Below are 144,179 nucleotides of genomic sequence, written 5' to 3'. Positions count from 1 at the left end.
GGCATCTGGTCCCATCACTTCATGGGAAATAGATGGGGAAACAGTGGAAACAGTGTCAGACTTTATTTTTTTGGGCTCCAAAATCACTGCAGATGGTGACTGCAGCCATGAAATTAAAAGACGCTTACTCCTTGGAAGGAAAGTTATGACCAACCTAGATAGCATATTCAAAAGCAGAGACATTACTTTGCCAACAAAGGTTCGTCTAGTCAAGGCTATGGTTTTTCCTGTGGTCATGGATGGATGTGAGAGTTGGACTGTGAAGAAGGCTGAACGCTGAAAAATTGATGCTTTTGAACTGTGGTGTTGGAGAAGACTCTTGAGAGTCCCTTGGACTGCAAGGAGATCCAACCAATCCATTCTGAAGGAGATCAGCCCTGGGATTTCTTTGGAAGGAATGATGCTAAAGCTGAAACTCCAGTACTTTGGCCACCTCATGTGAAGAGTTGACTCATTGGAAAAGACTCTGATGCTGGGAGGGATTGGGGGCAGGAGGAGAAGGGGACGACAGAGGATGAGATGGCTGGATGGCATCACTGACTTGATAGACGTGAGTCTGGGTGAACTCTGGGGGTTGGTGATGGATAGAGAGGCCTGGCGTGCTGCAATTCATGGGGTCGCAAAGAGTTGGACAGGACTGAGGGACTGAACTGAACTGAACTGAATGACTAATGTCATTGAATAGATTTTTGATAACAATATTGTCTACAAAGCACCATTTCTCAATAAAGCCAAGTGAGTTGCCCAGGGCAAAGATTATTTTAAATAGTAGATTATTTAGAAATGTGAATTCAGGAAATATGGACAATATTTACAATAAAGTTTTGGTCTAATTTGCAAAAAGAAAACAAACCAAAAGATGCAGAAAATAACTTACTTAAATGTCTTTGTGACTGATACTTTAAGTTTGCATTCAAATAGTAAAATCAATTTTTGTTATCTATAATTTTTAACTGAAAAATTATCTATAATTTTTAATCTAAGAGCTCTTTGTTATTTTCATTCTTTCTTTGTTTTCTCATTCTTTTGAATGAATTTGATTCATTCCTTTCTTTTCCTAAATTCTATCCAGTGCTTTCCTCCCTGCCCCACAATAAATTGTGCAGTCATTTATTTTAACCTATTTCTTCTCTTCCACGTGACTAGTTTCTTCTTTGTTTGCCTCACATTGGCTTTCAGCTCACATTTCAAGATAGCCTTCTGGGTTGCCATACCTGAGATCTCTGTGAGAGCCCCCCAGACCGCAGATCTCTAGGAAACCCATGTTTCTGGGAGCAGCCTCACCTCTGGGATAAGCAGGGGGTGGGCTAGTCTGGAAAAGTGTTCCATCAAAAGCCCACATTTGTCTCTATTGTTCTGGTGTCTCGCCTAACAGGGATTTGTTGTTGCCTAATTAATCTTTTTAGTTTTTTAAGGAAAAGCCTCTACAGGATGTTTGCTAGCTGTTGGGGAAGACTTTCCCCGCTGGAGGGTGTGAAGTGGAGTTGGGACCAGCAACTTGTCTCCGTGGCTGCCACTTCCTCATCCATTCATCCGTCATCACTCTTCTCCTCAAAAAGGTATGGAATCATCAAATCACCCTTGTTCTCTAAATTCCCTTCCTCTGTTGATCCTATGACTTTATTTCATTTTATGCATATAAAAGGAATGATTTCAGAGGGATGGGATGGGGAGGGAGGTGGGAGGGGGGTTCAGGATGGGGAACACATGTAAACCCATGGCTGATTCATGTCAATGTATGGCAAAACCCACTACAATACTGAAAAGTAATTAGCTTCCAATTAAAATAAATAAATTGAAATTTTAAAAATTAAATAAATAAAAATAAAATTTAAAAAAAAAAAAAAAAAAGGAATGATTTCAGTAAGCCCAGACTCTTGCATCTTCCCATACAAAGAAAAGCACTAAATTCCTTAACTTCAGATATCTGGTTTTCCTTAATTAACAATAATCTTTTGAAGTTCAGTCTACCTATCCCTTGTTGGAAAACTTCTAAGTAACCTACTCCTTCCCCTGCCTCTTGGAACAGTTCTCTCAGGGTTACCTGAGAAGCTGTCCACCAGGCTTAAAGTCCTAAAATTCCTTTCAAATAAAACATAATTCTCAATTTTTAGGTTTTGACCATTTTTTTAAGTTGACACTCCCTGGGTCCACCAAGACCAGCAGCATTACTGTATAATGCAACTACTTCGGCATGTCATATGTCAAAGTTCAGGCTTCCCTGGTGGCTCAGATGGTAAAGAATCCGCCTGCAATTTAGGAGACCTGGGTTCGATCCCTAGGTAGGGAATATCCCCTGAAGGAGGGCATGGAAACCCACTCCAGTATTCTTGCCTGGAGAATCTCCATGGACAGAAGAGTCTGATGGCCTACAGTCCATGGGGGGTCACAAAGAGTCAGACATGACTGAGCGACTAAGCACAGCACGGCATGTCAAAGTTCAATCTTACAAAAACGAGCAGTTAACTCACAATGGAGAAAATTTTACCCACCAAAATCCCAGGGCTTCCAGTTCAGTGATGAGGAGTGGTCCACATTTCTCAAAGGATCTTAGAAGGGTCTCCTACCAACAACCAGGGAAAGTGCTGGAACATGAACAAATGGAATTATCAAAACTGTGGAAGGCTATATCTTCCTTCCACAGTGTGTGATGACCCCTCTTGGCCACCTTGAACCTTGAGAACGTTTGTGTGATCTGGTGTTTGGGAGAAAATGGAAAGTCAGCTCTAACATCTCACTGTAATGTCAGATCCACAGTGTCTCACAAGTGAAGACAAAGGGAAAACAAGAGGACATGAGCCATGGAGGACACGGGAGGCCCTGAAGCTGCCGGGGGCTGTGGGGCTGGAGATCAAGACCCCGCACTTGGATCACCAGGAGCAGGAGATTCCCCATCGGTGACACAGGCTGGTTACCACACAGTACAAAACTGTGATGGGTCAGATAATGCTACTGATCAAGACCCACACTGTCAAAAAGTGCAGAGAAGTAGCAAGACAACATGGTGTCCCCACAAGGCAGAAACTCAGTGACAAAGTGGTTTTAGGCATATTTGCAATGAAAGAACTGAAATGATACAATGGTACCCATGGGTATCCCTTCCTTCAGTCTGAGCCCAGAGATGGCAACACATCCTTCCAGGCCAAGAAGGAAGGAAAGATGTCTGCCCATCACCCCTACTGCTGAATGACTAGTCACTCCTCGGTGTCCTTTGGAAAGTTCAGTGGTACTGATCTCAGTGAGACAGCAGTGAGCAGTGGCGTGAAGTGAGATCTTAATTTCTGCCCAGAAATCGAAATTGGGTAGCCTGGATGAAAACCAGGAATCCTAGCCACCAGACCAGCAAGAGTTAGAGGCTAGAAGCTATTTTTCCTTGGATTTTTATTGTTGTTCAGCCACTAAGTCATTTCCAACCCTGAAACCCCATGAACTGCAGCATGCCAGGCTTCCCTGTCCTTCACCATCTCCCGGAGTTTGCTCAAACTCATGTCCATTGAGTCAATGATGCCATCCAACCATCTCATCCTCTGCTGTCCCCTTCTCCTCCTGCTTTCGATCTTCCCCAGCTCAGGGTCTTTTCCAGTGAGTCAGCTCTTCGCATCTGGTGGCCAAAGTATTGGAGCTTCAACACCAGTCTTTCCAATGAATGCTCAGGGTTGGTTTCCTTTAGAATTGACTGCTGTAGTGAAAAATTCATTTATCATGGAGGCAGAAGCTATAAAGGCAAGCATTAAGTATATTATTAGAGACATAGTATAAAACAAGTGGGAGAGCACACAGAGAAACAGTTTATTTAGTTAAGACAAAAGCAAGGCAAAGATGCACACCCAGAGAGAAAGGGTATGAGCGTAGTGAGTGTAGGAGTGTTGTAAAAAGAGATGGTTAAGTCATTTTATAGGTCAGTTCTTCCTGGTCTTTGTCTTCCTTCATGCTAATTAGCTGAGGTTTTTTCCCGCACCTGACCTAACCTAGGACTCTCCCCTGGGTACACACACACCCTTCAGCAAAGATGGATCTTGAAGTGAAGGCTTCTGGGAGAAACAAGGCTCATTATGGCCTGGAATTATCCCTTGACTTTTGACCCACAAGGAGCCTTTTTGTGCATGTTTAGTGTCTCCCTTGTTCCCAGAAAAAGGGAGAGGGAGATCCGTTAATCCTTTACTCAAACAGGGTTTTGCCTCTTTGTCCTTGCCATGACTATTACCTTGACCATTGCCATGATATTACCTTAAGGTGTTTACAAGAGACAAACATTGGCTATTTACCCTGTTTCTGTTGTGAATTCCATTTTAGAGGGCAAACAGACGGCTGATTGTAAATACCTTAACTGGAGTCCACCTATCTCTTAAATCAGAAAATGCCAACAGTTTAAGTATCCAGTCTGAAGCCCACTTCTTCGTGCCGCATGAAGTGCAAACAGGTTGTAAATGTCTAACCTGGAGCCCATCTATCTCCTGTCTCAGTATAACCTTTACCACAGAGAATATAAGTCATGACCCTGAGTGCCCCAGGGATGTGGGTCAGAGAAGCTACAGTCTGGATCTCTATAGCACCATTGGTTGCATTTTCTATTCAAGTCAACCTTGAAATTGCTCAGAAGTCCAGCTGCATTAAACAAGGCCATATTGCTCTTAGGAATTAATTAAAATATAGGTATATGTAATATAGTATATGTAGTTAATATTTTAATTAAATATATGTATATATCTATTTTATAATTATGTAATTATAAATATTTATTTAATATATACTTTATCTTATACATATAAAGACAGTTCACTCAGATTTACCATTACTTGTGCTTCATTACATCATGTGGACAAAGACAGGTTCATTTTTTTAGATAAACACAAGGTCTTACTGTATAGCACAGGGAACTATATTTGGTACCCTGTAATAACCTATATGGAAAAGAATATGACAATGAATATATAAAATAATATATATATACATATAACTGAATAATTTGCTGTATGCCAGAAACTAACACAACATTGAAAATGAACTATACCTCAATAAAAACTTTCCTTGAATGATCCATTTCTCTAACTGCTTTTCTCTTAACAAGAGTTCTCCTGGGTTTTCCCAGGAGGGGATCTTGGAGGACATCCCGGTTGCTCCTCTCAATATTGAGGTGCTGACGGGGACCCACAGGCTGTGTCTCTGAGGCCACTCGGTCTCAGGGAAGACGCGGACTCAGAGGAGGACACAGACTTCTCTCTCTGCCCAAGTTCCAGCCCCCAGCTTGCTTCCTTGCGTGGCCCTTAAATCACCCACTTTGGTCAGAAAAACATCAGACACGTTTTTCTTCAACATTATGAGTTACATAAGTAAATGTTTGGGGGAAAACAACGACACGTTTTGGAGGAGAGGAAACTCTTTTAATCACTAATTAGAGTGGTCTGTAATGAAGAATGATTTGATGGCATTTTGTTTTATAGCCTGAGTATTTACACTTTTATTGGCTCCACAAACACCTGGAGTAAAAAGCATTGCTTTCATGTTGTTAAAAAAACATATTGTTCTCTTGTTATTGTTGAATGTAAATGACAACCTGATAGATTGGATGTAGCAAATATTGATTTAGTGCTGGCCAAATGAATGCAAGCACGTCCCAGATATTTGCACTGTGCGATTGAAAATTAAATCAAAAGCTCATCATAATAAACAGTAGCAGGAACATCAGAAAACTTTCACACAGTGAGCTTTCCTACAGACCATTCCTGTTACAAAAAGACTAATTTCACCAAGGCAAAAGTCTTTACTACTTCTGATATATAAAATTCTTTTAAATGTCATCTAGGGATTCTGAGGTTAATGAAGCAATTTTAGAAAATGGCCATTGTGGAGCTGTAGGTTCACACTGAGGTTTCTAAGATTCTGGGCAACATAAAGAATAGTTTTATGTCCATAAATATTCCATTGCCTTTGAATGAGATGGGGAAGGAACTCAAGCAGAACTTTGGGAAGATTCTAGTTCACATTCCAAACAAGAGGGGAAGGTCTTAGCTATCTGAAATAGTATTTTGGTTGTGTTTTTTTTTTTTTTTTCATTTTCTGTAAATGCCAGTTACAATCACTGTTTGAAGACCACATACTATGACTAAATCAAAGATATAAAGTACTAAAAAATGTTTTTTGTCTTAGATATTTTAGATGATATAATATTATAAAGATTTATCATTACAGCAGATCAAAATAAATTCATAATTAATGGTAGTGAACCAGAATTATCATCAGTATATAAAGGAATTCATTTATATTTAAGTATTAATATTACATATATCCATTTATCCTGGCAGATAGAGACAAGAAAGATTGAAAGTTTGCACAGATATAAAGAAAGGAGACAGGTGAGAGAGATGGAGAAGAAATACTCATATTAATGGCTTTCTTTAGAAAGAGGAAAAAGCTTACAAGTAGATTTGGTTGGCAGATAGTAGTCAAGGTGCCATCAGAGAAGCCAGGTGAAATATTAATATTTTTTTAACTGGGTGAATAATTTTCTGTGTATTTTGCAAAGCCAAGGGAATACTTTGATTTCAAATTCTAAGTCTAGGGATATGGCCTAGATGGTGATGCTTTTCCCTGGACTCTACCAATCTCAGCACCAAGAGCACTGCATCCTGGGAAACTCCCTGATCCTATGCAAATGAGGCCATTAGTCTCTTTCTCAGAGTATGTCCATATCAGCTTCAAATGGTAAAAGCAGGGGACCCAGTTGCTGCTTTACAATGGACTCCAGTCACCCCCTGGATTTAATACCCTCTTCACTATGTACCTGCTCAATGACCTTGAACACTATATCTCTGAGGTTCAATTCCATTGTCTGTTAAAGGCAGATAATTCCTAAACTAATAAGTGTAAATGGTCATAAAATGATGTATATGAAGCAGTCTGAAATATACAGCCTTTTCATTCTCTACCAAACTCCAGCTGAAACATAACAGATGTTCTCACACACACACACACACACAAAAGTGTCAAAATCAGGCTTAAAACTGAAGCTGCTCAAAACCTATTTTTTCCATATATCCACGCTCAAGTAAACACAGATGACAGAAAATCACCCCTCTTTTCCAATAGTCCTGCAAGAATAGAAAGCAGAGCCTACAAACAAGGTGAGTGGCCGATTCAATACTGATCAGTGATACTGACACTGTATGCCAATTCTTCACATCTCAGACTGGCTGTTCCTTCTGTTCAGGATTTCATGTTTAAAATGCAAGAACAAAATAGAGATATGTCTCAACCCAACCACAGTGATTCAGGCCAGACTGCTCTTCCACAGTTGTTTTATTGAATGAGAGAAGAAGGGTAGGAAAGTATATTTAGCCGGAGTCCTTCCATCTTGGTCTTTTAATCGTCTTTATCTTCTTAATGTACAATAGAGGAAGGGGCTTGAAAAGCAGAGTGTTGTTCATTTTAAGAAATATTAATGGCAACCAGGTGCAAAGGAAAAAAGGAAACATTCTCTACGCTGAGAATCTAAAGGAATAATCTCTTGTTCATAAAAATGATTCCCCCTTGTTATTGAGCTGACAGTTCCCTGGGGACCCATTCTTAGTGGCAGCCCAGTTCATGGGGGTTAAATCACTAAATTTTATGTGTCCTCAGCTCATTTTCATAATTACAATATCTCTGAATAAGAACAGAAAGGCTCTTGTGCCCATAAGACAAGTTTCATGCATAGCGATTATGCTTTTTATGCATTTGGGGGAAGATTTCTGCTGATTGCCAACACTACCTTAGTGATTACTGTCACTAAATACACAGGTAAAGTGATTGTGTGTCCTGAACATGAAATCAGTAGTAGAAATAGATAATTGTTTATATACAATCTTATTACTTTTGACTTTTAAAATGAATGTAAACTTCAAAATTCTGATAATAATTAGGTTTTTGCACCAGTTTTGAATAACTTTTACAAATGCTCTTTTCCTAGTCCATATCTTTTCATTTATGGAAAATTGGAAAAGGTTCTACACATCTCTTTCTTCAAGAAAAACATCATTTGAAACTGGAAATAATCAGTTTTATTCTCTGTTTAACATCTTGAGCAGGATTACATTGCTATGGGATATGTTAGTATTTTTTTTTGTATGTTTATTCAGCTATTTTATACCATAAGAAAACTGTATATTCAGTTATGATTCTATGTCTGCTAATATTGAGAATTTATAGAATATCTAGAAGGAATATTATAAATTACCTCTTAGATATTACCTATAAATATATTACAAAAGTTATCACACAATCAGTTCATTATATTACCATGATTGAGAACCCAGCATTTCTGTCATTAAATATATACATTTTCACTAAATTTTCATAACAGTGGCCACTTATTTGGTCGTGATCACCAGTGGTTGTCCTATTTGGGGTTATTTTTTTTTTCCCATTCATAATTCACAGCTAACCCAATAGGTATGATGCTATATTGTGAGTGAGAGACTGTCCACAGCTTTTTAAATTGTCATGTCAGCCCTGCCAGGGTAACATACCTCTCCCTTGAAAATTCACTATTCAGAAAAATGTATTGCAATAACTACTCAAAAGGTGAAAATGAATCAGCTCTTTTCATACTTTTGAAAGACTAACAAGATTTTGTAATGTAGATTTAATAGAATGTTTTTGTTTTCCAGTTGCCATGATTAAGTGGCACAGAGCATACAAGATTAATCTAACAAAAATACAATACAGAACATTTTCACAGTAGGAAAAAAAAAAACTTTGAAAGACAAAAGTCAGCTACTTTTTCCCAAAGAAATCAAAGCTAGGAAGTTCACTTGTGAATGGAAATGTTTGCATTGCTTTCCAGTGGGGTCCTGACTAGCACCAGGAGGGATGAAATCCCTAGATATGTGAGAGATTTTAAATAAATGCTGTGGGAAATCTGCCTGAACTTCCCTCACATTATGTGCAAACAGACACTATTGCAGGACAATCTTCTCTCACTTTATCCGTGAATATTCCACATCCCCAGGGAACCATGGTAACCTTACCCAGGATCCCATCAGGGCACTTGAAAATGTCCTTCCAAATGACACACACTCATAGTTCAAGTTCCAGTTTAAATTATGCTAATGGGTTCACATGTGCTAAGTCTCTTCAGTTGTGTCCAACTCTTTGCGACCCTACAGACTGTAGTCTGCCAAGCTCCTCTGTTCAAGGGATTCTCCAGGCAAGAATACTGGAGTGGATAGCCATTCCCTCCCCCAGGCGATCTTCCCAATCCAGGGGTCCAACTCCAACCCATGTCTCTTTACATCTCCTGCATTGGCAAGCAGGTTCTTTGCACTAGGAAACCCAAATTATGCTAATACATTTTGAAAAATAAATTTTGCCTTCTATGCCTTTTCTCCCTATTTACAAATCTGTATTATCTAGTCAATCTTCTATCTTATTCACAAAGATTTGCCATTTTAAAAATAAATCATATAAAATACTTTAATAGAATTCTATGTATAAACTTTTTATCTCATCATGAAAATAAAATTCTGATATGAGTAACCAATGACCTAGCAATTACAGTGGCCTACAGATAGAAGGAAATGAAGATTTCTCTGCTTCTGAAGCAATACCCTTATTTATGTGTGCTTCTTACTCTCTTCCCGGGGCTGGACATTTCTGATATGATACTGAAGTCAAACCTGTTTCATCACTGTCAACTATGAGTCATTCATTCCTAAACTGAGTAGACAGAACCTGGGAATTATAGCTCTGTAGGGGCAAAGGGGTATTTAAAGATCACCTATTTGAAGTTCTTCATAAACAAATTGAAACAGTAGGTGAGGCAAATAAAATGGAAAATAATCTTCATGGAAGAAAATGAGGTTTGACGATAATAACAGATTACAATGACCACAGGAGTCATTAGGAGGAGGATCTGGGAGGGACCAGGAATTCCATCAGCCTTTCTAGTTGTGACCATCCTGGAGGCTGAGGTAGGAGCCATAGCACATCATTTCCAGAATTCCCCCCATTTGGAGGGGGGTCTTCCACAGTCAGTCAAAAGACCATGCTCCTCAGGATTTGTCAGAAAAGAAACAGCTGGAGAGAGTGAGGGGAGTGGGAGAGTTCTTATCTAAAATGCAAGTTTCCGGGTCTCAGACCCTGAAAAAATGGTTAAGAGCTAGACTTTAACAAGAACTCCAGGGAATTTCCAGGCACATTAGGTATTAAGGAGTACTGGATTGTGATTCAAGGATTCTGCTGAATTTATAAACTGAGCAACTTATTCCGAACCATGATTTTGTTTTCTTTCATCCCCAAGTTTTATCCGTAATGTTGTTCAGTCGCCCAGCTGTGTCTGACTCTTTGTGACTCCAGCAAAGAGCATGTGGACTGCAGTACGCCAGGCCTCTCTATCCCTCACCATCTGCTGAAGTTTTCCCAAGTTCATGCCCATTGTATCAGTGAGTCCATCCAGCCATATCTTCCTCTGATGCCCTCTTCTCCTCCTCCTCTCAATCTTTCCCAGCATCAGGGACTTTTCCTATGAGTCGGCTGTTCACATCAGGTGACCAAATTACTGGAGCTTCAGCTTCAGCATCAGTCCTTCCAGTGAGTAATCAGGGTTTATTTCCCTTAAGATTGACTGGTTTGGTCTCCTCTCTGTCCAAGACTCTCAGGAGTCTTCTCCAGCACTACAGTTTGAAGATGTGAATTCTTTGGCACTCTGCCTTCTTTATGGTACAGGTCACACAATCGTATGTGACCATTGGGAAGACCATAGCCTTGACTATAGGGACTTTGTCAGCAGAGTAATGACTCTGCTTTTCAACACACTGTATAAGTTTGTCATGGCTTTCCTGCCAAGAAGCAATCATCTTCTGATTTCATGGTTGCAGTCACCATCTGCAGTGATTTTGGAGCCCAAGAAGAGGAAATCTGTCACTACTTCTACCTCTTCCTCTTCTCTTTGTCATAGAGTTCACTGAGTTCATAGCTTCACTGAGTTACACAAGCCCCTTCACCACAACAAGGCAGTGATCCATGAAGGGGTTTATCTCATAATGGTTACCAGTAAAATAGATTATGTTTTTGTTTGTAGGGACTGTTTTCTATTTTACCAAGTGTATTTACCACTACACTTGATAGAGAAGAACCTCACACAACAGCAGAGAATGAGTGTTTTGAGAAAGGAACAGTTCAGATGTCAACAGCCCTTCTAGCAATATTGAGAGAGGACGTTCATGGCCTCCATGGAGGCCCGTTGAGGGAATAAAACCAGCAGGTGAAAACTCAGCCATCTGCTGTTATGGATGATTTTAATGGAACAGGACTTTGCCATTCATCTTATTTCCTTCTTTCTTTTGTGAGGGTGGAACCCCACAGCTTCTCTCATGAACTTAAAATACAACTTTAATGAACTTGATACTATGACATTGAAACTGCCTGAAAGAACTGAGCCTCAGTTAGGGAATGAGTAAGACAATTTGGAAAAACAGTGTCTGAATTGAGCAGCATGGTGAATTAGAATTAAGACAGCATTGTGGACCTGGAAAAGTAGGTACAGCTCTCCAAACCCTAATCCTCATTTACAACATCAGGAGGTTAGGTGAGGTGATCTCTGATATCCCTGGTTCCAGGCTTGTCATCTCTGGAAGTTCAGTGCCTCAGTCTCTCCCATCCACCCCAGTGGACACACAGGAAGACATGCTCTGTTGTCACAGAAGATGTGGAGTCCACAGGGACTTGCACATAGACCATCCAGGGGACCAGAGTTTACAGGTGAGGGAAGAAAGTGATAAGTAGAACTGCTTGAGGTCAGTTTCTTTCTTCTCTCATGTATTTTCCTCACTTTCTCCTTCACTTTGGTGCAGCTGGTTTGGGAGCCAGCATCCAGATGTCCTCTCATTAAGGTGGTTCCTTGGGATGGATCTGGGGGAAAGGGACAAAGCTCCAGACAGCTTTGCACCTGGTCTGAAGTTGAAACACTCTTGATGTTTACACATGGTTCAAGTCACTAGCCCACAATATGAGAACCAGATGAGGATTTGGGGGAAAGGCCCTTAACTGGTGATTTAAATGCATTTTTTTCCTTGAGACTTCCCCATACACAGACTCTTAGAAACCCAATCAGAAGGGAAATCTATTTGACTGATCAAGGTACAGTGATCATTTCTCACCTCTCTAATGATTAACAGTTACTAAGTTAAACTCACTCTCAACAAAATAACATAAATATTCTCTTTAGATTATCTTGCAAATGATTATTTTGTTTCTACTGTTCATATAATTCCCCTTGGATCAAACAACTTGAGACAGAAGATAACTATTACATTAGAAAGATATTTTCATAGATTAGAAAATGTTTGCTCCAATTATGCACATAGAGAAGGAAGCCACCTCACACGAAAGTCAGATGTAAACCTCACAAATGACATGCTGTGAGCATCTTGGATGATGGAAGTCTCTCTCATTCAGGTGCTAATTCCATATAATTTTCTTTAGAAATTTTAATAATTACAGTGATTTCATAGGTTATAATAAAATAAATAAATTTATATTAAAAGAATAAAATAAAAATAAAAAAATAATAATAAACTTTCAATAGAGGAACTAACACGTCCTTTCCAAAATTATATAAGGTAAATAGTAAATAAATCAAATATGTGTTAAAGCACTAAAATGTATTACATTTTAAATTATGTTTTAACCAGACTACATAATTGGAATAAATTTGCACAATCTATGAAATGTATTTCTGTTTATTTATGAAAAAATTGAGCAAAACACACTGAAAAGTCTACTTTAAACTAAAGTTTAAAAAACACATAAACCCTTTAGTTAAACAAACCAGAACAATGAAGACTTTCTTCAAACATATATCTAACTAATAGATAACTTTAGGGAGAAAAAGTTTCTCTAAGTCAAGTGTTTTTTTTTTGTTTGGTTTTTTTAATGTAAAGAATGACATCATGCCTGTGACCTCCAGGAAAAAAATGCTTCATCAAGAAATCATAATGAAACTAATGCAACATTGTAAATCAATCATTGTATAGTATTAAACTATACTTCAATAAAAGAAAAAAGTTTAAAAAGAAATCATACTGTTCAAACAATTTAACCACCCAAGACCCTGATGAGTTTTGTCTTTGTTGTATCCCAAATGCATTAGTTGAATTAGGCTGCTACCCTTTGATGATGAACAATGCAGAGGAAAAGAAAGACAAAGTTCATTTTAATCAAAACTTAAATACCTCAACCTATTTTCAGTTCTGGATTATGAAAATATAATGCCTGGGGACAGGATAATAACCAGTGCTCAGAATGGCTATGGAGTGACAGAGCAGCACATAAGAGCAGCTCCACTACTACCCTTGTGAAATGAGCAAGCGCTATAGAAATTCATTGGAGGTTGTCCGTTAAAAATCCAATATACATAATGAAGCTAGCATTTATGGAGCTATGGAATAAAGCTGCTAAATAGGGAATAATTATTACTAATGTAGACATTTTTCTTAATGCTCCATTTTTCAAAACATACAGCCATGGTATTATATTAAAAATGTGATTTAATTTATGAACATTCAACTTCAAAAAGCCTTTCTTATATAATTTCCATCATTGAGGTGTTACTTGAGAATTATAGTTATAAAAATGGAAATAATTTTTACATGCAGCCACTATGCAACCTAGCAATTCCATTTTTGGTTTTTTATCCCAAAGAAATGAAAACTTACATTTTCTGTACAAAAACATGTACACAAATGTTCATAGTATCTTGATTCAATAACCCCATATTGGAAATTACCATCTTCAGTGAGAGAACAGATAATAAAAAATAATGGAACAGATATAAAAAACTGATATATAAATATCATGGAATATTACCTAGCAGTATGAAAGAAAAGCATCTATTGATATGCACATCAACCTCAATGAATCTTCAGAGAAATAAACTGAATGATCAAATCCAACCTTGAAAGTTTACATATTGTATGATTATATTCATGTAATATTCCGGAAATGACAAAATTGCAGAACTGGAGAGCAAGTTGGTGGTTTCCAGGGGTTAAGAATAAAGGTGAGGTGAGCAGGCTGCAAGTGGATGTGGTGTAGGAGGGCCGCTGAAGGAACCCCTGTGCTGATGGTACTGATCAGCATTTTCACGGCACCAATTCCAATTTCCTGGTTGTGTTAATGTACATGTAATGCAATTGCTTTACAAAGTATTACCATTGAAGGAGATCAGTAAAGGTGCCTGGGATCTCTCTGTGTTACTTCTTATAACCGCATGAAAATGTTAGTTGATCAATCATCTCTGACCCTTTGCAACCCCATGGACTGTAGCCCACAAGGATCCTCTGCCTATGGAATTTTCCAGGCAAGAATACTGGCGTGGGTTGTCATCCCCTTCTCCAGGAAATTTTCCCAACCTAGGGATCAAACCTAGGTCTCCTGCAATGCAGGCAGATTCTTTACCATCAGAGACACTGGGAAGCCCTATAACTTCATGTGAGTCTACAATTATCTCAGGCTTCCCAGGTGATTCAGTGGTAAAGAATCCACCTGCCAATGCAGAAGATGCAGGAGACTCGAGTTTGATCCCTGGGTTGGGAAGATTCCTTGGAGAATTAAATGGCAACCTGCTCCAGTATTCTTGTCTGGAGAATTCCATGGACAGAGGAGTCTGGTGGGCTACAGCCCTGGGTTCACTAAGAGACACAACTGAGCATGCAATCACTAGAATTATCTTGAAATTAAAAATTAGCTTTAACAGCTATTGAGAAAAAAACTAAAAAATCAAAGAAAATACTCTCTTAAAAGAATTTCCAAGGAATTAGATGTACGTTGTACATAATTTTAAATCAAGAGCTTGGAGGTGTCATCATTAAATCATGTTCACTCAACTTTCAGATGAACAAGCACATAGAATTATGACGCCTCCCAGTGAGTGTTGCTGCTGGTTGAGCTTCTGATCCATGTCTCTTTGGCCAGAACAAAGAAAGAGTTGTTCTAATTAGTAAGTATGATTGTATATTCTCTCAGTGGAAGCAAAGTCAGGGCAAACAATGATTTTCTAAATGTCTCTCTAATGCATGAAAACTTCACTAAAATTGTTGTCAAGTTTAACGCTGCTACACTGGATGAGTCAATTTACCAATAACTGTCCAATGGGTGACGTTGCAAGCTTGAAACTCAAACCAAAAGTCTCTTTCATAAACAAAAGGCAGATTTATGTTGATGTATGGCAAAACCAAAACAATATCGTAAAGTAATTAACCTCCAATTAAAATAAATAAATTTATATTTTAAAAATAAAAAGTAAAAAAAGTGCACAAAGCTGCTTCTTTTTCTGCTGTAACTTAGAAAACACAACAAGACACAATGTAAGTCAGCAGTGAAGAAGGAAATGAAGTGAAATGGAGATGGAGACATGAAATCCTAGACTCCCAAAACTACAAATCTCAGGTCCTTACAAATGGGAAGTGAAAGAAGAATTCTGAGGTGAGGGGTGGCCAGTCCACAGAAGATCACAGAAGCAGCCCTCCAGGCCAGGTCACCGGGCAGAGGCACCAACAGAGGCTGAACATGAAGGACTTTGGTTTAAGATGCACAAGCTATCCACACTCAGATAAGATGGGTGCATGGATTTTATGATTTTCCTGTTAAACCAGACTGATATAAGTTGTGATAAAGTGTGTGAGTGCTCAGTTGTGGCTGATTCTTTGCAACCCCATAGACTGTAACCCTCCAGGCTCCTCTGTCCATGGGGATTCTCCAGGCAAGTATATTGGAGTGCGTCCCCATTTCCTTCTCAAACATAAGGGAATATGCAACTGCTTAAACAACCACACCCAAGGATGCTAAATTACACCCAAGTATCAACACAACATAAGCCAGAGACAATGAAATGATTATCTCCATAATTCCCAAATCAGTCTCATGAAAAGAAATATTGTTCCTGCACTGGGTTTCAGAACATCAAATATGCAGTCCCAGAAAAGGAGTGGGAACAGAGCTAGAAAAGAAATAAAGAAAGGGAGGAAGAAAGAAAGAAACAAAGAAATGAAAGAAAGGAGGGAAGGAAGGAAGGACAGGCTAAAAGTTGAAGTGAAAATGTAAAAAGTCTAACAAGTTCTGATAGTAATCTGAATAATAACAACTGTGTTACCTGACTGACAAAAGAGTTAATGTGATCTTAAGCTAAAGTATACAGACAGGGAAAAGTCCAGAACAAAGATAACATTAGCTTCAGATTCATGAGTGTATTTTATTCTTCACTGGCCATAAGCCATATGGTGTTTTGATATTAAAAAGAAAATAGGAAAACTCAAGCAGTGACAGAAAATTGAAAGGCTCCAGAACTTGCTCATGGGTCATGGTCAAAGGTGCTTGTCTAGAAAACAGATAACACTGGGGGAAGGTTTCAGGTCTTCCAACATCTGACTGTATCATTCAGTGAGGACTGGGGGATGGTGATGACTTTGGTTTGTACCATCTATATATTAGTGCTTTCCCCCCAAGTTAGTGGGTTTCCTTGGGAGGTAAGTTCTTATATAAGGTAAGTTCTGTATATTCTAGAGGACTGTAAACAATCATTTAGTGAATGTGCTGTACAATGTAGTCAAGCTTTAGATGAACAGTTGTATTTACATGAGAGTAAGGATCTAATGGGGGAGAAGGCAATGGCACCCCACTCCAGTACTCTTGCCTGGAAAATCGGCCATGGCACCCCACTCCAGTACTCTTGCCTGGAAAATCCCATGGACAGAGGAGCCTGGTAGGCTGCAGTCCATGGGGTCGCTAGGAGTCAGACATGACTGAGCGACTTCACTTCGACTTTTCACTTTCATGCATTGGAGAAGGAAATGGCAACCCACTCCAGTGTTCTTGCCCAGAGAATCCCAGGGACGGGGGAGCCTGGTGGGCTGCCGTCTATGGGGTTGCACAGAGTCGGACATGACTAAAGCAACTTAACAGCAGCAAGGATCTAATAGATTTTCATAAACACAATGTGCATGTCTGCTAATTAGCACTTCAAGGAACCATATATACATTTATTCATAGCTTGTGTGGAATATAAGATCCATTAGGATAGGAACCCTTCCATTCTGACTCTTCATTTTCCTTCCATGCGTGGGAAACAGCAGGAACCCTATAGATGCTGTCAAACGGATGGTGTCATTTCCCTCAACTGTCAAACACATCCATGAAGTAGGCTCTACTGACCCCCATTTCACAACAGATGACAATTAGATCCACTAAGATTTATTAGGCTGCCCAAGGTGTTCAACTAGAGCCAACCCTGACTCTAAAACTCATGCTGTTACACTACATTTAACATTTTCAGGAAGGAAAAAAAGCACAGGAAAAGCAGTAAGCAAATAATTCTGGTGGTTTGCTGTGCAGAATGGTCCTCTCCACTTCCCAAGGTCATTTGTTGCCATGGTTTCTTTTATCAGCACTCACACCAATTATAGTTAAGCTATCAACCTCCTAAACCAAAAATAGCTAACATTTTCAAGTAAATTAGAGCAAGGTGGATGATCTCTTTACACCTTCAGTTATATTTCTCTATTGCTTTCAATTCTGACATGCCAAAAAAAAAAAAAAAAAAAAAAGAACAAAACAAGATTCTGCTCTGAAGTGCACATGTGTGAAAAGTGTGTTTAAAAATTGCTCAGTCGTTTCTGACTCTTTTCGACCCTATAGACTGTAGCCTGCTAGGCTCTTCTATCTGTGGAATTCTCCAAGCAAGAATAGTGGAGTGGGTAGCCATTCTCTTCTGCAGGGGATCTTCCCAACCCAGGGATCAACTGCATTGGCAGGCAGGTTCTTTACGATGTGAGCCACCTGGGAAACCTTGTAGCGTGCATCTGTACTAGTAAGCATCCAGGTTTTATTAACCTCAGCACACAGTGCCACACTGGGGAGACAGGAATGTCTTTGTCTTTAGATGATGTGAAACAGTAACACAGCACAATTCCCTTTTATCTTTTGGGAAAAAGAAAAACAGGTGATATCCCAGCATTGATCATTTTTCTTATTTTCTTTATTTGAGATCAGACCTTTATCCAGTGGTTCTGAACCTTCAAATCAAGTAACATAATATAAAACATCGTAAAATGGCAAGGAATGTGAGGAAAAGAAATATTTTGTGTATCTATGTTCTTGGAAGGAGTGATGCTAAAGCTGAAACTCCAGTACTTTGGCTACCTCATGCGAAGAGTTGACTCATTGGAAAAGACTCTGATGCTGGGAGGGATTGGGGGCAGGAGGAGAAGGGGATGACAGAGGATGAGATGGCTGGATGGCATCACCGACTCGATGGACATGAGTTTGAGTGAACTGCGGGAGATGGTGATGGACAGGGAAGCCTGGAGTGCTGCAATTCATTGGGTTGCAAAGAGCCGGACAGGACTGAGCAACTGAACTGATGTTCTTAGAAAATGTGGAAAATGTGTTTCTTTACCTGAAAATGAAATGATAGTGTAACATCATGGTACATTACATCTAGAAGCAAAAATAAAACCATGAGCTTTAACTTTGTCATTTTGCAAGTCTTGGAATGTTCAGGCCCCAGGAGCTGTAGTGATCTGCACTGCATAGCAAGTTGGAGGCAGGTTGTAAACAAAACAATAATCTCTTTGTTTCCCATTCTATTGTTTTTCCACCCAAATATCCTGCTTCTTATCTTCTAGTGATGTTCCAAAATCTTATTTAAAAAGAAGAGCTAGAACACATTAGTTTCCTTAAAAACATGATCCTTATCTAATGGAGAGTTTATAAATCAATTATTTTCATTTAAACCAACAAAAAGACACCAATAGAAATAAAAACAAAAATTCCAGCAATTATAAGGTAAATGTTTCTTTTGATACATTGTGTATATTCAGATAATTTGCTTTAAAGTTGACATATATTTTGAAAGGTGATTTCTTTGTTAATAGAAACTATCTCACATATGTGATTGAGTAGAATATTTCTCACACACATATATACATACATGCTTCCCTGGAGGCTCAGATGGTAAAGAATCTGCCCGCAATGTGGGAGACCCAGGGATCAGGCCTGGGTCTGGGCCTGGGAAGATCCCCTGGAGAAGGGAATGGCAACCTACTTCAGTATTCTTGCCTGGAGAATTCCATGGACAGAGGAGACTGGCGGGCTACAGTCCATGGGATCGCCAAGAGTCGGACAGGATTGAGTGACTAAAGCTATGTGCACACACACAGGGCACGTGACGAAAGGCAAAGCTGAGCTATTATTAACTTTTAATGACAACTGGGACCACAGAGGTCTTTGATTTTTGCATGCCATCCACATGATAAATGGTGTTTCATGTTGTTCAGGAAAATAAAGCAAATTTAAGTAAAACATTTTTAATTAGTGGTTTAACTACATGATTAATGATGCCTTTTTAAAGTAAATGCCTGTACCAGTAAATGAAAAACTCATTATTTCCAAAAGCTGGTTTCTTCCACTTAATGACTTCTCCTAATAGGCAGATAAATTGAACAACAACATATGAAACCTATTAAGCTGCACATTTTCACAGAGAACAAAATTGAATGTTGTGTTACAGGTTGTTGATCAACTAATCAAAAGTAATGAAACAAACATTCTACAAAGGCTTCTCTTAAGTTGGTGTGAAACTTGCTTTGAAACAGCTATATAACAGAGCTTAATCTTATTTGCTTAACAGAATAATCTGAACTGAAATAAAAAGCACTTACCAAAAGAATAACTTAGCCCTTGAAAACACAATTCTGGTTGTGTTTATGCTGTATTTATTTGGGAGCAACTTCAACCCTACTTGAAATGTCCAGAAAATAAAATGTACCCCAAAAAAGAGATCAACTAGATCTCTAAATATCTGGTTAAAAATATTGACATTACACAGCGTTCCAAGCCAAGAGTCTCTTAAAAGTCAGTAGTAACACTGAATTGCCAGTGGGGTATAATAACTAGAGACTTGGCCTCAAGGGTCAGCTGGACTTTGTCCGACTCTAGCTTAGAATTTCACAGGTGAATGTCTTTTGACTATAGCTTAGACCTCACTGGGCCTCAGTGGACTCATCTTCAAATTGACATAATAATATTACCTATTTCAAAGTGTAATTGTGAAGTGTGAGGTGATACGTTATTTACATGTATTAGCTGGAGATCCTGTTTTAGTAACCATAATTATTGCTATATATCTGCTGATAAAATGTGGTTAATATCTTCAGCAGTCGGTTGTGCTTATCACTATTTAACAGGGTTCACAAAGCAGAGATGGTACATCTGCTTGTTTGAAAACTTTAATCAGTTTCCCCTATGCTGTTTGTACAAACAAGTTCTCAAAATAGAAGTATAGCTGTGTGCTTTCCATGTGGCTCAGTGCTAAAGAATCCACCTGTCAATGCAGGAGCCGCAGGAGACATGGGTTCTATCCCAGGATCAGAAAAATCCCCTGGAGGAAGCATGGCAACCCACTCCAATATTTTTGCCTCAAAAATCCCATGGACAGAGGAGCCTAGTGGGCTACAGTCCATGGGGTCACAAAGAGTCAGACACAATTGAGCAACTGAGCACTCATGCACGCACATGGCTGTTGTCACCAGTTTCCTAAGGTGACCCTGTACCACCCACAAGTATAGCACCGAGTGAGGGCTAAAGTAACATGCCTTAACTTCACCTTGAGGGGGGAGTATTTATTTAAGGTGAAAGTGAAAGTGAAGTCGCTCAATCATGTCCAACTCTGCGACCCGGTGGACTGTAGCCCACCAGGCTCTTCCGTCCATGGGATTCTCCAGGCAAGAATACTGGAGTGGGTTGCCATTTCCTTCTTCATTTCCTTATCCTCTTATTTAAGGTAAGAGGATATTTATTGGATATGATTTAATAAACTAGGACACTCTCCATTGGAACTTATTTCTGTCAGTTTCAAAGTCTGGACTGTGCTCCCCTCTGTCCCTGTTTACTGAAAGTATACTCATCCTTCAAGGCATGAATACTATTTTTTTTTTCAAATAGATATATGTCAATAGACAAATTGAATTAGATTATTCTTTCCCTCTGATGCAGCAGTAAGATTCTTGTGCCTCTGTTTGGCCATCCTCTATTCTGTTCCTGTTATTGTACAAATATCTTGCTATGTTTACCACAGGCCATGATCTGAAATGTCTTCTGAGTTCATTTCAAATCCCCAGAGGGTTGCAAGGACAGACGTGGTCTGGGGCTTCCCTGGTGGTCCAGTGGTTAAGACTGCCTGCTCCAATGCAGAGACTGAGATTGGATCCCTGGTAGAGAAACTAAGATCCCACACCCCCTGCAGTGCAGCCAAAAAAAAAGGAAGAAGAAGAAGAAAGGATGTTTAAAAACAAAAAACAGAAAGAAATGATCTGGCTCATACCTCCTCTCTGCATGGCTCAGCACTCCCACCTGGAGCAGAAGTGTCTAGAAAGCTCTGTTTTTGTCTGTTCATGTATCTGTCCTCATCCTTCTGGTTTCAGTTCAAAAGTCAATCTGAAAGAGACTCTTTCTCTGACACAACTTTCAAAGAATCCAAGCCACTCTCCTCCCTCACCTAGACCAGAGCAGTAGCTTTGGAACTATCCTCTGTGGACAGAGACTGTTTTCTTCCCTCCCAATATGGATGCCTTTCTTTCTTTACCATCTTAATCACTGTAGGTAGGACTTCAGGTACCATGTTTAGTAGACGTTACCTTGTTCCTGATCTTAAAAGCTTTCAGTCTTTCACCACTGAATATAATGTTGGGTTTGGGTTTTTCATATGTGAATTTAATTATGTTGAGATGGCTTCCTTCTGTACCTAGTTTGTTGAGTGTTTTTAGCATGAATTTTGTCAAATGCCCTTTTTGCATCAATTGAGACAATCATGTAGTTTTCTCCATCTCATTAATGTCATTTATTACATTGATTTTATTACAACATCAGGTGTGTAGTGAAATTGTCCCCATCTCCTGTTGCTGACCATCCTTCAGCTCTACCATGGCCCACTTCCTCTCCTTCTTCCAGTCAGTAACTGTTCTTGCCTGTTCACTCCATGCGAGCCCCTGTATGCCAGCTGTTGTACTGTCCTACTGTACTTTTCAAGGCACTGTACTGAAAGATTCAAAAATGTTTTATTTATTCTTTGTATTTGTTTTTATTTATTATTTGTGTGAACAGCATTATAAACGTATTACAGTACAATTCTATAATAGCTGATTGTGCTAGTTGGGTACCTAAGCTAACTTTGTTGGACTTACAAACAAATTGCACTTACAAACACACTCTTGGAAAGGAAATCATTCATATGTAGGTAACTTGCTATAGCTTCTCATTCAGTAGTTTTATGAAGCGGATTAAGGCAAACTGAATGGAATCAGACTACACTGCTAGATGTAGGTACCAAATGCACAAACATTTACTCCAGAATTTTGAGCAAATGAGCTAAAATATATAAACCTTTATTTTCTATCCACAGTCAGGCAGACTCAAGGATACAGACAGAGGTTCCAGACCACAAAGTCCACCCGGGTTCTGCAATGAGATTGCCAAACTGAGAAGTCTAAGGGAACAATCCTCACAAAACTCCCCTTGATTCATACTCCAGCTGGTAGGTTGAGGGTCTGCAGGACCCCTCTCACTTCAGACCAGCTGACTAAACCTGAGGGCGCTCACAACTTCCTTCAAGATGAAGAATTTCCTAGAACAACTCACAGCATTCATAAAAATTTGATATACTTAGTATGTCTATCGGAGAAGGCAATGGCACCCCACTCCAGCGCTCTTGCCTGGAAAATCCCATGGACGGAGGAGCCTGGTGGGCTGCAGTCCATGGGATCGCCAAGAGTCGGACAAGACTGAGCAACTTCACTTTCACTTTTCACTTTCACGCATTGGAGAAGGAAATGGCAACCCACTCCAGTGTTCTTGCCTGGAGAGTCCCAGGATGGGGGAGCCTGGTGGGCTGCCGTCTATGGGGTCGCACAGAGTCGTTCACGACTGAAGTGACTTAGCAGTAGCAGCAGCAGCAGTATATCTATATTTCCTTTGTATACAATTGCTGTTGATGTTGTTCAGTCCCTAAGTCATGTTTGACACTTTGCGGTCCCAGGGACTGCAACACACCAGGATTCCCTGTCCTTCACTATCTCCCAGAGTTTACTCAAACTATTTCCATTGAGTGGGTGATGCAATTACTATTACTGTTTCATTATAGCCAAAGGATACAAATGAGAATCAGCCAAGGTAAGAGGTGCAGAGTAGAATGCGGGGGAGGGGTGCGAGGGTATTCCAAATGTGAGGCTTCCTGGTTCTCAGGAATGTGTACAGACTGTCGCCAACCCCGGGGGCTCAGCAGACCTCAATATTCAGAGTTTATACCTGTGTTTCTTTATGTATGCTTGGGTGACTGAGTCATTGCCATGTGGCTGAATTCAATCTCCAGCTTCCCGCTTCCTGGAGGCTGAACTGATGGTCACCTGGCCAAAAGCCCTAATCCTCTAATTAAATGGTAAGTCTTCCTCATTAGCATAATGCAATCAATGGCAAACCACTCCAGTATCCTTGCCTGGAAAATCCCTTGGACCTAGGAGCCTGATGGGCTGCAGTCCATGGGGCGACTGAGTGACTAACAAACAGAATCATCTCATTAGCACAAACCATGCAGTGTGGGCCTGAAGATCCACCATGAATAACTAGGATACCTCATCCCCCAGGAAACTTCAAGAGTCTAGAGGATACTTCCTGGTAACTGGGGACAAAGGCCAGATCTCTATGGACTGAGGCAAAAATTTTTATTATGTGTTTCCCAGTTTATAAAATGAGTTTAATGGCAATCTTATATATTGGATTTTTCAAGAATTAGATGAATTTGACATGTAAATTACTTGTATAGCTCATGGAAAACTCCCGAAAAAAATTTTAGTTGTTATTATGATTATATTTTCTTTTTCTGCTAGTCCTAATTCATTTACTCCCTTGACAACTGTATAATAGAAGTCTTCATAGTTCAATTCTCAGAAGAAAGTTCATATATTTGCAAATGGAGCTGTAGAAGCAATCTAGGAGTCACCTTGAGGACTTGGAGAAATTAAAAGCTCTAGCTGATTTTCCCAAAGTAAGCATGAAAATTAAGTATGAAATAGTAATTTATGATACTGAGTGAGCTGTTACATGCAGATCACCATTCAAAATGAAACTCAGAAAAATGTGGGGAATATTGCAGAAAGTGATTAGTGGGCTCAAAATTGATTAAATGAAATTTTTTATACTTTAATTTTTTTCAATTTATGGAAGAAAAATACATTTTTTTAAATTTGTTTATTTTCTCACATTGCAGTAAAACATGAAAATAATGATCCGTATGTCCAGTTAGGCTATGTGTCTGAGAGAAATATCTACTTATCTAATGTGCCAACTCAATAACATGCAATACCTCTGCAAAAGGAAAATAAATGAGTAAAAGAAATATATGGAGGCTATTAATTTCACAGATGAAACCAGTCCAACAAATTCTCATTAATGCTTGTACTAAAATATTCTGTGAGACCAATTTGTGTCCTGCCAGAACTGCATATATAATATTATCTTTATAATTTTAATTTTTTCTCTTTTTCCCAAAGGCCTCAGTATTAAAATTAGAAACTATGCATCACAATTATAAGGTTAATCTTTAACTCTATCTGCCTGTTGCTCATCTCTGGCTAAAGTGTAGAGTAATATATGGTGGTGTATAGTGAAGGCAATGGCACCCCACTCCAGTACTCTTGCCTGGAAAATCCCATGGACGGAGGAGCCTGGTGGGCTACAGTCCATGGGGTTGCTTAGAGTCAGACACGACTGAGCTACTTCACTTTTACTTTTCACTTTGATGCATTGGAGAAGGAAATGGCAACCCACTCCAGTGTTCTTGCCTTGAGAATCCCAGGATGGGGGAGCCTGGTGGGCTGCCGTCTATGGGGTCACACAGAGCCGGACACGACTGAAGTGACTTAGCAGTAGCAGCAGCATAGTGAATGAATGAAAAAGAGTATTTTTTAAATTTCCATTTGTTTCACATGTAATTGGCATATCTGATAATGCTCCCAGTGATTTTAAATAATTAATGTTACATTATTTGCATCATATAAATATTTGGGTCATAGAAATAAAATGTTATCTTTATTTTATGATTCACATTATCAATGAATACAATAAAGCTATGAATCTTAGATGCAATCCTGGCAATATTGGTCCACATGGTAGTCAGAGTCTGACTCAGAAATAATATGGAAACATGAAATCCTGTTTGTTACATTTTCATGTTTGTTGTTGTTCAGTCACTAAGTCCTATCCGACTCCTTGCGAGCCCATGGACTGTAGGTTTCCTTGTCCTTCACTAACTCCCAGAGATTGCTTAAATTCATGTCCATTGAGTCAGTGATGCTATCTAACCATCTCATCCTCTGCCATTCCCTTCTCCTTTTGCCTTCAATCTTTCCCATCATCAGGATCTTTTCCAATGAGTCAGCTCTTCACATCAAGTGGCCAAAGAAATGGAGCTTCAGCTTAAGCATCAGTCCTTCCAATGAATATTCAGGATTGATTTCCTTTAGGATTGACTAGTTGGATCTCTTTGCAATCTAAGGGACTCTTTAGAATCTTCTCCAGGATCACAATTCGAAAGCATCAAAATTCTTTGGTGCTCAGCTTTCTTTATGGTCCAGCTCTCATATCCTTACATGACTATTAGAAAAACAATAGCTTTGACTAGGCAGACCTCTGTTGGCAAAGTAATGTCTCTACTTTTCAATGTGCTGTCTAGTTTTGTCATAGCTTTCCTTCCAAGGAGCAAGCATCTTTACCTTCATGGCTGCAGTCACCATCTGCAGTGGTTTTGGAGCCCAAGAAAATAAAATCTGTCACTGTTTCCACGTTTTCCCCTTCTATTTGCCAAGAAGTGTTGGGACCAGATGCCATATCTTAGTTTCTTGAGTGTTAAGCCAGCTTTTTCACTCTCCTCTTTCACCTTCATCAAGAGACTCTTTGGTTCCTCTTCAGTTTCTGCCATTAGAGTGGTATCATCTGCATATCTGAGGTGGTGATATTTCTCCTGACAATCCTGATTCCAACCTGTGATTCATCCAGCCCAGAATTTTTCATGATGTACCCTGCATAGAAGTTAAATAAGTAAGGTGACAATATATAGCCTTGATGTACTCCTTTCCCAATTTTGAATCAGTCAATTGTTCCATGTCCAGTTCTAACTGTTGCTTTTTGACCTGCATGAAGGTTTCTCAGGAGACAGTAAAGTGGTTTTGGAGTTCCCTTGCTTTCTCTATGATCCAGTGAATGCTGGCAATTTGATCTCTGGTTCCTTTTCCTTTTTAAAACATTCCAGGTTCCTAGGCAATATTTTTTTTTACAACATCAGACTTTACTTTCACCACCAGTGCATGCATGCTAAGTCACTTCAGTTGTGTCCAACTCTTTGTGACCCTATGGACTGTAGCTCACCAGGCTCCTCTGTCCTTAGGATTCTCCAGACAAGAATACTGGAGTGGGTAACCAAGCCCTTCTCCAGGGGATCTTCCAGACACAGGGATCAAACCCGTGTCTCTTATGTCTCCTGCATTGGCAGGCAGGTTCTTTACCTCTAGCGCCACCACAACCGAGCATCATTTCTGCTTTGACCCGGCCTCTTCATTCTTTCTGGAGTTATTAGTAATTGCCCTCTGCTCTTGCCCACTAGTATATCGGACACCTTTTGACCCAGTGAACTCATCTTCCAGTATCACATCTTTTTGCCTTTTCATACTTCCCATTGAGTTCTCATGGCGAGAATACTGGAGTGGTTTGCCGTTTCCTTCTCCAGTGGATCATGTTTTGTCAGAACTCTATTATGACCTATCCATCTTGGGTGGCCCTGCTTGGCACGGTTCATGGCTTCATTGAGTTTCAGAAGCCTCTTCACCAAGACAAGGCTGTGATCCTTGAAGGGGTTTCATATATGTATGTTCATTTAACTGACAGTTTTCCATCTAGGTATTAGTCAAATATTGCTCATGGATTGAAAAAACTTATACTATCAAACTGGAAAAAAAAAAAAAGCCAAACCTGCCTTTTAGTATCTCCAAGACCTGCTTTACAGACTCATTTAGCAAGTACTTTGGGTGTGGGCATGGAATGAACTCACACATGATGGGGAAAACCCCAAATAACTGTAAATTTGTCAGTTTCCTTATATCTGCTGACAACCAAAATTTGTCACTGGCCATCTGCCTTCACAAGGATTAGGTTAGTAGCCACTGTAGCTGCTGACATTCAACATCCCCTGAAAGGAGTTCAGGGCAGAGATCAGAAATGAGGTGCCCTGTGCTCTGGGGAAAACTGGCAGAACAGGTCTTCAGACAGATATTTTCAGGAGAAGAGATTTCATGAGCCCAACTCTTGTATCTCCTATCTAGCATGCATGCATGCTAAGTCGCTTTGGTTGTGTCCAACTCTGTGTGACCCTTTGGATGGCACCCCACCAGGCTCCTCTGTCCCTGGGATTCTCCAGGCAAGAATACTGGAGTGGATTGCCATTTCCTTCTCCAATGCATGCAAGCATGCTAAGACGCTTCAGCCGTGTCCGACTCGGTGCAACCCCTTGGATGGCAGCCCACCAGGCTCCCTTGTCCCTGAGATTCTCCAGGCAAGAATACTGGAGTGAGTTGCCATTTCCTTCTCCTCTTTTATCTAGAAAAGCACTAAAATAATTAACAGAGATATCTGCTCCTTGTGACTAGCAACAAGCATCCGCCAAAATATGTGCTTAACTACATGTACCCATTCTCCAAAACCACACATATACTGACCTTCCTCCCCACCTCCACCCTGCCTCTTTGGAGCAGTTTCTCAGAGCTGTCTTAGAAGCAGTCTCCTGGACTGCAGTCCTCATTTTCCCAAATAAAATTTAACTCACAACTCTCACAATGTGCAATTTTTTTTTTCCCTGTCAATACCGCCAATTTTGGTTTTGTATTAAGGTTTCAGAAACCTTAGCAGTTTATATTTCTATACTGAACCATACTCAACTTCAAATGATACAAGAAGTTTGAAAATATCGTCTAATTTGTATATTATGGCTATCATGGATTTTAGCTTTCATCTTCATTTTTCTTTGACTTTGTGATGTATTATGTTGTATACTCCATGTTTACTGAAATATGCCCTCAGATTACACTTTTGCTTGCTCACTATTGCTTTTTCCCTCTCAGACCTCTCAACTACAGTTGCTTTTAGTCAGGACAAGCTGGAATATACTCTTCACTTAAGGTTTATTTGTGGTAAATGTCCTAGCTTTCATTTACATGAAAATGCCATTAGTTTGCTGTCATGTCTAAGATACAGTTTTGTAGATTATACACTTCTATGTCTATGGTTATGTCTTTCAGAATTTTGAAGCAGAGCCATTGTCCTCTGGTTTCTATGGAACAATCAGCTGACCATCCAACTGTTAGTTCTTGGATTGTAATCAGCCAGTTGTCTATGGTTCCTTGTAAGATCCATGTGTCTGTAGTGATCTGCTATTAGCTGCACTGTGTTTGGGTGCCTATAACCAGGAGGGGAGACGGGGTCAGGGGGCCTCACCCTGGCACCAGTCACATTTGAGGCTGGATAGCTCTCTATGGTGGAGGCTGTTTCGTATCTTGTAGGAGGATTAGCAGATACCTGGGCTTTACTCAGTCAGTGCCACCTGCTAGACCACAGCCCCCTCCCCAGCTGTGTCCACCAAAAGTGCCCCCAGAAACTGCAAATATCCCCAGGGAGCAGAGTCATTTCACATTGAGAACTGCCCAGTTAGTTTAAACAGCAATCACAAAAACACCTTCAAAATGTATCAATAGATTATAACAACAAATATTTATGTCTCATCTATGCTACATGCCCATTGGGGGTTGACCATGGCTTTGCTCCATGTCTTCATTTGTCTGGGATCTAGACTGGTAGATAAGCCTTTATTTAGGGCATTTCCTCAGAGAAGGCAATGGCACCCCACTCCAGTACTCTTGCTTGGAAAATCCCATGGGCGGAGGAGCCTGGTAGGCTGCAGTCCATGGGGTCGCTAAGAGTAGGACACGACTGAGCAACTTCACTTTCACCATTCACTTTCATGCATTGGAGAAGGAAATGGCAACCCACTCCGGTGTTCTTGCCTGGAGAATCCCAGGGATGGCGGAGCCTGGCGGGCTGCCGTCTATGGGGTCGCACAGAGTCGGACACGACTGAAACGACTTAGCAGCAGCAGCAGCAGCAGCAGGTCATTTCCTGGAATCACAGCAGGAAAAGAATGAAAGGGAAGAACAGCTGGACAAAACACACACTAACTCTCAACACTTCAGCTTAGATGAGATCCTTGACACTGATACTTCCACTTCATTAACTAAAGCAAGTTGCACTGCCAAGCTCAATATTAATTGGGTGAAAAGTATTTTCCTCCATAGGAAGGATGAGGAAATGTTTGAGAGTAATAATACAGTCTCACAGAAGATGAATAGGCTTTCATTTATTTGACCTCTTGAATCTGCTGATTGCAATCTTTTGTCACCTCTAAAGGAAATCAATCCTGAATATTCACTGGAAGGACTGATGCTGAAGCTGAAGCTCCAATATTTGACCACCTGATGCCAAGAACTGACTCGTTAGAAAAGACCCAGATGCTGGGAAAGATTGAAGGCAGGAGAAGAAGGGGATGACAGAGGACGAGATGGTTGGATGGCATTACTTACTCAATGGACATGAGTTTGAGCAAGCTCCAGGAGATGGTGAAGGACAGGGAAGTCTGGTGTGCTGCCGACTACGGGATCAGAAACAACCAGACACGACTAAGTGACTAAACAACAACAACAATATACTCTCAGTATAACTTCCAAAGTTTTCTCTCTTCATTGTTCTTCTGTTTCAGAATTTCGATCAGTGGTGTATTCAACTTTCTGAACACTCTTCTTCTCTTACACTCTCATTTTTACATATGCTTAATCTTTGTACTTCATTCTAAATAATATCTTTAAATACATCTTTCAGTCTAGGCCTCCCTGGTGGCTCAGAGGTTAAAGCATCTGCCTGGAATGCGGGAGACCAGGGTTCGATCCCTGGGTCGGGAAGATCCCCTGGAGAAGGAAATGGCAACCCACTCCAGTACTCTTGCCTGGAGAATCCCATGGACAGAGGAGCCTGGTAGGCTACAGTCCATGGGGTTGCAAAGAGTCAGACACGACTGGGCAACTTCACTTTGATACTTTTCAGTCTACTCATCTTCTCTCTAGCTATATTTAAGAAGCTATTCTTCTGTTGATTACTCTTAAATTTTTATGTGTACATTTGACTTAATAAAGATGTACATTAATATTTCTGTATTACTACTATCAGAGAGCTTTGATCCATCTTACATTATAAAATTTGCCTGGCATAGTAGTCCCTCTGTGTATTTAAAATCTCAATTTTTTAATTTATCATCATTAAATTGTTTTTATATTTTCCATATATGTAAAGTATGCATTTACCAGCATCATTTTAATTTTTTACTATAGCTTTCTTCTTTTCTAAAAACTTCATCCTTTCATTTCAGCAAAATTTTAAGACTGACAAAAATTAACCCTTATTTTAAATATCTTCATTTTACCCTCACTATTGAAGGAAAATTTAGGTTGATAGTTATGTTCTCTCAGTATATTCAAGGTCATATTTTTTTATTCCTCGATCTTCACTAATATGAAATTTACAGTCAAATTATAATTCCTGCAATTTGTTATAATGTATGATTTATCACTGGTCACTTTAATTTATTTACCTTCATCTTTGTTGTTCTGCAGTTTTTCTATAATAAATCTCAGCACTGAATTAAATATCAGGACTTAACTACCTTCTATAATCTGAGGAATTATTTTTTATCAGTCCAAGATATAATCTATTACTTATACTAATTTTGCTTCTTCTCTACTTTTATTTGTTTTTTTCTTTTGAAACCCTATTAGATAAATGTTGCCTCTATCTTAGTCTACCTTTGATATCTCAATGTTTTAATGCTTTCAATCTGTTTTTTGTTTTTGCTTTTTTCTGTGTTTAATCAACTGGAAGAGAAGATAGTTTCTTATACAAGGCACAGGACATTTTAAAAGATGCTATAAACAGGTACAAATAAATGCAGAACAAACTGGCCACTTAAATGCATAAAAAGTAGGAAGAGTTTTCTGTATCATATAAATAATGAAAAATTTATTCAATGGCAAGCAACAAAAAAAATCAGTATTTTAGGTAAAAATGTAAAAACAAGCATTCTCATACATTAAATGCAAATCATTATCTGAGTGAAGTAGACTCATGCTCATATATATATATATATATATACACAATGTGTAATATTATATAAATATATATATAATGTCTTTTTTCTTAGTTTGTTACCAAAAATTCTTAACACTATAATGGTGAAGAATAGCAAGAAGGTTTATAAAAAACAGAAATTATCTAACAATATTGCTGAACTCTGTCACTTTGTACCTAGGTTTGTAAATTTTTATTATCCTCTAATTATACACTCTGAAATAAAAAGGAAACAATAGGAAAATCTATTTCATTCCTCCTTCCAATAATTCTTACAATCATCACTATGATTCCAAGCTCAGAGCAATCAGCCAAATGTAACCTCATGTCCACTTGAATCTTCACAGCTGTGACATTCATTCCACCTTCCCTTTGACCAAGATTTCTCACAGGACCAGTCCCGGCTACACTGCAGTAAGATATTAATAGCTTTCCTACTAGACAGTAAAGAATATGAATAAATTTAATTAAATCTTTGACTTTCAGACATGAAAAATAACAACAACAACAACAAAAATTGTCCCTGAACCAAAAGAACTTAAATCATTATTGGTTGTTTTTGTGGGCAAGTGATGGGTTGAACAGAAGGAAGCCACTCTTGGGAAATTTGTTCAGCCAAAGAAAAACAAAGGTCAATATACCTCATGTGAGTAAGTAACTCTGAAAATTATACAGGAGTTTCTGCTTTATGTGGAATATTTCCAAACAAAAATGTCTAAATGCTCACTATAATGTTACCAAGCTTTCCACATATCTACAGCTAATTCTTCTCTTTCTTGATATTACCCAAAACAGCAGCAAGCATCTGCTGGGAACTGATGGTGACAAAGGTCACAAATTGTTCCTATGCTAAGAACACCTGAGTGGGTTTAGAGCAGAAATACTCAAAGAAAAAGGAAGAGAAAGATAGGCTTCTATATAATGGCTCATGTTGTTAATGTTTATAAATTTCAGAGAGAAGTAGGTTGAAAGAAATTTGTTCACCTTTCTGTAATGTCATAGCAGATATTTCCAACTAAATAAAAATTTTTGCTTTATTTTTGTTTGTTGATGGAAAAGGTGACCTTGAAAGCACTTAAATGATCTATCAGAATCGGACATCAAAATACCCCAGTTACATTTAGATTGCTTTTACTCCTACAGACGTAGGGAAGATGCAGGTCATTGGAGCACAACAAAGAAAGAATATAAGTAGCATCATTTTAAATGATGCTTTATAAAAACTTGTCATTCTTTATTTGGCCATTTGAAAACCCCAGGTCTTTCATTTTATTAGTTTCTGTAGAAATTTCGTCTTCTCCCCTACTTCTAGAGGGACCAGGTAGGTGGTTTCAATGGAAGATGGGAATAACTCCACCTGAGTGCCCTAAACAATTAGGGATGGCTCGGAGACAAGCCCGGAGTCTGCTGCTTCATTGTTTCCATGCTCCTCTGACTTAGAGAAGTTTTCCTGCTCTGGCCCTCCTTCACCTCTCCTGATCCCCCTATGGCAGTCTTGGTGAGAAAGACATAGACTAACCCTTCCTTCAGTGGTTTCCCTAATAAACTGTACAAATTGTGGAAATGCAGGAACCAGCAATCACTTTCCACCATCTCAGCCATCATTAGCATCATTGTATAGGCAGGAAGAAAATAAAACTTCAGCAAACAGTCCTTTACTGGGAAAATAAGTGGCCTGAGATAACTCCCTTCAGAACTGCTCAATTACACTAATACATGAATTTAAGAAAAACAAAAACATTCACACTGGTGACAGCATCATTAGAATATGTAACAAATTGTATATTGATGTTGCCCTGAAGAATGCCACTGCTCTTGCTTGGCGTTTTAATGCTAGTACATTCTCAAGTTCCAGATGACAGCTGCAGAGCCAACATTTTAAAGCCATCAGAAAATTCATGCTACACAATGGTCACAGCTGGACCCATCGATCAAACTCTTTTTCCTCCAGTGAGATTCAGGAGTTGTCACATGTTCTGGACTTGAGAATTTTAGCCATGGGAGCTAGATAGAGAAGAAAGCAAACTGTCAAGCTTTTCTTGTCATTTTAGCCTGAGAGGAAGATTTTTAAAACTCTGCATAATGCTAGGACGCTTCACAGTATCTGCATTCAGAACTGGGCCCTAGTTGCTATCAGCTCCATTGGTCCTTGAGTGGAGAGCATTTAAATTTAAATGTTGAGGATTGAATTAAAACGTTGATTCTTACCCTTGTGAAAGCAGATTGTTCAGTATGCATGAATATTCCTGTCTTCCTGGCCAGGGTCCAAACTAAGAAAAAGAAGCTTATGATTCACTATCTCAGGTGTGACTGGCCATCAGCTCCACTATTTGTACACTTACGGGTGATACCTATCAGTTAAGATGGTTTTCACTGGATGATACAGAAAACCCTGATTCTAAAGGCTCAGGTTATGACATTACTTTTAAAAATCCTATATAAAAGCACTTTGAAGCTAAGGCAGCTCCAAATTCAGTGCTATCGGGGCTTCAGTTGCACGGCCTCTGGGGCTGCCTGACTCTGCCATCTGCTCTTTTGTTTCACACTACACTCATGAACATCGTCTGTACACCGGCCTCAGCATCAGTGCCTTACATGTGTTTCAATTCATGTCATCCTCATAGCAGTCCTGCCCGGTAGACCTCTTATTATTCTTATTTTCACATAAGGGGACTTGAAGTACATATTGACTTAATTATTCTCAGAATATCCAACGTTGTCCACTTCACAGAGAAGGGGAAGGAATCATGGGAGACTGGGCACCTTGCACAAGACCAGGTGGCCAGCATGTGGCCAAGCTGGGGATAGACGCCAGCATCCCATTCAGAAGACTATCTTCTTCGCTGTCAGGCTGTCTAATTGTATGCTTGCACATCGGACGGGGGTCTTCAGGAATTCCTTCCACATGGGAGAGTGTCAAAGGGTAGATGAGGTGCCCACTCCCTTGTGTTCACTTTAAGAGCCAGAAGCCCTTTGCCAAGAGCCCCTGCAGACCTTTGCTGAGGTCTCACTTGCCAGAACAGTCACACCTGCCCCATCAGGTGGTCATTGGCAAGTGGACCAGCAGCACTGTGATGGGCTCCAGCCCTCAGGATTCATCCCTGGGCTCACCCAAGTCTCCTGGAGATGGAATTGCAGGACAACTCTGCCCACAGGGACTTGGAAAGGATGGTACGGTGCCCACAGCAGGGTGTCTGCTGTAGGTGTCCACCGTAGAAGCCACGTTCCCGGCATGTTCAAGCAGGCACCAAGCACATGAAGTCGAAAAGTCCTTAGTCTCAGTCTTCCCTTTGGAATTTCAAATCATGACGTCATTGTGCCAGACACACATCAGAGAAGACCATGCCTGGAACAAATCTATCCCCATTTGGATCCACCTTAAACCAGAAATCTGTTCTTTGCTCTGACAACATATGTGTTGAAAACCTGTGTGTCATTTTTCTGGAGTTAGAGGTACAGAGGTGAGGAAGCAGTCAGATTTGTGGAATTTACATGAGAGTGGAGGAAAGACTTGGCCGAGAAAATGAAAATGAATATTATAATAGCAAGGGAAGGGCCAGCGCTCAGAGTGGTAGGATGAGGTGGGGGATATTTTAGAAAGGGTAGTCTAACAAAGCTTCTGAGAAAAGGTTCAGTATGCATGAATATTCCTGTCTTCCTGGCCAGGGTCCAAACTAAGGAAAAGGCTTCAACAACATGAAGGAAAAAGGAGGTGGCTTGATGGAGTTTAGCATCAGGACTCTGAGGTTCAGGGACATTGAATGCCAGGGAAGCTGCACACTTGTACAAACATCACCGCTTGTGCCTCTGGTCCCTCAACTGCATAAAGAGGACATCTCATATGACCACAAGGAGGATTAAATGAATGAGTACCTTTCATGATCCTTGTACTATAGGGCACCTGGGACTGCGTGAGTGCTCGGTAAACGTGAGCTCGTGTCATCTCTGAAATAGTAGTCTGGGTAGAGGTGAGAGCAGGTTATCCTAATAGGAAAGATGCTCCTGGGAAACAAAAGGCAAGGTGGGAGCCCGCAGAGTGGAGGCTGAGTGAACAGAGAAGAATGTGCTGGGGGATGCAATCTGAGATGGAGGCAGGGGCCTCAGTACTCCCCTTAGTAAGTCCCAACTCTGGCTGTTCATCAGGTGACCTTCAGATGAGTTAATCTGAATCTCTAAGTGAAGTTCAGGGTTAGATTCTGAAGCTCAGCCAAAGAGGAAAATCACTGATGTCCATTTTGCCTGCTAAAGAAAGGAACTTAACTTTTTAAGAGAAACACCAAGCCATTGAAATACCCATCATGTCCTGCCCTCTTCTGCCTTCAACCTTATTTCTGCACATCGAGTTCTTGACTATTGTTCAAGGATGGCACATTCTCTGAGGTTAGAAGGCTCCTATGACAACTGTTCCTTCCTCCGGACCACCAATACTTTTCCTTTACCTCCGGATGACACAGAACCTCATAGACTGTGTTGTGTTGTGTCCATGCCTTTCCTTCCACACCAGGAGGTAAATTCTTCCTCTGTAGGAACCAGTGTCTTGCACATTAAGATACAAAGAGGTATTTTTAAAGAATGAATTTAGGGGCCTTTCTTGGAAACAATGGCTAAGAATAAAAACTAATGTTATTTAAGGACTTCCCTGGTGGTCCAGTGGCTAAAACTCCATGTTCCCAGTGCAGAGGATCTGGATTCAAGCCTTGGACAGGGAACTAGATTACATATGATGCAAGTAGAATTTGCATGTGTGCATGTGCTCAATCACTCAGTCGTGTCTGACTCTTTGTGACCCCGTGGACTGTAGCCCACCACAACTTCCTCTGTCCATGAAAATTCCAGGCAAGAATACTAAAAGATCCCACATGTCACAAGGAATATCAAAGATCCCTAGTGTTGCAACTAAGACACGGCACAGCCGAATAAATATTAAAAATATATATATATAAAAGTAAAGCTAATGTTATGCCAAAGTCCCCATTGCCTTGGGAAATCAGCCAGCTCAACATACATCCAAATGTCAAGCTCTGAAAAATGAAGAGACCAAAGATATTTTCATCATGTTAGAGATAGTTGCTGAAATTGGAACCACATAGAATGTCATGATGCAAGAAGGAAAGAAAGACAAAATAAGAATGTAAAATGTGGGTTCTAAGTTTAATTTGCTCCAACAAATTAAAGTAACATAAAACACAAAGTTGGAATAGGAAATGGCACCTCACCACAGTATTCTTTCCTGGAAAATACCATGGACACAGGAACCTGGTGGGCTACAGTTCATGGGGTCACAGAATTGGACATGACTCAGCAACTGAGCATGCTCAGTTCTAGGTCTTCATCATGGTACACAAAAACGATAGATTCAATTTAGGGGCAATTTCAAAAGAACCAGAAAAAAATCATGGGAAAATGGTATCCCTCAATTTAGACTGATTTAAGACAAAATTGTTTGAAGGCTTAAGTGTGTGTTCTACTTCCTAGATATAAACGTGCTCAGCTTTATGTGCACAATTTATATTGATTTGTCATGTATCATCTGTTTTTCATGACTGTGATTGGCCACCAGTTTGTCATAAGTTCACAAGTGGATGAATATTGAATGGGAAAGAAAGAGAAATTAGCTTCTGGGGCTTCTCAAGTGTTTTACAATAAAATAAATAAGAAAAAAATAGCTTGTCAAACAGAGGTTCACAAATAGAGGTGAACTCCGTGTGGAACAATGGCAGTAACTTTACTTGGGAACTTACCTTGAACAGCAGTCTACAAACAAAATAACTGTTAAAAATGGCCTTGTGAGTTCAGGGCTGGAAAAGCATTTAAACGTCTGGCTAACTCTCTTTCATGTTGTGATGCATAGTTCTCCTGGGTGCAAACTGTCAAACTGAGTTAATGTCAATGAAAGAAAATGGGAGATGGACTTTCAGATGTTCTCATTCAGCTAAAAAGAAAATTACAGTTCAGAGTTTTTACTAAGGTAGCTTTCCAAACACCCACTCAGTGGGATGGAAATGGTGCTTTAGAAGAGAGGGCTCATGGGAATACTAAAAGAACTTGGCACCATTCATCATTTTTTACAGTGAATCCAGGCCATCACTTCTATGCTTTCAACTCAAAAGAGTAAACAGGTGCTAAAGATAAAGTGATCTTCCCTGTAGCTCAGACAGTAAAGAATCTGCCTGCAATGAAGAAGACTGGGGTTGGATCCCTGGGTCAGAAAGATCCTCTGGAGAAGGGAATGGCAATCCACTCCAGTATTGTTGCCTGGAGAATCCCATGGACAGAGGAGCCTGGTGGGCCACAGTCCATGGGGTCGCAAAGAGTCGGACACGACTGAATAACTAACACTACTACTACTGAAGATAGTAATCACTGGATTCACGTGGTCAGTTGGTTAGGTAAATCGGGAAGAGATACCCTTAAGCAGCTTCCATCAAACCAACTGCCTGCATCAACCAACTGATACCTTCCATTCCCTCTTAGTTCACCCTCGCCAATGTTGGCCACGGCCCATGACCTTCTGAACCTCGCCTTCTACAGACATTAGGTCAGGAATGGTACCACAGCAGCCTTTAAAGTCAATAGCAGGGGCATTCAAGATAATCTATACCTTTAAAGTTGATAGCAGGGGCATTCAAGATAATCTATATGGGATATTCTTCATGTTTTTTTGTTTTTTTTTCTTTCCTTGACATACAGCAAAACTTGGACGTTGGTAAAAGCAAATGTAAAAAACTTAGACTGAAATTTTCTAAAATTCAAATTTTACACAAACTATACCTGTATATATCATTCACTGGGAACCTTAAGTCTCCTTCTGTTTTCTAAACTCAAACATTTGTACAGCATCTGACAGTTAAATATTTGGAGCTATCTCATTCTGGATGGTCCTCTGACCAGCAAGTTAATTTCAGAACATCACCACTTTGGTCAGTAAAGCAGGGCTTGTGCAGTTCTTTGACTTTGTTTTTGTTGGCGGTGTTCATTGGCTTTTATAAAGTATCTGCTGTTATGTTTTGTAAAAATAGAGTGGAAAACAAAAATTAAAGTGTTGATACTTGTTCTAACAAGTCTCAAAAACTTAACAAGGATGGATAAGATTAAACTGGTCACCTGCCCCAATAAACTACTCAGTTGGCCTGAAGTTAATCTGAAGTTGGTCTGAAGTTAGTCAGCCATGAGCACAATTGTGAAGTTAGAGATCAAAACATAAGACATATTCAATGTTAGAAGTATTCCTAATTGTAACCTGAACTTTATCTTTTAAATTATTAGTAAAGTTTGCATAGGTCTTTATTTATGAATTCTTTTTCCTCTTCAACTTAGAGTAACTGTGTGTTCATGGGAGACTAAAGCTTTGCCTACTGCTATGAGACTAGCTATTGATGGGTGGAATGGATTCCAGGTTATTTAAATTTCTACAGATATGCAACCAAAAAAAAAACCTCCAAATGGATCTAATGTCAAGATTAAAAGCACATGAGGTCTTAAAGTCTGAAACTACTGTATATCTACAGATGTTAAAAGGAAATGTCCCTGTTTAAGATATTAATATACAGGATAAAAGGAAGCATTTGGTGTAATTCAGTCCTATCTCTAATGATTAAACTAACAATTTTAAGTAAACTAGGAAACATGAACATAAGAGTCAATCAAATACTGAGCACAGAGTCAAGTATGAAAACTCAAAATTGGAATAATTTTGAGTAATTCATGGAAGCTAAGGGAAGAGAGTTAGACAAGGCTGTGGTGATGTGATCAGATTGGCTAGTTTTCTGCGATTATGGTTTCAGTGTGTCTGCCCTCTGATACCCTCTCACAACACCTACCATCTCAACTGGTTTCTCTTACTAGCCAATCTGATCACACGGACCACAGCCTTGTCTAATTCAATGAAACTATGCCATGCCATGTGGGGCCACCCAAGATGGATGGGTCATGGTGGAGACGTCTGACAGATTGTGGTCCACTGGAGAAGGGAATGGCAAACCACTTCAGTATTCTTGCCTTGAGAACCCCATGAACAGTATGAAAAGGCAAAATAATAGGATACTGAATGAGGAACTCCCCAGGTCGGTAGGTGCCCAATATGCTACAGGAGACCTGTAGACAAATAACTCCAGAAAGAATGAAGGGATGGAGCCAAATCAAAAACAATATCCAGTTGTGGATGTGACTGGTAATAGAAGCAAGGTCCAATGCTGTAAAGAGCAATACTGCATAGGAACCTGGAATGTTAGGCCCATGAATCAAGGCAAATTGGAAGTGGTCAAACAGGACATGGCAAGAGTGAACGTCGACATTCTAGGAATCAGTGAACTAAAATGGACTGGAATGGATGAAATTAACTCAGATGACCATTATATCTACTACTGGGCAAGAATCCCTTAGAAGAAATGGAGTAGCCATCATGGTCAACAAGAGTCCAAAACGCAGTACTTGGATGCAACCTCAAAAATGACAGAATGATCTCTGTTCGTTTCCAAGGCAAAACATTCAATATCACAATAATCCAAGTCTATGCCCCAACCAGTAACACTGAAGAAGCTGAAGTTGAATGGTTCTATGAAAACCTATAAGACCTTTTAGAACTAACACCCAAAAAAGATGTCCTTTTCATTATAGCAGACTGGAATGCAAAAGTAGGAAGTCAAGAAACACCTGGAGTAACAGGCAAATTTGGCCTTGGAATATGGAATGAAGCAGGGCAAAGGCTAACAGAGTTTTGCCAAGAGAATGTTCTGGTCATAGCAAACACCCTCTTCCAACAACACAAGAGAAGACTCTACACATGGACATCACCAGATGGTCAACACCGAAATCAGATTGATTATATTCTTTGCAGCCAAGGATGGAGAAGCTCTATACCGTCAGCAAAAACAAGACCAGGAGTTGACTGTGGCTCAGACCATGAACTCCTTATTGCCAAATTCAGAGTGAAATTGAAGAAAGTAGGGAAATCCACTAGACCATTCAGTTATGACCTAAATCAAATCCCTTATGATTATACAGTGGAAGTGAGAAATAGATTTAACAGACTAGATCTGATAGACAGAGTACCTGATGAACTATGGATGCAGTTTTGTGATAGTGTACAGGAGACAGGGATCAAGACCATCCCCATGGAAAAGAAATGCAAAAAAGCAAAACTGCTGTCTGAGGAGGCCTTACAAATGGCTATGAAAAGAAGAGAAGTGAAAAGCAAAGGAGAAAAGGAAAGATATAAGCATCTGAATGCAGAGTTCCAAAGAATAGCAAGGAGAGATAAGAAAGCCTTCCTCAGCAATCAATGCAAAGAAATAGAGGAAAACAACAGAATGGGAAAGACTAGAGATGTCTTCAAGAAAATTAGAGATACCAAGGGAACATTTCATGCAAACATGGGCTCGATAAAGGACAAAAATGGTATGGACCTAACAGAAGCAGAAGATATTAAGAAGAGGTGACAAGAATACACAGAAGAACTGTACAAAAAAGATCTTCACGACCAAGATAATCATGATGGTGTGATCACTCACCTAGAGCCAGACATCCTGGAAGGTGAAGTCAAGTGGGCCCTAGAAAGCATCACTGAAAACAAAGCTAGTGGAGGTGATGGAATTCCAGTTGAGCTATTTCAAATCCTGAAAGATGATGCTGTGAAAGTGCTGCACTCAATATACCAGCAAATGTGGAAAACTCAGAATGGCCACAGGACTGGAAAAGGTTAGTTTTCATTCCAATCCCAAAGAAAGGCAATGCCAAAGAATGCTCAAACTACTGCACAATTGCATTCATCTCACACGCTAGTAAAGTAATGCTCAAATTCTCCAAGCCAGGCTTCAGCAATATGTGAACCGTGAACTTCTTGATGTTCAAGCTGGTTTTAGAAAAGGCAGAGGAACCAGAGGTCAAATTGCCAACATCTGCTGGATCATGGAAAAAGCAAGAGAGTTCCAGAAAAACATCGATTTCTGCTTTATTGACTATGCCAAAGCCTTTGACTGTGTATATCACAATAAACTGTGGAAAATTCTGAAAGAGATGGGAATACCAGACCACCTGACCTGACTCTTGAGAAAACTGTATGCCGGTCAGAAAGCAATAGTTAGAACTGGACATGGAATAGACTGGTTCCAAATAGGAAAAAGAGTACATCAATGTTGTATACTGTCACCCTGCTTATTTAACTTCTATGCAGAGTACATCATGAGAAATGCTGGGCTGAAAGAAGCACAAGCTGGAATCAAGATTGCCAGGAGAAATATCAATCACCTCAGATATGCAGATGACACCGCCTTTATGGCAAAAAGTGAAGAGGAACTAAAAAGCCTCTTGATGAAAGTGAAAGAGGAGAGTGAAGAAGTTGGCTTTAAAGCTCAACATTCAGAAAACAAAGATCATGGCATCTGGCCCCATCGCTTCATGGGAAATAGATGGGGAAACAGTGGAAACAGCGTCAGACTTTATTTTTCTGGGCTCCAAAATCACTGCAGATGGTGACTGCAGCCATGAAATTAAAAGACGCTTCCTCCTTGGAAGGAAAGTTATGATCAACCTAGATAGCATATTCAAAAGCAAAGATATTACTTTGGCAACAAAAGTCCATCTAGTCAAGGCTATGGTTTTTCCAGTGGTCATGTATGGGTGTGAGAGTTGGACTGTGAAGAAAGCTGAATGCCAAAGAATTGATGCTATTGAACCGTGGTGTTGGAGAAGACTTTTGAGAGTCCCTTGGACTGCAAGGAGATCCAACCCGTCCATCCTAAAGGAGACAAGTCCTGGGTGTTCATTGGAAGGACTGATGCTGAGCCTGAAACTCCAATACTTTGGCCAACTCATTGAAAGAGTTGACTCATTGGAAAATACCCTGATGCTGGGAGGGATTGGGGTCAGGAGGAGAAGGGGATGACAAAGGATGAGATGGCTGGATGCATCACCGACTCAATGCACATGAGTTTGGGTAAACTCTGGGAGCTGGTGATGGACAGGGAAGCCTGGCGTGTTGCAATTACATGGGATCGCAAAGAGTCGTACACGACTGAACAACTGAACTGAACTGATGGGAAGAGAGGAGCATCAGAAAAATTAATCTGTGATGTTAGGATCTTGGCATCCTTAGTTGGGAATATCTGAGTCAATCATTCAGTCACTGCTTAGCTCCAGAGTTGTTCTACCAACATCTTCAGCATCAGACATTTTAAGAGAACCATTTTCTCACCCAGTCCCTCATCCTGCATCTTCTTTCCCCACTGTCCACTCTTCAAAATGGAAATTGAAACTTGAATTTAGGAATCTAACTCAGACACGAACAGAAAAGAAGCTAGTCATTCCCAGTGAGCACGCATCCAGAAGCAAGGTTTGTCTCCAGTCCTGGGGGGAACGTGCTATGAAATGCTGACAGACCCTTCACTTCCAGCAGATGGTGAGGATGGGCATGTTTGTAGTGTTGCGTTAACATCTGTCTGTGAACCTTATCTCCATGGCATTGATAGCTTATGTTGAACAGTGTCCAATTCGTGATCTCCAAAGAAGAAGATTTAGCTTCGAGACCAGGGGCCAGGCTTGATCACTCAAGAGTTTTTGTGTAGCAGAGTTTGTTTGTTTTTTGTTTTTTGTTTTTTTTTTGCTTTTGAGATGTTATTTTATTTCTATGAATTTTTAATAGGAAACAGTCATGGATTTGGTTACATTTAGTTGCAATGTAAAAGATTTTACAAGTTAAGTGAAAAAAAGCATACCAATAAAACAGAATACTATATAATATATATAGCATTAATAAATGAAAATGGCATATTTCCCATAATAGTATATGAATATATAAGCATTACATTATGAATTTAATATATTTTATTTCTTAGAAGAGTTTTAGGTTCACAGCAAAATTGAGAAGAAAATACAGAGAGCTCCTATACACCCCTCTGCTCCCACATACACACAGCAACCCCAGTATCAACGTCCAGAACCATAGTGGTACATTTGTAAAAATCTGTTAAACTACATGTCATATCACTATCTCCCAAAGTCCATAGTGTTCATTAGGGTTCACTCTTGGTGTTATATAGCCTATGAATTTTAAACAATATATATTATAATGACATGTGTCCACCATTGTAGGGCTTCCCTGGTGGCTCAGATGGTAAAGAATCCACCTGCAATGCTGGATCCCTGGGTCTTCTGTCCTTCTCCTTTGTGATTTGCTGACTATCGTTAGTGTTGTTTGGATTCCTTTCTCTCTTTTGTGTGTGTATCTGTGGTAGACACTTTTTTTGTGTGCTTACCATGTGGTTTATATGTAGTCATATATACATATGTATATACGTATATGTATGAATTATTGTAAGTTGCTGATCTCTTAAGTTCAAATCCATTTTAATAATCCTGAACTTTTACTCCCCTCTTCACATTTACTGTTTTTGATCTCTTATTTTACATTTATTTGCTTAGTAAATCCTTTAAGTACTTACTGTGGATATAGATGGTTTTACTACTTTTGTCTTTTAACCTTACTATGAGCTTTATAAGTGGAGTCGCCTCGGGAGCCCTGAGTTCAGTCTCTACCTCCTTAATTCAGCAAGACTGAATCTTCCTATGCCACAGTCTTTGAGTGCCTCCAGGCAGACACCTGGTGACTGTGGGCTAATCTCATTTCACTCTCTTCTCTTAGGGACAGTTACTTTTGTCCAACATCTGAAAATAGTAATTATATTTCACTTTGTTTGTAATGAAAGAGCTAATTTGATATTAATTACTTCATCATGGCTGAAGTGTTTTTAGTTTTTAATCATAAATGTGTTTTAAATTTTATTGAATGCATTTTTTCATCTATCAAGACGATCTTGTCCTTTTCTTCCATTTGTTATGGTGGTGAATTACTTTAATAACTTTTCTAATGATATTTATTAAAGTATAAAAAGGGACAGAGAAAGCTTCTGATATAGACATCAGAAGGGGGACAGAGAGTGCCCCCTTTGCTAGTGTTAGCAAGGGAGTTATATACTTTTTTAGTTGATTATTAATAATATATCAAAAGAATGTCTCAAGGTTGTAAAGATCTTACTAGACCCACTCCCACAATTTACAATTTAAGATGACAGGATTAGAACTAACAATAGAAAGATCTTACCTGACCCATTCCCATAATATACATCCTAAGATAACAGGATTAGTCAGAAGGTTTTCAAGTAGGAGAAACTGTCCTCAAGCAGGATACAGTCTTGTTATATAATCCTTAGTACAGACTTTAAACTGAGTTATTTGTTGTGAAATCATCAATTCCAGGCTTAAAGAAAAAACATTTTATGTAACTAAGACTAAGGAATGTAGAAAAAAAAAGATGCTTGTCCTTTCCTCCTCCTTGAGAGCATCAGACCCCTTTCTCCTCCTGGGGACCCTGGACTTCTTATCAACCTGCCTAGGAATTGACTCTCGCATTCCCCCATTTTCTTTTAGGAGAATTATGTTGCCAGGGGAAAGGGGTGTTGTTTTTGTTCCATAACTACTTCCTGCTGTTGAGGGGTGTCATCCCCAAATTGTTGAGGCAACATATTCTCCTAACCCTGATATTGAGGATCTCTGGTCCAGGGGCCTCAAGTAATAGTTGGAGAAGACTCTGACAGTCATAGGAGCCTGGACACCCATCTGTAACTTACAAGGTTTCAGACAGAAAAAACGTTTTATGTGACTAAGACTAAGGAATGTAGAGGGGGAAAAAAGACATTTGTCCTTTCCTCCTCCTTGAGAATTCCAGACCCCTTTCTCCTCCTTGAGAGCCCCAGACCCCTTTCTCCTCCTGGGGGACCCCAGACTTCTTATCAACCTGCCTAAGAATTGACCCAACATCAACCACACCACCCAAACAGGAAATTCACAACTAAGGCAAGATGCTACACTTACCATCAGGAATTCATATTCGAACTGACACATGCATTTGACAAACCCAATTAGCATCAACTGTCCCTCGAAGAACGATTTTCATCCTGGATAAAACATGAAAAGGAAAGCAGACAAGAAGGAAGTGTTATTATGTAGCATGTTTAACTGTCCTTCTCAATTGGTGGCTGTGGACAGCTGGTTTTAGCCTCCTATTTTTCTAAATTTAACCCTAGGTCCATCATTAATTAGCTGTGCCCTTGGGTAAGTTACTTAATGTCTCTCAGTTTCAGTTTCACTGGTTAAAGGGCGAGAATTGCGGGCAACTCACTGCAAGAATAAATAAGATAAGAGATATCAGCAAACCACCTGACTGTTAAAAAGTGCTCAGTAAAAGTTACTCTCCCTGCTTTCCTTATAAAATAGTCTCCATTTCTATGATCTGAATTCATAACTTCTCATTTATTGAAAAGCAGATCACTGGGGCTATGAACATGAAATGGCTGTATTTTTCCAGTCACTCCTCTCAACCGTCCTCACATGAATGCCCTTTCCTGTCCCTGAATGTCATCACAGCCGACTTCACACCTTTCTGAATATTTTTCCTTATTAGAATGTGGTCCAGTCCAAGTTAAAATTCCAGTCTCAGATCTAATTCAACACTTCCCCTTCTGCTGCTGTGAAGTTGTCCAGGGAAAGAGACATGGTCAGCTCCCCCATCTCTGATGCCCTTGTCAGCCTGAAGCCCTGGATTGTCCTGACCATATGATGGGGGATAGAGAGTGACAGGGCAGAGGTTAATTTTCTGAACCAGGACCCCCCTGGAGGGTCATCATTGCTCCTTTAGCCGTTGATGCCTGGCCAGCATTGCCCTCTCTCAGGGGGACACCCCAGGACCAGCCCCTCCTTGAACACACCTATGAAGTCCTTTGAGGCCCCCCTAGTGCACAACTCCCTGAAATGATAAACTTGGCTCTGGTTCAGTGTCCAGGACAAGCCAACTCCAGCCCCTAATGATCCAACAAGCCCACTACTACTTGGATCCCCTACAGAGTGAGCTTTCCAGAAAGACAGCCACTATGTGACCAGCAATCCTACTGCTGGGCATATATTCAGAGAAAAATCATAATTCACAAAGATAAATACACACACACACACACAATGCTAATTGCAACACTATTTATAATACCCAAGTCATGGAAGCAACCTAAATATCCATTGACAGATGAATGGATAAAGAAGGTGTGGTACATATATGCAATGGAATACTACTCGGTCAATAAGAGAATAAAATAATGCCATTTGTAGCAAAATGGATGGACCTAGAAATCATCATAGTAAGTAATGTAGGGTTCAGGATGGGGAACACATGTATACCTGTGGCGGATTCATTTTGATATATGGCAAAACCAATACAATATTGTAAAGTTAAAAAATAAAATTAAATTTTAAAAAAAAGTAGTAAAGTACTTACTTTCATAAGTAAAATAAGTCAGATAAAGACATATCACATATAATTTATAGATGGGAGCTAAAATATGACACAAATGAACTTATCTACAAAACAGATAGACTCACAGACTCAGAAAACAAACTTAAGATAACCAAGGTGGGGAAAGGGGATGATAAATTAGGAGTTTTAGATTAACACATACATAGTATTATATAATAAATAAATAAACAAGGACCCGCTGTATACTACAGGGAATTCTACTCAATACTCTGTAATAACCTAAATGGGAAAAGGATCTGAAAAAGAGCATCAGTTCAGTTCAGTTGTTCAGTCATGTCCAACTCTTTGCGACCCCATGGACTGCAGCATGCCAGGCTTTCCTGTCCTTCACTATCTCCCAGAGTTTTCTCAAACTCATGTCCATCAAGTCGGTAATGCCATCCAACTACCTTATCCTCTGTCGCCCCCTTCTCCTCCTACCCTCAATCTTTCCCAGCATAAGGATTTTTTCCAATGAGTTGGCTCTTTGCATCAGGTGGCCAAAGTATTGGAGTTTCAGCTTCAGCATCAATCTTTCCAATGCATATTCAGGGTTGATTTCCTTTGGGATTGACTGATTGGATCTCCTTACTGTTCAAGGGACTTTCAAGAGTCTTGTCCAACACCATGGTTCAAAAGCATCAATTCTTTGGCACTCAGCTTTCTTCATGGTGCAACTCTCACATCCATAAATGACTACTGGGAAAACCATACCTTTGACTATACAGACCTTTGTCCACAAAGTGATGTCTCTGCTTTTTAATACACTGTCTAGGATTGTCACAGCTTTTCTTCCAAGGAGCAAGTATCTTTTAATTTCATGGTTGTGGTCACCATCCATAGTGATTTTGGGCCACAAAAAAAATAGTCTGTCACAGTTTCCATTTTTTTCCCCCATCTATTTGCCATGACGTAATGGGACCAGATGCCATGATCTTAGTTTTTTGAATGTTGAGTTTTAAACCAGCTTTTTCACGTTTCTCTTTCAAGAGGCTCTTTAGTTCCTCTTCACTTTATGCCATTAGAGTGCTATCATCTGTATATATATGAGGTGGTGATATTTCTCCTGGCAGTCTTGATTCCAGCTTGTGATTCATCCAGCCTGGTACATCCAATGATGTAATCTGCATATAAATTAAACAAGTAGGGTGACAATATACAGCCCTGACATACTTCTTTCACAATTTTGAACCAGTCTGTTGTCCCATGTCCAGTTCTAACTGTTGTTTCTTGACCTGCATAGGTTTCCTTGACCTTCCAGGTTTCTCAGGAAGCAGATAATGGGCTCTGATTTTCCCATTTCTTTGAGAATTTTCCAGTTTGTTGTAATCCACACAGCCAAAGGCTTTAGAGTAGTCAATTAAGCAGAAGTAGAGATTTTTCTGGAATTCCTTTGCTTTTTCTATGATCGAATAGATGTTGGCAATTTGATCTCTGCCTTCTTTAAATCCAGCTTGTACATCTTGAAGTTCTTGGTTCATGTATTACTGAAGCCTAGCTTAAAGGATTTTGAGCATTACCTTGCTAGCATGCAAGAAGAGCACAATTGAGCAGTACTTTGAATATTCTTTGGGATTGCCTTTGAATTGAATGAAAACTGACCTTTTCAAGTCCTGTGATGACTGCTGAGTTTTCCAAATTTGCTGGCATATTGAATGCAGCACTTTAATACCATCATCTTTTAGGATTTGAAATAGCTCAGATTAAATTCCATCACCTCCACTAACTTTGTTCTTAGTAATACTTCCTAAAGCCACTTGATTTCACACTCCAGGCTCTCTGGCTCTGGGTGAGTGATCACATCATTGTGATTATCCAGGTCATTAAGACCTATTTTGTAAGTCCTGTGTATTCTTGCCACCTCTTCTTAATGTCTTCTGCTTCTGTTAGGTCCATACCATTTCTGTCCTTTATTGTGCCCATCTTTGCAAAAAATTTTCCCTTGGTATCTCTAATTTTCTTGAAGAGATCTCTAGTCTTTCCTATTCTACTGTTTTCCTCTATTTCTTTGCACTGATCACTGAGGAAAGCTTTCTTATCTCTCCTTGCTATTTTTGGAACTCTGCGTTCACATGGGTATATTGTTCCTTTTCTCCTTTCTGGAGCTATTTCTCTGCTCTTCTCCAGGAACATATTGGACACGTACAGACCTGGGGTGGGGGGGGGGGGTGGATATCTTTCATTGTCATATCTTTTTGCCTTTTCATACTGTTCATGGGGTTCTCAAGGCAAGAATGCTGAAGTGGTTTGCCATTCCCTTTTACAGTGGACCATATTTTGTCAGAACTCTCCACCATGACCCATCTGTATTGGGTAGCCCTACACAGCATGGCTCATAGTTTCATTGAGTTAGACAAGGCTGTGATCCATGCGATCATTTTGGTTAGTTTTCTGTGATTGTGGTTTCCATTCTGTCTGCCTTCAGAGGCTTGTGCAAGGTTCCTGATTAAAGGGACTGGCTATGGGGAAAAGTGAGTTTTACTCTGGTGGGCAGAGCCAGGCTCAATACATTTTTAATTATCTGCTGATGGGTGGGGCTGTGCTCCCTCCCTTTAATATGGCCTGATATGTATTTATTTATAACTGATTCACTTTGCTGTACACCTGAAACTAACACAACAGAATAAATCAACTCTACTCCACTATGAAATAAAAATTAAATTACAAAAGAAAGAGAGTGCATACAGGGTTGTCGTTACCATCTTTCTAAATTCCATATATATGCGTGACAGCAAAAGAGACACAGATGTATAGAACAGTCTTTTGGACTCTGTGGCAGGTGGGGGGGAGATGATTTGGGAGAATGGCATTAAAACATGTATAATACATAAGAAATGAATTGCCAGTCCAGGTTCGATGCAGGATACAGGAAGCTTGGGGCTGGTGCACTGGGATGACCCAGAGGGATGGTATGGGGAGGGAGCTGGGAGGGGGTTCAGGATGGAGAACACATGTACACCCGTGGCGAATGCATGTTGATGTATGGCAAAACCAATACAATATTGTAAAGTAAAAAATAATAATAATAATAATAATAAAAGAAAGAGAGTGCAGCTCAGCCCCAGGAGACCTCCATCTGACCCATGAAAACATATGTTCTTGCCCTGATGACATGGCAGGGAAGCCTCTTCTCCCCCAGATCACCTTTGCCCCTACCCACATGGGCCTCTGGCTGAGTAGCAGGTGGGATGCCCAAAGGAGCATCCACCTGCACACCAGACTCCAGGCTGCCTTTGATGTCCATTTCCACAAACCAGCCTTTATCCCACACACCCCCCACTAGCCCCACCGTGGTCACTGAGGCCGGGGGCTGAGGCTGGGCTGGGGGGGCTCAGGACCGTCACCAACACTATACCTCCCAGGAGGCTGATGGCTTTTCCTTCCCTCCTCAGGCTTCACCTCTCAATCTTGAAGGGACTGTGCTTCTCACATTCATGGGGCTGATTCTGCAGGTGTGTCCATCTGAAACTGCTGGTTGCTCTCTCCAAACTGTTGGGGGGGGGGGGTTCAGTCTGTCAGTCTCCACTATGGATCCAGGCCACCACTTTTAGGGTGAAGTGAAAATATGCCATCCTAAAGGAAATCAGTCCTGGGTGTTCATTGGAAGGACTGATGTTGAAGCTGAAACTCCAATATTTTGGCCACCTGATGCGAAGAGCGGACTCATTTGAAAAGACCCTAATGTTGGGAAAGATTAAAGGCAGGAGGAGAAGGGGACGGCAGAGGATGAGATGGTGAGATGGCATCACTGACTCAATAGACATGAGTTTGGGTGGACTCCGGGAGTCGATGATGGACAGGGAGGCCTGGCGTGCTGCGGTTCATGGGGTCGCAGAGTAGGACACGACTGAGCAACTGAACTGAACTGAACTGAACTGAAGATGTGAGTCAATAATGGATGATAGTATCACCACAAATATATAAAAATGGCAAAGAAAAGTCTGAGAAATAGTGACATGGAATAAATGGCAGGAAACACACATGTTTGGCCCAGCCACAGCTTGCTTTCCCCCTTGTAACGTTGTCACAAAGTTACTCCAACTACAACTGCATAGCTTTTCTTGCCTTCCTCACAAGCTTCCACACAAGATGTGGGATTGGAAAGGGAGAGGGGATGGAATTCAGCCTGTTAGCTCAGCTCCTCAGCTCTCCTTCAGGTTCCCCCTGAAGCAGTGTTTCTCTGAGTGCAGCGACCCTCGGGCCCTTGAGGAAGCATGATGAATGGATTCTCAGGTCTGTGCAGCCTCCCCAGGGTCCATGCCACCTTGGCTCTTCCATGGACCCCTTGATGTTTCTTGGGTGCACATAGCCTGGGTCCATCCCTGAGTGATCTAACCACCATCTGTAGGTGAATCAATAACTGACTACAGGATCAGCCTTATGCAGAGCTAGACCTCATTCACTCCCAGAGCCCCTGGTCCTGACAGCCACTGAGACAAGTTCCCCTTCCTATGACCTTGGTAGCTGCCATGCCACCCACAGGTCTTCTGCTCAGCATCCATCACTTACGGGAGCCAAACTGCATTAGAGGTACCAATGAGCACCCTTGTGTCTGACCATTCCCCTTATCCTCTGAACAAGGATCCTGGCTCTTTTGTCCTCTGTGGGATGATATTAAAGCTCTGTGTGCTTTTCCTGTCCAGTCTCTGTAACTGTTAAGTTTCCCTTGGAAAGTTCTAATCATTGATGAAAAGAGACTGAACTGCCAAATATTTAGTTCACTGAGATTACTCAGAATTGTCATCACCTCCAATGTAGTTGACAGAAGAAAAGTGATTTCTGGTAGGCATTTTTGTTACATTATTTTTGCTTCAATTTAGTATTTCCAAAATCTTACTGCAATGTTTTAATAAGACTGTATTGCCCTCATTAAAGATAAAGATATAATGAACTGTAGAGCTGGTAATTGTGTTACCACAGACTTGGAAAGACCTCAGCATAGGTACATATTAATGTTATAGAATTTATGATACAGAAAATAAAAGTGGTGTTTAAAAGTAATCCCAGTTATCACAGAAAATAAACATCTTTTCATAATTTACAGAAGTTTGGTCCTTCTTTGAAATGATGTATTAATACCATTTAGATTTTTCAAGTGCATGGTCCATTTGCTAGTTCAATTTGATTGCTAGAAAATCAATTTGGTAGTTGAAAAAATATAGTCATACTGAGCATCTAAGAAATGACACCCTTGAGCTGAAGGTCATTCTTTCCTTACAAGAAATTCTATTACATATCATAAAAATTATTTTGAAAAAAAATGAAACTAGAGTTGCCTCCCAGGCTCTTTAATTGATATGATCCTGTAAACCCTCCAGGTCATAACTTTGCAAAACCTCAGAACCAGTATTTCAAAGTTGACATTGGAGTGAATTTTTAAAGCATTTGTGTTCCCAGCCATCTTTGAAAATGTACCTATGTTGATATAAATGGTTTATTTTTAATGCTACTAAAATTTAAAGATTGAAAGCAAAAGGGGATGGAGAAGGCACAGGATGAAGTGGTTAGAGAGCATCACCAACTCAATGGACAGGAATTTGAGCAAACTCTGGGAGATAGTGGAGGACAGAGGAGCCTGACATGCTGCAGTCCATGGGGTCACAAAGGGTCAGATACAACTTAGTGACTGAACAACAACAAAGTTTTTTCTAGGTTTGGTCAGTTTTGGTACTTTTAAAAAGTATGATTATCAGTTACAGATGGTGTGAATAAGATGTGAAGCCAAAATGTCTCCAAAACTCTGAATTTTCTGACCTTTCAAAACAATAAAATAACCTAGCCTTTCATTTGGATCACAGCTTTTTATTCATGGAGTAACGAGAGCTTTCCCTCAATGCGTGACACATATTTATTACTTGTTTTAAATAGCAGGCTTCATTTCTCCCAAAAGCAGGATTATTAACTGGAACAAAGGTGGGATTCATTCAGACAGTCTTTGGCCACGTCTGCAGTAGCAAAGTGGAGAACACAGGCAATTAGCAGCAACCACTGAATATTCACTTTTCACAAAATTTTTCTAGAATTCCCTGTGAATAACTTTAAAGAAAGCAACCATGTCTACCTTTACAGTGTTTAAAATTAAATATAAAATCTAAAAAGGAGCATCCTTACAGATGAATAAATATGCTAGTAAGTTAAAAATCTAAACAAATGCATCAGACATAGCTTTTGTTTGGAGCACACAAGCCTTTAGAGATGAGAATATTGCTGTAATTCTTTCCTTATTTGCCCCAGACATAGTTTGAGAAGACTAGAGTCCCCAGTAATACAGGGCCATCTGTCATAATACAGAGGAATCACTATTAATTTTCCCCTCTAGAGGTCTCCCCAGTTTCATACATTACTTTGCACATGGTCCAAGTAGGCTGGTAACATGGCGTTCCTTGGAAATGCACATCCAGAAAATGCACTTTGGAAAATTACAATGTACAGATAGAGTTTGTCCTTCCTAAAATGTAATCTTGCCCTGGGATTGCTTTCTTCCTTCAAGATAGAGATGCTGCAGGTCAAAGTCCAGACAATCTGGGCTGTTTTGAGACATTGTTGTAAATAAATCATTAACATCATTCTAAAGAGATCTAGCTGGCTATTTTAAAAATAAATAAACAGTGATGAGGTCATTTTTCTCAATTACATTGGATACAATTTTTCAATTTCTATAAACGTGTTTCAATTAATCATTTTATCTTTTCTACAGTAAATTCATTAATTTTCTAACTACATTTTGCTGGGGCTTCCCAGGGGGAATTAGTGGTAAAGAACCCACCTGCCAATGCAGGAGACATAAAAGATGTGGGTTAGATCCCTGGGTTGAGAAGATCCCCTGGAGGAGAGCATGGCAACCTGCTCCAGTATTCTTGCTTGGAGAATCCCATGGACAAAGGAGCCTGGCAGGCTATGGTCCATAGTGTCACAAAGAGTCAGAAGTGACTGAAGTGATTTACCATGCACGCACACACCATGCATATTTTATGAATGGGTGAATTAGGTTTCTGCTGTAACCATGCTGCATGGAAAACTGCACCCAGATTTCTGTAGCTTATGAAAACAATCATTTTTTCCACAGTCACATGTTGGTGGGTGATCTGCTATTCAGTTGAGGTCAACTGGGCTTGTCTCACCTTCTGAGCTAGAGAGGATCATAAGCTTCAGATTGGCCTGGGTCTTATCTTCAGAGTGAAAGAAAGAGAGAAGGAGTAGCTCCTTGAGATATCCTCCTCTTGAGGCAAAGGGCAGGTGTTCCTAAAGTATCCGCTGAAACTTGCCAGGAAGGCACCAGTTTGGAAAGCCTACAGTAATCTCTGCCCCACATTTCATTTGTGCCAAAGTAGTTGTCATGTGGCAAAGCCCGAAGTCAGTGGTTGAGAAAGTATATTCCATGCCCAGGAGAGTGATAGCACAGCAAGGGAGAAATGAAGGACTAAGGAGGCATGATATAATCCACCTCAGAAGTAAAAAGATGGATAATAATTAATGCTCATGGTCTGGGATAACTTGCAAACACCACAGTGGGGAAGAAGTCAGGATAGAGCGATGCAGCTGCTTGAAAACGACATTTCAAGGTCACACCTGCATGGCCATCACCGCCAGTCCCTGATACTGATGCCCTCCTGACTCAGGGACAGAGCACACCCTGTTCCCCTGCATGTGGGTGAGAGTTTCGGCAGCAATTTCCCAAATGGCATTTCTTCTGGGTTTAGCTCCAGTCTCTGCCTAGGATATTCACTCATCAAGTCCTTCATTCACTCAACCTGGGTCTTGTTTTCCCACTGCCAACCTCTCCCCATCAGCATTTGGCACTTAGAACCTGACAACCTTGACTCCTGACTCTGGGTATTCCACCCAGGAATCATCCAATGTCTTATTTTTTAAATAATCTTGTCTTTTATTTCTTTAAATTTTATTACTTATTGTTATTTTTACTATGCTGGGTCTTTGTTTCAGCTTGAAGACTTCTATTGTTGAGCCGGCTTAGGTGCCCCGAGGCATGAGGGACTCCCACCAGGGATCAAACCTACGTCCCCAACACTGCAAAGCAGATGCTTAACACTAGACCATCAAAGAAGTCCCCATTCAATGTATTGTTGAGAATGTTTATTCTCAAAACCATTGAAAGTTACAAATCAATCAAAATATACTATGAATTTAGATTATTAATAACAACATTGCAGTTCAATTTTATATATTTCATTCAAAGTAAAGGCTAAATGTAAGCTGTTGGGCTTCCTAGATATCAGAGAAATCATGAACTATGGTAGAGTAGAACAGTTTCTGCTTTTATCCCTGCCTCTGTCATTAAGACTTTCAGTCACTTTCTACACGACATCTATTCCTGTATTTGATTTTTGGTAACCCCATTCATATGAGGGCTTCAGATAATCCTACTCAGATGATACTAAGTAAGTGAGACATTATCTTTGATGATACTAAGTAAGTTATAACATTATCTTTGATAATTAAAGGCACACATATCTTTTATTCAAAACAAACACCAGTATCACATACATGTAGCCCTTCCCATTTCAAAGCTTAGAAATTCCATCCAGATTTTACAAATGCATTTAAATAATGCAATTCCTGACATAGACAGCACTTTACATTTGAAAGAGAAAGTGAGAAAGTGTTAGTCGCTCAGTCATGTCTGACTCTTTGCGACCCAATGGACAGTAGCTCACCAGGCTCCCCTGTTCATGGGATTCTCCAGGCAACAAAACTGGAGTGGGTTGCCATTCCCCTCCAGGGGATCTTCCTGATCCAGGGATCGAACCTGGGTCTCCTGCATTGCAGGAAGACTTTATTACTTAGTCTTGAACCCTATTTTCAAATAAGCATCTGATATAGAAGTCTTCTCGCCATGAACTGCAGATTGTTTCATGGACTCAAGGCCAGTCATTTCAGAGATCACACAAGGATTATCCGAAATGTGCACTCTACAAAACGTAAGATTATTTTGTAGGCTTCTAGCATGATGGAGATTTGTCTGTAGTTTGCAGAAAGTATCTGCCTGAGGTACAGATAAGAGCAAACAAATTAAAAATGAAATGTATTTTTGATATTTTAACTTTTATGAAGAAAATAAGCAGAGAAATGGGGTAGGAAATGACTCCTAGAATGTGTGCTGCTTGAATTATGGTGGTTGGGGGAGACATCTGAGCTGAATCTAAAGGAATAAAGGGCTGAGTGGTGTGGGTTCCCAGCAACGTGGGAACCCACGTTCCTGGGGAGGAGGAGGAGGGAAGGAGAGAGCTCCAGGCTCAGAGGAAGATAGGCAAGACCCTCATGTGTGAATATACCTGAAATGACCAAGAGACACAGTGAGGAAGGCGGCATGCTGATGTCCAGGGAGCAAGGAGAAGCATGATACCCGGTGGGATCATCATGGTGGGCAGGTCATCAAAGAAATTTAACATAGATGACGGTGGTTTCCAGGGGGTGGATTTCAGGAGTTTCTGGGTACAGGTCAACAGAGAAAAAATTTGCCAATGATGAGATGGCAAAGACTGGGTGTTTGGGGACCTTATTTCTACTCTCTCATTTACTAACTATATAGACTTGGCCAAATGAACCGCTCTTAAGGCCCTCATTTCTCTTACCTATAAAATGTAGGTATCTATACTGTCAAGGTGCTATCATAGGCTTTAATAAATTAAATTAAAAATCTAATGATCTAACATTGACAGACAACTAACACTGTTATATTAAGCTTCTTTATGTTAATCATACTTGGCATCAGTTTCGTCCTTCAGCCTAAGACTATAATATGTATAGCTTTGCGGCTGGACAAAGTAGTATCCTAGCAATAGAGAAATAAGTGCTTCCTTTATACTAAGTTAATAACTGCAATATGCTCACTTATAGATAGAAGGAAAAATTCTAGAGCTCTGATAGAAATAAAAATTCTTTCAAAAGATAACTAATAGAATTTACATATTCATTGAGTCAACACATACTTGTTAAATACCCACTAAGTGTCAAAAACTATGATGATCACTAAGGAGTCAAGGTTAGTGCTAGCATAAGGTTGGGATTTCACATTTAATTGGTAATTTGTCAAATTAATGGATAGTTATTAGTAGTAAATTGTACAAATGATACTCTGGTTTCCGTTCAAAACAGATGGAAGAGAACCAAAGTATCTGCAGCAGTAAGGATTCTCCAGAAAAAAAAAAAAAAGAATATAAGAACTTATTGATTCCTTGATTGATTTATTACAAGGAATTATGGAGGATGATTATCACATGATTACGGAGGCAAGCAAATGTCAAGACCTGCAGGGTGAGTCAACTGGAGACCCAGCATCTTCTACAGGATGGAGTCTGAAGACCTGCAAGCCAGGAAAGCTGATGGTAATGTTCTCGTCTGATGGTCAGTTGCCTTCAGGTCCAGGAAGAGCCAGGGTTTCAGTTTGAGTCTGAAGCGGAAGACTGCCAATGTCCCGGTTTGAAACGAGTCAATCAGGATTGATTCTCTAGAATAGCCATTTTGTTCTCATCTTTTTACTCAGCTTTCACCTGCTTGCCCACAGCCCACCCACATCCAGGAGGGTAACCTTCTTTACACAGGCTAGTGACTTAAATGTTAATCTCACCCAAAAACACCCTCATGGAAACACCCAGACTATGTCTCACCCAATGTCTTGGGCCCCTGTGCCCCAGTCAGGGTGACACATAAAATTACACATCATGATGTCCACTTTTCAAGGTTGACTAACACAAATGAATGATGACCATGGCAGTAGAGCAGGGAAGAACTGCAAAAATTTTAAAGATATGAAGGAGGTAAGGGAAGTGGGGACAGCAGGGTTCATGACAAGCATATCCTCCTGATACAGATCACCTGATGCTTATTGGTGGAGTTTGGGAAAGGGGCGTGTGTGATGAAGACCATGGGTGCAAAGTTAAAATAACTCTCCGCAACAAGTCCCCAGGCTGTGTCAATGCCACTGGGGTTTATGTTTCTGCATGTTCCTGGATGTGTATGTGTATGTGTTTGTATGTGGCTGGGAAGTGGTGTGTGGAGAAAACTGGGTTAAAGAAAGGCGGCAGATATACTAGGTATACTAGATACAATCTAGATATCCTAGGTAGGTGTGCACTCCTTTGCTGGACACTGGATCCTGGAGTCAGTATTTCAGTTTAAAGGTCGCACACAAGCATAGGGCTGTGAGCAAAATATTAATGACAACCTTGAGAAGTCGCCCAGTTCAGTCTTCTGCCTCGAAGGACGCACTTACATCTTGAGAAAATGAGACTCTATCTTTCTATTTTTCTATTTCTTCAGAAAGGAAGATTCTGGAGGCCAATTCATTATCAGAAACATTCAATTCCCTCTACAATACCGCCGCACACAATATTAGTGCATAATAAAACGTCCTTAGTACTTACGTGCTCCAATAACGCAATTACTATTGCTTCCTTAGCGCTGTGGGCTGGTTCTCTGCTCCGCAGCCGTAGATGCCAGCTGTGTGACAGGGGACTTGTTAATTGGCCTCTTTGGACCGCTATTCCCTCTTTTTAAAAAGGAAGTTTGGATTAGAGAGTCATTGTGGAGTCTTCCCGTTTTAATTTTGTACCTATGATTTCTACAGATTTAATACTAGATATTTCCCCCCCAACTCCAGCCAGGCACTTCTCTGTTTTTAAAAGTACCATGCTGCCCTCATGTGGTCAGACTTGAAATGACACACATTTAAGGAAACGAGTAAGTACAATTTTTGTTTTAATGTCAAGTGAAATCCTATACTTTAAGATAAAATTCATAAATAATAACAAAATCAATTTGGATCATCTGTCCACTAAAAGTGTAAAGGTTTTACCCACTCACACGGATGCAAAATTTTCCTGTAGGAATAATTATACATATTCTAACATGAGTTAACATGAATGAGAATAAGCTAAGAGCTAGGCAAGGTAAAATTCTACATACCTCATCTCACTTAATTTTTCAAGCATAGGCTGTTTTGCTATATTATTTTTCATGTGTGGACACTAAAACACATATGGGGAAAGTGCTAACATGTCAATAAATAAACGTAAAGGCCAGTATAAGGCTGATTTTTCTGACTCAGAGCCCAAACTCTTTAGTCATCATATTCTTACCTTGTTCAATTCTTTTATATTAACAAAAGTGCATTTTCTAATATTCCATTATCAGGAGACATGCATAAGGAAAGGGACAAATAATTCTTGAAAATGAGGTGAGATAATATATATATTATATTTTACAATTTATAAATATTTTTATATATTTATTTATATATTTTTATTTATTTTATTTATATATTTATATATTTTAATATATTTATATATTAAAATATTTTATAAAATATAATATATATATGAAAACTATATATATATAGTTCACATATATATATAGTTCATATATATATGAAAACTATACAAATGCACAATGGCACCCCACTCCAGTATTTTCTTGCCTGGAAAATCCCATGGACGGAGGAGCCTGGAAGGCTGCAGTCCATGGGATCGCTGAGGGTCGGACACGACTGAGCGACTTCACTTTGACTTTTCACTTTCCTGCATTGGAGAAGGAAATGGCAACCCACTCCAGTGTTCTTGCCTGGAGAATCCCAGGGACGGGGGAGCCTGGTGGGTTGCCGTCTATGGGGTCGCACAGAGTCGGACATGACTGAAGTGACTTAGCAGCAGCAGCAGTATGAAAATAGGAGCTCAAAAAAATTTAACTTCTTTCTGAATTAAGTATCTTATTGCTAACAGAATAATACTACTTTATTTAATAACTAATATTCACTACAAACCTATTGGGATGTAAATCAAAAAAATAAATTATCTTAAATCAACCAGTGAGTACTAATCTACTAAACAGTTCCAACTCTATCCCTGATAAGTGAAAAAAGATCTGTTAAGAGCTTAGGAATGAAAGAGGATTTATTTCAGGTTTATATTTTTGTTGGTTGACTGCACAAGGCAGATCAGCAGTGACTGCATTTCAAGTTGCAAAAAAAAAAAAGAGCTATTTTTAGTTTAAAAATGAGAGGATGTGTCTACTCAGAGAAGCAGTAGCAGCCAAAATACCGTGTTAATCTCTGGCTCTCCGGGGGCTGACCATGTGAAATTTAGGAGTGTTTCATCTCATTAGAAAATTTCTCATCTGCAAATTAAAGAGATTAGATTCTAGGGTTTGATCCCAGTGATTCTAAAAAGTCTTGAGTTCAGATCATCTTCATCTTTGGTCTACTTTGTTTCATAATTCTATAGTCACGTGGCAGGAGGATTTGTGTTCGCTTAGGCTTTATTTAACTTTTTCAGTTATTTCTCAACCACCCACCTGAGATGCGAGGTTAATAGTCTTACCTTTGCCCATAATAAGTCAATGATAGAGCATGGGCTATCAGATCTTTTTAAAGCGTCATATGGACAGAGAAAGCCAGTGACTGAATTTCACATGCCAATCTCTCTCCCCAAATTCCATGCAAAAATAGTGCTGCTGGCTCTGCCATTCATGTTTCCTCTGTTTTGTTTCAAACTCCGAGAACCCCATTTCCTTAAACATCTCTAAAGGAAGAAATAATAACTTAAAGAAAAAATGTCCAGACTTCTTGGGTCAGTGAGACTATCTAAGAAGGAATTATTATGGTATTTATAAAACCTAAACAAGTTAGTCATTAGGAAGTTACCATACATCCCTGATAATAATAATAGCTAGCTTTTATTATGTATGACTACTAGTCCACTGTTGAGATCAGAAAAGGTTACTAAGATGCAGAAAAGATACCATCTATGGAATGATTTTTGCATAAGGACTTAACAATAAAGAGAGTAAAGTCTACAGATGTTGGTTCTGCTTCTTATCCCAAAGCTAAATTTTATCGCCAATAACCATAGCTACTACTATGAATCAACAGCTATGGCTTAAGAACTCTTGATCCATTATCTCTAATCCTCATAGCAACACCAGAACTAGGAATTATATCTAACTTATATAGAATGTAATTGAGGCCCAAGAAAGATAAGTAATTCCTTAAGGTCACACAGACAATAAGCAAACAAGTTGAAGGGTTCATATTTACCCAAATCCAAGGTTGTGTTTTGGGCTTCCCTGGTAAATAAGACAGTAAAGAATCCGCCTGCAATGCAGGAGACCAGGGTTCTATCCCTGGGTTGGGAAGATTCCCTGGAGAAGGAAATGGCACCCCACTCCAGTATTCTTGCCTGGAGAATTCCATGGTCAAAGGAGCCTGGCAGGCTATAGTCCATGGTGTCGCAAAAAATCGGACATGACATAACACATACACAAGGCTGTGTTTTATCCACTTTTTGTCACATGCACTCTGGTATTACCTAGGGTCTCAGCTCAAGAATTATCTTAAAGACCATAATGAACAAATATAGTATTAAAAATGGTAATCATCAGGAACAAGGTAAGGATACTCTTTCTCAGCAGTGCTTTTCAACATCATACTTGAAGTCCTATCTAATGCAATAAGACAAGAAAATTAAGGCTATGCAGATTGAGAGGGAAGACATAAACTGTCTTTGTTCACAGATGACAGATTAATCAATGTAGAAAATCTGAAAAAATTAACTAAAAAACTCCTGGGACTAGTAAGTGATCACAGCAATGTTGAAAGATGTAATGTTAATATGGTTAAGTCAATATCTTTCAATCTCTTTTATGATAACAGCAATGAGCAAGTGGGACATGAAATTAAAAACATAATATCATTTATATTAGGACCCATGAAATTAAATACTTAAGAAAAATTCAAAAATATTAAAAGATCTGTATGAGAAAAACTACAAAAGTCTAATGAAAGATTCCAAAGAAGAACTAAATAAATGGGAAAATATCTCATGTTCATGGATAGAAAGACTCAATATTGTCAAGATGTCAGTTCTTCCCGGTTTAATCTGTGAATTCAACAGAATCCCAAAGTCCCAGCAAGTTATTTTGTAGGTATTGACAAACTGATTGTAAAGTGTATATAAAGAGGCAAAGGATACAGAAAGCTAAATCAGAGAACAGACACTAACTGACTTTATGAAGTTACAGTAATCAAGACATCATGGTACCAGTGAAAGAACAGACAGATAGCTTAAAGGAATAAAATAGAAACTTCAGAAGTAGATCCATATAAATATGTTATAACCAACTGGTCTCTGACACATTAATTATAATCAACTGGTCTCTGACAAATAAGTGAAGGCAATATATGGACTATCTCAACAACTAATGGTTCTGGAACAGCTATACTTCCACATATAAAATACAAACCTAGTCACAGACTTACACCTTTAACAAAGTAGATAGAGACCTAAATACAAAAAGAAAACTATAAAAATCCTAAAAGATAACATAGGAGAAAACCTAGACTACCTTGGGTATGGTGACGACTTTCAAAGCACAATACCAAATTCACAACCTATGAAAGAAATAAATCATAAGCTAGACTTCATTAAAATGTAAAAGTTTTGTCTATGAAAGACCATGTCAAGTGAGTGAGAAGATAAGACACAAACTGGAAGAAAATAGTTGAAAAAAACACAGCTGATAAAGAATTGCTATTCAAAATATACAAAGAACTCTTAAAACTCAACAATAAGAATATATATATATATATATATATATATATATATATATATATAAACTACCCATACAGAAAATGGGCCAAAGACCTTAACAGATACCTCACCAAAGAAGATACATAGATGGCAAGTAACACATAAAAGTATTCAATATCATAAGTTATTAACAAACTACAAATGAAAACATCAGGAAGATACCACTACACACCTATTAGAATGAATGAAATCCAAAACACTGACATCACCAAATGCTGTCAAGGCTGTGGAGCAACAGGAACTCATATATACTAAGGGTAGTATTGCAAAATGGAACAGACACTTTGAAAGATAGCTTGACTGTTACTTACAGAAGTAAATATACTCTTACCATACAATACAGCAATGGCCTTTTGTAGTATTCAAATAAAATTGAAAACTTCTGTTCACAAAAAAAAAAAAAAAAAAAAAAAAACCTTGCACATGGATGTTTATATTGTAAAAGCCTTAGTCATAATTGCCAAAACTTGGAAGCAACCATGATATCCTAGGTGACTGGATAAATAAGCTGTGATTTATCCAAACTAAATAATATTATTTAGCACTAAAAAGAAATGAGTTATTAAGCCTTGAAAAGATATGGAGGAAACAAATACATATTACTAAGAGAAAGTTAAGTTCATTTGAAAAGGCTGAATTATGTTATGATGCCAACTATATGACATGCTGGAAAAGGCAAAATTATGGAGAATATAAAATGATTGACAGTAGCCAAGGGTCAGGGGTTGGGAAAGATGAATAGGAGCACAGAGGATGTTTAGGGCAGTAAAACAATTCTGTATGATTCTGTAATGGTGGATAAAGTCATTACACATTCATCAAAGCCCATAGACTATCCAATATCAAGAGTGAGCACCAATGGAGAAGACTGATGAGCTAATATAGATTATTGATTATAACAAACATACTATCTGGTGGGGATGTTGACGGTGGGGGAGATCATATGTGTGGGGGGATGGACAAGAAAAATATGGAAATTCATTGTCCTTTTCGTTCATTTTGCTCCAAACCTAAAACAACTCTAAAAATAAAATTTATTAATTTGAAAAAGACAGTGATCAATTAAAAAGTCATTTAAGCTGAGTATGATCTCTGTTCGTTTCCAAGGCAAACCATTCAATATCACAGTAATCCAAGCCTATGCTCCAACCAGTAACGCTGAAGAAGATGAAGTTGAACGGTTCTATGAAAACCTACAAGCCCTTTTAGAACTAATACCCAAAAAAGATGGCCTTTGCATTATAAGGGACTGGAATGCAAAAGTAGGAACTCAAGAAACACCTGGGGTAACAGGCAAATTTGGCCTTGGAATATGGAATGAGGCAGGGCAAAGGCTAATAGAGTTTTGCCAAGAGAACGCACTGGTCATAGCAAACACCCTCTTCCAACAACACAAGAGAAGACTCTATACATGGACATCACCAGACTGATTATATTGATTATAATCAATTGATTATAATCAGATTGACTATAAATCAGATTGATTGTATTCTTTGCAGCAAAAGATGGAGAAGGTCTAGACAGCAAAAACAAGACTGGGAGCTGACTGTGGCTCAGATCATGAATTCCTTATTGCCAAATTCAGACTTAAATTGAAGAAAGTAGGGAAAACCATTAGACCATTCGGGTATGACCTAAATCAAATCCCTTATGATTATACAGTGGAAGTGAGAAATAGATTTAAAGGACTAGATCTGATTGAGTGTCTGATGAACTATGGACAGAGGTTTGTGATATTGTACAGGAGACAAGGATCAAGACCAACCCCATGAAAAAGAAATGCAAAAAAGCAAAATGGCTGTCTGTGGAGACCTTACAAATAGCTGTGAAAAGAAGAGAAGTGAAAAGCAAAGGAGAAAAGGAAAGATATAAGCATCTGAATGCAGAGTTCCAAAGAATAGCAAGGAGAGATAAGAAAGCCTTCCTCAGCAATCAGTGCAAAGAAATAGAAGAAAACAACAGAATGGGAAAGACTCAAGATGTCTTCAAGAAAATTAGAGATACCAAGGGAACATTTCATGCAAAGATGGGCTCGAAAAAGGACAGAAATGATATGGACCTAACAGAAGCAGAAGATATTAAGAAGATGTGGCAAGAATACACAGAAGAACTGTACAAAAAAGATCTTCATGACCCAGATAATCACGATGGTGTGATCACTCACCTAGAGCCAGACATGCTGGAATGTGAAGTCACACAGGCCTTAGAAAGTATCACTACAAACAAAGCTAGTGGAGGTGATGGAATTCCAGTTGAGCTCTTTCAAATCCTGAAAGATAATGCTGTGAAAGTGCTGCACTCAATATGCCAGCAAATTTGGAAAACTCAGCAGTGGCCACAGGACTGGAAAAGGTCAGTTTTCATTCCAATCCCAAAGAAAAGCAATACCAAAGAATTCTCAAACTACCACACAATTGCACTCATCTCACACACTAGTAAAGTAATGCTCAAAATTCTGCAAGCCAGGCTGCACCAATACATGAACCGTGAACTTCCAGATGTTCAAGTTGGTTTTAGAAAAGGCAGAGGAACCAGATATCAAATTGCCAACATCTGCTGAATCATGGAAAAGGCAAGAAAGTTTCAGAAAAACATCTATTTCTGCTTTCTTGACTATGCCAAAGCCTTTGGCTGTGTGGATCACAATCAACTGTGGAAAATTCTGAAAGAGATGGGAATACCAGACCACCTGACCTGCCTCTTGAGAAATTTGTATGCAGGTCAGGAAGCAACAGTTAGAACTGGACATGGAACAACAGACTGGTTCCAAATAGGAAAAGGAGTACGTCAAGGCTGTATATTGTCACCCTGCTTATTTAACTTATATGCAGGGTACATATGAGAAACTCTGGGCTGGAAGAAGCACAAGCTGGAATCAAGATTGCCGGGACAAATATCAGTCACCTCAGATATGCAGATGACACCACCCTTATGGCAGAAAGTGAAGAGGAACTAAAAAGCCTCTTGATGAAAGTGAAAGAGGAGAGTGAAAAAGTTGGCTGAAAGCTCAACATTCAGAACACTAAGATCATGGCATCCGGTCCCATCACTTCATGGGAAATAGATGGGGAAACAGTGGAAACAGTGTCAGACTTTATTTTTCTGGGCTCCAAAATCACTGCAGATGGTGATTGCAGCCATGAAATTAAAAGACACTTCCTCCCTGAAAGGAAAGTTATGACCAACCTAGATAGCATATTGAAAAGCAGAGACATTACTTTGCCAACAAAGGTCCGTCTAGTCAAGGCTTAGTTTTTCCAGTGGTCATGTATGGATGTGAGAGTTGGACTGTGAAGAAATCTGAGTGCTGAAGAATTGATGCTTTTGAACTGTGGTGTTGGAGAAGACTCTTGAGAGTCCCTTGGACTGCAAGGAGATCCAACCAGTCCATCCTAAAGGAGATCAGTCCTGGGTGTTCATTGGAAGGACTGATGCTAAAGCTGAAACTCCAATACTTTGGCCACCTCATGCGAAGAGTTGATTCATTGGAAAAGACTCTGATGCTAGGAGGGAGTGGGGGCAGGAGGAGAAGGGGACGACAGAGGATGAGATGGCTGGATGGCATCACTGACTCGATGCACATGAGTTTGAGTGAACTCCGGGAGTTGGTGATGGACAGGGAGGCCTGGCGTGCTGCAATTCATGGGGTCGCGAAGAGTCGTACACGACTGAGCGACTGAACTGAACTGAATCCTTCAAAGCCATGAAACTGTGTCATTCTGCAGTTAACTGCTTCAGTAGTTCGGCTGCAAGTAGTTCTCTTTTTCGTATACTTCCTGGACTAGAGATGTCTCTGTGATTTTTGAGTGTAAGGCTAGATTTATGGTCAGTAAGAGCCACCCTCATTTATGCAAATTCCACCTGAGGACAGTATTTTTTATTTTTTTAATGTTTGTCCCTCCCTGTAAGTCTTCCTTTTTTCTCACATCTTATCTTTGCAGCACTGTGATTTTTGCACAGGCAATAAAAGTCAAAAGGTATGTAATTGTTTCAGGCTCCATCTAACTCCAGGGAATGGAGAAGTATTAAAACACAAAGTACATTAGTACTAATGACATGCAGAGAATAAAGGATACTAGAATTACTTTTCTTAGATTATGAAAAGGACACATTTCTGATATTTAAAATGGTTACATGAAAGAGAAAGGGAGTTTTAGGCTCTTGTAAAGTACTCCTGTCATGTGAAATGTATTGTTGATACCTATGAGTCCTAGGTTTTTCTAAAATTCTTAAGACTATGGAATCATCCAGAGCTTCCTAGGTGGCACTCGTGGTAAAGAACCTGCCTGCAATGCACAAGATTTAAGAGATGCGGGTTTGATCCCTGGGTCGGGAAGATCCCCTGGAGGAAGGCATGGCAACCCACTCTGGTATTCTTGCCTGGAGAATCCCATGGACAGAGGAGCCTGGCAGGCTACAGTCCATAGGGTTGCAGAGAGTCGGACCTGACTGAATTGACTTAGCACAGCACAGCACACATGGAATCACCTTAAGTCTATGAGAAGAGAACTGGTACTATTTTGCTATGAGCAGTTAATAATGGTTTTAAGATAAACCCATTAGCTGTCACCATAGCACATGCAGTGCAGCAAAGCTAAAGCTTTTCTCTGCTCACATTTACTCAAATGTCAGCCACACAGAAATGGATTGAAGTTTCTATGGAAACCATTTGTGGTTTCAGTTGTTTCTCAGGATATTTTATTTCATTAATTGTTTGGAGAAAGGAGATATACACTAGGGCTTTTCACTAATGACATTTTCCCTCCTGGTTAGAAGCTGGTGGGTGGAGTTACCACCTTGTCCTTTGTTTTACCACATTTTTGGCAGCCCCCAGTTGCAGTTTCCCTGTGGATGAGAAAATGGAATGAACTACTTCTAAAGCCTACAGATCCTACCCATCAGCAGTAACTGTTCAGACAGCATCTCTCTTCTCTGGCCTGAAAGGAAATTTGAAAGTCTGGTACCTAGAGATTTTCAGAATGTATTTTCTCATTCAGGATGTATGTAGTTCCGATTCCCTGGTGGCTCAGATAGTAAAGCATCTGCCGGCAGTGCGGGAGACTGGGGTTCAATCCCTGGGTTGGGAAGATACCCTGGAGAAGGAAATGGCAACCCACTCCAGTACTCTTGCCTGGAAAATCCCATGGATGGAGGAGCCTGGTGGGCTACAGTCCATGGGGTTGCTAAGAGTCAGACACGACTGAGCAACTTCACTTCTTTGAAATGTAGCCAACGAAGGACGTCAATACAACTCTGATGACTGTATGAACCCAGTTAGCAACAACAACATAAGGGGTGCATGGTGGGGGAGGATTTTGTGGCATTAATAAATCTTTCAGTGCAAAATTCAACACCGAAGAAAATAAAATATTTCAATCCAGACATTAGCTAATTAATTGCCTGGAGGAATAGAATCCCCTCCTGTACTGGGAAGAGAAAAGTTAAATAGGAGAAAAGCAGCTCTTCAACCCAGAGGTGATACAAGGACTCGAATACACTATCGAGTGTCATGTTGTCCTGTAATCATATAAAAATATAGAAAACTTGTAGTAGACTACAAAAATATTAATAATAAAGAAATGTGAACACAAGGAAAACTAAGAAGAAGAAACAACCACAAATGTTCCTTGGAATAACTGAGGGCAATATGACCTCTGAAGTAAGAGCTTAGTTTATATCTCATCACAACTACTGACTACCTAGGATCTTAAATAATTTTCTTTCTCACTATGCAAGTCAGTTTCTTCATCTGTGGAGGGAGGATGGGAATTCCTACCTTGCAGAGATGTTGTAAGGATCAGAGGTAGGGGGTTAAGCATACTTTTCATCAGTATATTCATTATCTGAAATCCTGAAATCATGAGGTTAGATATTACACAATTCCCCATATCATGAAAAACATCACTAAAGTACTAATCTCTTATAAAATTAATATCCATTGAAACATTTCCCCGTTTAAAACTAGGAGCTTCCTCAGTTTGTGCTTGACAAACTTTAGCTGATTAAAGTTTACAAAATCTCATGCATCACAGTACTCATTCAATGAGTACTATAATGCATCTCTTAAGAATGTTCAGAATTTAATAAAGCATTCAAAAATGAGGATGAAGGACTGGAAAGGCTGCATAGCAGAGATGAGAGCCAGACTCCGCTGATTCAAATGGACCAGTTTTCAGATGCACAACCTCAAGCAAGTACTTCAACTTTTCTGTGTCTCAGTTTCCCACGTACACAGCAGAAGTAATGATAATACCATCTCCTACGAAGGTTTGCGTGAGGATTCAATAAAGGTAATGCTTGTAAAGTACTAGAACAATGCTTAGAAAATCAAAAACATGGGTGTTTATTAAGAAAAAATAAAAGCAAACAAAACAATTCCATAGCAAAGTCATTTTATTTATTTTTATTTTTTAATTGAAATTTAGCTGATTTAGATTCAGTTATGGATATTTTTTCCATATTTTTCATTTATGGTTTATCACAGAATATTGACTATAGTTCCCTGTGCTACACAGAGGCCTTGTTGTTTGTCCATCCTAAACATAATAGCTTGCATATGCTAATCCCAATCTCTCAATCCATCTCTCCCCCCAACACTCCTCCCCCTTGGCAACCACAAGCCTGTTCTCTGTGTCTATGAGCCTGCTTCTCTTTCATGGATACATTCATCTGTGTCATATTTTAGATTCCACACATAAGTGATATCCTATGATATTTAATGGCAACCCACTCCAGTACTCTTGCTTGGAAAATCCCATGGACAGAGGAGCCTGGTAGGCTGCAGTCCATGGGGTTGCTAAGAGTTGGACACGACTGAGTGACTTCACTTTCACTTTTCCTTTCATGCATTGGAGAAGGAAACGGCAGCCCACTCCAGTGTTCTTGCCTGGAGAATCCCAGGGACGGGGGAGCCTGATGGGCTGCCGTCTATGGGGTCATACAGAGTCGGACACGACTGAAGTGACTTAGCATAGCATAGCTTACTTCACTTAGATAAGTAATCTCCAGGCCCATCCATGTTGTTCCAAATGATGTTATTTCCTTCTTTGTTATGGCTGAGTAATATTCCATTGTATATGTGTTACCACAGCTTCTTTATCCATTCCTCTGTCAATGGACATTTGGTTTCCTCGATGTCTCAGCTATTGTAAATTGTGCTGCATAGCAAAATCATTTTAAAATAAAGTAAAATGATTATAAGCTAAAGAAAGAAATCCCAGAAGGTTTATGACAAGATAGTAGAAATAATAAATAATGATTTGACTATCACAGAACTTGAGAAGCATTTGTGAAGCAAAGAGCTGGATTATTGTCATACACACACAGATGACCATGTGGGCTGTAGGACTGCTTGTATCCAGATGAGGCCTTGGCAGTTGGTTTCCCACACACACCAGTGGGCCCAGCTCCTGGTGTTCACAGCCTGTATCCTCTCCCCTCCCCACCCACCACCCCAGACCAGGCTTGGTCTATGTAACCCTGGGCAGCAGCACGCTGTGCAACTTCAAGGTCAGGTCCCAGGAGACACTGCTGCCTCATCTCAGTCACTCCCTTGCCTGTTCTTCCCACACCTCCAATCCTCACTCTGGAGGAAAACAGCTTGCAGGCCCCATGGAGCCCTGGGGACAGCCCAGGTGGTGGGGACCTGAGGCTTTTGTCCAAAAGCCTGAGAACTCCTACCAACAGTGATGTGAGCTTGAAATCTCAACCCCAGCCCTGTAAAGCTTTCAGACAACCTCAACTGCTCTCAACAGCTTGTCTGTGTCCACTGGGGAAAAAAAGGCACAACCAAAAAGTTGAGAATTATGTTTTATTTGGCATACATCCTGATGATGTCAGCCTGGGACAGCCCTCTCAGATCACTCTGAGGGAGCTCTTCAAAGAGGCAAGGGAGAAGCCAGGGTATATAGGAGCTTTTACAATAAACACCAGGTAGTAGGAACTTCAAAAGATTACTCTTATCAAAGAAAACCAGATATGTCAAGTTAAGGAATTCAGAGCTTTTCTATGTTTGGGAGGATGCAAGAGTCTGGGCTCACTGAATCTTTCCTCTGATGTACACCTCAGCAGTCTGGGGCCAGTGTCCTGTGTTTTCTCAGCCTGAGTCACCCTGGGGTGCTTCAGTGCATGTTGGCTGCAGGACTAACTGCTGGATGGTAGGCACCCTCTGTCCATCCTGTTTCCTTAGGGCTCACTGTCAGGGTGGCTGTAATGTGAAGGCTTGAAGGTGACAACATCCTTTGCTTAGTCATATGGCAGGCTTCCTCATTGACATCTGCAACCGCATGAGAGAGCCTGAGCCCAAACCACCCAGCTAGGTCCCGCTTAGCTGCTTGCTCCACAGAGACTGTGTGAGATCATAAAGGTTAGCACTTTCAGCTACTAAGTTTGGGGTCACTGTTGTGTAGCAACAACTAACACAGAAGTGAAGGAAGTGCTATTTGGTATTCTGCAAAGTTAATGAGAAAAATTACCTCCCACATAGATGAAGTATGGATGTGAGAGTTGGACTGTGAAGAAGGCTGAGCGTTGAAGAATTGATGCTTTTGAACTGTGGTGTTGAAGAAGACTATTGAGAGTCCCTTGGACTGCAAGGAGATCCAACCAGTGCATTCTAAAGGAGATCAGTCCTGGGTTTTCATTGGAAGGACTGATGCTGAAGCTGAAACTCCAATAGTTTGGCCACCTCATGCGAAGAGTTCTCATTGGAAAAGACCCTGATGCTTGGAGGGATTGGGCAGGAGGAGAAGGGGACGACAGAGGATGAGATGGCTGGATGGAATCACCGACTCGATGGACATGAGTTTGAGTAAACTCCGGGAGTTAGTGATGGACAGGGAGGCCTGGCGTGCTGCAATTCATGGGGTCGCAAAGAATCAGACACGACTGAGCGACTGAACTGAACTGATTCTAAAAACTAGCAAGCCTTTGCCTGTGTGGATCACAACAAACTGTGGAAAATTCTTAAAAAGATGGGAATACCAGACCCCCTTACCTGCCCCCTGAGAAATCTGTATGCAGGTCAAGAAGCAACAGTTAGAACCAGACATGGAGCAACAGACTGATTCCAAATTGGGAAAGGAGTACATCAAGGCTGTATACTGTCACCCTGCTTAACTTATATGCAGAGTATATCATGCGAGATGCTGGGCTGAATGAAGCACAAGTTGGAATCAAGATTGCTGGGATAAATATGAATAACTTCAGATATGCAGATAACACCACCCTTATGGCAGAAAACAAAGAAGAACTAAAGAGCCTCTTGATGAAAGTGAAAGAGGAGAGTGAAAAGTTGGCTTAAAATTCAACATTCAAAAAACTAAGATCATGGCATCCACTCCCATCACTTCATGGCAAATACTTGTGGAAACAATGAAAACAGTGGGAGACTATTTTCTTGGGCTCCAAAATTACTGCAGATGGTGAACTCAGCTGTGAAACTAAAAGACACTTGCTCCTTGGAAGCAAAGCTATGGCAAACCTAGACAGCATATTAAAAAGCAGAGACATTACTTTACCAACTAAGGTCCATCTAGTCAAAGCTACGGTTTTTCCAGCAGTCATGTATGGATGTGAGAGTTGGCCTATAAGAAAGCTGAGGGCTGAACAATTGATGCTTTTGAACTGTAGTGTTGGAGAACACTCTTGAGAGTCCCTTGGACTGCAAGGAGATCCAAGAAGTCATTTCTAAAGGAAATCAGTCCTAAATATTCATTGGGAGGACTGATGCTAAAGCTGAAACTCCAATACTTTGGCCACCTGATACAAAGAACTGACTCACTGGAAAAGACCCTGATGCTGGGAAAGATTGAACGGAGGAGAAGGGGACAACAGAGGATAAGATAGCTGGGTGGCATCACTGACTCAATGGACATGAGTCTGAGCAAGCTTGGGAGTTGGTGATGAACAGGAAAGCCTGGCACACACAGTCCATGGGGTCACAAAGAGTTGGACACAACTGAGCACCTGAATTGAACTGAACATGCAAACTTCCATTTTCAAGATAAAAGCTTTTTCAATCACTTTCCCAAAAACCATTTGATAAATAACTTTGATTCCCCTTTAACCTTCAGAGACATACAGTCTGAGAGTTTCTTGCCCCCTCATCCTCTACTCTCTCCCACTTTCTCTCCTCTCCTCTTATGCTGTCTTTGATGTTTTGGGAAAGTGCAGTCACAGTCCCACCTCAAGGATGGGCACTGACCATTCCTTCCATCTGCTTCTCTTTCCCCAGATTCAAGAGCATCTCACTGTCACTCCATAGTCTTTTCCTCAGGGAGGTTCATCCCAAACATCTTACTGAAAATTGCAGCCCCACCTGCTCACACTTCTGACTCTCTGTATCCCATTTCATTGCCTTGTAACACAATTTACTGGTTTTTATGTGTGTCATTCCTCAGTTGACACCAACTCCATGAGGGCAGGGAATTTTATCACTTTCATCATTTATTTACTAACAGATCCTCATCAACCAGAACCATGTCTGGTACTTAACAGGTGCTCAACATGTATTTGTTGATGTGAGCTTAGGAAGTAAATTTAGTTTAAATGTTCCCCCCGACCATACCAATATTCCTGGGGTAAGGTGGCTATTTTATTTAAATGTTCTGACTCAGCAGGTTGTCAATAAACAGTAGCTATGATCTGAATGCAAACTTCTGTTTATATTGGGTTGACCTAAAAGTTCGTTTGAGGATTTTGGCAAGATGTTGCAGATATGTACACATACACACACACAGTAACTCCCCTAAATATGAACAAGTTCCCTTCCAAGAACATGTTTGTTCAATTTGTTCATAAGTCCAACAAAGTTAGCCTAGGTACCCAACTAATCAGATCCGATCAGATCAGTCCCTCAGTCGTGTCCGACTCTTTGCAACCCCGTGAATCACAGCATACCAGGCCTCCCTGTCCATCACCAGCTCCTGGAATTCACTCCAACTCATGTCCAATGAGTCAGTGATACCATCCAGCCATCTCATCCTCTGTCGTCCCCTTCTCCTCTTGCCCCCAATCCCTCCCAGCATCAGAGTCTTTTCCAATGAGTCAACTCTTCGCGTGAGGTGGCCAAAGTACTGGAGTTTCAGCTTCAGCATCATTCCGTCCAAAGAAACCCCAGGGCTGATCTCCTTTAGAATGGACGGGTTGGATCTCCTTGCAGTCCAAGAGACTCTCAAGAGTCTTCTCCAACACCACGGTTCAAAAGCATCAATTCTTTGGCGCTCAGCCTTCTTCACAGTCCAACTCTCACATCCATGCATGACCACAGGAAAAACCATAGCCTTGATTAGATGAACCTTTGTTGGCAAAGTAATATCTCAGCTTTTGAATATGCTATCTAGGTTGGTCATAACTTTCCTTCCAAGGAGGAAGTGTCTTTTAATTTCATGGCTGCAATCACCATCTGCAGTGATTTTGGAGCCCAGAAAAATAAAGTCTGACACTGTTTCCACTGTTTCCCCATCTATTTCCCATGAAGTGATGGGACCGGATGCCATGATCTTCATTTTCTGAATGTTGAGCTTTCAGCCAACTTTTTCACTCTCCTCTTTCACTTTCATCCAGAGGCTTTTTAGTTCCTCTTCACTTTCTGCCATAAGGGTGGTGTCATCGCCATATCTGAGGTTATTGATATTTCTCCCGGCAATCTTGATTCCAGCTTGTGCTTCTTCCAGCCCAGCGTTCCTCCTGATGTACTCTGCATAGAAGTTAAATAAACAGGGTGACAATATACAGCCTTGATGTACTCCTTTCCCTATTTGGAACCAGTCTGTTGTTCCATGTCCAGTTCTAACTGTTGCTTCCTGACCTGCATACAAATTTCTCAAGAGGCAGATCAGGTGGTCTGGTATTCCCATCTCTTTCAGAATTTTCCGCAGTTTATTGTGATCTACACAGTCAAAGGCTTTGGCATAGTCAATAAAGCAGAAATAGACGTTTTTCTGGAATTCTCTTGCTTTTTCCACAATCCAGCAGATGTTGGCAATTTGATCTCTGGTTCCTCTGCCTTTTCTAAAACCAGCTTGAACATCGGGAAGTTCACAGTTCACATATTGCTGAAGCCTGGCTTGGAGAATTTTAAGCATTACTTAGCTAGCGTGTGAGATGAGTGCAATTGTGCAGTAGTTTGAGCATTCTTTGGCATTGCCTTTCTTTGGGATTGGAATGAAAACTGACCTTTTCCAGTCCTGTGGCCACTGCTAATACAATTGGCTATATAGTACTGTACTGTAAACAAGGTTTATAAAACTTTTCACACAAATAATACATTAAAAACAGACACAAAAAATAAAGAAAACATTTTTAATCCTACATTACAGTATCTTGAAAAGCACAGTAGTACAGTACAACAGAGCTTCCCAGGTAGCTCGGATGGTAAGAAATCTGCCTACAATGCAGGAGACCTGGATTCAATCCCTGGGATGGGAAGATCCCCTGGAGAAGGGAATGGCAAACCACTCCAGTATTCTTGCCTGGAGAGTTCCATAGACAAAGGAGCCTGGTGGGTCCATGGGTCGCAAAGAGTCGGACATGACTGAGGGACTAACACACACACACACACACACACACACACAGTACAACAGCTGGCATACAGGGGCTGGCACTGAGTGAACAGGCAAGAAGAGTTACTGACCGGAGGAGGGAGAGGAGGTGGGAGATGGCAGAGTCAAGAGTCATCAGCAACAGAGGGCAAGCTGCAAAGTCACTCACTCCTGATGTTGATGCCACAGGTCTGGTTCCTTGATGGATTCAATTCTATCTACCCTTGATCGCTTACAGTCAACAGTGTCAGATTCTTGATCTCCCAAGATTTAGCTTCAGGACCAGGGACCAGCCTTGATCACTCAAGAGCTTCTGTGTAGCAGTTTTATTAAAGTACAAAAAGGAACAGAGAAAGCTTCTGACACAGACATCAGAAGAGAGATGGAGAGTGTCCCCCCCTTGCTAGTGCTAGCAAGAGAGTTATACACTTTTTTAATTGATCACAATAAATCAAAAGAATGTCTCAAGTTTGTAAAGATCTTACTAGACGCACTCCCACAATATACATTTTAAGATAACAGGGTTAGTCAGGTTTTCAGGAAGGAGAAACATGCCCTCAAGCAAGATACATTATTGTTTTATAATCCTTATTAAGGAATATAGGGGGAAAAATGTTTGTCCTTTCCTCCTTGAGAATTCCAGACCCTATCTCCTCCTTGAGAGCCCCAGACCCCTTTCTTCTCCTTCCCCTCCCCCTCTGAAACCCCAGACTTCTTATCAACCTGCCTAGGAACTGACTCTCTCACCCTCTTTAAAAAAATGACCCAGTAATGTCTGGGTAGTAGCTCTTCTTTTCTCGTCATAGATGACACAGTGGCACTGGACTGAAGTCTGAATGGCTGCGGCAACCATTGTGCACCATTCTACATTCAGGTCCTTGGGCCTCAAAAGCTAACAGTGCCTCCTCAGATAAAGAAGATTCCCCTGCCATTCCTTGTATCCTGGATCTCTTCTTAGTGGTGCCAGCTAGGTCACCCTTGCTTTCACACTTGCTTCTGGACATCCTGAACTTTAAATAAAGATACAGCCCTACTGTACTCTATACAGTACTGTAGTAAGGGACACAAAAGCACAACCACTTGTACAGGATGCATGCAGGCAACAATGTACACTAGACATGCGAACTAGTCTCTGTGATTGAACATGTGAACCCATGTTCATGTCTTTGAAAGTTCGCCACTTGAAGGTTCCTAAATAGGGGACTCGCTGTATATATATTAGCTTGAGTGTCTTACAAGGAAGGTGTAGATGCAGAACTGCCAGGGATGATATGAACACTGACCTGTAAATTCACCATTTAAATTAAATATTTACCACCTACATTCTGAGAGCAATCATCTCGTCATATATGCATAGAAAAAATTTTTCATGTCTTTACTTTTAATACATTATCTTTGTTAACATAGTCTTTATTAACATTTTTCCATCAGAGAATAGCATGACCCACTGTACTAGGTAAAAACTAAAGATGTAAATCAGAGAGTGAGTCTAAAAAGGCTAAGAGGGCTGACCATGACATCAATTCAGAAGACTCCTGAAAGTCGTTTAGAAAAGATTATAGCAGAAAGACCCAGTAAGCTGCCTGTGTGGGTGTGTGGCCTGGGTAGCCACATAGGATCCTGTATGAGAGAGACTCATCCTTGGTTTAATGTTCTACTGTTGCCATCCTAAAGTCCTTACTAACATTCTGTTTACACAGGACCCTGTAAATCACATAGCTGCCCTGAAGCCAGAGAAGACAATATTACTCACTACTGTAACCAAAAGTGGTCCAGCTTCTCACTGTTCAAAGCCATTAAGGAGGCTGCTACTGCTGCTAAGCTGCTAAGTAAGTCACTTCAGTCGTGTCCAACTCTGTGCAACCCCATAGATGGCAGCCCACCAGGTTCCTCTGTCCATGGGGTTTTCCAGGCAAGAGTACTGGAGTGGGGTGCCATTGCCTTCTCCGATTAAGGAGGCTAGGTTGGTGAAAAGAAAATTTGCTTTTGGATTCTGGCAGCCTTTAGGGAGGGAACATGCCTGTCCAAAGGCCACCCCCCCACCCTACCCCCCACACACATATACCGACAGTCAGGGGGCAAGAAATTTTATAGATGGAGGGAGGGGGCTACATGCAGAAACAGCACAGTTAGCTCTGACCTTCACCTTGAAGTTGGTCATTGGAGGTCTGACCAGTGTCATCTTGTTTGTTTTAGGTACAGTTAATCTTTAGTTTCAGGGTCAGTTTGTTTCCATTTCTTCAGGCCAGTTCTCAGAACTGTGGCAGCTACTGTCATGGCTACAGTCTGGTCATCACGCAGTTAACTTCTCTCACCTGGGGGGGTTTCAATATCTATAAGCAGCTCACAGGCTATGGCTTAGAATATTATCTAAAGCCCTTGAGAAGGAACAAAACGTCCTTGACTTTGCTTACTGACTGAACTATTATTGCCTTGTCCTGTCAGACTGTTTTCCTTTGGGTCTGCATTTTCCCACTTCTCTGATTAAACTTCTTCTTTGGCTAAAGTTTCTTCACAGACAAAGGCAGACAGAGGTCATGAGGAACAAGAACCAAAGGGCCCTGCTCTGTTTTAGTTCTATTCACTGCGCAAGGAAATGAACAGAGATAGAATGACCAGGAAAGTATGAATTTTCCCTGGGGAAGATACCCCAGCCTTCTCCCCATGTCCCTCCTGAGTTAGGGGAGCAGAGAAACAGCAGCAAGTTTGGTACACTGCTTGCTGTTACAAATGGGAACCCTGATGCCACCAGCAGCAGGCCCAGGAGATGGTTAGAAAAGCAGAATCGGGACCCACTCCAGAACTCCTGCATTAGAATTTACATTCAATGTGCACTTTAAATTTGAGAAACAAATCTGTGCCCTTCCAAAAGCCATCAGGACACCGATGACAATGCACGTTACAAGTGGCCTGGTCTCCTTGTTACTACTGAACTCAGGTCGCAGCTGCTCGCGGCTCAAAAGCCAAAGTGTGAACAGAAAGGAAAGGTGCTTTAATCAGAAAAGCTGGCAATTTGGGGAGAAGGTGGATTCATGTCTTGAGATGAACTCCAAAGATTTTGAGCAGTCATGGTACATTTTCAAGGGGAAAATGGATGGGAGCAGAGAGTCTCAGTGAGTCAGAGAAGCAGGAGGGTGGGTTCTACGTGGTCCTCCATAGCTGCAGGCTGGCTGACTCTTCAGATGTTATCTTGCCTGTGTGATCCACCAGCTAAGAGGGCTGTTCTGGGTAGAAAGGGAGCCACTCTTTAGCTGATGAATTCTTCATTCTTACCTCTTTTTATCAAGAAGAATCAACAGGTCAGGCTAGGCATGGTGTACATTCAGGAGAGCATAAGTCAGGAGTTAGTTTCGATGCCTAGGGATCTCATTCCTACAATTAGGTTTTTAAGGTTTGAAAGCATAGAAATGGGCAAAAAAAAAAAAAAAGAGCAAAAGAGCCACCTTCATCCTTAAAGGGGAACTTCCACCTTCACCAGAAAATCCTTAACCTGAAATGCTGCCAGATTGGGATGTTAACTGATTTGAACATTACTTCTGTTGTGTCTATGGTCCATTCTCTAGGATTAAGTTGATATGAAGTGAAATGACTTGAAGAGATAAATAAAAGAAAGAAAACATGATGGGTGGGTTACTATGAACTAAGCTGAACAGGGGGGATGCAGTGTAATGGTAATAAGAGGGGAAAAGCTACCTTAAAAACAAAATAGCTGATAAACCAAGGGCTTAAAACGCGCTGGGCATCTTACAAAGCGTTTGAAATACTTTTATTTAAATTTCAACACAAATGTAAGAAGCGCTACCTTCAGAAACTGATTTCCAAAGTTTGAACTGGCTAAATCATCAAAACGTGGTGTATTATTTTCACAACTGTGTGTTCTGATACGCAATTATAAACACCTGCTGGAAGAATGTCTGTGTAAATTCACAAGCATTTTGGAATTGGGTTCCTAAAGTCAGGGCCCATCACAAAGAGAAACAGAATTAAGGTCCTTTGGATTCCACTGTTGCCTGCATTCTTCCATCTGAGATGGAAAAAAAAATAAATAAAACTTCACTTGACGCAGGAAGTGCAGGTCACACAGCTGTCTGCACTATCATACTTCCGTGTAAAGAGGCTCTTTTCTAGCAGAAGTGAAACTATCCCAGGGCACGCGGTCCTGGGCAGGTGCTCGTACTGAAAACAGCGTGAACCCTACAGTTTGCAGCCTACCCGACATCCGGGCTCAGAGCCGCCAGGACCGAGGGGGCGTCGCCGTCTCAGCCCCGCGCCGCGCCCCGCCCCGGACCCGCCTGCAGGGAGGAGCTCGAAACCGAAGAGGAAGCGCGGGATGGAGCTGCGGCGCCTCTGGCTGCTCTGCTGCTGCTGCTGCTGCTGCTGCTTCTACTGCTGGGGCTCCTGCGCCGCGCTGACCCCGCCGTTCGGCCGCCACCCGGCCGCCGCCTTCCGGGTACCGCGCACGCCGGCGGATCCCTTCCCGCGCTTCCAGTCCCGGGCTGGGCGGGGCGAAGGGGCCGCGCGAGCCCCACCCACTCCCACCCCCGGGGTCGCTGGCCCCTTCCGGTCCCGGGGCAGAAGGCGGAGCACTTGAGCTCCATACCCTGGAGTCTCCCGTGTTTTCCAGCCCAGGGCTAGGCTGGGCTGGTCCGAGGTGCCACACTGGCCAATCCCGGCGGGTTACCTGCCACGTCCTTTCCCGGGGCGAGAAGTGGGGCTGGGGCACCTGAGCGCGACACCAGAGCGGGGTGGCGGGTTGGAGAATCGCAAGTCCCGTCCTGTCCTGGGGCTGAGGGGCCACGCTAGTGCCACCCGCGGGGGTCGCTTACCCTGTCTGGTCCCCAGGCTGGGAGAGGGGGCGCCTGAGCTCCACCGCGAGCACGCCCCCCTGTCCGCGGGCTGGAGGGGCCACGCGAGCACCCCCAGAGAATACCTGCGCCGTCCTTTCCAGGGGTGGGGGCGAGGGGGTGGCACTCGAGCGCCATCCCCAGGGGGTCGCCTAAACTCAGTCCGGTGATGCGCCCGGGTTCCAGACCCGGACTCCGTCCCAGGGTTTCCCAGGACATGCTGACCCACAGATGGGTCCTCCAGGAAGGATGCGTACCTGAGGGTTTATATGATACGTCCCAGGTTGCCCAGTGATTATGTCCAAGGTGGTCCTAATTGAAAGGCACAGCCCCCGGGCGTTCTCTCAGCCTCCCCATTCTGTGCATTTCAGGGACTGGAACCAGAAGTAGGCGGAAGAAACCTGGCCGTTTTCTGGAGGTGGGACACTGATCACCTCCTCCTCAAATAAGAATTTTATCCAGAGCTCAGGGAATCCTGCCCATTTATGATTTTCCTGAACCCGGGCTCCTTGAACTAGCGCACACCCTACAAGTTCACCTAACTTGGTGGAGACTGATTTAGAGAAGGGTGTAGTGTTTAATTTCCTTTTCAGATTATTTTTTTTTCCCCTTAGAAATAGATTTATAAAAGTTCAGAAACATAATTTGTAGTTATAGTCACATGTTATGTTACATTTACACAATGATGTTTTTCTTTTTTTTTTTATTTTATTTTTAAACTTTATATAACTGTATTAGTTTTGCCAAATATCAAAATGAATCTGCCACAGGTATACATGTGTTCCCCATCCTGAACCCTCCTCCCTCCTCCCTCCCCATTCCATCCCTCTGGGTCGTCCCAGTGCACCAGCCCCAAGCATCGAGTATTATTCAGCCATTAAAAAGAATACATTTGAATCAGTTCTAATGAGGTGGATGAAACTGGAGCCTATTATACAGAGTGAAGTAAGCCAGAAAGAAAAACACCAATACAGTATACTAACGCATATATATGGAATTTAGAAAGATGGTAACAATAACCCTGTGTATGAGACAGCAAAAGAGACACTGATGTATAGAACAGTCTTATGGACTCTGTGGGAGAGGGAGAGGGTGGGAAGATTTGGGAGAATGGCATTGAAACATGTAAAATATCATGTATGAAACGAGTTGCCAGTCCAGGTTCGATGCACGATACTGGATGCTTGGGGCTGGTGCACTGGGACGATTCAGATTATTTTGAAAAGGCTTCATAATCTCAGATGGCACCCCAGCGTTAAAACTCAGGAGCACACCAGTTAGCTGAGTATCAATAAGGTTTTTCCTGAATCCAAGGAAGATGAAAGAGAGAATGATTTAGAGTGGACCTCAGTGTGTTCTATTAATAATATCCGATACTATCTAATAGTTTTAAATTGTGAGAGATCATTATCTTGGTTTAATTTTGCTGTCAAAGTTCATTCATTCCTAATCAGGAAGTATGAAGTCAGTAATCCTGCTGCTTATTGGAGTTGTATTTATTCTTTTTCCTGGTATTTTCTTGAGGTTTGCCAGGGATTCTGAGGCTGTGCTCCCTTCTACCCCTCCTGCTGGTCCCCTGGAGCTGCAGTGGGTGAGAAGTGCCAACCTCACCTTAGTCTATTTGTATTTTTGCCCAAACCAAGATAGATATTTTTTATCTCCTACTTACTGCTCTAGCTTTCAAAACCAGAAGCACTGGTATAATCACTTGAGAACAAAGTTTTTGTGCTTTATTCTCTTCCTGCCCTGAGCTTAGTGACGTGTGATGGTGAAGTAAACCTCTTTGGGAGAAAATAATCAGTCCTACCTATCCTGGTGATGTGTTCATTGACTGAAGAAATAAAAGCACTACCATCCTCCTCAAAAATATATTTGGGGATTGGAATCACAAGGAGGCCAGAGTAATGAGTATATCCTAAATATGTGTTATTTGTATAATTTATAAATATATGTGCATTTGTTCATATTATATAGTTACTCATACTAGAGGCCCTACCCAGACAATGGCAGCTAGGAAATACAGCTAGCTCGTGTCAGAAGTACAAGAGTGCTTGTTGGAAGATAGAATTTCTGTTTTAGGTGGAGGAGGGCAGAGTGATAAAGATTCTCAGCACATTTTAAAAATCTTGAGTGGAGAGAGCCTGAAAAATTTCCAAAGCAATTGCCCCTCGTGGGACTTAACTTCATGAGATGTTGGTGACTCCTTTCCACACTTGCTGGAAACTGTTTGAACATCGATGGCCATTTGAACATGGGGCAGACGACATGAGCAGGTAGAAGGGGCCTTGCTTGAGCATTAGGAAGCCTCCCTCTGCCCCAACAAGAGAGACTAACGTGTGTTGTGACTGATGCTCAGTATAGCTCTGGAAAACTTTACTCCTTAAAATTATGTCAGAGTTGGTTAAGTTGAAATTCTCTGCTAACTTATCTGGGGTAAATTACATATAGATTCTAGAAAATTCCCTGGCTCCATAATCAAGTTAAATTTTTAAAAAAGGTTAAAAATTAAAGTAGAGTTATAAAGTACTCTCTGTGTTGTGCTGGGGAGAACCAATAGGTTTTAGGGTGAAAAGTAAACAAATATGGAGGGCCAGGAGCTGTAGTTTTTGGCTATTTATATCTTATTTAGGGAGACCAAAGAGCTCTCATGTCTACAAATGCATTGATGAACAGTGGCTCCTGAAACATAGTGTGGAAAGATATTCAGGGAACTGCAACTGTTGACACAGTTGGAGAAAGGGTCTAATTGATTCATAATTTTTTCACAGTCTTAGGTTCATGGTGAAAGATTTTGTCATCCCTGCCTTACCTGTTTTCCTAAATTCACTTCGAATATTCCATGAGTAGAAGTTAGGTGGCATCTGTGATCCTTGCTCACAAACTGTCATTCAGTCACTGTTGGGTGAAGACCAGGCCCCTCCTAGGATGATTATGGGATGCCTCTCAGGATAACTGACCGGGAAAGGGGGAAACAGCACCCAGCCCCCACCTTTTCACTCCTTAGAAGCTTCTGGTGCTCAGGAAGCCCCTGCTCTTGTTTTGGCCTGTTCCTCAGGCTGAAACCCAGCTGTGCACTGACCTTTACTCATGTTCCCTATTTGACCAAGAGCAGCTAGTCTCCTGACCACTTTGGGGCTACAAACCCATTAAGGGAACCAATGATAGTTATATGTACTCACTTCAGAATAATGTTTATATGCCAGTGCACATGTGATTTTGCCTACAATTTCAGAAGCTTCACGTTTAAAATGCTTACCTTAATGATACATGTGCCAGTTTTTAAAAAATTAAATTATGCATACTTGGAAGCATGTTTCTTTAAATAGATCATTTTACGATGAATGATCCTAAAGAATGAGCCATAGACATTTGCTATTAACAGCCCCTGAAGATCTGGATTATTTCCTCCAAATAAACTTTATCCAGAACACTTTAAACCACAATTTTCATCTAACTGAAACATTAAGAGGGTGAAATTGATGTAAGAGACTCTTGTTCAGGTGGTAATTTCTAATGGTTCTAGCTTAATGCATATACTGCCAAAATTAAAATATACCAGAAACTTGAAATCTTGGCTCAAAATTTATTCATTCATTTGTTCATCTGTCCATCTATTTATCTAGTACTTTAATATTTACTATATATGATGTGGGCTTCCCTGATGACTCAGATGGTAAAGTGTCTGCCCACAATGCAGGAGACCCGGGTTCGATCCCTGGGTTGGGAAGATCCCCTGGAGAAGGAAATGGCAACACACTCCAGTATTCTTGCCTGGAGAATCCCATGGACAGAGGACCCTGGTAGGCTACAGTCCATGGGGTCACAAAGAGTCAGACACGACTGACACATGTATAATGTGCTGACTTAAAAAAAAAAACACACACACAATGTAAGAGTTGCAAGTTAAGTTTTGTTTGGGGCAAAATGAGAACCATAGTATGGGAGACTGCATCTTAGATAGCTCTGAGAAACTGCTCCAAAGAGGTAGCAGGGGAGTTCAGTATATATGTAATTTTAGTGAAAAGGGAGTACATGCAATCAAGCACATATTTTTTGCAGAAAGTTTCTGCTAATCATGAGGAGCAGATGTCATCATGTAGGAGATGTAAGAATTGGGCTCATAAAATCGGCTCCTGAAGATACCTGTCGAAGAACTGTCCTGCCAACTTTTCCTTGAGCACAGGGCATGTCATTTCTGATCTTCACACAGAACTTCTTTCAGGGGGTATTGAAGATCAGCAGCTGCAACGGCACATGATTTAATCCTTGTAGAGGAAGATGGCAAGCACCTGTGCCAGGTGCCAATTTGTAGTTGATAATGAGATGGTCTAGGTTTTTTGATTGATTCAATGGGGAATAAGACACAAATGGGTTCTGTTAGAAGTTGGCCTCTGGTCAAAGTAGGCATTTCAGCAATTCCTCCCGTCAGGTTGATCAAGTCTCCTTTCATTCACTGCTGAGAGTCCTTATGAAAGGATTATGAATTATGCCAAGTGCTTTTTCCACATCTATTGAAAATATCATATGGTTTTCCTATTTTTATTCCATGAGTAGGGTGTATTATGTTGATTGATATTCAGATACTAAACCAATGTAGTCTCTTTTAATGAACCTCACTTGGTCATGATCTATTGTCTTATAAATTTTTGAATTTGATTTGCTGATTTTTTTTTAAGGATTTTACATCTACAGTCATGAGGGCTATTGGTGTATATTTCTGTTGCCATGAGGTGTTTCTTGTCTGGTTTTGAAATCAGGCCTTATATAACCAGTTGCAAGGGGTTCCCATGAATGTGTGTGTACAATTGGTATTGGCATTTCTTTTTTAGTTATATGGAATTCACCAGTGAAGCCATCCAGGCCTGGAGTTTTCTTTGTGGGATGATTTTCAGTTAGGAATTTAATGACTTTAGTTGATAAAAAGTTCAAATTCTCTATTTTTGTTGTCCAGATTTGGTGATGTATGTCTTTCTTGGGAGTTGTCCATTTTGCATAGGTTATCAAACTTGTTGGCCTCAAGTGCTCAAAATATGATTCTCCTAGTTCCTGAAGCATCTTTGTGGCCCTTCTTTCATTCTCAATAGTGGTGATTTATGTGTCTTCTCTTTTTTCTTTTTTCTTTATCACAGGAGTCAGGACTGAGAAAGTGCAGGGAGGGGCTCAGGGAGAGCATCTGACTAGAGCAAAGCTCTAAGCTGAGAGAAGGGGGAAAAGGGGCCTGGGGGATGTGCCCTGGACACCTTGCAGGCCAGGGCAGGGTCAGGAAGCCGTGAGGATGCATTAATCACAACCCAGCCTTCAGGGGAGCCCCTTCCCCTAGTAGGACACCTGAGTGCTTGGTCGTGGGCCAGGTTGTGGGAACCTGGGCCTCCTCGCTGCAATCTGTCTGTAAGGCCCACCCTCGTGGCTGCCATGTACTTTCCTGTGCATCCAGAAAGGTCCTACACCCTCAGGACGTCCGTCATCCCTCCAACTCACAGTGAAGTCCAGGAGATGCCTTTAGGACCAAGGAACCCTCTGAAATGCTCAGCCGTTTATAGTCACTGGCTTATATTTGTCACACACTCACCTTGTAGTTCAGTTCTATTTTTAGATGTATACATCTTCTTCCCAAATTAAATTCAAAGCCTTGCTTCATCAAGATTATCTTTTGAATGCCTGAAACTCCATAACTGTTGATAATTTCATAGATTAGCAATCTTTCCACATATTCTCAGTAAGGAAAATACAATCATGATAAATCCCAGTAATAATTTGGTTAAAAATAAACAGCATATGCCATTTGTAGTAACAAGAATGACCCTAGAGATTATCATACTAAGTGAAGAAAGTCGGACATTGAAAGACAAATACCCATATCACTTATATGTGAAACCTAAAAAATGGTACAAATGAACTTATATATAAGCCAGAAATAAACTCACAGACATAGGAACCAAATTTATGGTTTCCAAAGGGTAATAGGGTTGGGGGAGGTATAAATTAGGAATTTTTAATTAATGATATACACTACTATATATAAAATTAATAACCAAAAAGGTCCTACTGTATAGCACAGGGAACTATATCCATTATCTTGTAATAACCCATAATGGAAAACAGTCTGAAAAATAATTATATATACATATGTAAAAAACATAGCTTAGAGCTATCAAGGGCATGATGTATATAAAATATAATTATGCATTATTCAACAAAAAGTGCTAATTAAACATCTGTTGTGTGCCAGGCATGTGCTCAGTGAGGCGAAAACAGTGATAAATAAGACCAGCCTGGCCCTCGTTTTGCCTATAGGTTTATGAGACAGACACACAATAAACATATAAGTGAACAAGCAAGTTTAGAGTAGCTGAAGATAGAAACTTAATGAATGGTGGTCTCCTGAAATTGTATTTACTCCACAGAGTTGGTTCAGTTCAGTTCGGTTCAGTTGCTCAGTCGTGTCTGACTCTTTGTGACCCCATGAATCGCAGCACGCCAGGCCTCCCTGTCCATCACCATCTCCCAGAGTTCACTCAAACTCACATCCATCGAGTCGGTGATGCCATCCAGCCATCTCATCCTCTGTCATCCCCTTTTCCTCCTGCCCCCAATCCCTCCCAGCATCAGGGTCTTTTCCAATGAGTCAACTCTTCGCATGAGGTGGCCAAAGTACTGGAGTTTCAGCTTTAGCATCATTCCTTACAATGAACACCCAGGACTGATCTCCTTTAGAATGGACTGGTTGGATCTCCTTGCAGTCCAAGGGACTCTCAAGAGTCTTCTCCAACACCACAGTTCAAAAGCATCAATTCTTCGGCGCTCAGCCTTCTTCACAGTCCAACTCTCACATCTATACATGACCACTGGAAAAACCATAGCCTTGACTAGACGGACCGTTGTTGGCAAAGTAATGTCTCTGCTTTTCAGAGTTGGTTAGTACTAGCAAATTGAAGCTTGTTTGTGTAAAAGATGAGCCTAACATACTTATCACAGAATTCAGAGTGGAGGAATCTGTAAACAAGGATCTAATTTTCTCTTTAGATAGACAAACCGAGCCATCTTCTTGGGACATTTCCAGGATTGAATCTCTTTCCCAAAGCCTTTTACCCAAATGAAATAGAGATCTCTGTAAAGCCCGGATAGAACCACACTGATTTATCCATTAGTTATTTATTCCTTTTTTCATGCTTCATTCATTGTGCTAAGACAAAGATAAAGATCACATAAGTACTTACTGGTTACAATTCCTACTAGTGTCTGGTATTTATTTGCAATTTATTTTCTTTTTTCTACTATGTTAAATAAGCATATTTAGTGCTTTAAAAATGCTTGGTAAAGAGGAATTGTAAATGGATAAGACATTCCTTTCCCAGCCTCAGAAATTATTCCTGAAGTCAGATAGTATTTTTAATGCAAAACATTTATAAATCTAATCTATTATCTTAGATAACCTTTCATTACGATCCACAGGAAATAAATCAAGCTTTTACTTTTGCATCTGAAAACTATTTCTAAGTCAGTTATATGCACATTGCTCCAGAAAGTTAACATAGGTGATAGAAATTAGTATGTTTTTTTTTTCTTCTCCTAGGAAAGTCTTAATAGACAGCGATACTTGAATTCTTTATTTCCTCATGAAAACTCCACTGCCGTCTATGGAATAAACCAGTTTTCATATTTGTTTCCTGAAGAGTTTAAAGGTATGGGCTCTGGGGTTATTAGCTGATTAGTTTCCTGATTTTAATTTTTTTCCTTAATTTTTGAGAATCTTCAGTTGTGAAGTTAGTAAACTGAGTAATAGTTAACAGTGATTAAATGCTTAAAAGTATCAAGCAAGTACCTGGTGCTGACAGTTGGAGAAATAATAAATTCATGGCCACTTTCTTCTAATAATCACTTAAGAACTAAATACTATAAATGCAGACATTTTCCTGTGGCTCTGAGGAATAGCAACTCATCCCTCCTCCAGTTTTCTGTGCTATTTCTGTTCAAGACCCCCCTGGTTATGATAAAACAGATAATGTCAATTATACTCATTTTTTATTGACCAGCTTCTGTCAAACCATTTCATGTGACAACCTGGCGCTATTGGAAGAATTCTCATCTTTTATAGCTCTTGTCTACTCCATTCCAATTATGGGAAAGAATAAAAGGCAGACTTTATCAGAAGCTCCACTGTTTCTGTTGAAACATCCCTCTGAAAGGAATCCCTGTAATATAATGTTGGTTGTCCTTTCATCTTGTATGTGTTCTCAGCTATTTATTTAAGAAGCAGCCCTTCCAGGTTTCCCCGATTTCCGGCAGAAGAGTACACGTCCATCTCCAACCTGTCTTTGCCGTTAAGATTTGACTGGAGGGATAAGCATGTCGTCACCCAAGTGAGAAACCAGAAGACGGTATGTCTTAGGTTTTTTGTTTTTTCTTTTTTCTTTTTAATCACTTTAGGATGGGAGTCACTTTTGGGGTCAAGTTCAATCAAACTTGTGATGGAACCATCCTTTCAGTAGGTAAATTCATACCTCAATCATCACAAAATGATGAGAACAGGAGACCACCCCCAACCCTGGAGAGGGAGGCTCTGTTAGGCCCAGCTTCACTTGGGGGCTGAGCTCTGCGGGTGTCCCTCCCTGCCTGCCTGGCCCCCACTCGGCACACAGACTCGCGGCTGCTGCCCAATGTCACGGTTCCCAGGACTCTGCAGAACAGTGGGTGGAAGGCTGAAGGAGGTGAACTTGACCAAGTTAAGTAGCTCCAAAGGGAAACAACTTGAAATCAGGCGCCTGGTCCCTCCCTGAACCCTTGGGTCTATCCCTTGAGCTCGCTCAGAGACCCTGCCCCCAGCCCCACCCCTGCAGAATCACACATGTTTTATCTGTGGTCCTTAAAAAAGCTGTCAGATCAGCTTTGGTATGACATAGACGTTCCTGGAAATTACCAACTGTGCAAAATCATAAAATGGAAATTAAAGGGATGGTAGGAGAAATGACGTTAAGACTCTGCACTAAAAATTCATGACACATTAAAAAAAAAGAAAAAGAACAAGAAAGTAGTAAAAGTAGCAGCACAGTTTTACCTGTGTTAAATGATAAAGAAATGTGTAAGCCCTGCAGTAAATGCAACCATCAACCACCATGTGATATCACTTATATGTGGAATCTAAGATATGACACAAATGAACTTATCTACGAAACAGAAACAGACTCACGACACACAGAACAGACTTCCTCTTGCCAGGGAGGAGGGGTGTAAGGGGATGTAGTGAGAGTTTGGGGTTGGCACATGCAAACTATTACATATAAAATGGATAAACAGCTAAGTCCTACTGTACAACACAGGAAACTATGTTCAATATCCTGTGATAAACCAGAATGGAAAAGAATATGAAAAAAGAATGTGTGTGTGTTTATATATAACTGACTCACTTTGCTATACAGCAGAAATTAATACTACATGTAAATCAACTATACTCAATGAAAAGATAAATTTAAAAAATGCAGCCATTTACCTTGCAGAAGTCCTGAGTGTGCCTGTGAAGATATCTGGAATCAGAGGGAAAGCAGAACCCCAGATGCTGGTGGGATGCTCATGGCCCACAGTGAGCCATCTTGCCGGCACACATTTGAGAACAGGTGCGTGTGCCCTGCACCCCTGCCAGGCACAGGGATGGCAGCTCACCAGGAAAAGTTGATCCCTACAGGGATGCGGTCTCAGTGTGTCTGCAGTGGGAACCTCAACAGGTCACTCAGCCTCGTCTTGTAAGGCCAGCATTTTGGATCCAACAGTTCCCCAGTGACCATCTCATTAAGATGAGATCCTTTTTGTTTCTCAGATTCTGTATTTGTTGTTGTGGATAGAAATTACCACCATATCATGTGCTTTATTACTGGGTTCTAATGAAGAGGGATGCAGTCTGAAACCCAGTCTATCCAGGAGGTGCTTACGGTGTCTTAAAGTAGAACTTTTATTTAGGAATCTTTGTACTAAAGGAAAGATGTTTTGGAGCAGCCACCGCCCTCTTGGGGCAGCAGTAGGTGGGTGACCTGAAGCAACCTGCATTTTCCTTTCTCAAGGGGTGCAGAGCCTGCAGTAGCATCCCTTAGTGAACGCTGTACTCTCCACATGCCCCGGAGCTAGACATGTAGATAAGGCCACATGAGATCCCTCAGAACTTCACTCCACAAGGACCACCAGCTGCCCTTCCTCTCTTTCCTGCAGCACCTGCTGCTGCTGCTGCTAAGTCGCTTCAGTCGTGTCCGACTCTGTGTGACCCCATAGACAGCAGCCCACCAGGCTCCCCCATCCCTGGGATTCTCCAGGCAAGAAGATTGGAGTGAGTTGCCATTTCCTTCTCCAATGCATGAAAGTGAAAAGAGAAAGTGAAGTCGCTCAGTTGTGTCTGACTCTTCGCAACCCCATGGACTGCAGCCCACCGGGCTCCTCTGTCCATGGGATTTTCCAGGCAAGAGTACTGGCGTGGGGTGCCATTGCCTTCTCCGCCTGCAGCACCTCGTCCCAGGATTAAGGTGGTTCCACCCAGTTTTAAATCCCACTCTCATCTCTGCCTTTCCTGCAATTCTTCTTTCTTATGTGAAATTCTTGATTCCATTCCCTTTCATTCCTTTGTTCTAGTTTAGCCAATAAAAGCAAGTTAAGAGACCCAGAGTCAGAAAAATTGTTAGCAAGTATTTCAATGAGGAATGATTACTGTGGGTTCCTATAATTGGGACATTACCCGTGCGTTCATAATCCTGATGGGCTAACACGTCATTCATCCAGGTCCTGTGCTTATCTGTTAATGAGAACAAATATGTACCATGCACCCCTGCTCTGCTCACCTTTTCCCTGCCTTCTGCCCTTGGAGGGGAGGTGTTGGAGGGCAGAGCAGAGTGTCAGGGGAGAAGCACACACACACTTTTTCATATTTTTGCCATGATGGTTTATCACAGGATATTGAATATAGTTCCATGTACTGTACAGGAGGAACTTGTTGTTTATCCATCCTATAAGTAATAGTTTGCATCTGTTAATCCCAAGTTCCCTGTCCACCCCTCCCCCACCCCCTCCCCTCTTGGCAATTGCAAGTCAGTTACCTATGTTTGTGCTGACTTGTTTTTTTAAAAAGAACATCAGTCCAAGTGTTTTCCTAATCTCTAAAGTTCACTTTTATTTTGCAATGTCTAACTTGCAATAGTGATACTACCAATTAACCTTTAATAAATAGTATATTTTGATGCTTATAAGAGAATTTAATTGAAAATCAGCAGGATTGGCATTTATATTCTGTAGGCCTCCAGATTCTGCTCACATGATTTCATCATTTGTGTTGTCAGAGATGTCAATAGACGTGATTTGCACATTGTTAGATAACAAATATCATTCTATCTCTGTTTCTATCATCATTCTATCTCAGTGTGGTGGATGCTGGGCTTTCAGCGTGGTAGGTGCAGTGGAGTCTATGTGTGCGATAAAAGGGCAGCCCTTGGAGGTGCTGAGTGTTCAGCAGGTGATAGACTGTTCTTACAGCAACTACGGCTGCAACGGAGGATCCCCGCTCAGCGCTTTGTACTGGCTCAATAAGGTGAGTGGCTCTGCAGTCTTTTAAGCTGCTTGTTTACTGTGCGTTCAGTCTGTCCTTTACTAAATAATATTTTCAAGTTTGGAAATGTAGCTAACCAGAGCTTGAATTAATCCAAAGGTTTCCCATATATCTGACTATGTATATCTAGAAATGGGGTCTTTAGGAGGTTATTGAGGTTAAATGAGGTCATAAGGGGCTTCCTTGATGGCTTAGCAGTAAAGAATCCTCCTGCAATGCAGGAGACACAGGAGATGTGGGTTCGATACATAGGTTGGGAAGATCCCCTGGAGGAGGAAATAACAACCCACTCCAGTATTCTTGCCTGGAGAATCCCATGGACAAAGGAACCTGGCGGGCCATGGTCCATAGCATCGCAGAGTTGGACACGACTGAAACAACTTAGCACACACACACAAAATCATCAGCCTGGGGCCCTAATGTGATAGGACTGTGACAGAAGAAGAGAATGAAGAGGGCAGGGTCTCTGTCTCCCGTGTGAGGACATGGTGAGAAGGTGGCCATCTGCACCTCAAAGAGAAAGTTCTCACCAGACACTGCCCCTGCTGGCACCTTGACCTTGAACTTCCAGTGTCCACAGCTGTGTGAAAATAAATGTCAGTTATTTAAGCCCTCCACCCCAAAAAATAATTGCTCCTGTGTAGGTCAGCCATCGGAGAAGGCAATGGCAACCCACTCCAGTACTCTTGCCTGGAAAATCCCATGGATGGAGGAGCCTGGTGCTGCAGTCCCTGGGGTCACTAAGAGTTGGACACGACTGAGAAACTTCACTTTCACTTTTCGCTTTCATACACTGGAGAAGGAAATGGCAACCCACTCCAGTGTTCTTGCCTGGAGAATCCCAGGGACACGGGAGCCTGGTGGGCTTCCATCTATGGGGTTGCACAGAATCGGACACGACTAAAGCAACTTAGTAGCAGCAGCAGCAGCAGGTCAGCCATCAAGAGAGAAACCAAAGTGTGAAAAATCTTACCTGCAATCTGTGTTCAGAAAAATATTTATGTTTACTCCTTAATATTACTTGGTAATTGCTTTTTTTGCGGATGACCCATCTTTTTTTAAATATGACAGCATATGGTTATTCATTTCCATAGAACTTCTGAATGCCCAGGTTAAAAGGGGATTAGAGGTCAGCTGGTTGGGGGCCTCTGTGTAGATGCAGAACTGAGCCCTGGGAGGTGAGACCCTGTTGCCAGGTCAGTAGCTGAGATGGGCAGCACCCTGGTCCTCTCCCCACCTCCCACCCACCCCCAGCACACACCCTCTGACATTGTCCTGGTCCAGCAGCAGTGGCGTGAAGCCAGCAATGAAGGTGCTGCTATGTGCTGTGAAAAGCTGTCAAGACAGAGTTCCCAAAGTTGAGCATCCCTCTCTTCTTCGTTTGCTGTGTCTGGAGTCACCGCCAGATGAATGGCACAGAGAGTGGATGGAAGGATGCTTGTGAGCATAATGCATGACCTCAAAGGCTTGATAACCCGGAGCCAGAGCTGCAGAAGGAAGATATTTATGCTCTTGAACCTTCAGGAGAAAGATGACCAGACTTTATTATCAGATCAGTGGAAGTTCCAGGAACAGGAGATATAGAGAAAATAGGAGCAAAAGACAAACAGTTTAATTACTTAGGCTGCCCATAAAAAACACTTAAAGTTTTAACTTAAGATTTTCATAACTCAAAGAATACCCAGATAATGAACTGTGACCAAGTGGAATCTTAGACTGCTTGTAGTAAGTTCTGTTTGATCTTTGACACAACCATGTGACATAGATTATGTTGGATGATTATTTTCTTTCAGCTGCAAGTCAAGCTGGTGAGAGATTCGGAATACCCATTTCAAGCCCAGAATGGCCTCTGCCGTTACTTTCCCGACTCACATTCTGGATCTTCAATCAAAGGTTATTCTGCATATGACTTCAGGTAAATGTCTCCTTCTCTTGTGGCTTTCTCTATGTTTCTTAAGTTATTATCTATTGACTACTTGGAATTAATAAGTTGATTGGAAGCTTTACTGCATAGTTTTAATTGTTTTAAAATACACTTGATTTCCTGGTGGCTCAGATAAAGAATCCGCATGCAATACAGGAGACCAGGGTTTCACCTCTGGGTCGGGAAGATGCCCTGGAAAAGGGAATGGCCACCCATTCCAGTATTCTTGCCGAGAGAATTCCATGGACAGAGGAGTTTGGTGGGCTACAGTCCATAGGGTCACACAGAGTCAGACACAACTGAGCGACTAACACTTTTATTAGAGAGATGAATTGGCAGTCACCATGGAGGTCTATGGATGTTGTTTCTTAAATATGATCTACTTTTTTTCCATAACTCTACCAACAGAAATAATGCAATTAAATCAACACATTTAAATTCATTTGAAGGTATAATTGATACTTAGCACCTCCTGCCAAGTTTCAGTGTCACAAGTACCCTTAGCGCATTTCAGTCTTACTCTTGAATTAATAATAATAATAAAAACTTGCTTTCTGTAGAGTCTGAAGCTAATGTCAAGCAGTCTTACTTACCAAGAAGCATTTTTGAACCCCTCTCTGTTCCCTACATTGTTCAAGTCATCGACTGTAAGAAAGATATAAAATGAAGTTTTCCTATTAGAGGCAAGTGGACAGAGTATATAACGAGGCAGATGACCAGCTCATCCTGCAGGCGTGATGGGATGCGGGGGTGGGTAAGGAAGGGACTTGTGTGGGAATGGGAAGGACATGATGACTTGGGGTGGGTTCAAGGGAAATAATCATTTAAAAATGCTTTAAAACCACATGGCACTCAAAGCTGGCTAAAGACCCATTATGACCATTTTATTTAGTGCAAAATAGGTGTTCAGGGATGAGAAACAGAACCATCCAACTCATTTTTTAGAAGTATGAAGGAAGCTTTGCACAGGGTTTTGAAATAGAGAAAGCAAAAAAAATTAAATTTGGCTAAGGTAACAGACCGGTCTACTACTTACTGAATGTAAAAGCATCTCTGGGTCTAGATGGCATGTCCCCATGGAATCGGAAAGAAATCATGAGTGACTCTGGATCCTTGAACAAAGTGGAACCCACACCAGCAGCCATGTGTCTGAGGACGAGCTGACCGTCCCCTCAGTTCCCGGCCGCCAGAGCAACTGTCACTTGACGGCTCAGTCCCCAAGGGCAGGATGCACAGAATCGTGATAAACGGGCAGGGCCCCTGAGCACAGTGGTCCCCACCTCCCTTGAGGGTGAAGATCACACACTTTCTAAATGAGCAAGTGAGCCCCTATGCTGCCAGCTCCTGGAGAGTCTAAGGTGAGTGTGTGCACAGGAACCTCCTGAGGTTCACAGTGTGATCAGAGAGAACTCAAGGCATCCCTTGTCACAAGGAGCAGATTGAGAAAGTTAGGAAGAAATAAAAGAATAATGGGCATCAGTCTACTTTAGAGAGAGAGACAAAGCGAAGGTGACTGCAAGATTCATCTGTCCTTGGATCAGAAGGCAGAGGCCACTGTGAAAACCCAGCCCCCATCGCACAGAATATTAAACTCTAAGAACATGGCACCAAGCTAACCACATTAGACTCTCTCTGCAAGAATACCTTCCTTTGATTTATTCATTCATTCAGATATTTACTGAACCCTGTTTCAGGTTCTGGGGATTTGGCAGTGAACACAGTGGACAAAAGCTCTGCCCTCTGGACTATATTTTAGTGAAAGAGACAAGCAGTAAACCAAAGAAATAAAAATATGAATGGTCTGCTAGATGAAATAGCTTTAAAGAGAACTAAACAGCCATGAGGTGAAGAGAAAACAACAGGGGTAGAGGGTTGCAGTCTCAGGAAGGGGCTCCTGGAGGATGTAACATTTAGTGAAGACTTAACCCTGCAGGTACCTGGGGAAACACAGCTCCTGGCAGAAGGGATTGTATGTGCAAAGGCCCTGCGGCAGACACAGGTCTGGCATAGCTGTAGAGCAGTGAGGAAGCCACTGTGACCGTCCTGTCCTGTCGTGTCATGTCATGTCGTGGAGAGACACACTAGACTGTAGGGGGTGAGGTGACAGAGGTTGTCAGGGGATGATCTTGGGGCAGTGTTGGAAGAATGATCTTAGACGTCTTAGATGGGATGGAAAATAAAGCCCCACAGGGCGTATTGAGGGATATTTGTGAGGGTAAGAGAGAAGAATGTCAGGGAGGACTCTAGGATTTTTGCCCTGAAAGACTGAAAGAATGGCATTGCCAGGCAGGAAGTTGGAAAGTCTGAGACAGAAGCAGAGAACAGCAGGTCCACATAAGACAGTGCACAGAAAGTAATCCCAGGAAGCTGGGAGGACTAGGGTGTGAAGCAGAACCGGAGAGCCGAGTATCCTCAGGAAACAAGTTAGTCCTGGGGTAACCTGGCCCTCAGTCCTAGCGGGACCTCCGCAGATGGGCAGAATATGCATGTCAAAAATGATGCCCCACCCGTGTTGATGTACATCGTCTCCCAGGAGCTTCCCCTGACCTCTATTCTTATCATCATGCTCTCTTAGTTTTTTAGTATGCCCAGACAACACCAGCCCAGATCATAGCTATCAGCCAAAAAGTTCACAAAATTGTCTGCTAACTCAGAAAATACATATTTACATATAAATCCTTCTGAATCCAAAAAGCATAATCTAGCCTTAAAGCAGAATGATCATTCACACACAGGCTGCATCCTGCATTTTTGCTCATCAGACCTCAGGAAAAACATTTCAGAAGCCCAACTAGAATATTAACATGACTAAATAAATAAAAAGGGAAAGAACCTATCACGTATAACTATGGACAGAAAAACTAGGATGCCATAGGGAAGATGAAGTGTAAATCCATGTGCTCATCAAGGGTCTGTAACAGGTAAGACTCGCCCTAATGAGCAAATCTTTATGACAGTAACATTTAGGAGAATTCTTAAAGACTGCAGGATTTGTCTCTTACTGATCTACGAAAGTAATAGTAAGCTTATGGAACAAGGTTTGATAATATGATAGTAGTTCCATATTGGGCTAAAATGGAAATAAAGATATTTTTTGGAATATATTGTAACTTGTTTCTGGCCCACACCTTTCTGAAAGATGAATGACAACAGTTCTGGGGCTAAATGGAGCCTTTCCCTGGAGCCTTTCCCTGCTGGTCTAGACCACAGGTGCCTTCCTATTTCCTGTTTTCCAGCAACTATGAAATCTTTTTCCTGGTCCTCCCTCAAGCAGAGATCATAACTAAACTGTTTCCATGACCCCATAGTGTTCACCACCTTCTGCAATTCCCTCAAACTTCTCTCTTTCATCCTTCTCCTTCCCTAACACCATCTCTGTAAAATGATCTTTGATTTTACTGGAATAATTTACTGGATAGCTTTTGTTATCTCTAAAAGGTGGAGGCAGTTGTCTTCTGGTTAATATGGAGATTATCATATTTGTCACAGTTGCATTAGAAAACATTCCGCAAATTTAAATAAAATAGACATTACACACTAAAACCTGTGCTGAAGAAAACTACTTTATTAGATAACTTAGAAACAAGGGAAGGACACAATGCTTATTATAAACCTGGGGTATAATTTGTGGGTTAGGCAGGCTATGAAATCTATGCCTATAATTGTATCTTTATGTTGATTCTGAAGGTGGGTGCGGGGCTGTGACATGAAACTGGAATTTGAACCAACTCTGGGGAACCTCAAAGCCCGTACCCTATCATGCTCTCCTCCAGAATTTTATAATTTTGACTCTCTTTAATGAAAACCAATTATTTTTACAGCAGCAAAAATTAGAAATGCTTGCTTGTAAATCTCCAAAAACATTGTCTCCTTAACAGATAATGTGAGTGATTGTTTAGAATGAATTTGTGGTTTCTATTTCAGCAAATCCCATTGGTAGGCACTCATATTTTTCCCTCATCTTTGGACACAATATCCCCTTGATAGAAACTGGTCTCCAGCTGGCAGGATGAGGGCTTATCTACTCTTTCTAGCCACTAATCCACCATGCTTTGCTACAGCAATAAACTATCAAATGCTATCTTAATGGGCCGAAATAGCAGTAACTTGGTTTCAGTGTCCTGCACCCACAAAGCTGACCTTTAAAAATACAATTAATGGTTTAATTATGTACTTTTAAGATTGATGAAGGCTGCATGTTATATAACATCAGACTTTATCAATTCGGGTCCAGGTGGGAAAGCAGAACTGCATGCCCTGCTGTCTTCCCAGTTTGGCCCTAGTTCTCCTGGCATCTTAACATCCCTCCTGCCCTATAACTACACTCCTTGCCCCCCACATTTTGGGGTAACTTTTCTGTAGTTTTCTTTATTTGATATTCACTAACCCAGGCTGTCTGTTCTCTTGATTTTTACTTGGTGTGGCAGAGGTGATGAGATATCACCACATCCAGGCTTTCCACTCTCCTTTTTAAGAGAATCCATATATTTTAGCATTGTACTTTGTCAACCAGCTATAAATTTTAATTTCCCATCTTCCTTAAAACTAACCTTGGCTGTAGGACTGACATCTAGCCAATGAGACCCATGCAGATGTGTGCAGAATGTGTGATCACTTCTGGGATCTCAACAGGGACGTCGCACCTCCCCTTTCTACTTCTTACTGTCTGAAATATGAGTGAAATGGCTAGTGCTCTAGCAGCCTTCTTGGATCATGAAGTGATCTTGGGAATGGAAGCCTCATATAAGAAGAACCCAGATCCTGGTATCCTGGAACCCCATAGCACTCCTGGACTGCCAGTCTTCCAGGCTTCTTACAGCCTCCATTGTTTATAACTTGATAATTGCCACCAAACCTACTCCTTGCCATATACAGATTAAATACATCACTTTTGTAAAATATTTTTACCTTGGAAACTAAACTACTTAACCAAATTTTTTTTTTCTTTTGATAGTGGCCAAGAAGACAAAATGGCAAAAGCACTTCTTGCCTTGGGACCTCTGATAGTGGTGGTAGATGCCATGAGCTGGCAAGATTACCTGGGAGGCATTATACAGCATCACTGCTCCAGCGGAGAATCAAATCATGCCGTCCTTGTAACGGGCTTTGATAAAACAGGTGAGTGCTGGTGAGACGTGACTGATTGCTTTGCAGCTTGAACTCCAACTTGACACGTGATTCCATCCTTTAAAATGCTGAACCTTGGTCCTCTTACATCTAAGTTCTCATGAGCTTTACAACTTTACCCTAAACTTCCAGGTATACATGCCCTGCAGAACCCCTGGTCAATTTTTGGTAGATGCCATGTTAAAATGACACTAAATTCTTGATCTAAATATTGGACATTCTCCATCTGCAATGTTTAGGATAATTTCTGGGAAAAGAGAAGTGCTTATTACTTCATCATACTTATCTAACAGTTCTTTTCCTTTCCTTTTTTCAAATTGCTTGGAAATGTGTATATATGTATGTTTTCATTTTATGCAGTAAATGTAACAAGCAAAATGAATTCAAACCCCTTTTCCATTGATTGCAGTGTGACACTAGAACAGCCCAGTTTACTTGGCTAGTTTGTTAGCATTTGGTTAGTTTTTGTTTGTTTGTTTGTTTTCTTAAAACCACTCTACTTTTCAGGACGTGTTCAGTCCTGTCTGACTCTTTGAGACCCCATGGACTATAGCCCACCAGGCTCCTCTGTCCATGAGATTTCCCAGGCAAGAATACTGGAGTGGGTTGCCATTTCCTTCTCCAGGGGATCTTCCTGATTCAGGGATCGAACCCACTTCTCCTACATTTCCTGCATTGGCAAGCAGCTTCTTTACCGCTGTGCCACCTGAGCTTTAAATGAACATTCTTTCACCACAGCTATGTTCTCCAGGGTCTGATTTATATTTTGTAGGAAGTATCCCATACTGGATTGTACGGAACTCCTGGGGAACTTCATGGGGCATCGATGGCTATGTCCGTGTGAAAATGGGAGGAAATATTTGTGGTGAGTCTTGAACTGATATTGAAAATTCCTGGCTCAATGTCAAGAAAGAGACTGAATAGATTAAAATTATAAGCCTGTCCCATCCAGTGTGCATCCAGGGTTTTCAAACCACTGTTACAGTAATAATGGTCATCCTTCAACTAATTGATAAAAATAAAATAGTATTTTTTTAAACAAGACACTACTGCACATATTCATGTTTTTAAGAGGGACTGTAGTAAAAACCAATGTAATGAGCAGAACATTATAAGATATAGCAATAATTTACCAAAGTTAACTACTTCCAAAAACCCACTTAAGAAGCTGAACTTCTCCAAAAATTTCCAAATTTGCTTTTTATAACTATATGACTGTCCATTATTTAATGTATTATAATGCCTACCTTAGGATCATAAGAATCGCTTTTTCTTTGTATCAAACTGAGTGAAAATCTGAACATTAGTTTTGTTTCAGATTTAATATACCTCTTGCCACCTATAAAATTCTAGCAAAAAATTCTGTTCCCTGGAATTGAGAGGCTTAAGAAAATACCAGACACACTCTTTTGTTGAATAATAACATTTTTGTTAAAGAACAACAAATTAAAGTAGCTATTTAAGTATTTTAAATGTATTCTAAAAATCTATATTCAAGCCCTGTTCTAAAACTTTTGATCTGGAAAATCAGCAAGTTTTCTGAATTGAGTTGATGGACAGGGAGGCCTGGCATGCTGCGATTCATGGGGTCGCAAAGAGTCAGACACGACTGAGCGACTGATCTGATCTGAAACTATATTATGTACGAGAGCAGTTATTTAATTTCTCATTAGTTCTAACAAATATACAACTTTTTAAAAGTTGTGGTACGCCCCAGGTTGTGATATTTATGATAAAATGATGAGTCATTTTTAGATGTTTTTATAATTGATTTGGCACTGCTACTGAAGTGGTTAAAATATGAAACAGTAGTCTATTGCCCATAGCTGGAGCACAGTTCTCTAGTTCAAAGTGCAGTATTTCCACAGAGAAATTAGAGCAATGAAACAAATATGCTAATTTAAGCCAATCCTCTTGAATAGGACCAAATAGAGTTTTTAGCTGAGGAACAGTTTACTGAAGTTCTTACAATAAATTCTGAGTTTAAAAAAAAAAGAGAGAGAGAGAGTTATGGAAAATTTTGAGAGCATATATATTTTTTGCTTCTTCATATATATATATATATATATATATATATTACTTTGGCTGTGCTGGGTCTTCTATTCAGCCTGTGGGCTTTGTTTTGCTGTAGCACGTGGTGGCTTCTCTAGTTGCAGAGCTCAGGCTCCAGAGCAGACTGGCTCAGTAGTTGAGACATGCACGCTCAGTTGCTCCACAGCCTATGGGATCTTGGCTCCCCAACCAGGGATTGAACTGAAACCCTCTGCATTGCAAGGGCATATTCTTAACCACTGGAGCACCAGGGAAGTCCCTGAGAGCTTATATTTTGATTCAACCTAGTCACAACAGCTCCATTGTTCCACTAACTGGTAACTGGAGTGTTGCAGCCCGAGCACCAGACCCCAGCCACGCCTCTCCTTTCAGCATCCCTGAGAGGCTTTGCAGGTAGAAGGCTGATGTGGTTCCTGAACCCTTGCCACCTCCAGTTTATCTCTGACTGTGGAGTGTGGTGCCTGCATCTGGGCTGAGAGGCGGCTGCTGTTAAAGCTCTAGAAGGAGAGTTGCAGGAACATGATTCAAACACTGGTTCATCTTCACCTCGATCACGACTCTGTTCCCTGCCCCCACTTCTCCCAGCCCCCAGCTACAAAGGGTGGTTGGACTCATTTGTTTCTGTTCCCCAATTAAGTCTGCACACCCTGCCTGGTTAGTCATTATATAGGAGCCCACATCCTTTCCGAAAGTATTTCCTGAAAGTTAAATCCCTGATATGATCACATTACTCTCATGAACAACCACCGAAGGCAGGTGGCAATTCTGTGGCCCCAAGAAATTTTAGAGACATAGCTAATCACAGACAAATCCAGTCTTTAAATAGGATGTTTCATCGCTTCCACCATGGCATTGTGCTCTGTGCTCTTTCATGCTAAGGAAGCATAGCACACTTGTGACTGATTGAAATTTTGTTAAAGTTCAAGTATTAGAATTTACAGGTTTTAAGTTATATTTAATATAATCCTATAAATTATTGTATTGCCTCTAAAGTATATATGAGTGCATTCCATATTTCAGTTGAACATTCATCTGTTCAGTTAATAAGTTGTTTTGAGTTTTTTTAATAGTTTCTTGAAATAAAAACATTAAGAATCTCTGCTGATATCTACTTTTGAGGTTGTCATGTTTATATGGACAGATAACTAGAACCAGTAAGCTGTTTTCTTGGTAGATATTAACTTTCTGAACCCGAATCAAAACTGTTTTAATATTTAAAAGACATGTAGTGCTCACTTCAGCAGCACATTTACTAAAATTGGAACGATACAGAGAAGACTAGCATGGCCCCTGTGCAAGGATGACATGTGAATTAGTGGAGCGTTGCATATTTTTTAAATGGAGAGAGTAGCATGGAAACATATATACTACCATATGTAAAATAGATAGTCAATGGGAATTTGCTGTATCACTCAGGGAACTCAAACCGGGGCTCTGTAAAAACCTAGAGCAATGGGAGGTGGGAGGAATGGTCAAGAGGGAAGGGACATATGTAGACCTACAGCTGATTCATGTTGATGTGTGGAAGAAACCAGCACAATATTGTAAAGCAATTATCCTTCAATTAAAAATAAGTTTAAAAAATTAGTGATGAAGGGTTGAATCATAGTGGTGCATAATAAACTCATTCACGTTAGTAAAAAAAAAACGTAAAGAAAAAATATAGTAGTACCAATGATTTCCTTTTTTTATTAGGTATTGCAGATTCTGTTTCGGCTGTATTCGTGTAACATGTTTGCCAGATTGAGAGTCGAATACGAAACTGAAGGTTCATAATGAGATCTGACACTTCATTCTTGGCGTTTCATCATTATGCTTTTGCAACTTCCCACAAAGACAGGTTCTAGGACCTGGTCATGTTGAAACTAAGCTATGAAAATTCTCTTAGAGAGAGGTGAAGTGCCCACGCCAGAAGGAAGAAGACCAGCACGAAGGCCTGGGAGGAAGACTGGGAACAGTTTCCTCCTGGGAGGAAGGTCAGATTAGGAAGTGTTTTAGGTCTCTTCATTCTGAAGCAGCTATTATCTGGTTTTGTTTGATTGTTGTTTCTATTTGTCATTTGTTTGTTTTTAATGACATATTTCAAACAGGATTAAAGAGAGGATAACAGTCCTTTTCCTTTATGGGATACAGTCACCAGCCTCAGCTGCCCCTACACACAAGAACAGCCAAACTAGAACTGCGTGTGCCTGTCATACAGGTGTTCCCAGCCTCCCAGAGGGAATTTCATAAGAATTGTGAAATGCCAGTTGCTTTACCCCCCAAAATGGTGCTCACCCCTTGACCTGTGCAGAGGTCATGTAGAAAGAACTAAAAAGACAATCACTTTTTAAGACAAACAATTGATTGAAACTAAGTAACCCATATGGCAACCATGTAATGGGAAAAGTAGCCTTGCATGAGAGACAAATTGTTATTTGTGAATTTTCACTATCAGTAGGATTTCAGTGCATTTTTTTTTTAATATGGACCATTTTTAAAGTCTTCATTGAGTTTACAATATTGTTTCTGTTTTATGTTTTGGTTTTTTGGCCTCATGGCATGCAGAACCGTAGCTCCGGCACCAGGGATCAAACCTGAACCCCCTGCTTTGGAAACACCAAGTCTCAACCACAGGACCACCAGGGACGTCCCTCCAGCACATTTAATTTCCTCATTGGTTCTCCCTGGATTGAGAAGCAGTGGGCCTTCCTATATTTTCTCACATTTTCTCTTGCTCTCAACTGTGAAACTTTAAATCTTCCTCATGGTCTGGTTTCCCTGGCTAAAGAAGTCCCATTTTTTACCTTCTATTTCTATTTTATAACCATTTATTTGACTCTAGTTGTCTCTAAGGCTTTATCCATGTCAGGACCTCACCTGTCTGCTCCTCTGTCATGTGGAGGCACCACTCCTTTCAAAATTCAGTCTCAGTAATTTGAGACTGTATTAGCCAAAATGTGACTTCCCCAGCCCGTGTTTTTCCAGTTTTCTGCTTGTTTTTCGCAGACTCCCATCCTAGCTACTTTTCTGTGCATCCTTTGGGCTTTCAGCTCGTCCCTGGTTCTTGAGGTCATCTCCTCTCTTGCTAAGTCAGTGTGGCTGTGTAAGAACCTCAGAGCATGAAAGCTGCTCTTCTGTAAGTACAATATATAATATAAGTACAATCGTATCATAGGAGTTAATACAGCTGCATCAAATACTACATATTTAAGCATTTCCTCTCTAAGATTCATGGTCACTTTCCAAGCTCAATAGAAGCAAATTGTAAAGGTAGCCACAACCACTGAAAACAATTGAGACATCCTCTTTTTTTCTCTCATGGTTGGCCTTTATCAGTCTCCTTATTAGAAAAAGAAAATCCACAACAGGACACTATTTCTTTTCCTTACACCAGCCAGAAGCAATTTCAAATGAATATGTGTTGACTCAGGTTTAGAAATGCTTCAGAATGAAAATTGATATTTTATTTGATTAATATTATAAATATCCAGCTGTACCAGAAAGGAATATGTCTTGATTGTCCTAGTTCTTGTAAATTGTACTAATTCTTGTAAAATGTAAATGATTTTCTGATACTCTTTTACAAATGATAGTTTTAATTACTGAATGATGCATACTTTTCAGCTCTTGTGGATTTTTATAAAATTAATAATGAAACAACCTATATTTGACTCTGAGTTAAGAAGACTCTGTTCTTGTGTATGGCTTACATTTTGTGAACACAGTGTTAATATGTTTTATATTCACACAGGAGTTTCCTCGGCTCTGAATCCATATATTGATTTTTTAATTTTCTGTATAGACATGTTGGGCTTCCCAGATGGTGCTAATGATAAAGAACCCTCCTGTCAATGGAGGAGACATAAAGACATGGGTTCGATCCCTAGGTCAGGAAGATCCCCTGGAAGAGGCCATGGCAACCCACTCCACTATTCTTGCCTGGAGAATCCCATGTACAGAGGAGTCTGGTGGGCTACACTCCATGGGGTTGCAAAGAGTCAGCCATGACTGGAGTGATTTAGCATGCATGCACATAGACACCTTAACTGCAATGTCTGCAAACCATCTCCTGTCCCTCCTTAGAGAAAAAAAAAAAAAAAAAAAAAAAACACAAACAAAAAAACTCCCCACACCTCTTAGAGTCTCTGTTTTTGGTAACATCATGAGCATTATATATTGACCCAATCAATGAAATTGAGGGAAATCTTGAGTGTTCTACCAGTTCGGCTATACCTGATCCATCACCTGATCACCTGCCACTTCTCCATCTCCTCTCTCCATCCTTCCCTCGGTGCATATTCTTCAGCATCTCTCACCCCCACTGCCCAGGAGTTGACCCACTAAGTCCGTGTCCTTTAATCCAAGGCTTCTCACGTGTGGTCCCCAGACCAGGAATCACCTGAGGATGGGAAACTGTTTCATCAGTCCCCCCAGTTGTTTGTGGTGGACGGGATGCTAATCCATCTACTCTGTGTTCCTGGGTTGACAGTTCTAAAAGACACCACAATCATGTTATTTCACCACCACCACCACCCCCCCCCGCCCGCCCCCGTTTTAGCCTTTTAAGGGTCTCTTCATGCCTAAAAGATCACACATCAACTCTTTTAAAAGAGATTTCCCAAAGAAGCCACTTCCTGTTGATAGCTCACAGTAAATGGTGCTGCTGGATTCGTGGTTTCCGAAGGAGAAGATTTAACTCTGGAACCAAAGACAGTCTCAGTCACTCAGAGCTTTGTGTAGATTTTGTGAGTCTGAGTGAACTCCGGGAGTTGGTGGTGGACAGGGAGGCCTGGCGTGCTGCGATTCATGGGGTCGCCAAGAGTCGGACACGACTGAGTGACTGAACTGAACTGAACTGGGATAAAGAAAGCTTCCAGCAAGAGGCAATGGAAGGGGGCAGGAGAGTACCTGCCTCACTAGTTTAAGCATGACCTTATATACTTTTCAACTACCTGCTGCTGCTGCTAAGTCACTTCAGTCGTGTCCGACTCTGTGTGATCCCATAGACGGCAGCCACCAGGCTCCCCCATCCCTGGGATTCTCCAGGCAAGAACACTGGAGTGGGTTGCTGAGAATACATAAAAAGAATACCTCAAGGTTGTAAGAGTTCACCAGACCCATTGCCAAGGCATACATCCTGAGAGAATTTAGGCACAAGATTAGCCAGGGAGAAGGGTTCCCTGCAGTGCCTCCAGGCAAGATACACTGTTGCTGTGCAATCAGGGGTACAAGTCTTGAGAAACAGGTTCCCAGGCAAGATCTGTTACAATTATAATCATTAACATAGAGCCTAAGAAAAGCATTTCCATGAGTAAGATACTGTGCTGTGTGATCTTAGTTCCAGACCTAAATATGTATCTCAGGCAAGATACATTGTTGCACAAGGCTTAAGGACAGCATGAGCAAGACTGCTCACCTCCTCCTTAAAGGGCCTCGGACTGCCTGCCTAAGCTTTAACTCTTTCACTGGCTTCTCAGCCTCACCAGCTGCTATTCCACATGGGTGTGTGCTGTGGTCCAGCTCTGACAAGCTGCTGGGCATTCACCCAGTGAGGCCAAGAGCAGAGCAATGAAATCATCATGTATTTAGTAGAAGTCATAATGAAAAACATCAAGATGTTCCTGGATGTGATTTCACTGGGATCTCAGAGTGAATACTAAATTGGGCAGCCTTGATTTCATGATTTATTTAAGAATGATTAAAAGTGCATTGTAGACACTAGAAGCAAGTTTAAATGGGGCATTATAAGTGGTTTTGGAGTAGGAAATGGCAACCTACTCCAGTGTCCTTGCCTGGAAAATTCCGTGGACAGAGAAGGCTGGCGGGCTGCAGTCCATGGTGTCGCAAAGAGTCGGACACAACTGAGTACGCACAAATAGTACATAAGTGGTTTTGACATTTACATAAGAATTAGTGATACATCATTTGAAAAAAACCCTTACAGCTGTATAACCTAGCACACCAAGAAACAAGATAAAAATAATTAAATAAGATTACTTATTAAAAGAATAAGTCTTGACAAATAACATTTATTTCAAACTTCCAAGGCATCTTGGTGACAGAACATCCACTAACATATTTCTTCATTACTTCATGAGAAAAAGCAAAAATTGTAAACTTTATCCCCATTAAACAGATAGGAAACTAGGGATTAACCTTGTTATATCAAAGTAGGTAATTAATAGATGCATTTACTGTCAAACTTAAGGGACTACCACCGGCCACCATGCTATTTGTCTTTGGATTTTTCAGCTTAACCACCATCAGGTACTACATATGTATACACACACACATAGAGGCAAAAGCAATTATATGTAATTTAGAGATAAACTAGGCAGTATGATTCTTATAAGAAAAAGTTGCAATTGAGACCAAAGAATAGTTCAGTTCCACCAAGAACCTGCTTCTTACAGAGATAATCACCCGAGGTCAAGGTTATTCTACATCCCAAAAATTTTTATAATATTTTCATAACAGACATTCCACTAAGTATTGCCAGGCCATGCTAGAAAGAGAAGAAAGGAACTCCTGTCTGATCTAAACTCTGGGTCTCACACTTTTCATGACAAATGAACTTGGTCATTTCTCAGTTTATCTGTGTCTCCTGTCTTCTGGAAAGAATACCCCTGGTCACCTCAATTCTGCCATGCCTTAGGGTGTGCTCTGCCTCCCAGACCATGAGCCTTGGGGCTGGGAAGAGCACTTTTCCCTCTGGGAGTCCAGAGGTGCTGAAGCATGGACGCAGCCTGAGGACAGAACTGGTCCACAACAGGGAAGAGCAAGGCCAACCCCTACTGAGAAAGAGAGATGAGACAGGGTTCCCCCAGGTGCCAAGAACTGAGGTCCCAGGGCCCACATCCATCCCTGGGGGCTCCAAGCTTCCCAAGCTTTTGTCACATACAGGATCTCCTGGAGTAACTGCCCAGTGAACCCCATTAAGTTTCAGATAGATTTCTGTCCTTGGTCACCAAGAGTCCTAACAGATGCAATCAATGTTTCCAAAACAATATATGTCAACAAACAATCTTAATACTTGCAAAATGTTTGACTGAACACCTCTTTGTACAGAATGACACATTTTATTGCATAAAATATTTGAAACAGCTGAAGTTTACAAGCTTACAATGTTTGAAATGAGATAACCATTGCATTCCGTGGTTACATTAAGATAAGTACTAGGAAATCATTGTTTTTAACAGGAAAACACACTATGTACAATGTTATAATTGAACTGAATTGCTTATCTTAATGTTTAGTCTGTTATCCCAGACATGAGGTGATAAAATTATTTCTAGGTTTGAATCAGTGCTAGTACTATATGTTTAATATATGCTATATATGTATATATACGTAAGTACATATATTACCTTAGGACTCTGTATAGTCATGAAAATTCATAGAAAAAATTTTAAATGCAGACTGAGAAAGCAACTTCATAGACTTTTGCAGATGACTTTAATCTGACTCATCACTGCTGAAGTAAGCGCTGTCACAGCATTCAGCCGTGTAAAGGAACTTATGAATGACTGGGTTCATCTTCGGAATCCAGTGTCGGGGAACCACATACGTTGAGAGATTAAATAAATCTACAAATACCTTGTACCTGTCACTGGAAAAACACATATATACAGATGTTTTAGAATTATTGATACAAAAGATTTTTTAAAGTTTCAAATAATGATATTTTGCCATAAATAAATTTCTATATTCTATCATATTATATATGTTACGTGTTGTATATATCTAGTAGTGTTAGTATTAAGATTGCTTCATTTTTATTCCATATCCAAAGTTTATGTCCATAAAACAATATTACATGTTTCAGCAATCCAGACCAGGCTGGGCCAGAACAAAGCCTAGAGTTATTACTGTCATGCTACTTTCATGAAGATAAAGATGTGTTCCTATTTCTGATTTTTAAAGGGTGGGATGCAAAATAATGAATTGAAAGCAAATAAAATTCCCAGTTGTTCATTGGAAAATATTTCCCACCTGTAAAGTAGCTGCCAATAACAGACATGAGTATATTGATATATTGAAACACCATCTTAGATTATATAATAAATGTCTATAAGAGTGGTTTTCACTTTAAAATTGCTTTTGTGTTTGTTAGCCAACTATTTTCACTTGCATTTCACCTGCAGAAGAACATTTGTCTTTAAAATCAAATTTGGGTTCATATTTTGCTGTCATTTGCAACTCATGTGACCTTGGTCAAGTTGTCCAAAGCTTAGTGTTTTGGTTTCCAACTTCATCAAATAAAAACCACAATCCCTTCCTCTCACCAGGCCTTTGTGATGATTTAATGAGAAAGTGACACACTAGGAAGGTGGTTTGTGTTCACTATTCCCATCGCCACTGATGGGTGTGCTCATTTTCTGTGATCATTTATGGTTTCATGCTCACAGAATTTATTTCCAGGAAAGGAGAAAATGTGTAATGATTATAAAAATTCAAACTAATAAATTTTTAGAACCATTTAATCTAACTTTTATTCCTAGAAAAATGAAGATGTATAAAAATAATGAAAACTGAAACTGTGCATTTTATAATTTAGTCAATCAGGTGATAAGATTAGGATGAAAATAGGTGAATTACAAAGAATTTCTGGGTCACTTTGCTGTACCCTGAGTTGAAAACACTTCTCCTTGGGTTAACTTGGTTCCCTCCCTCACAGGTGATGAAAATATTGGTACCGTGTCCAATCTCATCCCAGGATCCAATTGATGACCTTCCAGAAATAAGGATGTTTACAATGATCTCCAAAAGCTCCTGTAGGAATTCCTTAATTTAAGGATAAATGTGTTGCCAGCAGTTCAGACAGGAGCAAGTGTAGGTGACTTGCCTAGATAAAGCACATCTCCGTGGACAAACAGGTGGTGGTGGCCCCGCGGAGGAGAAGGTGACGCCGGCTTACCTCACAGTGGCGCGCAGGTACTGGTACCCAGAGGTCCCGCTGGTGCCCGCCTTGCTGCCGAGCATCCTGTGCACCACGCACACGTGGTTATCTAGGTGAACACACACATTAGCTCCAGGGCGCTGAGGGGGAGGGGTCGGAACGATTATTGCCTCTGAAAAAAGGCTCTCCTTTATCATTCCATATGGGAGGTTTGCCTGTGAGCCGATGCAGCACAAGGGGAGGTTGCCTGGTGCTCTGCCTGGCCCAGGCTGCGCGGTGCATCCATTCTTCCCTAGGATTAGCTCTTGGATGCCAGGGCCGGGGGAGGGGGCACACTGTGACTTTTATGAGCCCTTGTTCCTATCGCCTTCATGGGGCCCTTCCTCCATTGAAACAAAACTACTGATGTTATATTTTCAAATTGTATTGACACAAAGATGAATACATTACTATTATAAATTAAAACATTTTCTTTGACCTAAAGTTTACTTTTTCCATCTGATGATCCCTGGTGGCTCAGACGGTAAAGCGTCTGCCTGCAATGTGGGAGACCCGGGTTCGATCCCTGGGTTGGGAAGATCCCCTGGAGAAGGAATGGCAACCCACTCCAGTCCTCTTGAAAATTCCATGGACTGAGGAACCTGGTAGATTACAGTCCATGGGATCGCAAAGAGTCAGACACGACTGAGTGACTTCACTTTTCTTCCTGATGATCAAACACAACATTTTCCTGGGCCCCCAGGGGACATATGAGCCCTGAAAACTGCCTGCCATGTGCATTGGGTGGGTGGCCCTCAGAGAAATTTCTGAGCTGTTTTTTCACAAAGTAGCCCATCCCCCCCAGCACACACACACACACACACACGTATGGAGGGCAGAGGGGTATTGGGGGCTTGAAGGGGAGCAGGGTTGTGGGTCAGGTTGGGGGGAAGGGCTTACATCTCCACTTGGTCATGAGTGAGTCCACATCCATAAGGAAAGTCAGCAGCTGGAAAGGGACCTGGAACCTGGGCTCTTCCCTAGGGAACAAAACCACCATCATCATCTGGACCATAAACATGTCCAGCCAAGTCCAGTGTGTCAGAAAGAACACATACTCTACAATCTCTTGGGCCCCAAACCAACATCCCCTTTGCCTCTGGGGAGCTGTGACAGCTTAGATAACTCTCCCAGGCTTAGGGGATAACACAATTCATCTTGCAGTATGTGTTTAAAGATTCTAGAACATTTCTTGAAGTACATAAAATAACCAGAGTCACACCTCACCCCCATTCTCATAAAAGGCAGACACAGACAACATCTAAGGTTTTCTAGCCAATAATAGCCAGATACTTCTTCCAGGCAAGGATATTAAACTGTGAAAACAAAGACTGCCTGTTAAAGTTTCCTCTAATACATATATACATAATAAATATATATTAAATAAATATATAAATAAAATAAAATTATATATGTATATTTATATATTTTTTAATTTATATATATATAATTTTACTTATATATATATTTTTCAGTTTTCATCTCCTTCGTCAACTCTCTCGGTGTATTTTCTGCAGAGGATACATAAGCCTGAATGGCATATATTCACTAAGAATTGAGGAAAACAGTCAAAACTGTTTTTTATGCTGCTGCTATTCTGAAAAATAGGTGAAAGAGGATTAAAAAACTAAATGAATTCAAGTAAGACACACAGTAAGCATAGATTTTTTTTTTTTGCTTTATACCAGCGTGGCATCTTTTGCTCTGACACATTCAATTTATGAAACACAGATGGGCCTCAGACATGGTGGGCGGTGACAACAATTAGACTTGAAATTGCAGAGCAAACAGCACAGCAATTTATATGGTGCTTCTACTTCATTCTTTTTCATTTTATAAAACAGGAATAACAATGTCGTTAAATGACAGAACCTATTTCATGGCTAAGATTCTGAGACAGATTCAACTTCAGGTCCTTAGGACACAATGTCACAGAATTTAATGAAAAGGATATTTGATTAACTTATGTGTGTGTGTGTGTGTGCGTGTGTGTGTGTTTGTGTTTAACCCGTGACAGGGATAACATTGGACTCTTACTATTTAAAATAAAGAAAAACCTCATGAAACTTCACAATTATTTTCTAAGCTTTCCCCCAAATCTAAATGACTTTTTAAAAACTATGATTGCAATGTATAAGCTTTATACTGAATACATTATCTATATCTACTCCTCAATTTTTTGCTTCAAATTCTCTTCTTTTGATTTGTTTTTACCTGTAAAAATATATCATCAAGGCCCCCTGAAGTGCTTTGTACGATAGCCGTCTTTCTCCTGCAAGACATGGAACAAGTTTTAATTTAATAGGTAATTTAAGGCACTCATGTTAATTTGGCATCATTACCTTAAGTAATTGTTCATGTTTTTAGAAAATAATGTGAATGTTAGTTAAATATTTAATTCCTTAACTTGAATTTGGAAAACTATCATTTAAAACATTATTTTAGTATTAGATTTTAAAAGACAAAATAATACATACATGTATATACACACACACTTTAAATTCTCAAAACTTTCAAATAGACAGAAATCATGCAATAAACAGCCACAGACAAAAGGACGTGAGCTTTTTTCCTCTAAATATTTAGTTCCTGTATAATTTATGAATATCTCTTTGAAAATAATGCAACTAAATTATAGAATTATAAAGTTAGTTAAATATATTTTTCACTTTCAAAAAAAAAATTGATAAAGATAACTTGCAAGATAAATTTTAAAATTCCTTACTTCTATGAATGGAAATATCAATGTCCATTTTATCCCCCCGAAGTAGGGTTTGGTATTTTGAGCTCACAGTCTTATGTTCCAGGGAAAGGATCCTCTGAATAGAAATGCCTACCTTTACTAAGGAGATGCTCATGACGTTTCTCATCAAATAAGGACAGTAATACTTCTTTCTGCTTCTGAAATTCAGCCATTTGTTCCTCCTTTTCCTCTGACTCTTCCTTAGCCTTTGGGAGAAAAGCTGCATTAATATTCCCAAGAGAAAATAAATTCTTATTTTAGAAAATACTGCTTGTGAGAAATAGACTAGCCCAGGTGCAGAAAAGGTGTCCCCTAGGATATGCAGTGTATCATCTAAGACTATAGCTTGGAAATTATGAGCCAGGCCCTCCCTCATGCCCACTGGTTCTACCCTTTTGTTTAAGTTTAAATGATTTGTTAAACTCAAATACTCTTTTCATAAATGTCATGATAAATGAATTCGGGCAAAACTGGAGTGACTATGAGGGGTCAATAATGTCTAATTTTAGACAACAATTATTTAATACAGGGAGTAAATTAATTCCACTTAGGAAAAGTTAAGAATTCCTAGTCAGAGAAACTACTAATTCTACTGAAATTCTATCTTCAGAGCAATATTCTATAAATACAATTCCTTAGATATTTTTCACTGTTATATTTTTATTCACTTGATATTTATTGATTTGTTTAAGGAAATTTGCATTTTCCTGCCTTCAACACATGCTCTACTTAGAATTCAATTACTTGGAGCAAAAATCAGTTACTCCAGCTGACTTCCATTTACCAGATCAAGCATATCATGTGGTCAGAATGTGTGTGCCTTCTATGGCCAATGGACTATTCATTTATTCAGTAAATGTCAGGCTAGTGATAGAGAAAAAATTGTGAGCAAAAACTGAGTCCCCTGATCTCTATCTGGTGGGACTAAAACACTGAAAACTTGTTAAATTACAACCATACAACTAGGTTCATCTGTACCATTTCTCCACATATACGCATTAACATACTTTATTTTTCCTCTTTCTGACTTACTTCACTCTGTATGACAGACTCTAGGTGCACCCACTTCTCTACAAATGACCTAATTGCATTCATTTTTTTATGGCTGAGTAATACTCTATTTTATAAATGTACCACATCTTCATCCATTCTTCTGTTGATAGACATTTAGGTTGTTGCCAGATCTTTGCTGTTATAAACAGTGCAGGGCAGGAATAGAGATGAATATGTAGAGAACAAATGTGTGGACATGGAGGGTTGGAAACAGAGGGCAAGAGAGCAAGATAAATTGGGAGATTGGGATTATATATACACTATGCATGTTTGTGTTCAGTCGCTCAGTCATGTCTGACTCTTTTGTGACCCCATGGACTGTAGCCTCTGTCCATGGGATTTTCCAGGCAAGAATACTGGAGTGGGTTGCCATTTTCCCCTCCAGGGAATCTTCCTGACCCAGGGATCAAACCCACCACTCTTGCATGTCCTGCAGTGGCAGGTGATTCTTTACCACTGTGCCACCTGGGAAGCCCTATATATACACTACTATAAAATAGATAGCTAGTTGGCAGCTGCTGTATAGCACAGGGAGCTCAGATTGGTGCTCTGTGATGACTTAGAGGGGTGGGATGGGGGGGTTGGAGTCTCAAGACAGAGGGCATGTATGTATACATATGGCTGATTCACTTTGTTTTATAGCAGCAACTAATACAACATTGTTAGACAACTATACCTCAATTTTTTGAAAAAGAATTTAAATAATTGCAACCACGGGCTGTGAAGTAAAGGAGCAATGTCATACCATCACAACTTATAGTAGCAGAGAGTTCAAGAAAGACCCTCCTGCTGAAGTTTTCCTTGAAACAAGACCTGAAGACTGGGAAAGAGTTATCTGGGAAAGAAGAATGGAATATGAAATTCAAAGAGCCAAATAAGCTAGAGATAAACAGTTGAAAATTACTGGCGTCTAAGCAGATGCTGCAGCAGCAGGTATAAATGAGTTCACCTGGGAAGAGGAAGAAGAGGATACAAGGGACCTGAGCCCATGCATTGTGAATCTCCATCAGTTACTGGTTTCAGAAAGAAACATGAACCCATGAAAGAGCTGGAGAAGTAAGGGTCAGAAAGCTAGGTGAGAACAAAATGTTGATACCAAAACCATGGCAGAGCGGGGTTGGGTGGGGAGAATGTTCAAGAAAGTGTAGGTAGTCATTAGTATTAAAGCCAGTAGGAAATGAAATAACATGAAGATAAAATGGCCATTGGATTTACATATGGAGGTCATTTGTGAACAACAGGAAGGCAGACTGAACCACGGTGAGAATCAGATGGAGAAAAAGAAATAAGTACACTCACTGCTGTTCTAAATACCCTGCAAATATGAATCCAGTGTAATGTTCACAATATCTCTATGAGGTAAGTACTCATATTTTACATTTTGCCCATGAAGGGAGGGAAGCAAATGAACCGGGTAGCAGAAGGGTATGTTACAGGGTCACCAAGAAGGGAAGGGGAATCTGACCCGTGACCGTGACAACACTGCACGGTGCACACAGCCTCTCAAGATGCAGAACTGAAACAACTCTTCCAAAAACTTGGTCATGAAGAAAGGATGAGGGCCCATAACATGAGAGAAACTGAGGAATCAACAGTAGTGTTTTAACTGAGAGAAGTTTGCCATTGTCTGAGGAAGAACTCAGCCAATAGGAGGAACTCAGCATACACGAGTGAAGGGGAAGTTACGTGACAATGTATTGGTTGACTGGTCCTTTGTGAGCCCACTTCTGTCTAGAAGCAATCATAACATGAAACTTTCAATAAAAATGAAAAATCTCTATTAGTCTCATCTCCTCAAAATCGTACCTACAATAAACTCCTTCACTTATTTTTTATTATGCATCAATAAAATTAAATCACTTGTGTAATATATTCCAAGCAGATGCACGTGTAAAAGAAAAAGAATATAAGGAAAACGAAAGACTAAGAGAAAATAAAATTAAAGTAAAATTCCCAAAACTTCTCCTATAGTAAACTTATGTTTACTTATGGTTTCACAAATACCTGAATCTTTGTGAATTCTTCTTCCAAACCTTTGACAATGTTCTTTTCAAGCTCTCCCCAGAAGTTAAATCCATGCGGCTCTAAACCTGGGGTTCTTTCCAGCCATGCCTGAAGTAAATATTTTTCAAGTGAATACATTGTAAAATTTAAAATATGTAAAATGTTTTGTAACAAACATTTGTGAACCTGAAATATAAAATTTTCCTGGTTTTGAGGAAAATGTTAGTACATCATTAATCTTTTTGTATGTAAACGTTTCTCTTTCCTTTCAATTTCTGCAGTCAAATGCTCTACCACTGAGCTATATCCCCTCTCCCCTTCCATTTCTTCATTTATAAAACAGCAGTGTTTTTTTCTCCTAATCTAGAAGGCAATCATATTAAAAATTTACTTTCTATTAACAAATTATTACAGATATTCCAATTTTGTTCTATAGATCTATGAACATATGTATATGTTGTTTTAATGAGGTATACTGGTTTATTCTCAAAATAGTTTATGTCTTAGGAGCTGAAGGAATCATAACATATATAATTTGATTTGATCTAAATGCAAGGACACTGTGTACTTAGCAACTTTGAAATCAGCTAGCTACTCAATTATTTCCAGATTCCACGGGATTTTTAATCTAAAAATAAAAACGAGTCCATGCATCTCTATGAGCTCTCATGTAGCTTATTCTTGGTTTTGAATTTAACTTTGTGATTCTTTTTCTATAGCCATTAAGTGGCATTAATAGTATACTAACCTAAATCTGTATTTACAATGCCCAGGGGATTAGTGAGCACAGCATAATTTGCTAAAATAAAAGTTTAATTTGCAAAGTAAAAGCCTTTGTCCAGGAAGGCAAGACTATACAATCCTGTTTAATAATTTTCTTGCGCAGAAACTAATAATTCCTCAGGACCACGTACAGACCCACAGAGAATTAGATATGACTGGGGGAAATCCTGAAGGACAGAACTTTAGTGATGAACCTTAGTGATGTAGTTTAATTAAGAAACATACTCAACTTGTGGAACTTTTCAATTATGGAATATTTTAAAGTAAAGCTCATTAAATAAATAACCATACCCAATTTAAAAATCAGCTAACCCAATGCTAGTTGCTTAGCAGGAATGTTTAAAAGGATTGTTTTAATAAGATATAGTGGTTATTAAATGTTAACATATCATTGACTATAGAAATATCTCTGAAGTTCTCAAGAGAGTTCTTAATATTTTAATTAGTGGAATTTACCAGTTGAAGTATTTTTATAAGTTCATTCTTCTCTTAGCTACAACCCAATTTCGACAGGAGTTTTGAAGTCCGGATCTCGCAGAAGCTCAGTGAACTACACGTGCTGAGCGAAACGTTACGTCTGCGCACGCACCTCAACCAGCTGCAGAAGCGTCCTTTCTTGCTCAGACTTCAGCAGAAGCTCATTGTCTTTCCCTCTGAAGTTGTCGCGGTAGTGTCTTCTGTTGTAAGGGACCCTCAAGCTCTGCAGAACCCCTATCTTGTTTTCTAACAGGCGGAACTGCAGACTCTGGAAGCCGGACGCCGGGGATAAGTACTCTCTTTGAGAACAGGTCCCGGGAGAGAAGAGCAGGGGAAGGTGCACATTGTAAATCACTGTAACACGGCTTTCTTGGGGAGGGGGGAGGCGGTGGTCATGTGACTCTGCAGGTGTCACCAGGCACAGGCACACAACAGCCCAGGGCTGAACCCATGACTTGGACTTGATCCAAATCAGGACAACGAGCTCCTAGCCATCATCCTCTCTGCAGGCTGATGTTTGTATAGTTTGTGAAGGGTCGTATGTGTACCAATGTGTGTTTATATCTGTGTATGTGCGTTCACATGTGTACATGCATAGATGTACATGCATGTGTGTATACTAAGTTTTTTCCTAAGGTAAAGACAGATGAACATTGAGCAATACTTCTTATTCAGTAGTGCTAAAAGTTCCTTTGTAAATTTTCTTCAGTTTCTCCTTAAAGTTCAATTCTCAAAGTTCAGCACTGTGAGACTCCACAAGTGAAATGAATGGGGTGTTGCCTAGCACAAAACAGGGCATCACAAAATGTGATTACTCCCACCAGGCACAACCCTCACATCCCTATAAATGTTCTCCCTATAACTGGTACTAAGACTTCAATTTGTTAAGTATATACTAAAAAGGAATTTCACTTCTTTTCATTTGATTACCAACCATGTAGAGGATACTGCTTCTGCACCCCACGCTCTTAAAATTTCTTCTCAAATCTTAGTTATGAAAAAAGTTTTCTTATAAAATTTATAGTTTGGCTGCTAAACATTCCATAATAACCTAAGTGGAAAAAGAATCTGAAAAAGAATAGATACATGTATATGTATAACTGAATCACTTTGCTGAACACCTGAAACGAATACAACATTGTTAATTAACTGTAGTCTAATATAAAATAAAAATTTAAAACACATAAAAAATAAAATTTATAGTTCAATCCATAATTTATACTGTCAGTTTTGGTTACATGCTTCTTTATATATTATTCCTATTTCTCTTGTATTTTTGGTTTTTAATCATTTAAATTTAGAATGTGTATTTTATCAGCCTTTTAAGCCATTTTGCTAAGCTGTCTAAAATCCTTTTGGGATAAAACTAGGGTACACATGATGAATTTAATGGATCCTGTTATGTTCATATGTGAAAGGAAGAGATGAAATATTTTCAATAGCTACTCAAATGCTTCGAGATGACGGCTCCCAAGTGCTCACAGTGACAGACTGTCAGCAAGACTGACTCCTTAACCCCACGCAAAACAGCAGGCACATTCTCTCCAGCCCATCAGAAGGGAAGGGTAACCCCTGCATGCTGGCAAAGCCGTGGGCGCACCTGAAGTCATTGAAGTCCAAGGCTGTCATGGTCTCCAGGATGGAAAACTGCTGGACCAAGAGTTTGAGGATCACCACCACTCGGTGGATTCGGGTGACCACCTTCAGCATGTTCCTCTCATCCCTCACCTGGGTGTTAGGAGACAAGACACTGAGTAATCAATCCTCAATTCTGGGAGACACTAAACAATGCACTCCTGTGGATGTTATCTCTACTTTAAAGAGGAACATTTGCATTAAAATGTGCCTTAGGTAGATGCTAAACTAATGGCAACTCTGAATTGTTTGCAAGGAGTGTCTGCAACATTAAAATCATTTTTTTTCCCTTTAAAACTAGAAAAATTCTATGGAAGGACAATTTAAGTAAATTCTGGAACACAACTCCCACTGATTTCAAAGCAAATGTCTCTCTTAGTTTTGCTCTGAGGAATAAAGTTTAGGAGAACGTGGAAACTTGTGGGTAAGGATTAAGCAGACACTTGGGTTCCTCTGTTCTGTCCCAAGGGCAGGAGTTGCCATGGAAATGGATGGGGATGATGTTCACAGAGGATGGATGTTCTCTCCTTCCCAGCCCCCTTGGCACATGGGCTCTGAGCTGGAGAACACAAGGCTGTGTCCTGTGTCCTCCAAGGATGGAGGAAGGTACGTGTGCAAGAAGTGGGCTGGGAGGGAGACTGAGGGAACATCACCAGGATTCTGACTCTTCCTCCTCCCACTCTGTTCCTCCTCTTCTGGCTCGTCCTCCTCATCTTGTCTATTCTCTTTCCCTATCTCCACCTCTCCTCCTGTCTCACCTCCCTCATCATTGCTCCTATCTTCTCATAGCAAACATTCATTAGAAGTACAATTCTGTGAGAGAGGGAGAGGGTGGGAAGATTTGGGAGAATGGCATTGAAACATGTAAAATATCATGTATGAAATGAGTTGCCAGTCCAGGTTCGATGCACGATACTGGATGCTTGGGGCTGGTGCACTGGGACAACCCAGAGGGATGGAATGGGGAGGGAGGAGGGAGGAGGGTTCAGGATGGGGAACACATGTATACCTGTGGCGGATTCATTTTGCTATTTGGCAAAACTAATACAATTATGTAAAGTTTAAAAATAAAATAAAATTTAAAAAAAAATAAAAAAAATAATAAAGTGGTGAAAAGGAAAAAAAAAAGAAGTACAATTCTGGTAGCTATTGATTAAAGAATCTACATTAGCTGTCCTGGCAATCCACTGTCATTTGTAACAACTTTTTGCAGGGGAAAAAATTGATTTCTAAACAAGGGACTTGAAAATAAAATTTGAAAGGCATCTTAAAGCAAGGGCATGGTGATAATTACACTGGAAGAACATGACTAAACTCTCTACACTAGAAACTTTTTTTCCTCTTAAATACTAATTCCACCATTTGGTGTTAAACTTTTCCCATTAATAATATTTTCTACACTCTCAAAGAAAAGTATGAAAGCAATACTGTGACATAGCAACTCACATGGCCATTCTGAAAGATCTCACGAACAGAATCTAATTCCCACAGGATCTGCTTAAACCAGAGTTCATAAGCTGCAAGGAGAAGATCATCATCAGTCGGGAGCCTTTTGACCATAATTATATGAAAGACAAGGCTAACGCATTGAAAGAGAAATAAAAATGTAACTTAAAAGTCTATAAATGCCAACATAGCCCTATGCTATGCTAACAAACAAGTATTAGTGATCAAGTTAAAATAGCCTCCTTTTAATGAATGTTTTAATATGTCAGGTATGTTATCTATATGCTTTATGTTATTTTTGAACTGATTTATTTCAACAAAATATTGTAAATGTCTTTTGGGATAGAGCAAATAATCTTATCTTCCCATGTGGAAGCTGGAGGTGTGTGGAGAAGTAATATTCAGAAGTAATACTGAATATCTATAAAGTGAGATATTAATAATTCATTAACTTAATGAATGGGCTTCCTGGTGGCTCAGACAGAAAAGAATCTGCCTGCAATACAGAAGTTTGATCCCTGAAATAAGGATTCGATCCCTGGGTCGTGAAGTTTCTGTGGAGAAGGAACTGGCTACCCATTCCAGTATTCTTGCCTGGATAATCCCATGGACAGAGGAGCCTGGTGGGCTAGAGTCCATAAAGTTGCAAAAGTTGGACGCCACTGAGTGACTAAGCATGCATGCACACAACCCAATGAGTATGACAACGTTTTTGCTTCTAGAGATTTAGACTTTACAGGGAGGACAAGTTATGAACAGGCTGAAACTCTGTCATATTCATCAGTTTCCCTCAGCTCCTGGCATAATGTTTGGGATAAGATAAACACTGGGTGATTATTTTATAAATAGATAAGTTAAATAGCAAATGTAGTCATTAAGGGAACATGGAAATGAATCATTTTAATGATTGCTCACGCATTCTGTTTGGGCAAAGGCTGTGCTTCTGTACTAATGAAAGGAATAAAATTATACCTTTAAATTAGAGCTAAGGAGACTTTAGAAATCTAATTTCCATCTTTAGACAAAAAGAGCAAATCAAATATTTTTTGATCAGTTTATTTATCAATTTATCAAGTTTAACTCTTGGGTAGCAGGTCCCATGACCTGCTGACCTTGTGTTCTGATGGAAGGAAAGTTTCTCCATCAAATGATGCAAGCTACCATTTACTATGAGCTCATTGCATGCTGTACCTTGAACTAAGTGTGTAACACACCTTATCTCATGTCATCCTCACAGGAGCTCTGTGAATGAGAAGATGTAATCATTCTTCCCATTGTACAGATGAGGAAATGGAGAGAATTACTGGTCCAGAAACCAGACTGAGGTTGCATCATCTTTAATGGTAGAGATGGGATTCAAAATAGATTTCTGATTCTAGATGTATGCTGACTTGCTGTCATTCTGCCCTCATTGATTTTGTCTTGGTATAAGCCACCAACAGAATGTCAACATAAAAAACAGAAGAAGTGTATGGTGTTAGAAAGTGTTCTAGTTTCATTCTTTTACAAGTGGTTGACCAGATTTCCCAGCACCACTTGTTAAAGAGATTGTCTTTAATCCATTGTATATTCTTGCCTCCTTTGTCAAAGATAAGGTGTCCATATGTGTGTGGATTTATCTCTGTGCTTTCTATTTTGTTCCATTGATCTATATTTCTGTCTTTGTGCCAGTACCATACTGTCTTGATGACTGTGGCTTTGTAGTAGAGCCTGAAGTCAGGTAGGTTGATTCCTCCAGTTCCATTCCTCTTTCTCAAGATCGCTTTGGCTATTCAAGGCTTTTTGTATTTCCATACAAATTGTGAAATTATTTGTTCTAGCTCTGTGAAGAATACCATTGGTAGCTTGATAGGGATTGCATTGAATCTATAAATTGCTTTGGGTAGTATACTCATTTTCACTATATTGATTCTTCCAATCCATGAACATGGTATATTTCTCCATCTATTAGTGTCCTCTTTGATTTCTTTCACCAGTGTTTTATAGTTTTCTATATATAGGTCTTTAGTTTCTTTAGGTAGATATATTCCTAAGTATTTTATTCTTTCCGTTGCAATGGTGAATGGAATTGTTTCCTTAATTTCTCTTTCTGTTTTCTCATTATTAGTGTATAGGAATGCAAGGGATTTCTGTGTGTTGATTTTATATCCTGCAACTTTACTATAGTCGTTGATTAGTTCTAGTAATTTTCTGGTGGAGTCTTTAGGGTTTTCTATGTAGAGGATCATGTCATCTGCAAACAGTGAGAGTTTTACTTCTTCTTTTCCAATTTGGATTCCTTTTATTTCTTTTTCTGCTCTGATTGCTGTGGCCAAAACTTTCAAAACTATGTTGAATAGTAATGGTGAAAGTGGGCACCCTTGTCTTGTTCCTGACTTTAGAGGAAATGCTTTCAATTTTTCACCATTGAGGATAATGTTTGCTGTGGGTTTGTCATATATAGCTTTTATTATGTTGAGGTATGTTCCTTCTATTCCTGCTTTCTGGAGAGTTTTTATCATAAATGGATGTTGAATTTTGTCAAAGGCTTTCTCTGCATCTATTGAGATAATCATATGGTTTTTATTTTTCAATTTGTTAATGTGGTGTATTACATTGATTGATTTGTGGATATTGAAGAATCCTTGCATCCCTGGGATAAAGCCCACTTGGTCATGGTGTATGATCTTTTAATGTGTTGTTGGATTCTGATTGCTAGAATTTTGTTAAGGATTTTTGCATCTATGTTCATCAGTGATATTGGCCTGTAGTTTTCTTTTTTTGTGGGATCTTTGTCAGGTTTTGGTATTAGGGTGATGGTGGCCTCATAGAATGAGTTTGGAAGTTTACCTTCCTCTGCAATTTTCTGGAAGAGTTTGAGCAGGATAGGTGTTAGCTCTTCTCTAAATTTTTGGTAGAATTCAGCTGTGAAGCCATCTGGACCTGGGCTTTTGTTTGCTGGAAGATTTTTGATTACAGTTTCAATTTCCGTGCTTGTGATGGGTCTGTTAAGATTTTCTATTTCTTCCTGGTCGAGTTTTGGAAAGTTGTACTTTTCTAAGAATTTGTCCATTTCTTCCACGTTGTCCATTTTATTGGCATATAATTGTTGATAGTAGTCTCTTATGATCCTTTGTATTTCTGTGTTGTCTGTTGTGATCTCTCCATTTTCATTTCTAATTTATTGATTTGATTTTTCTCCCTTTGTTTCTTGATGAGTCTGGCTAATGGTTTGTCAATTTTATTTATCCTTTCAAAGAACCAGCTTTTGGCTTTGTTGATTTTTGCTATGGTCTCTTTTGTTTCTTTTGCATTTATTTCTGCCCTAATTTTTGAGATTTCTTTCCTTCTACTAACCTTGGGGTTCTTCATTTCTTCCTTTTCTAGTTGCTTTAGGTGTAGAGTTAGGTTATTTATTTGACTTTTTTCTTGTTTCTTGAGGTGTGCCTGTATTGCTATCAACTTTCCCCTTAGGACTGCCTTTACTGTGTCCCACAGGTTTTGGGTTGTTATGTTTTCATTTTCATTCGTTTCTATGCAAATTTTGATTTCTTCTGTGATTTGTTGGTTATTCAGCAGCGTGTTGTTCAGCGTCCATATGTTGGAATTTTTAATAGTTTTTTTCCTGTAATTGAGATCTAATCTTACTGCATTGTGGTCAGAAAAGATGCTTGGAATGATTTCTATTTTTTTGAATTTACCAAGGCTAGCTTTATGGCCCAGGATGTGATCTATCCTGGAGAAGGTTCCATGTGCACTTGAGAAAAAGGTGAAATTCATTGTTTTGGGATGAAATGTCCTATAGATATCAATTAGGTCTAACTGGTCTATTGTATCGTTTAAAGTTTGTGTTTCCTTGTTAATTTTCTGTTTAGTTGATCTATCCATAGGTGTGAGTGGGGTATTAAAGTCTCCCACTATTATTGTGTTATTGTTAATTTCCCCTTTCATACTTGTTAGCATTTGTCTTACATACTGCGGTGCTCCCGTGTTGGGTGCATATATATTTATAATTGTTATATCTTCTTGGATTGATCGTTTGATCATTATGTAGTGTCCATCTTTGTCTCTTTTACAGCCTTTGTTTTAAAGTCTATTTTATCTGATATGAGTATTGCTACTCCTGCTTTCTTTTGGTCCCTATTTGCATGGAAAATCTTTTTCCAGCCCTTCACTTTCAGTCTGTATGTGTCCCCTGTTTTGAGGTGGGTCTCTTGTAGACAACATGTGTAGGGGTCTTGTTTTTGTATCCATTCAGCCAGTCTTTGTCTTTTGGTTGGGGCATTCAACCCATTTACGTTTAAGGTAATTACTGATAAGTATGATCCCGTTGCCATTTACTTTATTGTTTTGGGTTCGAATTTATACACCATTTTTGTGTTTCCTGTCTAGAGAATATCCTTTAGTATTTGTTGGAGAGCTGGTTTGGTGGTGCAGAATTCTCTCAGCTTTTGCTTGTCTGAAAAGCTTTTGATTTCTCCTTCATACTTGAATGAGATCCTTGCTGGGTACAATAATCTGGGCTGTAGATTATTTTCTTTCATCATTTTAAGTATGTCTTGCCATTCCCTCCTGGCTTGAAGAGTTTCTATTGAAAGATCAGCTGTTATCCTTATGGGAATTCCCTTGTGTGTTATTTGTTGTTTTTCCCTTGCTGCTTTTAATATTTGTTCTTTGTGTTTGATCTTTGTTAATTTGATTAATATGTGTCTTGGGGTGTTTAACTAAACATAAGACCAGAAACTATAAAACTCCTAGAGGAGAACATAGGCAAAACACTCTCCGACATACATCACAGCAGGATCCTCTATGACCCACCTCCCAGAATATTGGAAATAAAAGCAAAAATAAACAAATGGGACCTAATTAAACTTAAAAGCTTCTGCACATCAAAGGAAACTATTAGCAAGGTGAAAAGACAGCCTTCAGAATGGGAGAAAATAATAGCAAATGAAGCAACTGACCAACAACTAATCTCAAAAATATACAAGCAACTCCTACAGCTCAACTCCAGAAAAATAAATGACCCAATCAAAAAATGGGCCAAAGAACTAAATAGACATTTCTCCAAAGAAGACATACAGATAGCTAACAAACACATGAAAAGATGCTCAACATCACTCATTATCAGAGAAATGCAAATCCAAACCACTATGAGGTACCATTTCACACCAGTCAGAATGGCTGCTATCCAAAAGTCTACAAATAATAAATGCTGGAGAGGATGTGGAGAAAAGGGAACCCTCTTACACTGTTGGTGGGAATGCAAACTAGTACAGCCACTATGGAGAACAGTGTGGAGATTCCTTAAAAAACTGGAAATAGAACTGCCTTATGATCCAGCAATCCCACTGCTGGGCATACACACCAAGGAAACCAGAACTGAAAGAGACACATGTACCCCAATGTTCATTGCAGCACTGTTTACAATAGCCAGGACATGGAAGCAACCTAGATGTCCATCAGCAGATGAATGGATAAGAAAGCTATGGTACATATACACAATGGAGTATTACTCAGCCATTAAAAAGAATACATTTGAATCAGTTCTAATGAGGTGGATGAAACTGGAGCCTATTATACAGAGTGAAGTAAGCCAGAAAGAAAAACACCAATATAATATACTAACACATATATATGGAATTTAGAAAGATGGTAACAGTAACCCTGTGTACGAGACAGCAAAAGAGACACTGATGTATAGAACAGTCTTATGGACTCTGTGTGAGAGGGAGAGGGTGGGAAGATTTGGGAGAATGGCATTGAAACATGTAAAATATCATGTATGAAATGAGTTTCCAGTCCAGGTTTGATGCACGATACTGGATGCTTGGGGCTACTGCACTGGGACGACCCAGAGGGATGGTATGGGGAGGGAGGAGGGAGGAGGGTTCAGGATGGGGAACACATGTATACCTGTGGCGGATTCATTTTGATATTTGGCAAAACTAATACAATTATGTAAAGTTTAAAAATAAAATTAAATTTAAAAAAAACCAGAAGAAGTAACACATTAAGCCAATTATTTTCCTTTTTTTTTTTTTCAAAGGAGTTGGTTATATTAGCCAGTGAGTGAAGAAAACAATCATTTGAGGAAAAGACAGAAAGAATGGATAAGACAAAGAAACATCTAGAAATGCAGCACTGATCAGCATGAGACACGGGGCCATGATTAACCAGAGGACAGTATTATGACACAAAGGATTTAGAGTAAATCTTAATGTTTTGGGGTAACAGACTTCTGTAAGACACATATTTGTGAAATCTTGCACACAATTTAAAGAGTTCCAAGACTTCCTAAACCTCCAAAGTCATGGACTCCTATGTTAAAAAACCACTACCCAGAAGTTAGAAGTCTGGAGAGAATGAATACACATTTTAGATAAAATTTATATTCCTGTTTAGTACCAAATTTCTGTAGGACATGTAAAGTTACAGTAAATGTGAGTGATCTATTTCTTTAAAATAGCTCTGAGTTGACAAGTAGTGACATCTTAACTTTCAGATTTTTTGTGAATTCCAAGAGATAAAAAGTCTCTTTGGATTAAGGACAAAGCCCTACCTGATCCAATAAGTAGTGAGGTAACAGAAAGAAGACTGTAATAAATCCCAGAAGGAGGACCTATGATAATTTATCTGACAGCAAAGTCTTTGCAAGCACCCTAGCAAATGTGATCCTTTACTCTTCCACCATTCTACAGTTAAAAGCATTGTAACTTTCCCCATTACTAATGGGAAACTACTATGAATAGTTACTGTTCAACCCTGTGTGTGACTTACCTTGATGAGTTATGATAAAAAGATGTTCATCGTGGATTTTATTTCCTTTCATTTCACTTTGAAGCTCCTGTGCATTCAAAACTTTTTCCAACTTAAACAAAAAAATAGAAAAACTGATTTTGTAGAAACTTCTATTTACATGATGAATAAGTTACAGTTAGGATCTAATGTACACCATAGTGATTGTAGTTAATGACAATGCACCGTATACTAGATCTTAAGTGTTCTTACCACAAAAAAAAAAAGGTGATTATGTGACATGATGCAGGCATTAGTTAATGCTCTGGTAGTAATCACTATGCCATATGTAAGTGTAATCAAATCAACATGTGGGCACCTTAAACTTATGTGAAGTTATACGTCAATTATATCTCAATAAAACTGGAAAAAAAGATTACAAAAAAAACTGATAGTGAAATTGCAAAACTTGATTTTTACCAACTTTAATAAATAGAATATGATACTATAAAAAAAAATCTCCCAAATACTCAGGAACCAATCTACTTTCTTTTAAACAATTAATGTCTCTTCACAAGGAGTGAGTTGAATTTATGAGTTTTATTATTTTCAGAAGAAATTATATCTGTGTATGTGTGTGTGCTGTCATGTCTGACTCTTTGCCACCAAATGGACTGTAGCCCACCAGGCTCCTCTGTCCATGGGATTATCCAGGCAAGAATACTGGAGTGGTTTCCCATGCCCTCCTCCAAAGGATCTTTCCAACCCAGGGTTCGAACCTGAGTCTCTAGAGTCTCCTGCATTGGCAGGTGGATTCTTTATCACTGTGCCACTGGGGAAGCCCAGGAATTTTTACTAATACATACTATTACTCTCACTGAGAAATCACATCCCTTCCATCTTTTGAAGCCAGTGCCATAAAAGCTCTATAACTTGCTTAGCCTACTGTGTGTCTGCTGTTCTTTTATTCTCCTAAAGAGTCAGTTCTAAGAAGGTCTTAACATTGCCTATCAGCTCATCCTTAGAAACCCATCAACAAAGTCATCAAGGATTCTAATCATTTCACATCTTAAAAATAATCTCCAGCAATTTCCCTAGTGGTCCAGTGTTGGGACTCCATGCTTCCCCTGCAAGAGGTGAGGGTTCAACCCCTGGTCAGGGAACTAAGTTCCCACATGCCAAGTGGCAAAAAAAAAAAAAAAAGATAAAATAATGTTCAAATACCTCTTTTTAACACCCTTCTTTCATCTAAACATATGCCTTCAACATTTCCACTTTACAATAAAGAATTTAAAAGAGAAATTGTCTGGCTACATTTGCAATTCTAGGCTGGGATCTAGTAACCAGGTCTCACGTGAACAGGTCATGCAATGCCAGCCAGTTATCTACTATTTCTCTACCATTATTGTACTTTTGTTGGGCAGGTGAATCTTTACATACAAGTCTTTAGAATTTTCTAATAAAAATATATGCTCAAAAAAGCATACATTTGTATAAAAAGAGATATCTTTAGATCCATAGAACTATTGGGTGACTGAGAATCTTTACGAGCCCATGGACTATACGGTCCATGGAATTCTCCAAGCAAGAATACTGGAGTGGGTAGTCGTTCCCTTCTCCAGGGGCTCTTCCCAACAGAGGGATCAAACCCAGGTCTCCCACATTGCAGGCAGGTTCTTTACCAGCTGAGCCACCAGGGAAGCCCAAGAATACTGGAGTGGGGAGCCTATCCCTTCTCTAGGGGATCTTCCTGACTCAGGAATCGAACCAGGGCCTACTGCATTGCAGATTCTTTACCAGCTGAGCTACCAGGGAAGCCCAACTGCAAAAACAAACACAAAACAATCCCCAAACATGAAAATGTCACGTAACTGAGTTTAAGGCCTAAAAATGAAAGATAATCCTTGTAAGGACCCTGCCACTTACTTGCAGGTAGTTCCCATAGATAAGTCCTCCTTTACTGGCTCTATTCACACTGGCCTGTGATTTGTCTTCTTCACTGCCTTGTGCAGAGAGTGGTTTAAAAGTATATCTGCAGGTGAAAGAAGTAAAAGGGGAAAAAATAGAGCTTGAGAAAGCACAGTACCGAATAACAGGAGCGACGAGAATTCTCTTATTCCTAACTTTTCAAAGTAGATGATTAAACAGTGGAAGGCGGCTGACAGTTTTCACCTTTGCTCTTGAAATTCTGAAATTACTGTTCATATCTGACCTTCCTAAGAGCTTAACCATACTCAGGATAGAGGTCAATACTCACCCAAAGTTCTTTCCTAAAAAGGGACACCCACTCATGATGAAGATACACTGTCAAGGAAGCCCAGAGCTCTAACTGTAGCTGGATGATGAGGCTGACCGCCCCAGATGGTCCACAGCTGCCTTTTATGTACCCTGCCCACCCTGCCCCAGCCAATCAGCCCCTTCGCACCTCCTAGTGGGACTTCTGTTTTAGTTGGTACAGAAGCTGAACTTTGGCAGACTGTAGCGTGGATTTATGTTTGAGGGAGTTTGTTTGCTATAGACCTGAGTATTCTGCCAACAATATTTGACTTGCTAAGTTCTGCTTTCATATCCAAAGTAACAAGCAGTAAATAAATCGATGAGAGGCAAAGTTTAAAAACCCGAAGATTCAACTATTCTATTCCAAGAACACATTTGTATAGTGTTAGAATATATAAGAGAATGAGCTTGTTAAAAAAGTATTTATTCTCTTGGTCTTAGATTTGGATATTTTTACAACTCCAAAGCCAAAGACGGACCTTGAATGTCTCTGGAGAAAGAAACATTATTCAACAGAGGCAGGATTCACACTTAAACCCCAATTTCAGCCCCTCTTCAAAGTTTTCCTGGTCTAAATCTCATTTAATAATTAGCAGCAGTCATGCTGCTTACTGTATTAGAACTTAAATGCATATTATTAATTTACTGACACTTGGGCATACTGACTACAAGGCACTGGGAGTCAACCCACTTTGTCTGCAGATAATTTTAAAACAGTAATAACATAACTGGAGTTCCAAAGCATGTCCATGAGAAAGTATTCTTTCTAGAAAATATTACTGACTGGCCTAAGTTCTAACTGTTGCTTTGAGGTCCATGGAGCCAGAGCAGAAACTCCATCCTCCCTATCCCTCACTGCAGTGCACAAAGAACCACACAGAGATGGCTTTTCCTATTTATCTCAATGGTCAGCTTATGTCTAATTCACCAGAGTCATTAGAGGTCAAAAGCCTCATTTCCAGTCTTGGCCCTCAGTTCAGTTCAGTCTAGTCGCTCAGTCACTCAGTTAATTCCGACTCTTTGTGACTCCCATGAACTGCAGCACACAAGGCCTCCCTGTCCATCACCAACTCCTGGAGTTCACTCAGACTCATGTCCATCAAGTCAGTGATGCCATCCATCCGTCTCATCCTCTGTCATCCCCTTCTCCTCATGCCCCTAATCCCTCCCAGCATCACAGTCTTTTCCAATGAGTCAACTCTTTGCATGAGGTGGCCAAAGTACTGGAGTTTCAGCTTTAGCATCATTCCTTCCAAAGAACACCCAGGACTGATCTCCTTTAAGATGAACTGGCTGGATCTCCTTGCAGTCCAAGGGACTCTCAAGAGTCTTCTCCAACACCACAGTTCAAAATCATCAATTCTTCGGCACCCAGTTTTCTTCACAGTCCAACTTTCACATCCATACATGACCACTGGAAAAACTAGCCTTGACTAGATGGACCTTTGTTGACAAAGTAATGTCTGCTTTGGAATACACTATGTAGGTAGGTCATAACTTTCCTTCCAAGGAGGAAGTGTCTTTTAATTTCATGGCTGCAGTCACCATCTGCAGTGATTTTGGAGCCCCCCCAAAATAAAGTCTGACACTGTTTCCACTGTTTCCCCATCTATTTCCCATGAAGTGATGGGACCAGATGCCATGATCTTCATTTTCTGAATGTTGAGCTTTAAGCCAACTTTTTCACCCTCCTCTTTCACTTTCATCAAGAGGCTTTTTAGTTCCTCTTCACTTTCTGCCATAAGGGTGGTGTCATCTGCATATCTGAGGTTATTGATATTTCTCCCAGCAATCTTGATTCCAGCTTGTTCTTTCAGCCCAGCATTTCTCATGATGTACTCTGCATAGAAGTTAAATAAGCAGAGTGACAACATACAGCCTTGACATACTCCTTTACCTATTTGGAACCAGTCTGTTGTTCCATGTCCAGTTCTGACTGTTGCTTCCTGACCTGCATGTAGGTTTCTCAGGAGGCAGGTCAGGTGGTCTGGTATTCCCATCTCTTTCAGAATTTTCCACAGTTGATTGTGATCCACACAGTCAAAGGCTTTGTCATAGTCAATAAAGCAGAAATAGAGGTTTTTCTGGAACTCTTGCTTTGTCGATGATCCAGCGCATGTTGGCAATGTGATCTCTGGTTCCTCTGCCTTTTCTAAAACCAGCTTGAACATCTGGAAGTTCACGGTTCCTGTACTGCTGAAGCCTGGCTTGGAGAATTTTGAGTATTACTATACTAGCATGTGAGATGAGTGCTGTGCGGTAGTTTGAGCATTCTTTGGCATTGCCTTTCTTTGGGATTGGAATGAAAACTGACCTTTTCCAGTCCTGTGGCCACTGCTGAGTTTTCCACATTTGCTGGCATATTGAGTGCAGCACTTTCACAGTATCATCTTTCAGGATTTGAAATAGCTCAACTGGAATTCCATCACCTCCACTAGCTTTGTTTGTAGTGATGCTTCCTAAGGCCCACTTGACTTCACATTCCAGGGTGTCTGGCTCTAGGTGAGTGATCACACCATCGTGATTATCTGGGTCATGAAGATCTTTTTTGTGCAGTTCTTCTGTGTATTCTTGCCACCTCTTCTTAATATCTTCTGCTTCTGTTAGGTCCATACCATTTCTGTCCTTTATCGAGTCCATCTTTGCATGAAATGTTTCCTTGGTATCTCTAATTTTCTTGAAGAGATCTCTAGGCTTTCCCATTCTGTTGTTTTCCTCTATTTCTTTGCATTGATTGCTGAGGAAGGCTTTCTTATCTCTCCTTGCTATTCTTTGGAACTCTGCATTCAGATGCTTATATCTTTCCTTTTCTCCTTTGCTTTTCTCTTCTCTTCTTTTCACAGCTATTTGTAAGGCCTCCCCAGACAACCATTTTGCTTTTTTGCATTTCTTTTCCATGGGGATGGTCTTGATCCCTGTCTCCTGTACAATGTCATGAACCTCTGTCCATAATTCTACCACTGACTAATTTGTGAAATGGGAAAATTAACATGTATATGTATCAACTTCATCAAAAGAAATGAAGATGTTTAAAATTGACTGTAGTTTCAAAGATCTTGAAAGTGAAAGTCACTTAATCATGTCCAACTCTTTGTGACTGCATGGAATTTTCCAGGCCAGAATACTGGAGTGGGTAGTCATTCCCTTCTCCAGGGGATCTTCCCAGCCCAGGGATCCAACTGGGGTCTCCTTCATTGCAGGTGGATTCTTCACCAGCTGAGCTACCAGGGAAGCAAAATTCTGATTTTATGACTATAATAAATTTTAACATTAATGCAGTTTCACAGAAGGATAAACATCAGGAAAATGTTATAAGAACTGGAAAATCATGCAAGCCACATCCTTGACCCCTGTATTCCCTTGGGGTTTTTACAGATATACAGGTGTGTGTATGTGCTCAGTCACCTCAGTTGTTTCTGTCTCTTTGCAACCTCATGGTCTGAGCCTGCCAGCCTCCTCTGTCCATGAGATTTCCCAAGAAAGAATACTGGAATGGGTTGCCATTCCCCTCTCCGGGGGATCTTCCTGACCCATGTATCTAACCCACCTCACCTGTGTCTCCTTCACTGCAGGCAGATTCTTTATCCACAGAATCACCTGTGAGTGAAAATCACTCCGTTGTATCTGACTCTTTGTGACCCCATGGACTATACAGTCCATGGACTTCTTCTGGCCAGAATACTGGAGTGGGTAGCCTTTTCCTTCTCCAGGGGATCTTCCCAACCAATGGATTGAACCCAGGTCTCCTGCATTGCAGGCAGACTCTTTACCAGTGGAGCCACAAGGGAAGCCCATTGTGCCACCTGGGAAGCCCTTCTTACAGATACATCTGGCAATTGCTTATTCTCAGGACAGGGGTTTGTCAGCAGGAGAGACAGAAACAGGTCCTGGTATCCTGGTCTGGAGTGTTTGGAAGCAGAGAATCTTTCTCCACGTGGTTGTTTAACTAGCTATGAGTTTACAAAGAATACAGCTAAATAATTTATTCTATTCTATTTAAGGTTGAGAAGTGTTCTGCACATACTGGTTCCTATACTAGTGAAAGAAATAAGGTAACTTCTTTCACTATGAATTAGAAAAATTAGATATTTTAGAAGCAAAAAGTTTTCTTCTTTTTTAAAATAAGATTCCACTTGGATCGTGTGTGTGTGTGTGTGTGTGTGAGTCACTCAGTCACGTCCAACTCATTGTGACCCCATGGACTGTAGCCCACCAGATTCCTCTGTCCATAAGATTCTCTAGGCAAGAATACTGGAGTGGATAGCCATTTTTTTCTCCAAGGGATCTTCCCAAGGCAGGAACCAAACCTGGGTTTCCTGCATTGCAGGCAGATTCTTTACCATCTGAGCCACCAGGGAAGCTCTCAGATCTTCTAAGTAGGGTCAATTCAGTTACTTGTCATGCAACATGAGAACTGATTATTCAAAGATGTGAATTTAGTGCATCAGAGAATACATAAGTTAACCTAAGGACAGTAACTACAATAACGATCCCTCATACACAAATGTTCCTATTTATTTTTGCAATAGAAAGTATAATGCAATTTTAGGACTGGTTGTATTCTGGCCAGAGTCTTGTTAATACTTACATGTTGCCTCTTGGAAATCAATCTGTCAGTCTGATGCTTACCTCATAGTGAACATTTTTTCTTCATGATCAGATTTAAAACTTCTATAATCAATACAGTACTTATTGCTCCAAATATATTTTATGTACTGGATAGTTTATACAGACCTTGTAGAAAGATAATTTTAACTCCAAGAAATCTCATGGTGAGAACCTCAGACATCAAAGAAGGTGAAAAGAGAAGACAGACTTATGGGAACAGACAATGTTTCATGGTAGTCTTCCAAACTCATCATGTGTTCTCACACATGTAACTCTCTGCACACATGAATTTCAGAAGGGAAACACTGGACACAAAGCTGGCTGATGACCATGCTTAGAAGACAAGAATCATGCCCAATTTTTGACCCAAAGGAATCCCTACAAATCACCCATCTGTTTATAGGTAAAAATATTGAAAACCTGGGAAGCAAAATAACCTTGTCCCCAGGTATGTCCTAAAAGGATTCTCCTGGTAGCTCAGCTGGTAAAGAATGCACCTATAATGTGGGAGACCTGGTTTTGATCCTTCAGTTTGGAAGATCCCCCCGAGGAGGGCATGGCAACCCACTCGAGTATTCTTGCCTGGAGAATCCCCATTGATGGAGGAGCCTGGCAGACTGCAGTCCACAGGGTCTCAAAGAGATACAACTGAGGATCTAAGCACAACACAGCACAACACGTGTCCTAAAAATATTAAAAGTATATACAAAATGAACTGTTAAAACCAATGTTTCTGGTTCTTTCTTTGGTCTAAGATAAGGTGAAGAAAGGGAGCCTATGAGATGGAGCAAAAAGAATTGGCAAGAACTGGTGTTGGGCTCAATTTAGAAAGTGAAGGGAATTTGCTTTATTCCTTCAGCCATCACAGTATTGGTTTTGAAAGACCATCTGTAATCTGCTGTGGAATGTCCCATTTCCTTCCTTCACTTAGAACTGGGACAACACCCGCAACCCTATTCCACAAACCACCTGTTCCCATTTTTCTTGCTCAACAGTTAAAGATGGTGGCAGACAAAGAAATAGGGAGTCAAGAATGGAAGTTCTCATGGATAAATGACTAAGCATTCTATTTTTCAGAAGATAATTCTGAAAGGTACCCTGCACCCACTTCAAAACATCCGCAAGGGAACCTCAACTTATGTACCTCCATAAGGAATCTTGGTTTTGGCTTTTCCTCCTTCCCTGCCTGTCTCACCCACCCTCCTCCCCACAACTCCTCACTATGTCCTCCTGGGACCAGTTTCTATATAAGCTCCCCTTGCTCAAGCCCTTGTCTCAGGCTCTGCTTTGGAGAAAACCAAAGCAATATGGAGAACTCTTATTCATCATGAGATGCAGAACATTTAGGAACTGAGTAGTTACCTTTTTGTTTGTCAAAATCATTTTCCTTTCCAAGTGAAGAAAGTTCTATAAACATAGCAGCCATTCCACAATCCATTTTCATTGATTTATTTTGTGTGACAAATTGCCACTTGTTATATGAAGTAGTCTTCCATTGGTTGTTCTTGTATTGTTATTGTTGATGTTTTGCTTTAGTCCCATAGACGGGAGTCTCAAGAGAATTAAGATGCATTTTAGCTGATATTTAAATTTAGTCATACAAGTAGGAACTATGCAAAGTCTGTTTGATAAAACTTGGAAAAGCTATCAATAAGTAAATATTGCTCAGTTGTAATTATTATGACAGACCCAAGAAAAAACAGAAAAAACACTATTAGAACACCAATTTAAAGAGAAGGGGTACTCATGTTGCTAATTATGGATCAATGAAGGAACTATTTCTTCCCTCTGTGTGGATTTACAATGACTATGACTGCCTAGAAGAGAGCATAGGCAACACATCCTCTGACATAAATCGTAGCAATGTTTTCTTGAATTGGTCTCCCAAGGCAATAGAAATAAAAATGAAAATAAACAAATAGGACCTAATCAAACTTACAAGCTGTTGTGCAGCAAGGAAAATGATTAAAAAATGAAAAGAAAACCTATGGAATGAGAGAAAATATTTGGGTTTAATCTCCAAAATATGCAAATAGCTCCTATAACCCAACAACAACAAACTAAAAATTCAATCAAAAAATGGGCAGAAAACCTTGATAGACATTTCTCCAAAGAAGACATACAGATGGCCAGTAGGCACAGAAAAAGATGCTCAACACCACGAACTTTTAGAGAAATACAGATCACTACAGTGAGGTGCCACCTCACACCAGTCAGAATGGCGTCATTATAAACTCTACAAATAGCAAATGGTGGAGAGGGTGTGGAGAGAGGGGAACACTCCTGCACTATTGGTGGGATTGCAAACTGGTACAACCACCATCAAAAACAGTAGGGAGATTCCTTAGAAAACTAAAAATAGAATTTCCATATGATCCAGCAAACTCACTTCTTGGAATTTACCCAGACAAAATTATAATTCAAAAAAATGCAGGCACCCTTATATTCATAACAGCACTGCTCACAGCAGCCAAAACATGGAAACAACATACATGTCCATCAACAGAGGAACGGATAAAGAAGATGTATATACATATATATAAATATATATGGATACTACTCAGCCACAAGAAATAATGAAAATATTGCAGCAACATGAATTCAACTAGAGGTTATCATACTAAGTGAACCAAGTCAGACAGAGAAAGACAAATACCATATAATTTCACATATGTGTAATCTAACATATGGCACAAATGAACCTGTCTACAAAACAGAAACAGACTCACAGTCATGGAGATCAGACTTGTGGTTACCAAGAGAAGCAAGAGGGAGAAGGAGGGACTGGGAGTTTGGGGTTGATAGATGCAAACCATTACATTTAGAATGGACAGACAAGGTCCTAATGTATAGCACAGGGAATCATATTCAGTATCTTTTGATAAATCATATAGAAAAGAATATTTAAAAATAATGTGTATATATATATATATATGTGTGTGTGTGTGTGTAACTGAGTCACTTTGCTGTACAGCAGAGATTGGCACGACTGTAAATCAACTATATGTCAATTAAAATATATATTTATATTTTTTATAATCCCATATATGAACATGTTAATCACTCTGTTGTGTCTGACTCTTTGCAATCCCATGGACTATAACTCACCAGGCTCCTCTGTCCTTGGAATTCTCCAGCCAAGAATACTGGAGTGAGTTGCCATTTCCTCCTCCAGGGGATCTTCCCAACTCAGGGATCAAACCTGGGTCTCCTGCCCCACAGGCAGATTCTTTACAGTCTGAGTCATCAGGGAAGCCCTATCCCATATACATATACATATACATATACATATACATATATATAATATCATAAAAATATAGTTCCAGGCCTCATAAAAATCAGTCAACCTCAGTTTTCCTAGAATAATCACCAGATGGACATAAGGGATTCTCAATGTTTAACTGTCCATGATATATGTATGTTCAACCCAATTATTTGTACAAGAAGTAGTGGTTTATGATGGTAAGGAAAATATAAAATTAAGTTGGTAATATTTTTAAAAAAGGATGCAATTAATGTTTCTACCTTCCCTTTCCATCACCCTTTGTTCAAGAGAGTCAAAAACCAATTTAAAAACTTAGCTATTTAGCAGAGAAGGAGCCTATTGATAGTATTTACAAAGGAGAGGCTAAACATGGTTAACCTTAGAAGAAAGTCAATGAACTTTGTTTTCAAATTAAGAATCTCAGATATCATGACTTGTATATTTAGAGCAAATATTTACACATAGGCAGGTAAGTACGTCAACAACTTGCGAAAGCACCTATTCAGTAAAAGTTGTTCCGGTGCAGTTAACCATCTTCTGTGTGTTTTTAATTTTTCTGAGTTCAAAGTTTAAATCAGTCACTCCCAAATAATTGGCCAATATGTGTGAAATGATTTCCAGGAATGGAGAGAAAATTCAGTAAAGAGAAAGAGAAAATAATTGTGTAGTTTTTGTAATGTCCACTACGCGCCAAACACCGTGCTAGGGCTGTACAAAGGTTCATAGGTTTTTGGTCTTCTAAGAACTGACGCTGCACGTGCTGGTGGTTGACAGAGCCAAAGCATAACCCAGACTCTCACTCTAAGTCCTTGCTCTCTCTCCTACATAGCCTGCCTTGTGTTTCCCAGCTGGTAGACTTCAGTAACATCCTAGGAGACAACAGGTCCTGGCACAGAGCTCTTTAAACCCTTGTAATTTCTTAAGTGATTAGAGTGTTGGGACAGGACTTCCCTGGTGGTCCAGTGGTTAACACTTCACCTTCTAGTATGGGGACAGAGGTTCGATCCCAGGTCAGGGAGTTAAGATCCCGCATGCCTTAAAACCAAAAAAAAAAAACAAAACAAAACATAAAACAGAAGCAATATTGTAACGAATTCAGTAAAGACTTTAAAAATGGTCCATGTCAAAGGGTGCTGGGAACATCTTTTGTTCTAATATTTGGTCTTTGACCCCAGCCCTGACACAGCTCCTGAAAGCCCTTTCATTTGCTAGATGACAGGAGTGTCTTTGCTCTAATAAGGCAACTCTGGGTGGGTCCTGGCTGAGGAATGGTCACTGGAAAGAACAAGCCATAATTAGAGGCTTGGGGTTTTCAGCCCCACCCCCACAATTCTCTTGTGAAGGGAGCATGGCTGAGAATGGGCTTAAAGACGGATCTTGCCAGTGTGATGGAGCCTCCACACACACCGCATAGTATGGCATCCAGAGGGGTTTCAGGTGGGTGACTGAGGGGAGGTGCGGCGAGGTGCTACAAAATGGGGGACACTCAGAGGGCACAAGGGCTCTGCACCCCTCCCCACACACCTTGCCCGACACGCCTCTTCATCTGTCTGTTCATCTGTGTTTTTAAACAAACTGGTAAATATAAGTAAGTGTGCCTCTGAGTTCTGTGAACTGCTATAGCAAGTAATTGAACCTGAGGAGGGGGTCATAGGAGTCTCCAATTTGTAGCCAAATCAGACAGAAGTTGTGGGTGACTAGAGGAAGTATGATTGAAATTGGTGTCTGAGGGGTGGGGAGCAGACCTGTGGGGCTGAGTCTCAACCTGGGGAATCTTATGTGATCTCCAGGTAGACAGTTAGAATCCACTTAAGTCGTAGGACAGACACCTGCTGGTGTCCAGCTTTCCTTTTCCTTCCTTTTGGATGCTTTCTGTCCTTGACCCTCTCGTGATTTTTGTGGGGAGCTCTTGGTGGTCTTTGCACCTGTTGCTCTGGAGCAGAGACTCTGCCTGTGAGGACCACCCTCCGCAGCAGCCCCGTCTGGGGAAACAGCCCAGCCCCTGGCTGGTCGCCTCTCTTCTGCTTGGTCTTCAGGTTAATTTGCTGCCCACCCTCTTTCTGCCCTGGCCCCACATCCAAGGTGGGGTTTTAAGTCTACATTGGTGTAACACCAGTTATCAGTAATTCCAGAGGGAAAAAAGAACTCTTGGTGTGGGGGAAAAACCTGTACACAGTTGGTGACAGGAAGTAAACTGCTCTGTGAAAAGTAAAGGACACACAACAGGTGAAACACTGAGGTTTTTCTTTTTACATACCTTTACTGATTCTCCACTTTATCAAGGATCAGGTCCCATGTTTCTCATTTCTGTAAATCTAGGAATATCTTTAGTTATCTTATACTATAAAGAAATCAGTTTTCATGATAACAATTTGCTGATTTGACTTTGATTTTAACCTTGATTATATTAATATTACATTATATTAACCTTGATTATATTAATATTACATGATATTAACTTTGATTATATTAATATTACATGATAAAATTGCAGTATCCAGAGTCTGACCTATAAGGCAAGTTTATTAGTTTCTCCAGGAAGGAAGCCATGCTGTTTTCTTTCACTAGTTCCAAATTTGCTTCAAGGCTTGAGTCTGTTTAAACAGCCAAATTTAAAGTAATGCATCCAAACATTCAGATAAAACATCATTAGGACACCCAAAGATTTATAGCTCTGGTGTAAAAACTCATGTGTAGTATTTTCTACACAGAATTTTTATCTCATAAAATCCTAGGTATTTAAAATACAGCCTGGGTTTCAGAAGTTAAAATCACTTAGTTTATCATCTGTCCAACAGTGGAAAATCCTTTTAAATACCAAAATAGAAATAATCTTAAGTGTTAACAAACTATTTATTATAAGTTTATTTAAAATTATACTAAAAATTCATTCAATCAGAATAGTGAGCTTGGTGACTATGTTATAAACAGTGTTCTAAGCTCAAGGGTTAAAGTGATGAGCAGAACAGAAAATATCTATGTGCTAATGTTAATACCCTTAGTAAGAAAAAATGACAATAAAATTTAAGACAAATTAAGAAAGATGAAAATTTTAGATTACAATGGATAAAATAAAACAGGATAATGAGACAGGGCTTGGGACACTTGATTGATAAGGCAAGGTCATCCGAGAGGTGTCATCCATGAGCCTAAATGGTACCAAGGAGTCAGCCAGGCCCAGATCTGGGTGGACAAAATAAATGTAAGGACGCTTGACTCTTGTATATTTTAACTCCAAAGCAAATCTATAAAAAACTTTCACATAAGACTGTTGATATCCAAAAAAGTTAAATTCACACAGGTAATTTAATATCTGTTGATAGCATGTGCTTGGCTCCAGGGTGACTGCCTACACTTGTTTCAAGGCAGGTCTTCCTGAGTGTTGCTTGTCAGCAGTGATGGGGCTGTGTGATGCCGCCATCCTGCCAGCACTTCTGTCTGTTCACACAATTGGGAAAGATCTGTTCCAGCAGAGCACAGGGATGGCACTTTTTTTTAAGCTGTTACTCTTTTATTGGAGCCACAATTCATACATAACTGTGTCCGTTGGCTTTTTCACACCACCATGGTACAGAGTTCCAGGTGACTAGATGTCCACAGTGTCCAGAAGTGCTGTCTCTTATTCCATCACAGCCCTCTGCAGCTACAGATGGTGTTGTAGCGAGCACCTCAACACTGCCCTAGTCACCAGGTAAGGAGGCTGAGACACTCCCTATGTGCCTGGTGTGAACAAGTAGATACCCATTCAGTTCACCTGCATTCTTGTCTCATTTGCCCAGGACAGATGTAGGGTTATGGGTGATAACTTGAATATAAACACGAATGCACAGCTCCCTGTATCATGGGGGAGACGTGACCAGAGCCTTCCTCTGTTTGCATAAGAAACATCTTCAAGGCTAGGATGGAGGGGTAAGAAGATTCCTCACGAGTCTGACCTATCACAATTGAATGTTCTCTCCATGAGCAGGTGCAGGACAGTTAGCTGGAATTCTGAACATAAAGAATGCAAAACTATTGCTGTTTAATGGGAATAAATAACTTTTCATAAACAGATTCTCAATCCTTTGGCATGCTATTTTCTGAGGAATTTAAGATATAGAAGTATAATGAAGATGCCATTTTAAAAAGAAAACTTTTTTGAAAGAATTTAAAAATCTATTTCAAACTACTCATTCCACTTCAGATGTTGGAACTGAATCATCAGTGAGTCTGTGTTTAGAAACAATAATTCTGATTAAATGAAAATTTCTTCTTAACAGCTCTGTAAGAGATGTTTGTTTAAATGGCCACCACACTGTGAGCTAACTCCAGTTATCCACGTGTCCTAGACCAGCACTGTTTCTACATAACACCAGACAAGAGCCAGTGCCCCTTCATTCTCTCCCTTCTCCAGAGGGCCGTGAAAGTTGCATTTTCCCTCTCAGTCAAATTCCTTGACTTGAAGTTCTTAACCTAGGCCATTTATTTCTAACAGTCTCACTTCACAGATGGGAAAATGAAGGCTCAGAGAATTTCAAAATATGGCTTAAATGCAATATCTACTTAGAGATAGGATTGGAGTAAAACCATTTAAAAATCTTCTGCCTCCAAGAAGGGAATAATCATTCTCCTGTGTTACACTGCTTCTCTAAAAGGAGACTGGGTTAACTAAACAAAACACATGCAGGAAGTGGGATAAAAATATAGTTATTTATTATGTGATTGCTGCTGCTAAGTCACTTCAGTCATGTCCTACTCTGTGCGACCCCATAGACGGCAGCCCACTAGGCTCCTCTGTCCCTGGGATTCTCCAGGCAAGAATACTGGAGTGGGTTGCCATTTCCTTCTCCAATGCATGAAAGTGAAAGGTGAAAGTGAAGTCGCTCAGTCGTGCCCGACTCTTAGCGACCCCATGGACTGCAGCCTACCAGGCTCTTCCATCCATGGGATTTTCCAGGCAAGAGTACTGGAGTGGGTTGCCATTGCCTTCTCCGATTATGTGCTTACACCTCTCTTATTCCAAAAGAAAAAAAAAAAATTCAGGCAATTTATAATATATATTCAATGAGCCTGAAAAAAAATAGCTAAAATTAAACAGAGAACAGGGCAAAAAGAGAATGAATGTAGGAAAATAAGATTAAGCCAGAAATGATATTATCATAAGGCAAGCTGTAAGAATCTAGACAGATTTCTAGAGAAGGAGCCAAAATTTGCTTCTAAGTTTTCCAGTAGCCAATGCAAAGAAGGAAATTAGATAAGTATACAAGTCACAGTTTTGTTAAAATAAAGATAAGTCAGTTATTTGGGAAATCCACAAATAGTCCTGGTAATGAAGCAGAGAAACGCCCTTTGTTCTAGTAAACAGAGGTTCCCTAGTGTAGGTAGGAAGCTGATGGGGGAGGGGCTAAGCCAGGACTCATCTCCATCAGGAGATGTTTCATTGAGGGTTATGAGTCCCTGAACACCATATGAAGCTGTATTAATACCTTGCAATTTCAACCCATCACTTTAGTGGGAGTCTGAGACAGAATTGCCCTCATTGATTTCATGAGAGTCATCAAAATAAAGGTTTTGGTGATCAAATGATGGCTGTATGCACACAGGCTTAGATTCTGTAAGGCTTCTTTTTTTTTTTTTCCATCTGGACACACGGTGTGAAGGGAAACATGGGATGAACTGGGAGATTATGTTTGACATAACTGCACTACCATGTGTAAAATATTTAATGTATAGTTAGTGGGAAGGAGAAGGCAATGGCACCCCACTCCAGTACTTTTGCCTGGAAAATCCCATGGATGAGGAGCCTGGTAGGCTGCAGTCCATGGGGTCACTAAGAGTCGGACTTGACTGAGCGACTTCACTTTCACGCATTGAAGAAGGAAATGGCAACCCACTCCAGTATTCTTGTCTGGAGAATCCTAGGGAGAGGGGAGCCTGGTGAGCTGCTGTCTATGGGGTCCCACAGAGTCGGACACGACTGAAGTGATGCAGCAGCAGCAGCAGCTAGTGGGAAAAGATACACCATGTCCAGAGACAAAGAAGAAGGGATGGGCACAATCATGATAAAATCAAACCCCATTCCCACCAGGTAGGTGACACACAAACTGTAGAAAAACAATACCAAAGAAGTTCTCCCACTGTTGTGAAGGTTCTGAACCCCGTGTCAGGCCTCCCAGCCTGGGGATCTGACAAAGGGACTGGGAATCCCAAGGGAATCTGACCTTGAAGGCCAGTAGGATTTGATTAAAAGACTTCCACAGGACTGGGAAAAACAGAGACTCCAGTCTTGGAGAGCACAGGTAAAACCTTGCATACCAAGACTCAGAAGAAAGGAGCAGTTACCCAACAGGAGACTGAACCAAAATTACCTGCTAATGCTGGAGAGTCTCCTGTGGAGGTGTAGGTCAGCAGGGGCTCACCACAGGAATGGGGACATTGGCAGCAGCAGTCTGGGAAGGTCCCCTTGGCATAAACCCTCTTGGAGGTCACCATTAACCTGATCATAGAGCCCATAGACTCAAGGTCCGGGTCACCTCAGGCATTTTGATATTTGGTGAAACTAATACAATTATGTAAAGCTTAAAAATAAAATAAAATTAAAAAAATAAATAAATAAAGAGGAAGAAAAAAAAATGTACCAGGGAGGGAGTGCAATCCACCTGTCGGCAGATAAATGAAGTAAAGCCTTACTAAGAAAGGCCCTTTACCAGAGCAAGACCCAGTTTTTCCCACCACCAGGCCCTCCATCAGGAACTTTACACAAGCTTCTTAGCCTCCTTCATCAGAGGGCAGACAGAAGAAGCAAGAACCACAGTCCTACAACAACTAAAACAAAAACCACATTACAGAAAGTTAATCAGCATGAAAAAGCAGAAAGTTACGTCCCAAATGAAGGGACAAGATAAAACCCAAGAAATACAGCTAAATGAAGTGGAGATAGGCAATCTTCCAGAAAAGAATTTAGAATAATGATAGTGAAGATGATTCAGGATCTAGGAAAAAGAATGGGGGCAAAGATTGAGAAGATTTGGCAAAACTAATACAATTATGTAAAGTTTAAAAATAAAATAAAATTTTAAAAAATAAATAAAAAAAAGAAAAAAAAAAGCTCAACATTCAGAAAACTAAAAAAAAAAAAAAAAAAAGAAGACCTACAAGAACTAAAGAACAAACAAAGAGAGATAAATAGAAGGAATTGATAGTAGAATAACTGAGGCAGAATAATGGATAAATGATCTGGAGGACAGAATGGTGGCAATCACTGCCACAGAACAGAATATAAAGAATGAAAAGAAATAAAGACAGTCTAAGAAACCTCTGGGACAACAAAAAATGCACTGATATTCACATTATAGGGGTCCAAGAAGAAAAAGAGAGCGAAAAAGGACCTTAGAAAATATTTGAAGAGATAATACCTGAAAACTTCCCTAACATGGACAAAGAAATAGTCAACAAAGTCCAGGAAGCACAGAGAGTCCCAGGCAGGAGAGACCCAAAGAGGAACACACTGAGACACACAGTAATCAAACTGACAAAAATTAAAGACAGAGACAAAATATTAAAAGCAACGAGGGAAAAAAGATAAATAACATACAAGGGAACCCCCATCAGGCTATTAGCTGATTTCTCATCAGAAACTCTACAAGCCAGAAGGGAATGGCATGATATATTTAAAGTGATGAAAGGAAAGAACATGCAACCAACAATACCCTACCCAGCAAGACTCTCATTCAGATTTGATGGAGAAATCAAAAGCTTTCCAAACAAGCAAAAGTTAAGAGAATTCAGCACCACCAAAGCAGCTTTACAAATGGTAAAGGAAATTCTCTAGGCAGGAAACAAGAGAAGGAAAAGACCTACTTATAGAAAATAAACCCAAAACAATTAAGACAATGTAAGAGGATGATACATGTCAATAGTTACCTTACATATAAATGGATTAATGCACCAACCAAAAGAAATAGATTGGCTGA

The 144,179-nt window shown here is 40.2% G+C and overlaps 2 protein-coding genes and 1 non-coding gene across 3 annotated transcripts; 2 read left to right on the top strand and 1 right to left on the bottom strand.

The window, feature by feature from the left end:
• Positions 1–68,408: 68,408 nt before the first annotated feature.
• Positions 68,409–103,958, top strand: CTSO (cathepsin O). Its single transcript, XM_045163164.1, has 11 exons — positions 68,409–68,522; positions 72,693–72,812; positions 78,975–79,224; positions 79,990–80,036; positions 87,192–87,300; positions 87,857–87,996; positions 91,011–91,178; positions 92,990–93,111; positions 98,075–98,238; positions 99,020–99,112; positions 101,995–103,958. Exons 1-11 carry the CDS (start codon positions 68,409–68,411, stop codon positions 102,027–102,029), a joined length of 1,362 nt encoding a protein of 453 aa, XP_045019099.1. The 3' UTR covers positions 102,030–103,958.
• Positions 101,528–101,634, top strand: LOC112580036. Its single transcript, XR_003104393.3, has one exon. It is a non-coding gene; the product is annotated as a U6 spliceosomal RNA (small nuclear RNA).
• Positions 103,959–107,340: 3,382 nt separating the features above from the next.
• Positions 107,341–128,495, bottom strand: TDO2 (tryptophan 2,3-dioxygenase). Its single transcript, XM_006078212.4, has 12 exons — positions 128,335–128,495; positions 128,004–128,109; positions 126,120–126,210; positions 119,361–119,431; positions 117,880–118,007; positions 116,392–116,578; positions 115,020–115,127; positions 112,057–112,168; positions 111,434–111,491; positions 110,120–110,199; positions 109,199–109,289; positions 107,341–107,890 (listed from the first exon to the last, which is right to left on the bottom strand). The coding sequence occupies exons 1-12, from the start codon at positions 128,367–128,369 to the stop codon at positions 107,737–107,739; spliced, it is 1,221 nt and encodes a 406-aa protein (XP_006078274.1). The 5' UTR covers positions 128,370–128,495; the 3' UTR covers positions 107,341–107,736.
• Between the last annotated feature and the right edge of the window lie 15,684 nt (positions 128,496–144,179).

Source organism: Bubalus bubalis, chromosome 17 (assembly GCF_019923935.1).
Source record: "Bubalus bubalis isolate 160015118507 breed Murrah chromosome 17, NDDB_SH_1, whole genome shotgun sequence".
Lineage (NCBI taxonomy): Eukaryota > Metazoa > Chordata > Mammalia > Artiodactyla > Bovidae > Bubalus > Bubalus bubalis.
This window is presented reverse-complemented; position numbering and strand designations above follow the sequence as displayed.

Coding starts and splice junctions, on each gene's coding strand:
- CTSO (XM_045163164.1), top strand. CDS start 68,409: ATGCACAACCTCAAGCAAGTACTTCAACTTTTCTGTGTCTCAGTTTCC. Junction 80,037..87,191: donor AACCTGGCCGTTTTCTGGAG/GTGGGACACTGA, acceptor TTCTTCTCCTAG/GAAAGTCTTAATAGACAGCG. Junction 99,113..101,994: donor AATGGGAGGAAATATTTGTG/GTGAGTCTTGAA, acceptor TTTTTTTATTAG/GTATTGCAGATTCTGTTTCG.
- TDO2 (XM_006078212.4), bottom strand. CDS start 128,369: ATGAGTGGGTGTCCCTTTTTAGGAAAGAACTTTGG. Junction 115,128..116,391: donor CGCTTCTGCAGCTGGTTGAG/GTGCGTGCGCAG, acceptor TATTTACTTCAG/GCATGGCTGGAAAGAACCCC. Junction 112,169..115,019: donor AAGAATTCACAAAGATTCAG/GTATTTGTGAAA, acceptor TTTCTCCCAAAG/GCTAAGGAAGAGTCAGAGGA.